This window comes from Rutidosis leptorrhynchoides, chromosome 6 (assembly GCF_046630445.1).
Source record: "Rutidosis leptorrhynchoides isolate AG116_Rl617_1_P2 chromosome 6, CSIRO_AGI_Rlap_v1, whole genome shotgun sequence".
NCBI lineage: Eukaryota > Viridiplantae > Streptophyta > Magnoliopsida > Asterales > Asteraceae > Rutidosis > Rutidosis leptorrhynchoides.
The window spans coordinates 278,094,542-278,238,720 of NC_092338.1; the positions used below are offsets into that span (position 1 = coordinate 278,094,542).

Genomic DNA, 144,179 nt, shown 5'->3' on the forward strand with positions numbered 1-144,179 from the left:
ATATTGAAAAGACATATTTACCCCCGACCCTATTTGGGGGGTATGACACTAGGTCAGGTTGGGTCCAAGTCCTACAGTCTGTTCAGTATGTCATAGAAGGACGCATGTGTTGCATATGGATAGTTATGCAGAGATTTGGTAGGAATGACTATCAGTAGATCTTAGCCCGATCAGCTAGGTCGTGTGCCCGTACAAGCGGTCAATCCTTATATTGACTTTGATTGTATGCTTGTTGGTTGTAAGCGTGTTCGTTGACTGTTGTATGATGGATTTCTTAATTTTAATATGTAGACAGATTCCATTCACTTAGCGGTGCGCTAATCCCCTACATTCCTCCCCCTGCAGGTTTTAGGTACTTGTAACACCCCGTTTTCCCCGTACATGACTTATAGGTGTAAAGTGTGCGTACGACTAGTTTACGGATGGTTCAAGGCATACTCGCATGTTGAAGTTAGTACGCGAGAAAAATGTATCAGGGAAAGCAGAGTGCCGCGGCGCGACAAATGGAGCCGCGGCGCGGTGTTTTGAAAGAATCCAGATCAGAAGCTTGATATAAAATGATCCCAGACCTAGTTATAGGTGGCAGCGCGACGAATTAGGCCGCGGCGCGGCATACAGTCCGAACTGGCACCGGATTCTTGTAATTTTAAATGAATTTCAAGGGCATTTTGGTCTTTTCACGTTTGAGCCAGATTTGAGGCTTTAACCTCATCCACTCACTCATTTTCTTTATTTTCTTTTTCCTTTTCCTTCCTATTTTCCTCTCAAAACTTAAAATCCTCAAGTGATTCAAGTGGGATTTTGGAAAGGAAGAAGCGGGTTTTGATCTTTGGCGTAGTTGACAAGTTTGTTCTCCTCGTTCTTAGCTACACGGTGATACTAGTGGTAAGCTCTAACTCCGAATTTCATTTTCGTGTTCATCATTCAAATTTGGGGCTTTTGATTGCATGATTCATAGATGGAACCCATTAATTTGTTAATTAGAGATTAACACCAAGATTCGGGTTTGTAAGTGTTAGAGGCGGGTTTTAGGTTAGTTAATGATTTAACCATGTTTAAGACTTGAGGATAGTGTATAATCACTAGTATTAGCGATTATTGATGTTTTGGAGACTTTTAGGGTTCTTGTGGTTGACTAATTTTGACTAGAGTCAAAATTAGGGTTTGACGATGATTGTGACCCGAATGTCGATTCGATGAGGTTTGTAAACTTAAAATGGATTAAGTTGAAGTATAAAACCGAGATAAATATGTTTTGGTGTCAAAACTTGTAAATGGTGATATTTTGACCTTATGGGTCAAAATTAGGGTTTATGGGCAATTTTGAGAACGATAAGTGTTTAACACTTGTGTTCGGGTTTAATTGGCATATTAGGACCATTATCACTTGTGTTAGTGATTATTGGTTAGTTTGGGCGCGGTTTGTACTTGGAGGTGCATTTGGGTCGAATTTGCACTAAGTGTCAAATTGGGTTGGTTTGTAAATCCAATCTAAGTGTGTTGTTGAATTTGTGATAATGGAATAGGTACTTTCCATTGACGAGTTGCGAATTACTTGGAAGCATTTCTTCAAGGCGACAAGGTGAGTGTTAATATCCTATGTGCATATGTATGTGTAGGATGGGTGCGGGTCGGGTGAAGTGATTCTCGGCTATAGAGCTCACTTCACATATAGGTGGATTTGATGGACTTGTGTATAGGTCCAATTGGCACGTTTGTGCATTTTGGTTGACCACCTTTGGCGAGGTACACGCTTGTGTGTACGTTATCACACGTGGTTGTGATTTGGATGTTATAACCCCAATGGCGAAGGGTTTTGATGTTGAGAAGTGAATCGCGTGTAGTTCGGATTCACGATGACGCGTGTAGTTTCGGTCATCTTATTGAATTGTGAAAGTGAATCTCGTGTAGTTCGGATTCACGATGACGCGTGTAGTTCGGTCATCTTGTTGAGGTAGTGATCTCGTGTAGTTCGGATTCACTAAGGCTCGTGTAGTTTGGCCAACCTCGAGGTTGTTGTGTATTGAAGATAGTAGTCTCGTGTGGATGCGAATTCACTAAGGCTCTTGTAGTTCAGCCAACCTCTAGGTTGTTGTGTATTGAAGATAGTAGTCTCGTGTGGATGCGAATTTACTAAGGCTCGTGTAGTTCGGCCAATCTTCATTGTGGTGTTTGGTATTCGGTAATGGGTTAAGGGGTTAACCTTATTCGTTTTATATTATTATATATATTAATGTAATGTTGTGTTGTAGCTAACCCTCCGGGTGTAGCTTATTGGCGTTGTTCACATCGTCGTTGGTGAACTTACGCTTTGTTGATATCTTTAGCTTGTTGCTTAGAGATAGTACGTTATGCTTAGTGTAGTTGCCTTATTCATGGATGCTTTGGTATGCGGTATTTGATATTTGTGTGGCGTGTCCATTTTATACATATATATGTATGTAGTATATTATCATTCACTAAGCGTTAGCTTACCCTCTCGTTGTTGATATTTTTTATAGGTTCGCATGCTTGGCGGCTCGGGTAAGCTTGGGGATTTGAGATCTTGGTTAGGTTGCTTAGAAGATCTTGCTTTTGTATTCGATTAGGATTTGGGTAGCGTAGTCCCAAATCACCATGCTCGGTTTTTGTTGGAAACTAAACTAGTCGGGTCATGTATGTCCGTTTGGACAATTAACTAAAGTATTATTTAACGCGTATTAAAAGGAAAAATTTTATGGGCCGGTTTTAATACGGGTTGGGTTGTTTCAAGTGGTATCAGAGCATGGTCTAAGGGATTTAGGCGACTTGAGATAGGTGCCTAGACTTAGACTTTTGTGTGTGCTTATTTGTTGCGGGACTTGTAGGTGAACGGGTCTGAACAGGTTATAGTTAGTGCCTTGTTTGTAGGTGGACTTACTAGGATTTTTGGCTTGTGTTTTGATGCTATTCCCTTACATGTGTTTATATCACGTGGAATCGTCGTTGTGTTGGTTATATCATCGAGCGAGGCGATCGTTGTACTAACGAGTTGAGACGATGTGTGTGCGTAATAAGGACTTGCAAACCTTATTACGGGTGCAAATTGTGTCTAACAAGTGATGTACGACGAGTGTTGAGCAAGATGGGGCGGTGTTATGCGTGTTGTTTTATACGTTCATGGACTAATCGTTTTTCATTCTTTAGAATGACGACGCGAAACGAGATCGAGACGAATGACGAGGAGTTTAACTCTAGAGTTGCGGCCACCGTTGCGGAGCAAATGAGTGCGTTTCGAGAAGAAATGGATAGGAAGTATTCTGAATTTCGGGGTAGTAGTGAAATGGAGCGTTGTCTTAAGAGCTTCATGAGGACTAAACCCCCGATGTATGACGGGAAACCGGATCCTTTGGTAAGCACAACTTGGATCTCGGATGTCGAAGGGTGTTTTCGTACTATTGAATGCCCTCCTGAGAAGAAGATGAGACTCGCTACTAGTTTGTTGCGGGGTAGGGCAAGGGATTGGTTGGATGGTAAGATTGATCTTGTCGGTGGTGAACCGTTTATGGCGTTATCGTGGGACGGGTTTAAGAAGGAATTCTTCGAGGAGTTCCGGACTTCAGCCGATTTGTCGAAAATGCGTAATGAGTTGCGAAATTTGCAACAGGGTTCTATGGATTTGAATACTCTCAAGACGACCTTTATGGCGAAGGCTCATTTTTGCCCGGAGTATTTGGGGAATGATAATTTGTTGATGCAAGATTTCTATCGAACCTTGAATGATTACTTGAAGAATAAGATTAGCCAGGGTCACGCGAAATCGTTTGCGGAATTATTCGTCGTGGCTAGAGGTTTCGAGTCGTATACGCGATCAAAGATTACTGAACCTTCAAGTGAGAGAAGGGTTGTTTCGTATGGTGCTCCGAGTAAGAGGACTAAGGGTCCGAGTGTGAGCACGGGTGGTACGCGGACGGGTATACCGGATTCTAGTGCATCTAGATGTTACAATTGTGGCATGAGGGGTCACAAGTCTTGGGAATGTTCGGTACCAAAGGGTGATGGTATGGTGTGTTTCAATTGCCAAGAAGAAGGACATCGTAAGTTAGAATGTCCCAAGTTAGCGGGGACGGGTGCGGCAAGGAGACGTTAAGGTACGTTTTGTTTTAATAAATATGCTCTTTGATTATTTATTAAGTGCCGTTTGAATTTGAGTTGATTAAATGCCTTGTGTTGTTCATATTGTTGTTATAGGTGACATTCCTAATGGAAGTACCCAATGGTGACGTTGATTGTCGGGCGAAGGGCGTAAGACTTGGTGCCACCAAGCATTCCTTAGTATCTGAGAAATGTTTCTACCAAGCCATGGAAATGGGTTTTGGTGTTCGGTTGTTAAGCGCGTGTTCACTTTTATGTGGAGGTCGATGAACCGTGAGGTTGGACGGGTGGGCTGAAAACCTTGAGATCGAGTGTTTTGAATCTCGATGTATGTTGGTAATGGAGTATATAAGACGCGACATTAGGTGCCTCTTTTATACCTACTAGCGTGGTGTTCGACTCCGATTGTGTTGTGGTTACATTGTACTTAGGGTACCGGAGTGAAACCCTTAGGTACATGAGTGACTAGGTGGAAATTGACAAACTAGAGCAATTGGATGATTGCGAGGGTGGGGTTTGTGTAATCGTGGTACACTTTTCGTTCGAAGTGTTTAAGGATTGATTTAAATCCTTCGTGTGCTCAAGGCTGGAGCAAGATATGGTGATGGGTTGTGTGAGCCCAATCGTTTGTAAAGTCTACCTTTGGTAGCATTGTACGGTTGTACGAGTTATGGATATGGGACATAGTTCCAAGTGGGGGAGTTACACTCCCGCACGAGGAAGTTTTAGTGTGAGATTTCGGATGATGCTTTTGGTAGATCCGAAAAATGTTGTTGGGACCTAGTTTTGGTCGATTTGTGGTAAAATACAAATTCGATTAAATTGTACTTATGGTTTTGGATGTAAGTTACCACCGAGGTGGTAATGTGGTAAATCTCGTTGAGAGATAAAGGACGTGTTTGGCGAGCAAGGTGAAATCCCTCGATTAAGGGATGTGTGTATTGGATTCTCTTTTAGAGAACTATTGTTGGGTACCTATGTTTGATATAGGCGGTTCTTGCTCGATTGTGTGAATGGTTAATGGTATCCGTTAGGATTCACTATGGCATAGCAGAGCGCGATGTTACGCTACTCGTTGTTCGAGGCCAAAAGGGCATTGATTGATGAAGCATGACCTTCGGGGTCCGCTGACTTCATCATGGTAGTACGTGATTGGTGGAGCATGACTTTCGGGGTCCGCTGACTTCATCATGAGCGTGGTGTTATATCGGTGAAGCATGACTTTCGGAGTCCGCTGACTTCATCCGGTGTTGAGATTGGTGAAGCATGACCTTCGGGGTCCGCTGACTTCATCATGGTAGTGGATCGCGTGTGGTTTCGGATTCACGATGACGCGTGTGGTTTCGGTCATCTTATTGCGGAAGTGAGTCGCGTGTAGTTCGGATTCACAAATGACTCGTGTGATTTCGGTCATTGTATTGAGGAGTGAGTCTCGTGTAGTTCGGATTCACAAATGACTCGTGTAGTTCGGTCATTCCTCCGGGATAGTGACTCTCGTGTAGTTCAAATTCACTAAGGCGCGTGTAGTTCGGCCAATCCCGAGTGTTGTTGTGGTGAAGGTAGTGACTCGCGTGTAGTTCGGATTCACTAAGGCGCGTGTGTTTTTGGCCAGCCTTCGTGTTGTGTGATCTGTCGGTTGTTTTATACACCGACGGTGGGGTCGTAAGGACCATGTCGTGTGATCTACTGGTTGTTTGATACACCAATGGTGGGGTCGTAAGGACCATGTTGTGTGAACTATCGGTTGTTTTATACGCCGATGGTGGGGTCGTGAGGACTGTATTGTCTGATTAGTGATGCGATAGCCGTGTTTCGCTCACATGTTGTTACGGGTGTGACAATAGTCGATTTGGTACACCTTGGGATTTGCGTTTCCATAGTCGTTTTGGGCGCTATCGGTTTTAGCCGTTAGATTATGATGTTACGGTAGTTGCGTATTGGTTGTGTTGCGCACTTCAATGGATGGTTAGTGATTTGGTGTTATCCGTAAGGATTCGCTTTATTTCGGTCTTCTTCGGTTTGATGGTTGACCTTGTCTTGGTTTGTGGTTGTTACTAGTGATGTACTTGGTATGGTACGCTAGGAGTTGAAATCTCGTACGAAATTTGTTGAGTTTTTCCCGATGTGAGGGATTGAGTTAGTGCTAGTGCTCGTAATTGTGGAATGTGATAAATCGCGGGCGACGATTTAGTTGTTAAGGGTAACTCTTTGAGGAGAATCGTCTAAGGGATCGTTGTAGACTTCGGTTGTTACGTGTATGGTACGTCTCAGAATGCGAGCAAATGTGTAATTAGTCTTTGGATTAACCTTCAGGTTAGTGAAATTGTGGGTCCGTTTGGGTTCGTGACTAGGATCACGAGGACGTGATCAAATTTAAGTGGGGGAGAGTTGTAACACCCCGTTTTCCCCGTACATGACTTATAGGTGTAAAGTGTGCGTACGACTAGTTTACGGATGGTTCAAGGCGTACTCGCATGTTGAAGTTAGTACGCGAGAAAAATGAATCAGGGAAAGCAGAGAGTCGCGGCGCGACAAATGGATCCGCGGCGTGGCGTTTCGAAAGAATCCAGATCAGAAGCTTGATATAAAATGATCCCAGACCTAGTTATAGGTCGCGGCGCGACGAATTAGGCCGCGGCGCGGCATACAGTGCGAACTGGCACCGGATTCTTGTAATTTTAAATGAAGTTCAAGGACATTTTGGTCTTTTCACGTTTGAGCCAGATTTGAGGCTTTAACCTCATCCACTCACTCATTTTCTTTATTTTCTTTTTCCTTTTCTTTCCTATTTTTCTCTCAAAACTTAAAATCCTCAAGTGATTCAAGTGGGATTTTGGAAAGGAAGAAGCGGGTTTTGATCTTTGGCGTAGTTGACAAGTTTGTTCTCCTCGTTCTTAGCTACACGGTGATACTAGTGGTAAGCTCTAACTCCGAATTTCATTTTCGTGTTCATCATTCAAATTTGGTGCTTTTGATTGCATGATTCATAGATGGAACCCATTTAGTTGTTAATTGGAGATTAACACCAAGATTCGGGTTTGTAAGTGTTAGAGGCGGGTTTTGGGTTGGTTAATGATTTAACCATGTTTAAGACTTGAGGATCGTGTATAATCACTAGTATTAGCGATTATTGATGTTTTGGAGACTTTTAGGGTTCTTGTGGTTGACTAATTTTGACTAGAGTCAAAATTAGGGTTTGACGATGATTGTGACCCGAATGTCGATTCGATGAGGTTTGTAAACTTAAAATGGATTAAGTTGAAGTATAAAATCGAGATAAATATGTTTTGGTGTCAAAACTTGTAAATGGTGAGATTTTGACCTTATGGGTCAAAATTAGGGTTTATGGGCGATTTTGAGAACGATAAGTGTTTAACACTTGTGTTCGGGTTTAATTGGCATATTAGGACCATTATCACTTGTGTTAGTGATTATTGGTTAGTTTGGGCGCGGTTTGTACTTGGAGGTGCATTTGGGTCGAATTTGCACTAAGTGTCAAATTGGGTTGGTTTGTAAATCCAATCTAAGTGTGTTGTTGAATTTGAGATAATGGAATAGGTACTTTCCATTGACGAGTTGCGGATTACTTGGAAGCATTTCTTCAAGGCGACAAGGTGAGTGTTAATATCCTATGTGTATACGTATGTGTAGGATGGGTGCGGGTCGAGTGAAGTGATTCTCGGCTATAGTGCTCACTTCACATATAGATGGATTTGATGGACTTGTGTATAGGTCCAATTGGCACGTTTGTGCGTTTTGGTTGACCACCTTTGGCGAGGTACACGCTTGTGTGTACGTTATCACACGTGGTTGTGATTTGGATGTTATAACCCCAATGGCGAAGGGTTTTGATGTTGAGAAGTGAATCGCGTGTAGTTCGGATTCACGATGACGCGTGTAGTTTCGGCCATCTTATTGAATTGTGAAAGTGAATCTCGTGTAGTTCGGATTCACGATGACGCGTGTAGTTCGGTCATCTTGTTGAGGTAGTGATCTCGTGTAGTTCAGATTCACTAAGGCTCGTGTAGTTCGGCCAACCTCGAGGTTGTTGTGTATTGAAGATAGTAGTCTCGTGTGGGTGCGAATTCACTAAGGCTCGTGTAGTTCGGCCAACCTCGAGGTTGTTGTGTATTGAAGATAGTAGTCTCGTGTGGATGCGAATTTACTAAGGCTCGTGTAGTTCGACCAATCTTCATTGTGGCGTTTGGTATTCGGTAATGGGTTAAGGGGTTAACCTTATTCGTTTTATATTGTTATATATATTAATGTAATGTTGTGTTGTAGCTAACCCTCCGGGTGTAGCTTATTGGCGTTGTTCACATCGTCGTTGGTGAACTTACACTTTGTTGATATCTTTAGCTTGTTGCTTAGAGATAGTACGGTATGCTTAGTATTCATGGATGCTTCGGTATGCGGTATTTGATATTTGTGTGGCGTGTTCATTTTATACATATATATGTATGTAGTATATTATCATTCACTAAGCGTTAGCTTACCCTCTCGTTGTTGATATTTTTTATAGGTTCGCATGCTTGGCGGCTCGGGTAAGCTTGGGGATTTGAGATCTTGGCTAGGTTGCTTAGAAGATCTTGCTTTTGTATTCGATTAGGATTTGGGTAGCGTAGTCCCAAATCACCATGCTCGGTTTTTGTTGGAAACTAAACTAGTCGGGTCGTGTATGTCCGTTTGGACAATTAACTAAAGTATTATTTAACGCGTATTAAAAGGAAAAATTTTATGGGCCGGTTTTAATACGGGTTGGGTTGTTTCAGTACTACTGATGGGATTGGCCCATGATGTAGAAGACATGTTTGACTAGTACCTCTGATGTGGACAATTGTAACTGTTTTTGTAATAACGTAACACCGTTTATGAAAGTTAAACTTAGTTAAGTAGCTTTTGGACTAATGTAACTAATGTTGTGATTTTAATAAGTAAGACTTTCGCTGTGTTAAAAAAATGGTCGGTGTTACAACATTATCAATCTACAAAACCACAAGAGAAGCACATTTTGCAACCGAACTGTTCTGAAACAGTTTACATCTCAGTTTAGAAACATTACCAGACCTCAATTTATCAAAGCTACCGGAGCTCGATTTCTTCGGTCTCCCCACAAAGATAGGATGACCGAAGATTTTTGAACAGTTCAATTCGCCTACCGCCTTCTGAGCATGTGCAACTTTTATAAAAGTGATGAACGCATACCTTTGTTAAGACCAAATTTTGATTTCCAGTATAACCCCCATTGTAGAAAAAACAGATTCGAGCATATGAAGATTGACAGAAGCAATGATCCTACCAATAAACATGGTCCTATTTTGCGTAAACGTGATATTGCACATTTCTCATATATTTATCATGGCAATATCTGTCATTTTTAGTCCATTCGGATACGGTTTTGGTTAATATTCACGATTATTATGAAGATTATGGTTTGAGAACCGAGAAGTATTCATTTGATTAATTTATTGAGTTTATGGTGAGTTTACGGCAGTACATACGTTTAGAGTTGATTTGGGTTGTGATTGAGGCAAGTGATAAGCAAAAAAACGAGCAAAGATTTTTATCAGTGGACCCGTCACCTTTTAATATTTGCAGATACTTTTATTCACTAATGTGCGCTGCGCATTTATTTGCGCACCGCGCAAATCAGGTCGGCCAGATCACTTAACCTATTTAAGGAAGCAATTTTTCCCTAATTGTTTGATCTTTTCAGCAGCCGATTTTCAGAGCACAAAGGGCGATTTTTAGTGACGTTTGGGGAATTCCAAGGTTACTCAAACGCATCACTATGGAAGATCAATCCAAGCAGTAATCAAGATTCATCATGTTAGGTTGATTCTTTAGTTATCAACAATGTTTTCTTTGTTGATTATTAGTTTGATTTCCATTGTTGCCATGTTTTTTGGCTAATTTCTTAATGTTTGTCTAGGCTAATAAACCTATGTGTTAGATGTGATTTCAATTAATTGTTGGATTAAAAGTATTTTTATTTGAAGTTTTGAATACATGAATGCATTTAATGAAACTTGTTCTTTTCGATTCAATTGATTAGATGTTTGTTTGATAAGACAAGAATTCATTAATTTAATATATATATTTTCAACTGGTTTGTCTTAATTGGTTGTTTGCTTAATCGGAGACGATAATAAATTGAATTTAAAAGGCTAGACGATTTAGGTGTAAATCACTCACAACGAGAGTTGGTGTGGTTATTGATTACTACGAGAGTAGAGTCATAATTTGAACCCGATTATCAGTTGAGTCAACTTATCACATCTAGGAGGTCTTAAGTGACAGGGAATTCCATGTTGTGTAATCTTAGTTGATGTGTCTGCGCTGGGGAATTCCAGGTGGACCGATTAGGAAACTCACATGCTTTAATCCACAATTCGAGCTTAGTCCAATTGCATCCAGCACTAGGTATAAAAGGTCTAGATGAACATTTGTTCTCTCATTTGATTTACAACTATCTTATTTATCCTGTTTTCTTTAAAGCTTAAACCAAAAATACCAAAAATATTGTTCTTTCTTGGTATTAGTTAAAGTTATCCTTGATTTGGCTAATCGTTAAATAGCCACAAAACCAATTATCTCGTACTTTCAATTTTAATAGATTAACTTAGTTTATCTTCATTAGTTGCAATCTTAATTCACACATTAAAAACTATCCTTGGAACGATCTTAGATTTACCAACCTTTATACTATTGCACGATCGGGTACACTGCCCGGTAGTGTGTAGTAATCTTTAAACTGGTATTTCCCTTAATACATTATAGACGCGATTTTGAACATCAAGTTTTTTGCGCCACTGCCAGGGATCGAACCCGGGTCACCCGCGTGACAGGCATGAATACTTACCACTATACTACATGGTACAAGATGGCCATATTCCATGATATGATAGAAGATTGCATGGAGGTGTTCATGGATGACTTTTCAATTTTCGGTGACACATTCGATTCATGCCTTCTTAACTTAGAAAGGATGTTGGTAAGGTGTGAGAAATCCAATCTTGTGCTCAAATGGGAAAAGTGCCATTTCATGGTACAAGAGGGCATAGTCCTCAGGTACAAAATTTCTAAGAATGGTATTGAGGTGGTGTCACACCCCCCCAAAATGGACCTGGGGTAATTGTGACCAATCATATCATAACACAGTTGTATAAACGAGAACGACTCTATATGAGACTTTTTAAATAAAACCTTTGTTAATAAAACAGCGGAAACAGTAATACATGTTTACATTATTATTAAAACGTAAAATAAATGTTTATGAACTAAAATATAATATGTGATGTGGACTCCATGCAAGCATCAAATCTATCATCACAAAGTTGCAAACAGCTAGCTCAATCAATACATGAGACAAAACATGCTTAAAGTGTCAACCAAAAAGGTTGAATGAAATTTACAGGTTTATAAATAATATCCAAAGTTTTAGACCACAAGATTTAGTTTAAAGTTGATTGATATAGAAATATCAATCTAAAAGTGTTGCTGCATTTTGTAATATCGCTACTAAACAAGTTTACCCTATGACACCTTGTACTGTCAGTGTCGTGTAATCATTATTATGTAACCAAAGACCAACGGTCGAATGGTTAGAGACGTTACTCTCAATAGGCCTACTCACAATAATTAAGTTTGCATTTAAACGTAGCAATTAACGATATTACGGTAGGGATTTAGCATGAATCAAAGCATGACAGCATAGTTAACAATTTAGTACTTGTGTCTAAGTGTAAAACAGTTATAAAGCAAGCATGTGTCTCACCCCAAAAGTTATAAATAGTTAAGTAAACAGTAAAAGTGGGGCTATGAAAATCACCTTAGTAGCACAAAAGAGTATTCCACGAAAGAATTGAACGAAAGGACGTGACCGAGATCTCAACCTAGAGATAGAACGTATGATCAGACATTGCCTAACAGACAATAGTATATAGTACTATATTGATAGTAATGGTTCACTAAATAATTTCCATTTTCGGAAGGTTACTATTTATGGAAAGTTTCCACTTATAGTAATTTTCCAATTTTAGAAAGTTCGGGTTAATCTTTAGCAAGACATTGTATAACTTTACTCAAGCTTCGTTGCTATCAAATAAGTCAGGAATGACCAGATGTAACCGGAGGCCCAGGACTCTTGACCAGAATCTAAGTCATGGCATTCGAGATCCACAAGCTTACCCATAAATGGCAACCTAGACATCATTCACTTATGACCGTGAGTAGCGATGAAGTTCACATGAATTGTACATTATCTTTGATTAACCTTCACTTTAGGTTTATATGTTATTATATATGTTATATTATATTTATTAATGTATTAACAATTTGATTATCTTATATTATATACTATAAGTTATTATTATTAAATTAGTACAATTATAAAATAAGTGTTTATTAATAATGTATTGTTATTAACTTACATTATAAGCATTATACTTTATTATATAGTATACTTAGTTATTAACCGTAAGTTATAATAATAATATTAATTTAGTATATTACATATACTTATGTTAATCGAAAATCATACTAATATATGTTAATTCGAATATTAATTCATTAAATATTATATTTATAATTTTTATAAACTTAGTTAATTATACAATTCAGTAGGATATTTTATAAAAATAATTTTATCAAGTTTTTGTATTTATTTCCCACTTTTCTTTATATATATACCCGGTTTATATTAATCAAATTTAATTAGGTAATAAATATTAAATAGACCTAAATAAATAATTTTATATTTTTTACAGGTTCTATATTATGTAAAAATGTTATAAAATTATTAAATCAAATTTTATATCAAAATATTATTTATTTAATATTTTCAAATTATTTAACCATTGTAATCGGCCTATAATTAAATAAATAGGAAAAATAATTTAAAATTAATTTTTATATTTTTTTAAAGTATCTTGTGATGCTACTAATCATATTAAAATTTTATAAAAATATTTAATACATGTTTGTATTTATTTTGTATTTTCTTTATTATTTCTCTCGGTTTAGAATAATGCAAAAGTAAATTCTTTTTAAATACTAATCATCCCATTTACTTAATTTTTATAATTTTTTATTGTTTATAAAAGTATAATAATCTCAAAAAAAATTATAATTATTTTTATTACTGTTTAATATTTTATTACAAATTTTATATTATTTTTATGTTTAAATACTACATAATTCGTATTTAATTATAAATAATATTCCATAAATTATCAAAATTATTTTTATACATCATAATACTTATAATACTAATTATAACATGTAAAAATAATTTATATATATTAAATTTAAATTTTTAAAGAATATACAAAAAAATAAAAGCAATTCGATAAAAAAATATAGAAAATACCTCAAGTACTTTCCCAAGTTTGTGAGAGAGTTTTTCCAAAGATTTGATACAAGTTTTTATGAAATGGAAGTGGGTATTTATAGGAAAAAAATGGTTGGTGAAAAGAAAAAATATAAATAAAATAAAGGTGCCAATTTTGACAAAAAAATAAAAACATGTTAAAAATGTTTTTAATAAGTTTTTGTTTTTGAAAATATTTAGTCAAAATTCATGGGCTCATTATTTAATTTATAAAAAAAATCTCTTTTTTTATAAGCTAAAAATATGTATATAATGATTAAAATAACTTATTATTTAATTAATAATTATGTTTCATATAGTTTTAAATATAATACGCATTAATATTAATATTAACTAAAGTTATTTTATATAATTAGTGTAAACTTTAGTTAACAAAAAGTGTCGACTAAAAATAAATATTTGATCAATGTCAAATTTAATTATATATTAAGTATGGATAACAACCCTATAGTCAAATTAGTCAATTCAGGTATGGAAATATGAGGGTTGTTATAGTATCTACCCGTTAAAAGATATTTCGTCCCGAAATTTAGTTGTTGTCATTAATCGGTGTTGTTCGTACATAGACGAGGATATTTACGTTTTATTTGGTTTTCACGTTCCCAGGTATGATCGGGGCCTTGCGTGAATTCCAACGGATAGAATATTGTTCTGTTTCAAGAATTAAAATCATACAAACCATAATTTCTACAAGTTCTTCTACGAAGTGCATTTTATTATTAATGCGGAGATCATTCAAAATGATGATGTTATACAAGTCATTTCAGTAAATTGGATATATAAAATGTGTTATGAATAATATCGAGCTCATTTAAACCTTGAGCGTTTATGCAACCACGCTAGGGTAGACAAAATAGAGAGGAGTTCATGAAAATCATAGTCGTGAAATTTGATAGAGATTGTCATTCTTTACAACAAGAATGATGAATATGAGTTGAAAATATTGTTTTATCAACATTGGGTAATATGGATAAAACGATTCGATTATAGGAAGAGTATAAATGAAGTTATCTTAAAAGTTTGAAATAAGGAAATATCAGTTTGCCTTAACTTTTGACATAATTAAAGGTGATTTCCGGAATTCAAGGGATTTAAAGGAAATCTTTATAATCTTTATAAGATTTGATTCTCCGGTAATTAAGGAAATTAAAATTGCCTTGATTGTTGTGTCTAGAATTTTGCTATAAATTAGCTTCTTCTGTTTCATTATCTTCACCACTTCTATACTTTCTTTCTCGATTCATACTTCCAAAGATTGTGAAAATGCTCCATCAGTTCTTATCCTGGATATTTTTCTGACTATCGTTTCTGTCATTCTTCTTTTTCATTTACCCCCAGAGGAATCTGTTTACTTTTACAATTACCTTGGGGTTATAGTATTTTTAATTCTCCCGTGTCTTTATGTTGCTATACGCATTGATATACACGGTTTGTAATTTCCGTGTTGTTATCGGGGTTTATATTTTCCCTTATATGTCGGAGCTCTATGCTCTTGTTTTTCCTTCCCGACTTCAAGTCAAGCGAATAATGGTCTAGAATTCGTAGGTATGGAGTTTCGAATGATCATAATATACAAAGCAGAAGGAAAGGTAATAGCACGATTTGATTTGTCAAATTACTAGAATTACTAAGGATAGAACTATCAAGAATATATGTTCTTGATAGTTCAGAGGTTAAGTAAAATGTAAAAGTCATGTAACATGGCAAATGATGATTATAAAGTCTATGAATCATCATCTTCCATTAAAAATTTAGCATGACTTACTGAAATATAATCACGTTGGCCTGACGTCATTATATTATACTAACTCATGCTTCAATTCCCAACACTACCTCAAATCATTCAAAATTTAAACTTATATGTTATAGAAATATAGAAACTAAAACAGTTTCCTTTATTATGTAACAAGATAGTGCGAAGTGATAAATAATTTCGGACAAGAATAGTTATGAAGGTATCTTCAGAAATATAGAGGATATTTATAACGAAAGATACGATTATATCTTAGAATTTTCTAAGATCCAATGATAATGAGGAAAATTCTTCTGTAAGGATTTAGAATGCGTAAGGAGATCTTTTGTGGTTTTCATCAGAATTCGAATCATCTAGATTCTTTGATTACAGGTTTAGTCCTTGTGATTTGTCCATGGTCTCCTTCATGGTTAGCTCAATCCGTTTTTCAGTTCTAAATCCGAGCTTTTTCAATATGTCATTCTTTATCATCAAACTTTTGGCCATTAAGACCACCTATAGCTTTTGCTGCTTCGTCAGCATTCTCAAGGTTAACGAATCTGAATCATTGATTATCAATCCGAGGTGTTTTCAAGAATTTTGAATTTGAAGTGTTTAAGCGTAGGATGTAACCATCAATGGTTCTAATTTTGGTGGTTTGACGTGATAATTCATCACAAAATACGAATGAATATATATATGAATTTAGTAATCTTTAGGAAGATAACACCTGCTAAATCTTTACTTGGATTCTGATATGTCAAAATTAGAATATGTAATTGAATTTGTACGAAAATGGTTGTTCTTTAGTGAACGGATACATATATCTTGTGAACGTAAGTAGTATATGAAATGTCCCGTTCTTATTGATTAAAAACATTCCATATTAATTGATTTCGTTGCGAGGTTTTGACCTCTATATGAGACGTTTTTCAAAGACTGCATTCATTTTTAAAACAAACCATAACCTTTATTTCATAGATAAAGGTTTTAAAAAACTTTACGTAGATTATCAAATAATGATAATCTAAAATATCCTGTTTACACACGACCATTACATAATGGTTTACAATACAAATATGTTACAACAAAATAAGTTTCTTGAATGCAGTTTTTACACAATATCATACAAGCATGGACTCCAAATCTCGTCCTTATTTAAGTATGCAACAGCGAAAGCTCTTAATAATCACCTGAGAATAAACATGCTTAAAACGTCAACAAAAATGTTGGTGAATTATAGGTTTAACCTATATATATATCAAATCATAATAATAGACCACAAGATTTCATATTTCAATAGACATCCCATACATAGAGATAAAAATCATTCATATGTTGAACACCTGGTAACCGACATTAACAAGATGCACATATATATAAGAATATCCCCATCATTCCGGGACACCCTTCGGATATGATATAAATTTCGAAGTACTAAAGCATCCGGTACTTTGGATGGGGTTTGTTAGGCCCAATAGATCTATCTTTAGGATTCGCGTCAATTAGGGTGTCTGTTCCCTAATTCTTAGATTACCAGACTTAATAAAAAGGGGCATATTCGATTTCGATAATTCAACCATAGAATGTAGTTTCACGTACTTGTGTCTATTTTGTAAATCATTTATAAGACCTGCATGTATTCTCATCCCAAAAATATTAGATTTTAAAAGTGGGACTATAAATCACTTTCACAGATTTTTACTTCGTCGGGAAGTAAGACTTGGCCACTGGTTGATTCACGAACCTATAACAATATATACATATATATCAAAGTATGTTCAAAATATATTTACAACACTTTTAATATATTTTGATGTTTTAAGTTTATTAAGTCAGCTGTCCTCGTTAGTAACCTACAACTAGTTGTCCACAGTTAGATGTACAGAAATAAATCGATAAATATTATCTTGAATCAATCCACGACCCAGTGTATACGTATCTCAGTATTGATCACAACTCAAACTATATATATTTTGGAATCAACCTCAACCCTGTATAGCTAACTCCAACATTCACATATAGAGTGTCTATGGTTGTTCCGAAATATATATAGATGTGTCGACATGATAGGTCAAAACATTGTATACGTGTCTATGGTATCTCAAGATTACATAATATACAATACAAGTTGATTAAGTTATGGTTGGAATAGATTTGTTACCAATTTTCACGTAGCTAAAATGAGAAAAATTATCCAATCTTGTTTTACCCATAACTTCTTCATTTTAAATCTGTTTTGAGTGAATCAAATTGCTATGGTTTCATATTGAACTCTATTTTATGAATCTAAACAGAAAAATTATAGGTTTATAGTGGGAAAAATAAGTTACAAGTCATTTTTGTAAAGGTAGTCATTTCAGTCGAAAGAACGTCTAGATGACCATTTTAGAAAACATACTTCCACTTTGAGTTTAACCATAATTTTTGGATATAGTTTCATGTTCATAATAAAAATCATTTTCTCAGAATAACAACTTTTAAATCAAAGTTTATCATAGTTTTTAATTAACTAACCCAAAACAGCCCGCGGTGTTAATACGACGGCGTAAATCCGGTTTTACGGTGTTTTTCGTGTTTCCAGGTTTTAAATCATTAAGTTAGCATATCATATAGATATAGAACATGTGTTTAGTTGATTTTAAAAGTCAAGTTAGAAGGATTAACTTTTGTTTGCAAACAAGTTTAGAATTAACTAAACTATGTTCTAGTGATTACAAGTTTAAACCTTAATAAGATAGCTTTATATGTATGAATCGAATGATGTTATGAACATCATTACTACCTTAAGTTCCTTGGATAAACTTACTGGAAAAGAGAAAAATGGATCTAGCTTCAACGGATCCTTGGATGGCTCGAAGTTCTTGAAGCAGTATCATGACACGAAAACAAGTTCAAGTAAGATCATCACTTGAAATAAGATTGTTATAGTTATAGAAATTTAACCAAAGTTTGAATATAATTATTACCTTGTATTAGAATGATAACCTACTGTAAGAAACAAAGATTTCTTGAGGTTGGATGATCACCTTACAAGATTGGAAGTGAGCTAGCAAACTTGAAAGTATTCTTGATTTTATGTAACTAGAACTTGTAGAATATATGAAGAACACTTAGAACTTGAAGATAGAACTTGAGAGAGATCAATTAGATGAAGAAAATTGAAGAATGAAAGTGTTTGTAGGTGTTTTTGGTCGTTGGTGTATGGATTAGATATAAAGGATATGTAATTTTGTTTTCATGTAAATAAGTCATGAATGATTACTCATATTTTTGTAATTTTATGAGATATTTCATGCTAGTTGCCAAATGATGGTTCCCACATGTGTTAGGTGACTCACATGGGCTGCTAAGAGCTGATCATTGGAGTGTATATACCAATAGTACATACATCTAAAAGCTGTGTATTGTACGAGTACGAATACGGGTGCATACGAGTAGAATTGTTGATGAAACTGAACGAGTATGTAATTGTAAGTATTTTTGTTAAGTAGAAGTATTTTGATAAGTGTATTGAAGTCTTTCAAAAGTGTATAAATACATATTAAAACACTACATGTATATACATTTTAACTAAGTCGTTAAGTCATCGTTAGTCGTTACATGTAAGTGTTGTTTTGAAACCTTTACGTTAACGATCTTGTTAAATGTTGTTAACCCAATGTTTATAATATCAAATGAGATTTTAAATTATTATATTATCATGATATTATCATGTATGAATATCTCTTAATATAATATATATACATTAAATGTCTTTACAACGATAATCGTTACATATATGTCTCGTTTAAAAATCATTAAGTTAGTAGTCTTGTTTTTACATATGTAGTTCATTGTTAATATACTTAATGATATGTTTACGTATCATAGTATCATGTTAACTATATATATATATATATATCCATATATATTTCATCATATAGTTTTTACAAGTTTTAACGTTCGTGAATCACCGGTCAACTTGGGTGGTCAATTGTCTATATGAAACATATTTCAATTAATCAAGTCTTAACAAGTTTGATTGCTTAACATGTTGGAAACATTTAATCATGTAAATATCAATCTCAATTAATATATATAAACATGGAAAAGTTCGGGTCACTACAGTACCTACCCGTTAAATAAATTTTGTCCCGAAATTTTAAGCTGTTGAAGGTGTTGACGAATCTTCTGTAAATAGATGCGGGTATTTCTTCTTCATCTGATCTTCACGCTCCCAGGTGAACTCGGGTCCTCTACGAGCATTCCATCGAACCTTAACAATTGGTATCTTGTTTTGCTTAAGTCTTTTAACCTCACGATCCATTATTTCGACGGGTTCTTCGATGAATTGAAGTTTTTCGTTGATTTGGATTTCATCTAACGGAATAGTGAGATCTTCTTTAGCAAAACATTTCTTTAAATTCGAGACATGGAAAGTGTTATGTACAGCTGCGAGTTGTTGAGGTAACTCAAGTCGGTAAGCTACTGGTCCGACACGATCAATAATCTTGAATGGTCCAATATACCTTGGATTTAATTTCCCTCGTTTACCAAATCGAACAACGCCTTTCCAAGGTGAAACTTTAAGCATGACCATCTCTCCAATTTCAAATTCTATATCTTTTCTTTTAATGTCAGCGTAGCTCTTTTGTCGACTTTGGGCGGTTTTCAACCGTTGTTGAATTTGGATGATCTTCTCGGTAGTTTCTTGTATAATCTCCGGACCCATAATCTGTCTATCCCCCACTTCACTCCAACAAATCGGAGACCTGCACTTTCTACCATAAAGTGCTTCATACGGCGCCATCTCAATGCTTGAATGGTAGCTGTTGTTGTAGGAAAATTCTGCTAACGGTAGATGTCGATCCCAACTGTTTCCGAAATCAATAACACATGCTCATAGCATGTCTTCAAGCGTTTGTATCGTCCTTTCACTCTGCCCATCAGTTTGTGGATGATAGGCAGTACTCATGTCTAGACGAGTTCCTAATGCTTGCTGTAATGTCTGCCAGAATCTTGAAATAAATCTGTCATCCCTATCAGAGATAATAGAGATTGGTATTCCATGTCTGGAGACGACTTCCTTCAAATACAGTCGTGCTAACTTCTCCATCTTGTCATCTTCTCTTATTGGTAGAAAGTGTGCTGATTTGGTGAGACGATCAACTATTACCCAAATAGTATCAAAACCACTTGCAGTCCTTGGCAATTTAGTGATGAAATCCATGGTAATGTTTTCCCATTTCCATTCAGGGATTTCGGGTTGTTGAAGTAGACCTGATGGTTTCTGATGCTCAGCTTTGACCTTAGAACACGTCAAACATTCTCCTACGTATTTAGCAACATCGGCTTTCATACCCGGCCACCAAAAATATTTCCTGAGATCCTTGTACATCTTCCCCGTTCCAGGATGTATTGAGTATCTGGTTTTATGAGCTTCTCTAAGTACCATTTCTCTCATATCTCCAAATTTTGGTACCCAAATCCTTTCAGCCCTATACCGGGTTCCGACTTCCCAAATATTAAGATGTTTCTCCGATCCTTTGGGTATTTCATCCTTTAAATTTCCCTCTTTTAAAACTCCTTGTTGCGCCTCCTTTATTTGAGTAGTAAGGTTATTATGAATCATTATATTCATAGATTTTACTCGAATGGGTTCTCTGTCCTTCCTGCTCAAGGCATCGGCTACCACATTTGCCTTCCCCGGGTGGTAACGAATCTCAAAGTCGTAATCATTCAATAATTCAATCCACCTACGCTGCCTCATATTCAGTTGTTTCTGATTAAATATGTGTTGAAGACTTTTGTGGTCGGTATATATAATACTTTTGACCCCATATAAGTAGTGCCTCCAAGTCTTTAATGCAAAAACAACCGCGCCTAATTCCAAATCATGCGTCGTATAATTTTGTTCGTGAATCTTCAATTGTCTAGACGAATAAGCAATCACCTTCGTTCGTTGCATTAATACACAACCGAGACCTTGCTTTGATGCGTCACAATAAATCACAAAATCATCATTCCCTTCAGGCAATGACAATATAGGTGCCGTAGTTAGCTTTTTCTTCAATAACTGAAACGCTGTCTCTTGTTCATCATTCCATTCAAATTTCTTCCCTTTATGCGTTAATGCAGTCAAGGGTTTTGCTATTCTGGAAAAGTCTTGGATGAACCTTCTGTAGTAACCAGCTAGTCCTAAAAACTGGCGTATGTGTTTCGGAGTTTTCGGGGTTTCCCACTTTTCAACAGTTTCTATCTTTGCCGGATCCACCTTAATACCTTCTTTGTTCACTATGTGACCGAGGAATTGAACTTCTTCCAACCAAAATGCACACTTTGAAAACTTAGCGTACAATTTTTCCTTCCTCAATACTTCTAACACCTTTCTCAAATGTTCACCGTGTTCTTGGTCATTCTTTGAGTAAATAAGTATGTCATCAATGAAAACAATGACAAACTTGTCAAGGTATGGTCCACACACTCGGTTCATAAGGTCCATGAACACAGCTGGTGCATTAGTTAAACCAAATGGCATGAACATAAACTCGTAATGACCGTAACGTGTTCTGAAAGCAGTCTTTGGAATATCATCTTCTTTCACCCGCATTTGATGATACCCGGAACGTAAGTCAATCTTTGAATAAACAGACGAGCCTTGTAGTTGATCAAATAAGTCATCGATTCTCGGTAGTGGGTAGCGGTTCTTGATGGTAAATTTGTTCAACTCTCGGTAGTCGATACACAACCTGAATGTACCATATTTCTTCTTGACAAACAAAACAGGAGCTCCCCACGGTGATGTACTTGGTCGAATGAAACCACGCTCTAAAAGTTCTTGTAATTGGCTTTGCAGTTCTTTCATCTCACTGGGTGCGAGTCTGTAAGGAGCACGAGCTATTGGTGCAGCTCCTGGTACAAGATCTATTTGAAATTCAACGGATCGATGTGGGGGTAATCCCGGTAATTCTTTCGGAAATACATCGGGAAATTGTTTTGCAATGGGAACATCATTGATGCTCTTTTCTTCAGTTTGTACTTTCTCGACGTGTGCTAGAACAGCATAGCAACCTTTTCTTATTAGTTTTTGTACCTTCAAATTACTAATAAGATGTAGCTTCGTGTTACCCTTTTCTCCGTACACCATTAAGGGTTTTCCTTTTTCTCGTATAATGCGAATTGCATTTTTGTAACAAACGATCTCTGCTTTCACTTCTTTCAACCAGCCTATACCGATTATCACATCAAAACTCCCTAACTCTACTGGTATTAAATCAATCTTAAATGTTTCGCTAACCAGTTTAATTTCTCGATTCCGACATATATTATCTGCTGAAATTAATTTACCATTTGCTAATTCGAGTAAAAATTTACTATCCAAAGGCGTCAATGGATAACTTAATTTAGCACAAAAATCTCTACTCATATAGCTTCTATCCGCACTCGAATCAAATAACGTAAGCAGATTTATTGTCAATAAGAAACGTACCAGTAACAAGCTCCGGATCTTCCTGTGCCTCTGCCGCATTAATATTGAAAACTCTTCCGCGGCCTTGTCCATTCGTGTTCTCCTGGTTCGGGCAATTTCTAATAATGTGGCCCGGTTTTCCACATTTATAACAAACTACATTGGCATAACTTGCTCCGACACTACTTGCTCCGCCATTACTCGTTCCGACACCATTTGTTCCTTTTGTTATATTAACCCCTGGTCCGTAGACCTCACCCTTCGCCGCGCTATGACCATTTCTTTTACACTTGTTGCAAAATTTGGTGCAGAACCCCGAGTGATACTTTTCACACCTTTGGCATAGCTGCTTCTGATTGTTGTTGTTGTTGTGGTTATTATTATTGTTGGGATGATTGTTGTAGTTGCTGTTGTTGTTGTTGTTGTTGTTGTTGTTGGGCCGTTTGTTGTAGTTGCGATTGATGTTGCGATTGTTGGGATAATTGTTGCGATTATTGTTGTAATTGCTGTTGTTGTTGTATTGGTGATTCTTATCACCATTTTCCTCCCACTTTCTTTTGACTTGCTTCACATTGGCCTCTTCAGCAGTCTGTTCTTTAATTCTTTCTTCAATCTGGTTCACTAGTTTGTGAGCCATTCTACATGTCTGTTGTATGGAGGCGGGCTCGTGTGAACTTATATCTTCTTGGATTCTTTCCGGTAATCCTTTCACAAACGCGTCGATCTTCTCTTCCTCATCTTCGAATGCTCCCGGACACAATAGGCACAATTCTGTGAATCGTCTTTCGTACGTGGTAATATCAAATCCTTGGGTTCGTAACCCTCTAAGTTCTGTCTTGAGCTTATTGACCTCGGTTCTGGGACGGTACTTCTCGTTCATCAAGTGCTTGAATGCTGACCACGGTAGTGCGTACGCATCGTCTTGTCCCACTTGCTCTAGATAGGTATTCCACCATGTTAACGCAGAACCTGTGAAGGTATGCGTAGCGTACTTCACTTTGTCCTCTTCAGTACACTTACTTATGGAAAACACCGATTCGACCTTCTCGGTCCACCGTTTCAATCCGATCGGTCCTTCGGTTCCATCAAATTCCAAAGGTTTGCAGGCAGTGAATTCTTTGTAGGTGCATCCTACACGATTTCCTGTACTGCTAGATCCAAGGTTATTGTTGGTATGTAGCGCAGCCTGTACTGCGGCTATGTTTGAAGCTAGAAAAGTACGGAATTCCTCTTCATTCATATTCACGGTGTGTCGAGTAGTCGGTGCCATTTCCTTCAAAATAGTCAAATGGAACAAGTTAATCATAAAGAATATTAAGAGTAGTTAATAGTATTTCGTAGCATAATATGAACTCATTTATAAAAGCTTTTTCTTCATATTAGCGTTTTATAAGTTTAAATTCGGGTAGTACCTACCCGTTAAGTTCATACTTAGTAGCTAATATACAATTCAACTACTACAATTCTATATGAAAAACTGATTATAATAATATTTTGCGTTCAAACTTTTACACAATATTATACAAACTTACAATACCGCTTATTTTACATATAGCATGAAATATAGCACACAATAAATTTGATACAAGATGGTTGTGAAGATAATTCTAGCTAGTACACAAGTCGTTTAGCAAAGGCAATAAAGACACGTAATTCATACGTCCAGAAATAAGTCATGCATTCTGGTTTTACTAGGATTACTTCTCATCCTTGGTCTTGTGGAACATAACCGTTATGGCCGTTGATAAGACAGCGTGTTGTAATTGAAGGTATTTCGTATGCCCGAGAGACATATTAAATTAACGTGGCCACTATGTTATGATCTAAGTCGGGTCATACCCAATAACAAGCTTACCAACACTTTATATGTATTTATTTTAACGGTTGGATTGTTAAATGAATACGCGACGCTTGAACATTAGAAAATCGGTTTTCTAAATTATGATCACTTGAGATAAATTATTTGGATAATTTATATATGATGTGGATTTAATTATTTATAGGTTTAAATAATTATGTTGTGTTATATTTTATAAAATGGTTTATAAAATAATTACAAGTAACAAATACATGTTTATTTTATACAAGTTTTATAAAATAAATACAAGTTTTATAAAATAAATCTTGTTATAAAATATATATATGGTGTGCAGAATTTTGGTCTCCAAGATGCCACTCCCATGCTTGTATTTGTTTATTTTAAGACCACACAAGTGCCAAGGTACATGCCTATTAGTTTACCAAGGCCTTGACTCAACACATACATGCAATACACATCAAATAAGAAAAAAAACTGCATAAAAACCCTCTCCTGCAGCTGTTCCAGCCGTGGGCTGTTTGCATCACAAAGGGGTTCTAATTTTGCATTTACAAGCTCACTTCAAGTGTAAAAACAAATCCTAACAAAAGTACTAGGTGTTGGTATAAAGCTTGGGGTATTATCTCTTGAGGTTTCATGGTTTTGAAGCTTGCATTCTCATCATCATTCTAGCTACTGCTGTCCAGTTTTTCAAGTGCAATCAAAGGGGTTTTGAGCTTGGTTAATTAGTTAGTTAAGTGTCTAAATCTTAACTAATTTAAAGGGTGGTGTTGGTGCTTCAAAGGTTTAGGATTTTACACTCTTGTTCATCATCTTCATCATCATTTTAACCTCCTAACTTGGAGAAGGTATATCCTCTTTACTAGCTCTTTTACTTTGTAAGCATATTTTCTAGACTTGATATGGTTTTGGAATTCATGTTCAAAAGGTTAAACTTCATATTAATTTGTTTATAAATATGCTTCCGCTTAATGTCAAATCGGGTTTTGACACATATATGTTCATGTAACTTGTCAATATGATGAATTCCAACAATGGTATCTAGAGCCGAGGTCATAGAAATATGCTTCTTGTATTTGGCTTGAAAACCCATTTAGATTACAATCTAGTAACATGCATGAAACTAGAATGTAAAAATTTTGGGTTTTGGGTGGGATATATTTTTGGCCGAATTTTGGGGTTCCAAAAAGGGGTTTGGAACTTCAAGTTTGGTCATGTTTTGTTGTTAGTTGTTGTTCATAATCAAGCCTTGGCCTTGTGGTTGCATGTGTGTATGTTTGGTTGATTTATTCATTCTTATGGTTTGTAATATTTTTTTCTTTCATTTGGTTTGTAATAATCTTGTAATTTGGCAATGTAATTTATTTTATTTTGGTATGTAAAATAGATTAGGTTGTAATTTTCTTTTCCTAGAAAAAATGTATTAGGTTGTATATTTTTTGTAAAAGAAATGAAGACTCAAGATGAATGAAGAACACAAGATGGAGCATATGGATGCAAGAGTTAGTGGGAGATTTGAAATCTCTTACTTTGTGTTTTAACCCTTTACCGGTAACACTTGTTTTCGACTAAACAAGTGTTCACCACTTTGGCTTGATTGTGAACATTGTTGTTATGCATGCTTGTATGATTATTGTGTTTGTATGTTTGGATGATACAAGTAAAATCACATGTTAACAACTTGCAAAATGACATTATAATTGGTTATATTAGAAACAACAAAAGGATAACATATAAAATGGTTTATACAAGTTTATTGGATATAAAACTTGACATGAAAAATGGATTTTCAAATGGACCACACACTAAATGCATGTTAGTGTATGGAAATTGTGTTTTCTTATACTAGAATAAAGAAAACTTTAAAAATCCCTTTAATACTAAAACAAGGCAAACAAGTTAAACGCCATCCTTTTGTGTGACACTTGGGCATATTAGGGAACTCATGATGGGATAAAGGTCACCTAACCATTATGAGCAAACCAATATGATTAAGGTAAATTTCGCATACAAGTGGGATAAAGGTCACCTAACCGCTTGTTTGTTAAATTTACAAGTTTACACAAGTAGGACAACTTGATTTGGGAATCATGAACTTAGGGTCACCGAAGCATGAGGAACAAATAGGCGTTGATGGGATAAATATGCCATGCAAAAGGATTGCATGATCCCATAATTTAGAAGTTGCAAAAGGATTGCAATTGTCATTATGACTACCTAGCAAATCAAATAACGGGATAAAGGTCACCTAACCGAAATTTGATTTACCGTTGGATTCTAATATTTAATATGTCAATCAAAATATAAAAGGGTATTGTTTATTAAATTTAAAATCAATACTTAAATGAACTTTGTTAAATTTTGTAGATGGTCGCCAATAACATCAACAACACGCAAAATTCACCAATTAACTTACATAACCTATCATTAAGGTCTCTCCTCGAGAAAGACAAACTCAACCATACGAACTTTATGGATTGGTTCCGCAATCTTAGGATTGTCCTCAAACTCGAGGATAAGGCGTATGTGTTGGAGGACCCCATTCCCGATCAACCCGACGAGGATGATACGGAAGGCATGGCTTATTGGGATAAGTATTGCGCCGATTCGGTGCAAGTCGCTTGCCTAATGCTTGGGACTATGATACCCGAACTTCAAAAGGATTTCGAGCATCATAGTGCATATGACATGATTACGCAATTGAAGGAGATGTTCCTTCAACAAGCACGTGTCGAGCGCTTCGAAAAGGTTCGAGCGCTACATGCATGTCGTATGGATGACACCCAATCCGTCTCATCTTATGTCCTCAAAATGAAAAGCCTTATTGATCGCGCAAACCGCCTTAATCTTAACATATCTAATGAGCTAGCCACGGATCTTATCCTAAACTCCTTGTCAAAGAGGTTTGACCAATTTGTAATTAATTACAACATGAATGGGATGGATAAGACCATTGGTGAACTTCATGGCATGTTAAGGACGGCCGAAACTAGCATGGGTAAAAGGGCTTCACCCGTGCTAATGATCAATGATGGTGGGTCCAAAGGTAATAACACCTCTAAGCCTAAGGCTGCTAAGAGGAAAGGACCCGTTCATCAAGGCAAGGGAAAAGGGAAGATGGTTACCCCAAACAAATACAAGAATAAGAAGCAAAAGGTTGCCGGACAAGCAAACCCCAAGGAAGACCCGTGTTTCGGTTGCGGTGAAATGGGTCACTGGAAACGAAACTGCCCGGTCTACCTTAAGGAGTTGAAGGAAAAGAGGGATGCGAGGCAATCCTCAGGTAACATATATATGGTATATATAGAGCTTAGTATTACTTCTTCTAATACATGGGTATTAGACACTGGATGTGGAACTCACATTTGCAATTCTTTGCAGGGGTTCAAAAGAAGTAGCAAGCAAACGGGAACATCAAGTCTCTTTATGGGTAATGGAGCCAAAGTGCAAGTGAAGGCTCAAGGAGACTTTGTATTAAAACTTCCAAGTGGTTTGGAACTTATTTTGAACAATGTTTTGTATGCACCGGATTTATGTCGAAACATTATTTCAGTTTCCCGTTTAAAACAATGTGGTTTTTATCTTAATTTTGTTAATGATGATATCCACGTTTATTTAGATAATGTATTTTATTTTAAGGCTTCGCCTTCAAATGGAATTTATGAATTGGTTCATGATGACACATCATCTAGTAGCTCAATATACCATACTAGCACCAAGAAACTCAAAAGGGATTTGAGTGATTCCTACTTATGGCATTGTCGCCTTGGTCACATAAACAAGAATCGAATGCATACACTCCAAAAGAATGGCCTTTTGAAATCAAATGAACTAGACTCGTTTGATGTATGTGAATCTTGTTTACAAGGCAAAATGACTAAAGCACCTTTCAAAGGGACCTACGAAAGGGCTAAGGACTTATTGGGATTAATACATTCGGATGTATGTGGACCCTTTAAGCCCATAGCTAGGAATGGTGAAAGATACTTCGTTACTTTCATTGATGACTTCAGTCGTTTTGGATATGTCTACTTGTTAAGACATAAGGACGAAACTTTTGAAGCATTCAAAGAGTATCAAAACGAAGTACAAAATCAACTCAATAAGACAATTAAGGTACTTCGAACCGATAGAGGAGGTGAATACCTAAGCGATGCCTTCCAAGATCATCTTAGAAGTTGTGGGATTATCTCGCAACTTACCCCACCCGGGACACCACAGCTTAATGGTGTGTCTGAAAGGAGGAACCGAACCCTAATGGATATGGTTCGATCTATGATGGTTAGAAGCTCGTTACCTCTATCATTCTGGGGTTATTGTCTATGCTCAGCGGCTCGTATTTTAAATATGGCCCCAACCAAGAAAGTGGAACGAACACCTCATGAGATGTGGTTTGGAAAACCTCCATCTCTATCATACTTAAAGGTATGGGGATGTGAAGCTTACCCTAAGCGTTACGTCCCTAATAACTTGAATGCTCGATCCACGAAGTGTATCTTCATAGGATATCCCAAGGATGATATGGGATACTATTTCTATGATCCTTCCGAGCAGAATGTATTTGTTGCTCGGAAGGCTGAATTCCTTGAAACTAAGTTCCTAATGGAAGGCAAAAGTGAAAGGAAGATAGATCTTGAAGAGGTTCAAGATCAAGTAGATGATACACAATTGGCTGACACTAGCACTCAACATGAAAATGTTGAGAGTGATCAGATGGATGATCAAAATACACAAGACGTTCGCAGATCTGGTAGGATTAGTAATCCTCCTGAGAGATATGGGTTTCTCATGGATGGTTGCTATGTGGTTGATTTGGATGAACCAATAAACTACCAAGATGCTTTATCAAGGATTGATAAAGATAAATGGCAGGAAGCCATGAACGCTGAGATGCAATCCATGTATGACAACCAAGTTTGGGAACTTATTGCGTAACCTCCTGGCTCTAGGCTAGTTGATTGTAAATGGCTGTTCAAAATGAAAACCGACATACATGGAAACTTGGATACATATAAAGCTAGACTTGTAGCAAAAGGTTTCACTCAAACTCAAGGGGTTGACTATGATGAAACTTTTTCGCCTGTGGCAATGCTAAAGTCTATTAGGATATTACTTGCCATTTCTGCTCATTATGATTATGAAATATGGCAGATGGATGTCAAGACCGCTTTCCTAAACGGACATCTTGAGGAAGATGTCTATATGGTTCAGCCTGAGGGTTTTGTTGATCCGAAATATCCTAAAAAGGTATGCAAGTTAAAGAAGTCAATCTACGGATTGAAACAAGCATCTAGAATGTGGAATCATCGTTTTAATGAGGAGGCCAAGAAATTTGGCTTCATTAAAAATGGTGATGAAGCTTGTGTATACAAGAAAGCTAGTGGGAGCACTATCATGTTCCTTGTACTATATGTGGATGATATATTGTTATTTGGAAATGATATTCCGGCAATGTAAGGTGTTAAAACTTGGTTAAGCAAATGCTTCTCCATTAAGGATCTTGGAGAAGCACAATACGTTTTGGGGATTGGGATCTACAGGGATAGATCCAAGAAACTGATAGGTTTAAATCAAAGTGCATACATTGAAAAGATCTTGAAAAGGCTCAAGATGGAGAACTCTAAGAAAGGTTTGGTACCCATTCAAAAGGGAACACTTCTCAGTTCATCTCAGTGCCCCACCATGAAAGATGAACAGGAGAGAATGAAGAAAGTCCCATATGCTTCTGCCATTGGGTTAATCATGTATGCAATGATATGCACTAGACCGGATGTGTCATGCGCTCTTAGCCTGACAAGTAGATACCAGAATAACCCAGGAAACAGTCATTGGATTGCTGTAAAAGTATATTGAAATACCTTAGGAGGACTAAGGATATGTTTCTGATATATGGGTCTGGTGAGGAGGAACTCGCTGTAAAAGGTTACGTGGACGCGAGTTTCTAAACTGATCGTGATGATTCTCGATCACAATCCGGTTATGTCTTCACATTAAATGGAGGTGCGGTCTCTTGGAAGAGTTCAAAACAGGATGTTGTTGCTCTATCCACTACAGAGTCGGAGTACATCGCCGCATCATTGGCAGCTCAGGAAGCTGCATGGATGAAGAAATTCATCGACGACTTAGGAGTAGTCCCTTCCATTCAGGACCCTCTTGAGATCTTTTGTGACAACGAGGGTGCGATTGCTCAAATCAAGGAACCTCGTGCTCATCAAAAGACCCGTCACATTGAGCGGAGATTCAACTACATAAGGGATGAAGTTGAAAAGGGAAAGATATGTATTCGCAAAGTTCACACAGATCTTAATATAGCGGATCCTCTCATGAAGCTCTTACATGGATCAAAACATGCAGGACATGTTTGTGCATTAGGGCTTCGATATTCTAGTGATTAGTCATGATCTGTTTTAAGTATTGTAACGGAACGAAATTGTTCAAACTCACTAATATAATTATGGTATTAATTTATTTTGAGTTATGTTCCTATTTTGCATATTTTATCCATGAATAAGTCATTATTCTAAATTTCGTAGTCGATCACATTTGTGGGAGCAAGTGTGAGGTTTAGACTATTATGAACTTAGATTGGTATACATTCACGGGATGAATGTGGGGCAAGGTTGCAACCAAGGTTCATAGATATTTGTGGGATGCAAATATTGGAAGACCCGCCATCAAGATTTACTAAATGGAGCCTTTGTGGTTGATCACATGTAGTCTTGATTAAAGGCGAATATCATTGTATCCTCTGACCTGAGATACATATTGGGTTCAGATATTTACCAAGTATTGTGCCTTGATTCTTTCCTTCGCTATTCTGAAATATGGTAGTTCATAAGGAAGAGCTCAGGTATAATGCAAGGTATATATTTAGGACGTATGTAGTCAAGATGGAATTTGTCCCTCTTATTCATTGAGAGTCAGATGTCTAAGGCCTGATAAAGTTAAATCTAGAAGAGAGTGATCACTCTGTGTCTCTTGGATTTAACATGACATCTAGGACGAAAGGATATAATGAAAAGATTCACCTATTCATATTCGAGATGGAAACTCGAAAGGGATGATGTTATTGAATGGCACAAAGTCATAACATATTGGGGGTGATGGACGGTCGTTAGGTGGTATCCATCACTTGCATTAATTTCTTATGTTTCTCGTGCAAGTGGGAGATTGAAGGTATTTCGTATGCCCGGGAGACATATTAAATTAACGTGGCCACTATGTTATGATCCAAGTCGGGTCATACCCAATAACAAGCTTACCAACACTTTATATGTATTTATTTTAACGGTTGGATTGTTAAATGAATACGCGACGCTTGAACATTAGAAAATCGGTTTTCTAAATTATGATCACTTGAGATAAATTATTTGGATAATTTATATATGATGTGGATTTAATTATTTATAGGTTTAAATAATTATGTTGTGTTATATTTTATAAAATGGTTTATAAAATAATTACAAGTAACAAATACATGTTTATTTTATACAAGTTTTATAAAATAAAAACAAGTTTTATAAAATAAATCTTGTTATAAAATATATATATGGTGTGCAGAATTTTGGTCTCCAAGATGCCACTCCCATGCTTGTATTTGTTTATTTTAAGACCACACAAGTGCCAAGGTACATTCCTATTAGTTTACCAAGGCCTTGACTCAACACATACATGCAATACACATCAAATAAGAAAAAAAAACTGCATAAAAAACCCTCTCCTGCAGCTGTTCCAGCCGTGGGCTGTTTGCATCACAAAGGGGTTCTAATTTTGCATTTACAAGCTCACTTCAAGTGTAAAAACAAATCCTAACAAAAGTACTAGGTGTTGGTATAAAGCTTGGGGTATTATCTCTTGAGGTTTCATGGTTTTGAAGCTTGCATTCTCATCATCATTCTAGCTACTGCTGTCCAGTTTTTCAAGTGCAATCAAAGGGGTTTTGAGCTTGGTTAATTAGTTAGTTAAGTGTCTAAATCTTAACTAATTTAAAGGGTGGTGTTGGTGCTTCAAAGGTTTAGGATTTTACACTCTTGTTCATCATCTTCATCATCATTTTAACCTCCTAACTTGGAGAAGGTATATCCTCTTTACTAGCTCTTTTACTTTGTACGCATATTTTCTAGACTTGATATGGTTTTGGAATTCATGTTTAAAAGGTTAAACTTCATATTAATTTGTTTATAAATATGCTTCCTCTTAATGTCAAATCGGGTTTTGACACATATATGTTCATGTAACTTGTCAATATGATGAATTCCAACAATGGTATCTAGAGCCGAGGTCATAGAAATATGCTTCTTGTATTTGGCTTGAAAACCCATTTAGATTACAATCTAGTAACATTTAGATTACACCATTGACCATAATTAACCTTGGTCGGTTGGTTGAGGATTTTCTTTTATTTAACCGTTTTATTATTTCCCCCACCGGTTCTATTTCTTCATCCGGTTCCGATTCTTCTTCCGGTTCCGATTCTTCTTCCGGTTCCGACTCTTCTTCCGGTTCCTCTTCGGGAACTTGTGAATCAGCCCATGAATCATTCCAATTTACATTTGACTCTTCATTATTATTAGATGAGTCAATGGGACTTGTTCTAGAGGTAGACATCTATCACATAATATCAAATGCGTTAAAAGATTAATATATCACATAATATTCACATGTTAAAAATATATAGTTTCCAACAAAATTTGTTAAGCAATCATTTTTCAAGTAAACACGGTCGAAGTCCAGACTCACTAAAGCATCCTAACAAACTCGATAAGACACACTAATGCAAAATTCTGGTTCTCTAAGACCAACGCTCGGATACCAACTGAAATGTCCCGTTCTTATTGATTAAAAACGTTCCATATTAATTGATTTCGTTGCGAGGTTTTGACCTCTATATGAGACGTTTTTCAAAGACTGCATTCATTTTTAAAACAAACCATAACCTTTATTTCATAGATAAAGATTTTAAAAAACTTTACGTAGATTATCAAATAATGATAATCTAAAATATCCTGTTTACACACGACCATTACATAATGGTTTACAATACAAATATGTTACAACAAAATAAGTTTCTTGAATGCAGTTTTTACACAATATCATACAAGCATGGACTCCAAATCTTGTCCTTATTTAAGTATGCAATAGCGGAAGCTCTTAATAATCACCTGAGAATAAACATGCTTAAAACGTCAACAAAAATGTTGGTGAATTATAGGTTTAACCTATATATATCAAATCATAATAATAGACCACAAGATTTCATATTTCAATAGACATCCCATACATAGAGATAAAAATCATTCATATGGTGAACACCTGGTAATCGACATTAACAAGATGCACATATATATAAGAATATCCCCATCATTCCGGGACACCCTTCGGATATGATATAAATTTCGAAGTACTAAAGCATCCGGTACTTTGGATGGGGTTTGTTAGGCCCAATAGATCTATCTTTAGGATTCGCATCAATTAGGGTGTCTGTTCCTTAATTATTAGATTACCAGACTTAATAAAAAGGGGCATATTCGATTTTGATAATTCAACCATAGAATGTAGTTTCACGTACTTGTGTCTATTTTGTAAATCATTTATAAAACCTGCATGTATTCTCATCCCAAAAATATTAGATTTTAAAAGTGGGACTATAACTCACTTTCACATATTTTTACTTCGTTGAGAAGTAAGACTTGGCCACTGGTTGATTCACGAACCTATAACAATATATACATATATATCAAAGTATGTTCAAAATATATTTACAACACTTTTAATATATTTTGATGTTTTAAGTTTATTAAGTCAGCTGTCCTCGTTAGTAACCTACAACTAGTTGTCCACAGTTAGATGTACAGAAATAAATCGATAAATATTATCTTGAATCAATTCACGACCCAGTGTATACGTATCTCAGTATTGATCACAACTCAAACTATATATATTTTGGAATCAACCTCAACCCTGTATAGCTAACTCCAACATTCACATATAGAGTGTCTATGGTTGTTCCGAAATATATATAGATGTGTTGACATGATAGGTCAAAACATTGTATACGTGTCTATGGTATCTCAAGATTACATAATATACAATACAAGTTGATTAAGTTATGGTTGGAATAGATTTGTTACCAATTTTCACGTAGCTAAAATGAGAAAAATTATCCAATCTTGTTTTACCCATAACTTCTTCATTTTAAATCCGTTTTGAGTGAATCAAATTGCTATGGTTTCATATTGAACTCTATTTTATGAATCTAAACAGAAAAAGTATAGGTTTATAGTCGGAAAAATAAGTTACAAGTTATTTTTGTAAAGGTAGTCATTTCAGTCGAAAGAACGACGTCTAGATGACCATTTTAGAAAACATACTTCCACTTTGAGTTTAACCATAATTTTTGGATATAGTTTCATGTTCATAATAAAAATCATTTTCTCATAATAACAACTTTTAAATCAAAGTTTATCATAGTTTTTAATTAACTAACCCAAAACAGCCCGCGGTGTTACTACGACGGCGTAAATCCAGTTTTACGGTGTTTTTCGTGTTTCCAGGTTTTAAATCATTAAGTTAGCATATCATATAGATATAGAACATGTGTTTAGTTGATTTTAAAAGTCAAGTTAGAAGAATTAACTTTTGTTTGCGAACAAGTTTAGAATTAACTAAACTATGTTCTAGTGATTACAAGTTTAAACCTTCGAATATGATAACTTTATATGTATGAATCGAATGATGTTATGAACATCATTACTACCTTAAGTTCCTTGGATAAATCTACTGGAAAAGAAAAAAATGGATCTAGCTTCAACGGATCCTTGGATGGCTCGAAGTTCTTGAAGCAGAATCATGACACGAAAACAAGTTCAAGTAAGATCATCACTTGAAATAAGATTGTTATAGTTATAGAAATTGAACCAAAGTTTGAATATGATTATTACCTTGTATTAGAATGATAACCTACTGTAAGAAACAAAGATTTCTTGAGGTTGGATGATCACCTTACAAGATTGGAAGTGAGCTAGCAAACTTGAAAGTATTCTTGATTTTATGTAACTAGAACTTGTAGAATATATGAAGAACACTTAGAACTTGAAGATAGAACTTGAAAGAGATCAATTAGATGAAGAAAATTGAAGAATGAAAGTGTTTGTAGGTGTTTTTGGTCGTTGGTGTATGGATTAGATATAAAAGATATGTAATTTTGTTTTCATATAAATAAGTCATGAATGATTACTCATATTTTTGTAATTTTATGAGATATTTCATGCTAGTTGCCAAATGATGGTTCCCACATGTGTTAGGTGACTCACATGGGCTGCTAAGAGCTGATCATTGGAGTGTATATACCAATAGTACATACATCTAAAAGCTGTGTATTGTACGAGTACGAATACGGGTGCATACGAGTAGAATTGTTGATGAAACTGAACGAGTATGTAATTGTAAGCATTTTTGTTAAGTAGAAGTATTTTGATAAGTGTATTGAAGTCTTTCAAAAGTGTATAAATACATATTAAAACACTACATGTATATACATTTTAACTGAGTCGTTAAGTCATCGTTAGTCGTTACATGTAAGTGTTGTTTTGAAACCTTTAGGTTAACGATCTTGTTAAATGTTGTTAACCCAATGTTTATAATATCAAATGAGATTTTAAATTATTATATTATCATGATATTATCATGTATGAATATCTCTTAATATGATATATATACATTAAATGTCTTTACAACGATAATCGTTACATATATGTCTCGTTTAAAAATCATTAAGTTAGTAGTCTTGTTTTTACATATGTAGTTCATTGTTAATATACTTAATGATATGTTTAATTATCATAGTATCATGTTAACTATATATATATCCATATATATTTCATCATATAGTTTTTACAAGTTTTAACGTTCGTGAATCACCGGTCAACTTGGGTGGTCAATTTTCTATATGAAACATATTTCAATTAATCAAGTCTTAACAAGTTTGATTGCTTAACATGTTGGAAACACTTAATCATGTAAATATCAATCTCAATTAATATATATAAACATGGAAAAGTTCGGGTCACTACAGTATAGTTACTGATTATTGAATCGGAATTGAAGAATGTACAATGCAACATATTAATGCGAGATATAAATATTTCTCGGGTATTACCTACCCGTTAAAATATTTTCACAATTAACAGTTTGTACAAAAGAACTTTAATTACAATCTTTATGGAGATATACGTTCATATATGTATTCTTCAAATATAATATAGATTTAATGAGTTAATATAATATTAAAATCATTTGATTTGCGGTTGGAACAAGAATAAATAATCTTCAAAACTTGAGAGATTACATAATCGTCGCGGAATATTTCTTTAATGGAGTTATGAATCAATACTTCATCGTTCATTGTTATTGATATACCTCGGTATATGATGTTGGTGCTCGTGGAATTCTTGTGAAATTCACAAGACACGAATAATGTTTTCTAAAAAGTTTCGACTACATCGAAAATGGAAGTGTAAAATCAGACATGTATTTGAATAATACACTTGATTTATTATGAAATGGAGTTTATTGTGCTGAAGCAGTGATTAACGATCATTAAGTCATTAACGAAGGATGTACATTATAGCATATTAGTGATATGAATTAACCAAGTAGTACATACTAGTTAAGATTTACACATAATAGCTTAGTACGAAAAGATTTATTATTGTTTCAAACCATATATATATAAAGTATACATATATAATTCTTCAGGAAGAATGAGTCAATACATCTTAACTCATTATTACTAATATTCCTTGGTATCTATGGGGCGTATGATGTTGATATCCGAGGTACTGAGTGTGATGTTGAGGCGTGAAATGCAGATGTTGTTGTTGGTGATGCTGATGCTGTTGGTGGTGATGCTGATGGTGCTTACAATGCTTGTGGTGTTGGTGATGTTGGTGGTATTGTTGGTACTAGTGGTGCTGGTTATGTTGCTGGTGTTGCTTGTGGTACTTGGGTAGTAGGTGTAAGCCTAGCTTCCAAATCGTGCACTGTTTCCTCCAGGGTTTCTACTTTTTGCTCGAGTCTATGGATTTGTTCTACCCATTCCTCCGTAAGGTTTGTCAATTCTTGATATTTAGTTCGAAGTCTTCTAACTTCTTCTAATAATCCTATCTGGTTAGAATTCGGGAGTAGAGGACGAATACTGTCTTGGGCTACATCGAGTCGACCTTCGAGGTGGAAAATCCTTGCGAAAAGAGTGAAAGTGGTATTGCGAACAGGTTCGCCGGTAAGCAGATCGAGTACTCCGACGTTTGGTGGTAAGTTTGGCTCGTGATAAGGAGTACCTTCTTCATTTCTCCATAGGGTGAGTATTTCACGAACCCATCCCCATTTTCTGAAGAAATCTCGGTAATTGATCGGTGAGTGTGCTCCCGTCACGCTATCTTCGGAGCTAGAGGAACTTGAGAAATCCATATTATGTGTTTGGAATAAGGTTTGATATGAAATAGGTGTTGAATATTGAATGATATATTCGTCTCCTTGAATACGTATATATAGAAAAAGATTTCCGTAATTTACGGAGGAAATTTAGGAAAAGTGTTAGACAAAGTCTATTGGGATAGATATGATAAGATATGATTTGTCTATACTACATTTATGCAATAATTGCAGTATGACGTGTCTAGATTAAAAATGATAAGTATGTAATCAGATAATGATTAAAGACTTTCAATTCGTAATGGCCTATTCAGGTCTAGGGCTTGAGCTATAGGATCCTTTAAATTGGTAATCCAAACCCTTCCATTCTAGAGTTTCGTAGACGCCATCCGTCAAGAAAATTCAATGATCAAAAATAACGAGAAAACAAAGATTTAAAAGTAACGAATATGAGTAGTGATGACATTATAATATCTTTGAGATTCTCGATAACTCAATGACATTTTCCGGTTCACAAACCGATGCATAAAGGCATAAAGCATATAGGTACGTGGTATAACAAGGAGGTTATATACGTTTGAGTATGAATAGTAACAAATATTGGAGTTTCAAAAATCATGGATAATATTTCATGTAATACATATGTAATACACAAAACCATGATAGATGACATAGGAATGTCGAGAACGGTGTCGCATTTTAATGTGGTGGCGGAATTGAATAGTACTTAGAAGAATGAACAGAGTTCTTAGATTGGCTCGACATTCTAAGATAAGTGAAGTTTCTAAAGTATAGTGTAACATTTAACAGTTAAAGGCAACAATTAAAGGCACTATAGTCAAAGGAAGTTATAGTCCTACATTGCTAAGATACCTAATTGTATAAGGCACACTTAAAATGCAATCATGGTTCTCTACAACAGCCTGCTCTGATACCAATCTGTCACACCCCCCAAAATGGACCAGGGGTAATTGTGACCAATCATATCATAACACAGTTGTATAAACGAGAACGACTCTATATGAGACTTTTTAAATAAAACCTTTGTTAATAAAACAGCGAAAGCAGTAATACATGTTTACATTATTATTAAAACGTAAAATAAATGTTTATGAACTAAAACATAATATGCGATGTGGACTCCATGCAAGCATCAAATCTATTATCACAAAGTTGCAAACAGCTAGCTCAATCAATACATGAGACAAAACATGATTAAAGTGTCAACCAAAAAGGTTGAATGAAATTCACAGGTTTATAAATAATATCCAAAGTTTTAGACCACAAGATTTAGTTTAAAGTTGATTGATATAGAAATATCAATCTAAAAGTGTTGCTGCATTTTGTAATATCGCTACTAAACAAGTTTACCCTATGACACCTTGTACTGTCAGTGTCGTGGAATCATTATTATGTAACCAAAGACCAACGGTCGAATGGTTAGAGACGTTACTCTCAATAGGCCTACTCACAATAATTAAGTTTGCATTTAAACGTAGCAATTAACGATATTACGGTAGGAATTTAGCATGAATCAAAGCATGACAGCATAGTTAACAATTTAGTACTTGTGTCTAAGTGTAAAACAGTTATAAAGCAAGCATGTGTCTCACCCCAAAAGTTATAAATAGTTAAGTAAACAGTAAAAGTGGGGCTATGAAAATCACCTTAGTAGCATAAAAGAGTATTCCACAAAAGAATTGAACGGAAGGACGTGACCGAGATCTCAACCTAGAGATAGAACGTATGATCAGACATTGCCTAACAGACAATAGTATATAGTACTATATTGATAGTAATGGTTCACTAAATAATTTACATTTTCGGAAGGTTACTATTTATGGAAAGTTTCCACTTATAGTAATTTTCCAATTTTAGAAAGTTCGGGTTAATCTTTAGCAAGACGTTGTATAACTTTACTCAAGCTTCGTTGCTATCAAATAAGTCAGGAATGACCAGATGTAACCGGGGGCCCATGAATCTTGACCAGAATCTAAGTCATGGCATTCGAGATCCACAAGCTTACCCATAAATGGCAACCTAGACATCATTCACTTACGACCGTGAGTAGCGATGAAGTTCATATGAATTGTACATTATCTTTGATTAACCTTCACTTTAGGTTTATATGTTATTATATATGTTATATTATATTTATTAATGTATTAACAATTTGATTATCTTATATTATATACTATAAGTTATTATTATTAAATTAGTACAATTATAAAATAAGTGTTTATTAATAATGTATTGTTATTAACTTGCATTATAAGCATTATACTTTATTATATAGTATACTTAGTTATTAACCATAAGTTATAATAATAATATTAATTTAGTATATTACATATACTTATGTTAATCGAAAATCATACTAATATATGTTAATTCGAATATTAATTCATTAAATATTATATTTATAATTTTTATAAACTTAGTTAATTATACAATTCAGTAGGATATTTTATAAAAATAATTTTATCAAGTTTTTGTATTTATTTCCCACTTTTCTTTATATATATACCCGGTTTATATTAATCAAATTTAATTAGGTAATAAATATTAAATAGACCTAAATAAATAATTTTATATTTTTTACAGGTTCTATATTATGTAAAAATGTTATAAAATTATTAAATCAAATTTTATATCAAAATATTATTTATTTAATATTTTCAAATTATTTAACCATTGTAATCGGCCTATAATTAAATAAATAGGAAAAATAATTTAAAATTAATTTTTATATTTTTTTAAAGTATCTAGTGATGCTACTAATCATATTAAAATTTTATAAAAATATTTAATACATGTTTGTATTTATTTTGTATTTTCTTTATTATTTCTCTCGGTTTAGAATAATGCAAAAGTAAATTCTTTTTAAATAATAATCATCCCATTTACTTAATTTTTATAATTTTTGATTGTTTATAAAAGTATAATAATCTCAAAAAAAATTATAATTATTTTTATTACTGTTTAATATTTTATTACGAATTTTATATTATTTTTATGTTTAAATACTACATAATTCGTATTTAATTATAAATAATATTCCATAAATTATCAAAATTATTTTTATACATCATAATTCTTATAATACTAATTATAACATGTAAAAATAATTTATATATATTAAATTTGAATTTTTAAAGAATATACAAAAAAATAAAAGCAATTCGATAAAAAATATAGAAAATACCTCAAGTACTTTCCCAAGTTTGTGAGAGAGTTTTTCCAAAGATTTGATACAAGTTTTTATGAAATGGAAGTGGGTATTTATAGGAAAAAAATGGTTGGTGAAAAGAAAAAATATAAATAAAATAAAGGTGCCAATTTTGACAAAAAATAAAAACATGTTAAAAATGTTTTTAATAAGTTTTTGTTTTTGAAAATATTTAGTCAAAATTCATGGGCTCATTATTTAATTTATAAAAAAAATATCTTTTTTTATAAGCTAAAAATATATATATAATGATTAAAATAACTTATTATTTAATTAATAATTATGTTTCATATAGTTTTAAATATAATACGCATTAATATTAATATTAACTAAAGTTATTTTATATAATTAGTGTAAACTTTAGTTAACAAAAAGTGTCGACTAAAAATAAATATTTGATCAATGTCAAATTTAATTATATATTACGTATGGATAACAACCCTATAGTCAAATTAGTCAATTCAGGTATGGAAATATGAGGGTTGTTATAGGTGGATCTCGCGAAGGTAACTGCTATTAAAAACCTTCCACCTCCCACCAATGTCAAGGGTGTTCGTTGTTTTTTCGGGCACGCCGGTATTTACCGGCGATTCATTAAGGATTTTTCTAAAATCGTTAACTCGATGAACAAACTCCTTGAAAAGGACACATCATGGGACTTCTCCGAAGAGTGCCAAAAGGCATTCAAAATTCTTAAGGAGAAACTCATAAATGCACTATCATAATTGCTCCGAATTGGTCTCTTCCATTCGAGCTTATGTGTGATGCATCCGATTTTGCTGTTGGCGATGTTTTAGGCCAAAGGGTTGAGAAACATTCCTGACCCGTCTATTATGCAAGCAAGACCTTGCAAGGAGCACAGTTTAATTATACTACTACTGAAAAAGAGCTCCTTGATGTGGTCTTTTCATTCGATAAGTTTCGGTCCTATCTAGTTTTGTCAAAGACTATTGTTTTTACGGACCATTCAACTTTAAAGTACCTCTTCTCAAAACCGGACTCCAAAGCTCAATTGCTCAGATGGATCTTGCTTTTGCAAGAATTCCATATCGAGATCCGGGATAAGAAGGGTGATGAAAATCTTGCGGATGACCACTTGTCTAGACTCGAGAATCCAAATCTCGAGGTCCTTCATGAGTCGAGTATTCACGATGACTTTCTCAATGAGTATCTCATGAATATGGACAAGGTGGACGAGCCATGGTATGTTGATATTGCTAATTATGTCATAACGCGACCTTAACCATAAGGACGAATACAATAACATATGATTTCATCGCGAGGTATTGACCTCTATATGCGACATTTTTCAAAAACTGCATTCATTTTTACAATGCAAACCATAACTTTTATTAAAATCCAAGGTTTAAACAACATAATAATGATTACCGTCTAGCGATAATCTTAGTCTTACAAACTTTACATGTGATAATAACAATACGATTCCCAACATATTTTACATTACAAATCTTCTGATATGCAGTTTTGTTTTTGACACAAATATGCATACTCCAAATCTTGCTTAAATTCGGCATAATGCAGCGGAAGCTTTTATTTATCACCTGAGAATAAACATGCTAAAAACATCAACATAAAGTTGGTGAGATATAGGTTTAATGCCGGCAGCGTTATAAATATAGACCACAAGATTTCATATTCATAAATGTTTTAATAAAAATATTCTAAGTGGTTGAGCACTTGGTAACCATACTTAACATTTAATCAACGTCGCATATTCCCTTTATTATGAAATCTCACTACACCGTACCAAGTGTAGTCACTGAAATGAAGTACTGTGCAACCGTTGAATACTGGTCATCCAGCCAGGTTGGGGTTGTCAGGCCCGATAGATCTATCAATAGGATTCGCGTTTACAATACTACATGTAAATAGTAGTTACCAAGCTACAGGGAAGTATGCCAGTGGTACAACTCAACGTAGAATATATTTTTAGTCACTTATGTCTATAACGTAAATCATAAAATACATGTATTCTCATCCCGAAATATTTAGAGTTTAAAAGTGGGACTATATACTCACATTCGTCTTGAAGATATTTAACACGACTTGGTCTCCGATAGATATCACGAACCTAACCATATATATAATATATCAACATATTTTCTTTTTAAGTAATCGTTACATATATACTTATAATACTTTTAATATCTCCTTAATCCGTAGTTATCAGTCCGATGTTGATGGTCCACAATTAATTGCTTAATAAAATAAATAAAGACCCCATCGTATTCGTATTGATCGGAATTAATCTTGACCCATGGTACCGTATTTTCAAATGACGTATTACGTACATAAAGTACCGTGTTGTCAAATGACGTATTGTGTACAATCATGAGGTCTTATAATTAATCTTCTCGTGTTGTTTACGGGTGGTCCTGAAATATGTAAAATCAAATCATAAGTAAATATATATAAAATATCATATTAATTAGCCAAGATATGATTAGTTTGTTTTTTTGTCAAAATATTTTCGTAGCTAAACTAGCTTCGGATACCCAATTTTGTTTTAAGGTGTTCTTTGCAAAAACAAGTTGTATCTTGTTAAGTTAGCATATCATTATGATATATTACAGGTCTTGAAGTGTTTTAAAAGTTAAGTTAGAAAGATCTATTTAGTTTGCGAACAAGTTTGAAATCATTCAAACTATGTTCTTGTTGTTAAAATTTTATAACACAAAATAAGATAGCTATATGAATATGAATCGAATAAGATTATGGACAAGGTTACTACCTCAAGTTACTTGGATAAAGCTACTGGAAAAATAAGAAGAGAAACTTGATGTTGAAGGTCTTCTTGATAGCTTGGAAGTGTTCTTTGAGTAGTTTGTGTTTTGAGATAAAAGGTTGATGAATTGGAAGTGTTCTTTGAGTAGTGTGTGTTTTGAGATAAATGGTATGAAGATTAAAATGAAGTGAAGTGTTTATATATACACATACATACATATGTGTAGATATAGATATAGATATGATGTGTATGTTTTTATTTCTTGCATTTTAGTCATACAAGAGGTTAAATGCTTTATCCCTACATGTTTGCTACTGATTGAGGGTTGGTAAGGAGGGTATTTTTGGTATTTCTTATTGGTATTTACTCATAGTAATTAAGTATAGAAGCTGGGTATGATACGGGTACATATACCCTAGATAAACTTGTAGAAATCTTGAGGAAATGGAACGAGAATTCAAATATGGACGGGTTTATAACTGTCGAATGGCAGTTCAATTCCTAACTGTAAAAGAGACTCAAAACCGGGCTTTTATTTTGGGTCAAACCGGGCCAAAATAAAATTTTAAGACATTTTTAATAAAGCAATGTTAGCCCAAATAAAAAATTTCCAAGCTGACCTGGCAGCTCGACCCCAGCCGGGGGTTCTGCCCCTTGGACCCCGCCAGGGGTTGCCACCCCTTGGACCCCGCTATCGGGGGCGCTGCCCCCGAACCCCCGTCATAATCAAGATAAGTTCAAACAAGTGTGCACTCCACACTTTCCCAAACTTGTTCGATATTTATCAAGATTATTTTGGTTAACAAATTAATCCCATTACACTTAAATCATATTGTTGACATAAATCACCAACACATTATAGATTATAAGTGTATATGTCAAAGAACGTTACATATAGTTATCGTTTTGAAAACCTAAGTTAGTGGTCTCAAAGTATACTTATAACTCATTGTTGTTAGTACACAATGAGATGTTAAACCATCCTTAAATCATGTTAAATATGTATAGATATGTATATATACATAATCGTATAATTATCGTGTGTTATATAGTTTGTGATATCATCGGTCAAATTGGACGGTCAAACGTTGTGTAAAACTCTTTTCAAAAACATAAGTCTCAACAATTTGGATTGCTTATCATGTTGGTAAGGTTTAATTTATGTAAATATTAGTCTCATATGTATAAAACGATCGAAAAAATCCGGGTCATTACAAATTACCTTGTCGGGAAATTCTTAGAAAAAGGGTGGTCACATCAAAAGAGGAAGAAATTTTTCAGTGACCTCAAATACTATTTCTGAGAAGATCCTTATCTTTTTAGGCGGTGTCCCAATGGGATGATCCGCCGATGTGTTTCCCGAGCGGAGTGCACGCACATTCTTATCCATTGTCATCATGGACCTACGGGTGGACATTATGGTCCCCAAGTTATGGGGCGCAAAGTCTTTGAGGCCGATTTTTATTGGCCTACTATCTTTAAGGATGCCCACTGAATATGTCAATCGTGAGATTCATGCCAACGGGCCGGCTAAATCACCCAAAGAGATGAGATACCTCAAAATGTCATCCAAGTTTGCGAGGTTTTTAATATATGGGGGATTGACTTCATGGGCCCGTTTTCGAAATCTAATAATAAGCTCTACATTCTTGTTGCCATCGATTATGTTTCAAAATGGGTTGAAGCGCAAGCTTTGCCCACTAATGATGTACGGGTTGTAGTTTCGTTTCTTAAACAACTCTTTTCTCGGTTTGGTACCCAGAAAGCTTTAATTAGTGATCGGGGAACTCACTTTTGCAATACCTAACTTGAAAAGGTGTTGAAACGATATGGGGTAACCCATAAAGTTTCTACATCTTACCATCCTCAAACGAATAGGCAAGTCGAAAACACCAACCGAGCATAAAAATGGATTCTTGAAAAAACAATTGGATCTAATCCAAAGAAGTGGTCATTCAAGCTTGATGATGCCTTATGGGCATTTAGAACGGCGTACAAAACGCCAACCAGAACCACTCCCTTCTGTTTACTCTATGGTAAAGCGTGTCATCTCCCCGTGGAGATAGAACACAAAGCTTTTTGGGCTCTCAAAACGTGCAATCTTGATCTTAAGGAGGCGGGTCGCCTTCGTTTGAGCCAACTGAATGAGTTGAGGCTAGAAGCCTATGATAAGTCGTTGTTGTGTATGGAAAGGGCAAAGAAGTGGCACGATAGTCGTTTAAAAGATCCGAAAGAATTTAAGGAAGGGGATCGTGTCCTTCTTTTCAATTCAAGGTTTAGGTTGTTTCCCGGAAAGTTGAAATCGAATTGGTCGGGATCATTTGTGGTGAGAAAAGTCTATCTTCACGGGGCAATAGACTTGGTAAATTCGAAAGGAGAGGAGTTTAAGGTGAATGGCCAATGGGTCAGGTACTATGTGGATGGTTTGAAGAAGGTGGAAAATTAGGTTAAACTCATCTTCAACGCCAACAACGCCTAAAATCGACGTTAGCGTTGTTTTTGTAGAATTTGTATAATTCTTGTATTTGTTTGTATATTTATGCTTGAAACAGGTGGAATATGATCAATTTTAGTGTTTTTAATGATGGGGGTGTGAATTAGTATGTATGGAGTGAGTTTATATGTTAAAACGAGTGAAAAAAGCACCTGGGGGATTTGCGCATCGCGCAAGGTTTTGTGCACCACGCATATGTTAAGAAAAATAATTGGGCATTTTTCCAAACGTCTGACCATGTTCCACGCCTTAGCGCGCGCCACACTTTTATGTGCGCACCGTGCAATTTGATTTCTGTACAAAAGCGCGCCCCGCGAAGAAATGCACACCACGCAGAACTGGCAGACCAGGCCGTCGCTGTTTCTTTTAACCCGGACCCGATTTGTTATAACCCAATTCCTAAACGGGTACAGACGAGTTTATAAGGATTTTTAGGGTTATTTCACACCTTTTACACCCAATTACACACACATAAACACACGCAACTTGAAGCTTCAATATTAGGGTTCTTCAAACTTCAAATCTTTGAGATTTTCTTTCAATTGCTTGTGAATCATGCCTCCTAGGGTTCGTTTCTCCTTCTCTTACACCTAATTTTATCTCTATTGTTGCTAGTTATGCTTAATTTGATAAATATTTGAAGTTAAAGTGTGGGGTTAACCCTAATTCATTTTATTGCTTTATTGCTCACATGATTAGTGTTAATAATGCCTAATATGCTTTGTTTATTTGATTTTTACATGTAATTAGTGCATATTATTGATGCTAGGGTTTTGAATTGAGATTAAATCCGAAATTGATGTTTCTAAATTGGGGTTTTTGTGTGTAAGATGGTTAATTGCTATAAGAGAAGTAATTCATGATAGTATGGGGTAATTCGAGCGGGTCAAGTGTCAAGCTTCTTAATTATTGATGATTTGTGTTAGATTTTTAATGGAGATGATGTTTTTGTGAATGTTTGAGTATGTTAAGGGTTTTGTATGCGTTAAGGTTGTTTTTAAAGATGATTTTAAGTTGACTAAGTCGTATGTTCATGAATTGTTAAGCTTAGTTTGTTTGGGAAATTAATTTTTCTTGATATCTTTATGCTAGCTTTTCATGCAACATGTCATGATTTTGTTTTTAAAGAGTTAGTTGGTTGAGTTTGGTAAAAGAAAAGATATTGTTGTTTTAAAACATGCTCTTGTGTGATGTTAGCTATGAAAAGAGAAATTAATGAACAAGAGGATGTTTCCAAGTTTTCTATTTTTACTAACGCTAACTTTTCGAGTTTTGTGGTTGCTTTGTTGGTATTGTTTGATGAATGTAGGGAAGAGGAAAGTATATGAGAACCGCTCCCGGTTCCTCGGCGCAAGCACAACAAGAAGATCCAAGGGATTGGCTAGAGTATGTTAGGAATGAATTCCCTACTGAGTTTGAAAGGGTAAATAGAAGAGCAATTGGTTTGACGTGGTATTTCGACTGGAGCTATCTTGAGCAAGCGGAATTTAAGAGGATTTTGAAGCGATTTTGATGTTATCATATAATAACACTATTCTTCATCCATGGGAGAGGGTGTTTTCAGTTCAGGACAAAGTTTACCCGTTATTGTGCAAGGAGTTTTTTTCATCTTTAGTGGTTTCAAGGACTCGGGATCCTAATGAGCAAAATTTTATGAGGTTTCGATTGGGTGGGAGAGATCAATCTTTTATTCGAGTGCAAATTTCTCGCGCTTTAGATTTATATCCCGAGTTGGATGATGTACGATTTTTGAATTATTTGATACAAACCGAGTTCTACAAATAAGAACCTTTCAGTAGTGTCTCTTTTTAGGGTCGTTTAACGGGAGGTGATGTCTTTAAAGCTTAGAGAGTAGGCTATGCGAGAATTAAGCTACCTTTTGATCATTTGCTACAAAGGTTGATTGCTACTACGTTTAATGCACGGGTAGATGGTAATGAGAAACCAAATAATAAGGATTTGTGGTATATGGATCAAATTAAACGGGGGAGACATATAAATATCGTTGGTTCTATTGCGGCATACTTGAGTAAATGTGCAGGTGAAACGGCGCAGGGGAAGAAGTTATTGGGTTGTCATTATATCACCAAATTTGCTAAGTTGTTGGATGTTGATTTGAGTATTGTTAGCTTTGTTAGCTTCTACAGGTCAGGATATGCCAGTTTTTGGTACGTAGTTTTATGTTAATGGAAATATTTTAATGCCATGGTTTGAGAATCAGTTGGTTCTATATCGGGACTCAGTTAGTTCTGGTGGAGCAGGTACGAGTGCAGCTAGGGCTGCGGGTGGCTCAGCATCGGGACTTAGTACGGGAGCTGGTCCGTCAGCTAGTACACATTTTGCGAGTTCTTGATATCCAAGTTAAGAAGGTTGGGATAGTTTAATCAATAGGTTGGGATAGTTTAATTAATAGCGTGAATCGAATGAGTTTGGATTATGGTGATGTCGCGGGTCAGTTAGAAAACCATGTGGTTCAATATGGTGTGGATCAGTCGGATAAAATGGAGTTTCAGAACAAGGTTCGAAAGCATCATGCCGTGATTGAGAGACATAATAATGAGGTTCAAAGGCATAATGAGCAAATGTGGCAAAGTCAGCAACGGAAAGAGGAGCTCGCGAGAGCTAACTACTATGATACTGGGATGATTGCTTATGGTGTTGATTGGGAGCGCCATAATTCTCGCTTGTTCTTTTTTAACCCGGGTCATTATTATGCTACTGCAAGCCAAGAGTAGACCTATTATTATGATCAGAACCGTCCCGAGCATCCACAACATTATAATGAGAGAGCTGCGATGAGGGACGCGCAGTTGTGTTTTATGCAGGAGTACCCGGACGAGCGTCCGGACATGCACGGGTTGGGTACTTCAGGATAGCCGTTTGATGATTACCAGGGATGAGGGCTTGCGTGCCCGTTGATCATGTTGTATTCTGTTTTTAGACATTTTCATTTATTTGGGTCTGTACTAAGATATTTATGTACTCTGCTTATGTACTGTAGACTTATTTGGGGGCAAGGCGTTTAGGCTTCCGGGTGCTGCCACCTTGTCCCATTTATGTAGTTCTTTTTATTGTTGTTAGGTTGGTTGGTGAAACGATTTTTCAAGTCTGGTGGTAAGTTCAGCAAAAGATCATGGTTGATGATTTATTGCGTGATGATCGATAATGGAAGATATTCTTATGCTGGCAGTCAGTTCAGCGTCATCTATCACTGGCATTCCGCGATCAGTGGTAAAAACCCGATAACTTTTATATTTTTTTTCTCACACTACCCTTTCGATTTTAATCTATTCTTGATCTCAAGTAATGGGGACATTACTTGATCTCAAGTGTGGGGTGGGGATGTAAAATCTCTCGGGTTAGTTGTAAAAGAGTTGTCAACATGTGCGTTTTGAATCTAAAATTTTTTGGCGTTTCACAGGTTTTGGTCGAAAAAAAATGAAAATTTTTTTAGGGGAAAATAAAAAAAATAACTAGAAAAGTTAGAAGAAAACGAAGAAAAAAATAGAAAAACAGTCAAAGATTCGGCCAAAACCTTATGCTTTGAGAATGGCAAGTTGTTACCTACGAATTGACGGGCACATAATGTCGTTTCCTGTATTCTTTCCGCCCTAGGCCGAAGTCGGGTCTAGTTGGCTCGGAAATAATGAACAAAATAAAATTGATTAGTAACCAATTAATTAACTATAAAACTATATTAACCAAATCCTAGCTAACTGTTCCTATATGACTATTTCCTTAAAATATACTAGCTTTGGTGGAACTATTGAACTATTGGACAAATTGACTACTATCATGGACAATTAAAAACTATTAAAAGAGTAGGAAATATTAAATACAACACATTTCGACTTAAAAGATCGTAAATAAATTACATCTACTACAGTTAAATATTTCCTCAAATGTGTCACTTGATTTCATCTTAAACCTCATTTGTATCTTGACGATTACAATCTGCGTTCAAACCTTTCGTGACACTTGAAAACACTTCAATCGGGAGGATGAATCAACCGCACTTCATCTACGGAAGAAAAGATTTACGCATATAGTTATGCACCTGAAAAATTCTCGGAACCTGCATAAATATTTAACACGTATATGTGCTAGCTTCTTTGGCATTGTTATTTCCAAAAATAACAATGCAATTTCCTTTCAAATTAGCCAATTTTGTAACAGCTCCAGCAAATCAACTTCAAGTTTTTCATTCGAATAAACCCTATTATAAAGATTACCCCTTCATCATCGTTACCGGAGAACCGTTTATATCTTACCACATTAACAGTAAACTTACCAACAACTCCGTTGATCTTTGACTTTTCGAAAAATCACTATATTCAATGAAACCCTATCATTTACTCATTTACATCTTATAACGAGAATTACTATACCAACTACCGAGAATTAGCAAATCAGTATTTTGAAATCTCGCAGCATATCTACATCAACAGTTATAAGTATACATATAACCCTTATCTCTTAGAATTATGATCTTCCACTCGGAAATTTTGAAAAGCACCCTGTCTACAAATCAATACCCCAAATTCTGAAAAAGCTGAATACAGCAGCAAAAACTGTACAAGCTGAATACAGCAGCAAAAACTGTACAAGCTGAATACAGCAGCCAAAAAAAACTGTACACGACCTTAATCGTCGAAGGTATAAAGATATAGAATTGTATGTTGGCAAAGCTCAGAAATGTTGGAACTGGAAACCGGATTGAGCAAACCATGAAGGAGACTCTGAACAAATTGCAAGGACTAAACTTGTACAAAAAGAATCCAGATGATTCTGTTTCTGATGAAATCTTTAGCGAATACCTTACTCCTTAACCACTCCAAATCATCGTGAATAAATTTCTTCATCACAATTTGATTCTGAAATCCTAAGATATCATCGTACCTTTCTTTATTAATATCCTCAATATTTTTGAAGATATCTTCATAAATATTCTCGTTCGATATTAATTATCTCTCTGCGCTATCCTTATCATATCATAAAAGGAAACTGTTTTAGTTCTATATTCTGCGAACCTTCAAATTTAAAATATGAATGTTTTTGAAGTAGTGTTGGAAACTGATGTATGAGTTAGTATAATATAATGACACTTGATCAACGTGATTATATTACAGTAAGTCATGCTGAGTTTCTAATGGAACGTGATGATTCTCAGTACCATCATCATGTGCCATGTTACACAACTCTTGCATTCTACTCAATCTTTAAACATATTAAGAACATATCTTCTTGATAGTTCTATCTTTCCAGATATTCTGGTAATTTACCAAATCAAGATCGTGCCATTACGATTTTCTTCTTAAAACATTAACTATGTTCATCCAAAATTTCATATCTACAAATTCTGGACCATTATTCGCTTGACTTAGAGTCGAGAAGAGAATAAAAAGGCAAAGAGCTCTGAAATATAAGGGAGGATATAAAGCCCGATAATAACACATAAATTACAAACCGTGTATATCAATGTTTATCGCAACATAAAGACACGGGAGAATTAAAAACACTATAACCCCAAGGTAATAGTAAAAATAAATAAAATCCTCTGGTGGTAAATGAAAAAGAAGAATGACAGATATGAAAGTTAAGAGTATATCAAGGATCAAAATGGGATGGAGCATATTGATGAATGCATTAAAGTATGAATTGAGAAAAAAGAATAGAGGTGTGAGTCGTAAGGAAACGACGGGAATGGATTTATAGTAAAATATCCGACAGAACAATCAAAACAGATGATCACATTTAAAGAGGATCCTAATTCCCTTGATTACCGAAGAATCAAATCTTATTACAAAGATTTTCTCCAAATCTCTTGAACTGGGAAATCAATTCTATCTACGTCAAAAGATATGACGAATCTATATCTACTCATTTCACTCTTTTGTGATAGTTTCACTCGTACGCTTCACATGATCGAATCGTTTTATCTATATTACTCAATGATGATAAAATTCTATTGATCAACTCATATTCGTCATGAAAACATTTTTATTGTTAGCCATGACGACCTCACTCAAATTTCGGGACGAAATTTCTTTAACGGGTAGGTACTGTAGTGACCTGGAAATTTTCAACCAAATTTAAACTTAATTCTTAATATGATTTTGACACGATAAGCAAAGTCTGTAAAGTTGAGTCTGAAAAATTTTTGAACTGTTTTCATATATGCAATTACCCTTCGACCATGCCCGACGATTCACGAACATCTGTTTGTAAAAAAAATATGTATATATATATATATATATATATATATATATATATATATATATATATATATATATATATATATATATATATATATATATATATATATATATATATAATAATTTGAAATAATAGAAAACAGTTTAATCATTTTAATTGAATATGTAAAGTAATATATAGAATAATAAGGTTGTGATTAAAATAAATCTATATATAAAACTATGTGATTTCCATACATGTTTAATGTTATATGTATATTGTAATATATAAATATTAAGGGTTATATTATATATGTCATAATCAATAACATGTAATATTAAGTTTGATCACTGGTTAAAAAAATATAAAAATATAATTAAAATTGTTATAATTACTTTCAATATTTTATCAATATTAGTATTATTAATCATATTACAACTGTTATAATCAAAATTCTAATAATTGTAAAGTATGTTTATCAAAACAAAAGTTAAAAATATAAGTATTATTATAGTTATATGTTATATAGCTATTAAATCTTACATAATTAATAAGATATAATGTTAAATTACAATTTAAGATAAATGTATTATTAATATTATTATTATTACTATTAGTATTATTATCAGTATTTATATTATTATTAATATTATTAATACTATATAATTATTAACTTATACTTATTATATGCATATTTATTCAATGAGGTAACCAAAATCTATTCATGTATCTATCATAATATTTTTAATTTGTTAGTTGTCCCTAAATCGTACAAATCACAGTACCAATCACAAGAAACATCCAAATTAATCAATTTCAACTTTTTATACTTTCCTATTCTTATTGAAACTGTTGAATATCAATTTGGTTATAAAACATAATTAAATCCAGTAGCAGGTATTACCAATTTAGTTTACACTATCATTTATCAATCACAACCAACCATAACAACTTTTATTCACTCGAATTTGAACAGAAAAGGAAAAGGCATTCAGGTTACTCCCCTGTTCGTTGCCCATTTTTTTTAAAATCTTTAATTTCGAATTTATTTTAAAATCTATAAATGCAGAGTTGTTAAAAATCCTTCCTTCAATCTATCTGTAAGTTTTCTGAATTCAATTCTTTCTACTGATTTTCAATTTCGAAGTCAAACCTGAAGAACAAAAAGTCAACTGAATCTTTATAATTCAAATTCGTAATCTAAATGCTGTTTCAGAATCAATTGACGATTTGGAAAGATTCTAGGAGTGATCTTAAACTCAAATTGTGTTATAACAATTGTATATAACAGTCTACAATCCAAAAATTGATTTCTTTTTTTTCAAATACGACGAACAGCAGGTAGCTGTTATTTCTTTTATATATTTTTTTATCCAATTTATCACAAATAAAAAGTTTATATGTTGGATAATAAATCCTAAAACAAATGAGTAAACTCTTTGTCAGTTGGGATTGATCCCTGGTCAGATTGATACAATTTTGAAGAAGAAGGAATTCAAACAGGAAATAAACGGGTTATGTTTTTTATGGGTTAATAGAAAATCAGAAAGACAGGCATGGTGTGATGGATAAGGGTGTTAGCCGGGTAGCGAGGGGTCTTGGGTTTGAGTCTCACTTGGGACATTTTTTTTTTAGAAGAAGTCTCTAAGGTAGCTAATTTTATTTATTTATTTATTTTTATTATTATTATTATTATTACTATTATTATTAGTATATCCCTGACTAGTGCTCGAGTAAAAATAATTATGCATGCTTGTACTTTTGATATTGCCATTAGATATGTTATGTTGAATTCTGAATTAATTACATATGTGGTTAAGATAAGGTATAAGATATGCATGTTGTCGGAAAGCTAGCGAAAAATTAAGAACTTTTCATTTAAATATCGAATAGATTCGATGAACGGGTTAGAAGTTATTGTCAATTGAATTTTTGTATTATTATTAAAAAATATTATTATTATCATCGTTATTATCGTCGTTCTAGTTTTATCTAATTATTATTATTATTATTATTATTATTATTATTATTATTATTATCATTCCCAATAAAAAATAATATCATAAAAAATTGTTATTTTTACTATTATTACTATCGTTATTATCGTTAAAGTTATAATTTGTATTATCATTATTATTATCATTAAAATAGTTATTAGTATTATCATTATCATAGTATTTATTATTATTAGTATTATTATAATTAAAATTAATATTAGTAACGCTTAATTATTATGATTACTATTATTATCATTAAAATGAACGCTATATAAAAGACGATTTAAAAGCTATTAATAAATTGATTAGGAAATAATGAGTATGAGTATCATGATGAAATTTAAAGATATTGATTTAGATAAAATTATCATTCTTCATTATTTTTACCACCATTATTATTAAAAGTATTATTATAAATATTAAAAATATCATCTTTACAAAAATTATTTTTTTTTATAGGAATATCATTTTTATTATAAAATTTCATTATTAATAAGAATTATCATATTATTATAATACCATTTTCATAAATATAAATATTGTTATTATTATTAGTAGAATAATAATAATTATTAATACAAAACAATACAACTCTTACTTATTAGTATTAACAATGTTATTTTATCAAATAAAAATGTAATACAAATAATATAATTACCTTAATATAACCTATCTTAACATTTTTATGATATTCAATAAACTTTATAAATCTTATTATCTAAGATATATAAAAATATATTTTTATATAAAGTTTTATTTATTAATAAATAGATTATATTATTTACCCTAATAAATCTTTTAAAAATATTTAAAAACATAAAACGACGATATTTAAACTATATAATAATCATGTAAAAATTTTAGAAATCATTTTGAGTCAAATTAACTTTCATTGACTTTTGCATATTAGACTCGAGCATTAGGATTGTGGTACACTATGACATAATCTAAATTGTTAGATAAATATTGACCAACATATAAATATATATAATTAATATAGGTTCGTGAATCTGAGGCCAACCTTACACTTATTCAATGATGTTATATGTATTTTTACTACAAAATACAGTATGGTGAGTTTCATTTGCCTTTTTACCCTTTACATTTTTGGGCTGAGAATACATGCGCAACTTTTATAACTGTTTTATGAAATAGACACAAGTAATCGAAACTACATTATATGGTTGAATGATAGAATTTGGATATACCCCTTTTAGTCTGGTAATCTAAGAATTAGGAAACCGATCTCCTAATTGACGCGAATCCTAAAGATAGATCTATGGGCCTATCGAACCCCATCCAAAGTACCAGATGCTTTAGTACTTCGATTTTTATCATATCCGAGGTAGTCCTGGAATGATGGGGATATTCTATATGCATCTAGTTAATTTCGGTTACCAGGTGTTCACCATATGAATGATTTTTATCTCTGCCGTTTGCGAATGCCGGATTTGAGATAGTTGTTATGAAAAATGAAATCTTGTGGTCTATTAAAATGATGAAAATGAAATGATTACTATAAACTGATGAACTCACCAACCTTTTGTTTGACACTTTAAAGCATGTTTATTCTCAGGTTTGAAAGAAATCTTCTGCTGTGCATTAGTTCATTTTAAGGATATTACTTGGAGTCATTCATGACATATTTCAAAAGACGTTGCATTCTAGTCGTTGAAGTTCATTAGAGAATATTATTAAGTAAATGACAGATTAGGTCATTTATAGTTGGATATTATGAGATGGTATGCATACCTGTCAACTTTCGATGTAAATGAAAGATTGCCTTTTAAAAACGAATGCAATGTTTGTAAAAATGTATCATATAGAGGTCAAGTACCTTGCGATGTAATCAACTATTATGACTCGTTTATAATCGATATGGACTTTGTTCGGATGGATTAGGACGGGGCGTTTCAGTTGGTATCAGAGCGGTGGTCTTAGCGAACCAGGTCTGCATTAGTGTGTCTAACCGGTAGTTGTTAGGATGCATTAGTGAAGTCTGGACTTCGACCTAGAAGTTGTTAGGTTATATTAATGAGTCTGGACTTGAACCTTGTCTGCATGTCAAAAGTTTTGCTTATCATTTCTTGTCGAAAATTACCTGCTTACCATTCTTAGTCTAAACACATCTTACTGCATTGACTGCATGAATAGTGTATAGACAAAATTCATATCTTAGCGTATCTGCTAATCCATATCTTAACGTATCTGTTACCATAAAAGATGCCTGATATATTTCTTAAATTCCTCCGTAATCTACGAAATCTTTTGTTCTATATATAGATATTCTATGTAATTAGAATATCATCCGATATCCGAAAATCATTTCATATCGAAATATCCTTTATTCAGTCGTACGCAATGGAACTCACCGCTAGTTCAAGTCCCTCAGATTCCGACATGGAGTCCCACTCCATCTTCGAAGGCAGCATCACTAGAATGAATCAATCAATCAGCCATCCCCAATTCATCTGATGAGTTCGTAGTCGATTTAATCAATGGAGACGCGAATAAGGTGATCCCTTCCACCAACCGAATTCACCTTTTGGCAAAGAACCTGAATCACTTACCGGCAAACCTGTTCGAAACATCATTTTCACTCTCGTTGCTCGAATATCTGGCCATAATTATATACTATCTCAAATTCAAAACCTTATACATCCACTCGTTCCAACCGACAATCATCCCGGAGTAATAAGTCAACGAGCTTCGCACCTGAGTTGTAGCCTTGAAAAAGATGGCGCAAAATGTACCAGCTTCAGCAATATTACCGGCATCAACAGTACCACCAACAACAACATCCGCATCCCAAGACTCAATTTCACAATCTTCCCCACGAACACCAACATCATACGCACCATATATACCAAGGAGTACCAACCGCAATGAATGATGAAGTATTGATCCATAACTTCATTAATATTCTGCGAAGAATATGTGAATCCTAATAGTTTTAGAGATTACTTATTCTAGCTCAAATCGGAAATCAAATCGGAAATCAAATGAGTCTAATATAATATTGACTCGTTAAATCCATAATTACATCTGAAGAAAATATAAATGTATATATATTTTCATAAAGATTGTGATTAAAAATTCTTTCGTACAAACTATTAATGGTGAAAATATTTTAACGGGTAGGTAATACCCGAGGAATATTTATATTTCACATTAATAAGTTACACTGTACATTCTTCAATTCAGATTCGGCAGTCATTAACAACACTGCTCAAATTCACGCATATACATATCCGTTCACCAAAGAACAACAATTTTCATCCAAGTTCAATTTCATGTTTGGAATTTGACCGATCAGATGCCAAGTCAAGATTTGACAAGTGGCATAATGAAGAAAATAATGAACAAAATAAAATTGATTAGTAACCAATTAATTAACTATAAAACTATATTAACCAAATCCTAGCTAACTGTTCCTATATGACTATTTTCTTAAAATATACTAGCTTTGGTGGAACTATTGAACTATTGGACTAATGGACTACTATCATGGACAATTAAAAACTATTAAAAGAGTAGGAAATATTAAATACAACACATTTCAACTTAAAAGATCATAAATAAATTACATCTACTACAGTTAAATATTTCCTCAAGTGTGCCACTTGATTTCATCTTAAACCTCATTTGTATCTTGACGATTACAATCTGCGTTCAAACCTTTCGTGACTCTTGAAAACACTTTAATCGGGAGGATGAATCAACCGCACTTCATCTACGGAAGAAAAGATTTACGCATATAGTTATGCACATGAAAAATTCTCGGAACCTGTATAAATATTTAACACGTATATGTGCTAGCTTCTTTGGCATTGTTATTTCCGAAAATAACAACGCAATTTCCTTTCAAATTAGCCAATTTTGTGACAGCTCCAGCAACTCAAATTCAAGTTTTTCATTCGAATAAACCCTATTATAAAGATTACCCCTTCATCATCGTTACCGGAGAAACGTTTATATCTTACCACATTAACAGTAAACTTACCAACAACTCCGTTGATCTTTGACTTTCTGAAAAATCACTATATTTAGTGAAACCCTATCATTTACTCATTTACATCTTATAACTAGAATTACTATACCAACTACCGAGAATTAGCAAATCAGTATTTTGAAATCTCGCAGCATATCTACATCAACAGTTATAAGTATACATATAACCCTTATCTCTTAGAATTATGATCTTCCACTCGAAAATTTTGAAAAGCACCCAGTCTACAAATCAATACCCCAAATTCTGAAAAAGCTGAATACAGCAGCAAAAACTGTACAAGCTGAATACAGCAGCAAAAAAAACTGTACACGACCTTAATCGTCGAAGGTATAAAGATAAAGAATTGTATGTTGGCAAAGCTCAGAAATGTTGGAACTGGAAACCGGATTGAGCAAACCATGAAGGAGACTCTGAACAAATTACAAGGACTAAACTTGTACATAAAGAATCCAGATGATTCTGTTTTTAATGAAATCTTTAGCGAATACCTTACTACTTAACCACTCTAAATCATCGTGAATAAATTTCTTCATCACAATTTGATTCTGAAATCCTAAGATATCATCGTACCTTTCTTTATTAATATCCTCAATATTTCTGAAGATATCTTCATAAATATTCTCGTTCGATATTAATTATCTCTCTGCGCTATCCGTATCATATCATAAAAGGAAACTGTTTTAGTTCTATATTCTGCGAACCTTCAAATTTAAAATATGAATGTTTTTGAAGTAGTGTTGGAAACTGATGCATGAGTTAGTATAATATAATGACACTTGATCAACGTGATTATATTACAGTAAGTCATGCTGAGTTTCTAATGGAACGTGATGATTCTCAGTACCATCAGCATGTGCCATGTTACACGACTCTTGCATTCTACTCAATCTTTAAACATATTAAGAACATATCTTCTTGATAGTTCTATCTTTCTGGATATTCTGGTAATTTACCAAATCAAGATCGTGCCATTACGATTTCCTTCTTAAATCATTAATTTTGTTCATCCAAAATTTCATATCTACAAATTCTGGACCATTATTCTCTTGACTTAGAGTCGAGAAGAGAATAAAAAGGCAAAGAGCTCTGAAATATAAGGGAGGATATAAAGCCCGATAATAACACATAAATTACAAACCGTCTATATCAATGTTTATCGCAACATAAAGACACGGGAGAATTAAAAACACTATAGCCCCAAGGTAATAGTAAAAATAAATAAAATCCTCTGGTGGTAAATGAAAAAGAAGAATGACAGATATGAAAGTTAAGAGTATATCAAGGATCAAAACGGGATGGAGCATATTGATGAATGCATTAAAGTATGAATTGAGAAGAAAGAATAGAGGTGTGAGTCGTAAGGAAATGATGGGAATGGATTTATAGTAAAATATCTGACAGAACAATCAAAACAGATGATCACATTTAAAGAGGATCCTAATTCCCTTGATTACCGAAGAATCAAATCTTATTACAAAGATTTTCTCCAAATCTCTTAAACTGGGAAATCAATTCTATCTACGTCAAAAGATATGACGAATCTATATCTACTCATTTCACTCTTTTGTGATAGTTTCACTCGTACGCTTCACATGATCGAATCATTTTATCTATATTACTCAATGATGATAAAATTCTATTGATCAACTCATATTCGTCATGAAAACATTTTTATTGTTAGCCTTGAGGACCTCACTCAAATTTCGGGACGAAATTTCTTTAACGGGTAGGTACTGTAGTGACCCAGAAATTTCCAACCAAATTTAAACTTAATTCTTAATATGATTTTGACACGATAAGCAAAGTCTGTAAAGTTGAGTCTGAAAAATTTTTGAACTATTTTCATATATGCAATTACCCTTCGACCATGCCCTACGATTCACGAACATCTGTTTGTAAAAAAAATATGTATATGTATATATATATATATATATATATATATATATATATATATATATATATATATATATATATATATGCTAGTATATATAATAATTTGAAATAATAGAAAACAATTTAATCATTTTAATTGAATATGTAAAGTAATATATAGAATAATAAGGTTGTGATTAAAATAAATCTATATGTAAAACTATGTGATTTCCATACATGTTTAATGTTATATGTATATTGTAATATATATAAATATTAAGGGTTATATTATATATGTCATAATCAATAACATGTAATATTAAGTTTGATCACTGGTTAAAAAAAAATAATATAAAAAAATAATTAAAATTGTTATAATTACTTTTCAATATTTTATCAATGTTAGTATTATTAATCATATTACTACTGTTATAATCAAAATTCTAATAATTGTAAAGTATGTTTATCAAAACAAAAGTTAAAAATATAAGTATTATTATAGGTATATGTTATATAGCTATTAAATCTTACATAATTAATAAGATATAATGTTAAATTACAATTTAAGATAAATGTATTATTAATATTATTATTATTACTATTAGTATTATTATCAGTATTTATATTATTACTAATATTATTAATACTATATAATTATTAACTTATACTTATTATATGCATATTTATTCAATGAGGTAACCAAAATCTATTCATGTATCTATCATAATATTTTTAATTTGTTAGTTGTCCTTAAATCGTACAAATCACAGTACCAATCACAAGAAACATCCAAATTAATCAATTTCAACTTTTTATACTTTCCTATTCTTATTGAAACTGTCGAATATCAATTTGGTTATAAAACATAATTAAATCCAGTAGCAGGTATTACCAATTTAGTTTACAATATCATTTATCAATCACAACCAACCATAACAGCTTTTATTCACTCGAATTTGAACAGAAAAGGAAAAGGCATTCAGGTTACTCCCCTGTTCGTTGCCCATTTTTTTTAAAATCTTTAATTTCGAATTTATTTTAAAATCTATAAATGCAGAGTTGTTAAAAAATCCTTCCTTCTATCTATCTGTAAGTTTTCTGAATTCAATTCTTTCTACTGATTTTCAATTTTGAAGTCAAACCTGAAGAACAAAAAGTCAACTGAATCTTTATAATTCAAATTCGTAATCTAAATGCTGTTTCAGAATCAATTGACAATTTGGAAAGATTCTAGGAGTGATCTTAAACTCAAATCGTGTTATAACAATTGTGTATAACAGTCTACAATCCAAAAATCGATTTCTTTTTTTTTTCAAACACGACGAACAGCAGGTAGCTGTTATTTCTTTTATATATTTTTTATCCAATTTATCATAAATAAAAAGTTTATATGTTGGATAATAAATCCTAAAACAAATGAGTAAACTCTTTGTCAGTTGGGATTGATCCCTGGTCAGATTGATACAATTTTGAAGAAGAAAGAATTCAAACAGGAAATAAACGGGTTATGTTTTTACGGGTTAATAGAAAATCAGAAAGACAGGCATGGTGTGATGGTTAAGGGTGTTAGCCAGGTAGCGAGGGGTCTTGGGTTCGAGTCTCACTTGGGACATTTTTTTTTTAGAAGAAGTCTCTAAGGTAGCTAATTTTATTTATTTATTTATTATTATTATTATTATTATTATTATTATTATTATTATTATTATTATTATTATTATTATTATTATTATTATTATTATTATTATTACTACTACTACTATTATTATTAGTATATCCCTGACTAGTGCTCGAGTAAAAATGAGTATGCATGCTTGTACTTTTGATATTGCCATTAGATAGGTTATGTTGAATTCTGAATTAGTTACATACGCGGTTAAGATAAGGTATAAGATATGCATGTTTTCGGAAAGCTAGCGAAAAATAAAGAACTTTTCATTTAAATATCGAATAGATTCGATGAACGGGTTAGAAGTTATTGTCAATTGAATTTTTGTATTATTATTAAAAATGATTATTATTATCGTCGTTATTATCGTCGTTCTAGTTTTAACTAATTATTATTATTATTATTATTATTACTATTATTATTATTATTATTATTATTATTATTATCATTATCAATAAAAAGTAATATCATTAAAAATTGTTATTTTTATTATTATTACTATCGTTATTATCGTTAAAGTTATAATTAGTATTATCATTATTATTATCATTAAAATAGTTATTAGTATTATCATTATCATAGTATTTATTATTATTAGTATTATTATAATTAAAATTAATATTAGTAACACTTAATTATTATGATTACTATTATTATCATTAAAATGAACGCGATATAAAAGACGATTTAAAAGCTATTAATAAATTGATTAGGAAATAATGAGTATGAGTATCATGATGAAATTTAAAGATATTGATTTAGATAAAATTATCATTCTTCATTATTTTTACCACCATTATTATTAAAAGTATTATTATAAATATTAAAAATATCATCTTTACAAAAAATTATTATTTTTTTATAGGAATATCATTTTTAATATAAAATTTCATTATTAATAAGAATTATCATATTATTATAATACCATTTTCGTAAATATAAATATTGTTATTATTATTAGTAGAATAATAATAATTATTAATACAAAACAATACAACTCTTACTTATTAGTATTAACAATGTTATTTTATCAAATAAAAATGTAATACAAATAATATAATTACCTTAATATAACCTATCTTAACATTTTTATGATATTCAATAAACTTTATAAATCTTATTATCTAAGATATATAAAAATATATTTTTATATAAAGTTTTATTTATTAATAAATAGATTATATTATTTACCCTAATAAATCTTCTAAAAATATTTAAAAACATAAAACGACGATATTTAAACTATATAATAATCATGTAAAAAATTTAGAAATCATTTTGAGTCAAATTAACTTTCATTGACTTTTGCATATTAGACTCGAGCATTAGGATTGTGGTACACTATGACATAATCTAAATTGTTAGACAAATATTGATCAACATATAAATATATATAATTAATATAGGTTCGTGAATCTGAGGCCAACCTTACACTTGTTCAATGATGTTATATGTATTTTTACTACAAAATACAGTATGGTGAGTTTCATTTACCTTTTTACCCTTTACATTTTTGGGCTGAGAATACATGTGACGCCCCGTACAAAACCATCGTGTACGATTCGTCATCAACAGGATCTTTACATGGTTGAATACTACATGCTGTTTGAAAACCAGTTTGCATTCATAAAAAGATAGCGTTTTACAAAAGATAACGTGCATCCTACGAACAGGCGCATAAACATAAGTACTTGACCCTAAGGTCGTTACAAAGCCATTGTTTGAAATTAACATAAACTACGAATGCAACAAAAAAGTTCCATGAATGAGACATCTCTAGTAATGCAGCGGATAACTAATACAGCAGGTCCTTAACAGTAATTCAATAACAGCATGACAACAAATATAACAGCGGAAGCAAGAAACCTCTAGGCACCTGAGAAATACACACTTAAAAGTCAACACGAATATTGGTGAGCTATAGTTTAAGTTGTAACAGTAACGTAAGATAGGCCACGAGATTTTACTACAACAAACAGTATGAAAAGTATATGTATAACCGTGAGCACCCGGTAACTAGACTTAACGTTTATAACCCCCTGAAAATACACTTGGCGAGTGCGTATGTTCACGAAGTATTAAACACCCGTTAAATGCTAGTGCGACTAGCCCGAGTGAGAATGTCAAACTCTATGGATCCATATCTAATATTCGCGTTCACCGGTTCAAAAACCAATGACTAAACGTTACCGTGCTAAGGGGAATGTTTATGCTGTTGTATAACCCACACACATATAAAGTTTAAGTACTCGTGCCTAACATGTAAAACGTAAAAATCGCATGTATTCTCCGTCCCAAAAATAGTAAAAGTGGTAAAAAGGGATGCTATAACTCACAGTGATAAAAGCGATAAAGTCGGTAATGAAAGTACGCAAGTAGTAAGTCGGTCCGAAAGGTCGTCAACCTAAATCAAAGGTTACTAGGTCAGTAGGTTGTCTTTATAAATTCTAATAGTGCATAAAATAAGTTTAAGTGTCATCATCATCATCATCATTCATCATCATAAAAGCTAAGTAAGTGTGACAAGAATAGAGATCGAAACAATAGGCTGACTTCGGTCAGCTTCTACGACCTCTACGTAAATCGAAAAGACGTATAGTCAGTGGCTATGGCTCCGTATATGAGTCCCCTAACAGCTGACCAATTTTCAGAACCTAACTCGTCTTCGTTTGACCGGGGCAACGGCTTAAGTGCGAGTAGGTCAGAAATTTCAGTACAACATTAATAGGGTGTAGTGACTCTCGGAGGGCCATAAATCCTAAACCGTAACTTGGATTAAGACGAGGCCTAAACGGAAAATCATCTACTCGAACCAAACTAACTGAAAATCAAATTTTCAGTAGCCCAGGTGACCTGATCAGATACGAAAATAAGTGGACAAGTGCTACAGTGGGGTTCTTGGTGCTTGATGCTCATCACGGTTCTCATCCTTAATGCTTGTAGCTTCAAGTGTACAACTCATTGATAGTTTAGCATCACTTTTGACCAAGATTCTACCATCAATACACAATATGTTAAGACCAAGTGGTAACACAACTCATTTAAGAGTCTTAGATGGATGATGAACCAAGGTTACATCATATCCTTAGTCTTAACACAATTACAAGTCCTATTTAACAACAAAGTTACAAACTTTACATCAATTAAACAAGTATGAACATGATATAAGTCAAATGAGGTGATGGAACCCTAAGCTAGAGAGCTTGGATCCTATTCACACAAGTTACAAGGTTGCAAAGCTAGAAAGCTTGAACCTTTATTGTTCTTGAAGATCTTGAAGCATAAAGCTTGGATCTTTAAGTTTCATGAAGACCATAAACACAAGTTTTGATCTTTATAACAAAACAACAAGATCATAAGCTAGAAAACTTAGATCCAACAACAAGATATGAAGATTCAAGCTAGAAAGCTTGCATCTTGGTTGTTCTTGAAGATCTTGAAACATAAAGCTTGGATCTTGAAGATACATGAAGATTACTAACAAAAGTTTAAATCTTTATCATAAAATAACAAGATTAAAGTAAAAGAAAGATAAATCTACAAAGTTGGTGAAGATTCAAAGCTAGAAAGCTTGAATCTTCCATGTTCTTGAAGGATTCATGCTTGAATCAACAAGATATAATCAAGATCAAGTTAAAGGAACTTGATCTCCATGAAAGAATGATGATGATACACGAAATTGGAAGGGAAAAGAAGAAGAAAAAGAGAAAACTTACAAGTAATACTAGAAAGGAAAGAAAGAAAAGAGCAAGTGTGTGTGAAAACCAAATGAGCAAGTGATTTGAATGAGAGGTAAATGGCTAGTATTTATAAGCAAAATTTGACAAGGATTGGTGACTTGGAAGGCCTCATGGCCATAGGTCATTAGGAGGGGAGGGGGGGAGACACAATTTTGCTTTTTGGTTAGTGGTTGTCTAAAGCATGTACTTATGCTAGAATCCTAAGTGACAATATGGATAATCCTTATCCAAATGGCTAGTATGACTCATTAATTATTTATTTATTTATTTATTTATTATTATGGGTCACTAGTAATAATACTTGGGCTAATTAATTGGATCACTAACTAGAGTAGGGTGGGCTTGAGCCCAACAAGGTAGAAAGTCCAACAAGACTAATTATTGGGCTCTTGCAATTAAATAAATAAAATTAAGCATCCAAAGGCCCAAGTAATTATTATTATAAAATAATAATTAATATTTCGCTATCCAAATATTCCGGTTCCGACAAAACTCAAACGTGCGCGCAGTACGCGATTTATTCGTAACGGCAAGTAACACTAACGGTTATAAAGCATCAGGTGGACAAGTTAAGCATTCTACATACACCAAGGCACGTTTTAAAGTATATATGAATATAAAACACATGTGCCAAGGTTCAGGAGTAATAAAGTAACATAGTACGCACAAATACGCAGTTTCGCTAAAATACAAAGCACAAAAGCAAGTCAAAAAAGTTGGACCGTTACATTACCCACCTGTTATTGGAAATTTCGTCCCGAAATTTAAGCTGAAGGTGATGGAGGAGCTGGGAAAAGGTGAGGATACTTCTGCTTCATTTGATCCTCTCGCTCCCAGGTAAACTCAGGTCCACGCTTGGCATTCCATCGAACTCGGACAATTGGAATCTTATTGCATTTCAAGGTTTTGACCTCACGGTCCATGATTTCGACAGGCTCTTCCATGAAGTGGAGTTTGTCATCAATCGTAAGTTCTTCCAATGGTATGACAAGTTCCGGTGGAGCAAGGCACTTCTTCAAATTTGATACATGGAAGGTAGGATGAACAGCACTCAACTGAGTCGGAAGATCCAGACGATAAGCAACGGGTCCAACACATTCCAAAATTTCAAAAGGACCAATATATCGCGAGTTTAACTTTCCGCGCTTTCCAAAATAAATTACACCTTTCCAAGATGTGACCTTCAACATTACTCGGTCACCCACGTTGAATTCAAAGTCTTTACGTTTAAGATCAGCATAACTCTTTTGGCGATCGCGGGCCATCTTAAGTCTCGCCTGAATCTGAGAAATCTTCTCCGTCGTTTCATGGACTATCCCGGGTCCGGTGATTTGCACTTCTCCTAACTCGGCCCAACAAATAGGAGAACGGCACTTGCGACCATACAACGCTTCAAAAGGCGCGGCTTTAATACTCGAATGATAACTGTTGTTGTAAGAGAATTCGGCTAGCGGCAGATGCCTTTCCCAAGACTTTCCAAAGTCAATAACACAGGCACGCAACATGTCCTCCAATGTCTGAATCGTTCGTTCACTCTGACTGTCGGTCTGTGGGTGATAAGCGGTGCTCATGTCGAGACGAGTTCCCAAGGCTTCTTGCAAGGAACGCCAGAATCTGGAAGCAAAACGGGGATCGCGATCTGAGATAATTGATAGTGGCACGCCATGACGAGATACAACCTCTTTGATGTACAGTTGAGCAAGTCTCTCCATTGTATCTGTTTCTTTCATCGCTAGAAAATGAGCAGATTTGGTAAGACGGTCAACGATAACCCAGATTGTATCGTATCTGCCCACCGTTTTTGGTAGCTTTGTGATGAAATCCATCGTAATTGATTCCCATTTCCATTTTGGGATTTCTGGTTGTTGAAGTAATCCAGATGGCCTCTGATGTTCAGCTTTAACCTTCGAACAAGTCAAACACCTCCCAACATAAGTTGCAACATCCTTCTTAAGATTTGGCCACCAATACTGTTCCTTGAGATCGTGGTACATTTTTTCGGCTCCTGGATGAATTGAATATCTCGACTTGTGGGCTTCATAAAGTAAAAGGCTTCGTAAATCTCCATAAAGAGGTACCCAAATTCTTCCGGCATAACATTGGAGTCCAGACTCCTTAACCTCAAATTTAGAGACCAGGATGTTCAGGTATTCACGAGATATGTTCTCCTCCTTGAGAGCCTCTTCTTGGGCTACTCAGATCTGGCTATGGAGGTTCGAATGGATGATGATGTTCAGAGCCCGAACACGAAGAGGTATCGTTCTCTCCTTTCGACTCAGAGCGTCGGCTACAACATTGGCCTTACCAGGATGGTAACGAAGTTCACAATTATAGTCGTTCAGCATCTCAATCCATCGTCGTTGTCTCATGTTCAGGTGTTTCTGGTCAAAGATGTGTTGGAGACTTTTGTGATCGGTGAATCTGGTACTCTTTGTTCCATAGAGATAGTGTCTCCACAGCTTCAATGCAAAGACAACGGCTCCAAGTTCGAGATCGTGAGTAGTGTAGTTTCGCTCATGAATCTTCAGCTAACGAGATGCATAAGCAATGACCTTCGTTCTTTGCATCAATACACAACCAAAACCATTCTTCGAAGCATCGCAGTACACAACGAAGTCGTCACTGCCTTCGGGAAGAGATAAGATAGGTGCGGTGGTTAACTTCTGCTTCAGGGTTTGAAATGCTGCTTCTTATTCGGTTTCCCAAACGAACTTCTTTCTTTTGTGAGTCAGTGCGGTCAAAGGACGCGAAATCAACAAAAAACCTTCAATAAACCTTCTGTAGTAACCGGCAAGACCTAGAAATTGGCGGATGTGAGTCGGAGTAGTGGGTGTCTCCCACTTGCTGATAGCTTCAATCTTGGCGGGGTCAACTTTGATACCTTGATCACTCACGATATGACCCAGGAATTGGACTTCCTTTAGCTAAAATTCACACTTGGAGAATTTGGCATAAAGCTGCTCTCGTCTCAAGAGTTCAAGCACTAACCGAAGATGTTGCTCATGTTCTTCTTCGCTCTTGGAGTAGATGAGGATATCATCTATGAAGACGATAACGAATTTATCCAGATAAGGCTTGCAGACATGATTTATGAGGTCCATGAATACGGCTGGTGCATTGGTTAATCCGAACGGCATCACGAGAAACTCGTAATGACCATAGCGGGTTCTAAATGCAGTCTTCATCACATCACTCTCTTTCACCCTTAACTGGTGATAACCGGATCGCAAATCGATCTTAGAGTACACGCTTGATCCTTGTAGCTGATCAAAAAGATCGTCAATTCGGGGAAGAGGATATCAATTCTTGATCGTCAATTTGTTGAGTTCGCGGTAGTTGATACACATGCGGAAGGATCCATCCTTCTTCTTCACGAATAAAACAGGTGCACCCCAAGGCGACGAGCTCGATTGGATAAACCCTTGGTAGAGCAATTCCTCCAGTTGACTCTGCAACTCTTGCATTTCGGAAGGTGCTAGTCGATAAGGTGCGCGAGCTACGGGTGCAGCTCCCGGCACTAGATCGATCTGGAACTCCACTGCTCTTGGTGGCGGTAATCAGGCAACTCTTTCAGAAAGAATTCAGGGAATTCATTCACGATTCGCACGTCATTCACACTCTTCTCCTCTGATTCTAAAGCATTCACGTGTGCTAAAACAGCAAGTCGTCCCTTCTTCATGATCTTCTGAGCTTTCATAAAACTAATGAGGTTCAGCTTCAAGTTACATCTCTCTCCGTAAATAGTCAGTGGCTCACCGTCTCCTTGTGGTATACGAAGAGCTTTGTCTTCACAGATAATGTCGGCCTTTACTTTGGTCAACCAGTCCATACCGACAATCACGTCAAAACTCCCCAATTTGATAGGTATTAAGTCAATTACGAAGTCTACACCAGCTATGTTAATAATAGCTCCTCGTCCAAATTGGTCAATTTTCTCAAGTTTCCCATTGGCTACTTCTACTAGCATATTCTCTTCTAAAGGAACTAATGACCAATCTATCTTAGAGCAAAAGTTTCTACTGACATAGCTTCTATCGGCACCAGTATCAAATAGGACAGAGGCTAATAGTTTGTTGATAGTGAATATACCTGTATCGAAGTCGGGGTTCTCACGTGCATCCCTTGCATTAACGTTGAAAGCTCTACCACACGTTGGTCCGCCGTCCTTCTTTTTATTGGGTAAATCATTCCTAAAGTCGCCCTGCCGTCCGCACTCATCATTTCCTTGGCCCATTTTGGTTTGTCCTTATAGCTGGAATGGGAATCTTGCAGTTCTTGCCAACATGCCCAATCATGTTGCACTTCTCACAGACCGTATTACAGTACCCGGTATGGTGCTTGTAGCACCTCTTGCACTGCGGTAGAGTACCCTTGTAGTTGGGGTTCGAGCTGGTATTCGGGTTGGGGTTCCTTCCATCGTTAGGCCTCTTAGCGGGGGTTTGATCATCGGTTCTCCCCTTATTGTTGTAGTCCCACTTACGCTTCTCACCACTGGCTCCTGATTCGGATTTGCCCTTCTCCGGTTCTTTGCTGATAATTTGGTTCATAAGGGTATGCGTCATGCGCATAGTTGCCAGGACGTTGGGTGGATTAGAAGAGGTGACATTCTCCTGAATGGACTTGGGAAGTCCCCACAAGTAGCGTTCCATTCTCTTAAATTCTAGGGTGACCATCGTGGGACGCATCAGCGCTAATTCCAGATACCTACGGTTGTAACCATCAAAATCGTTGCCCACAACCTTTAACTCCCAGAACTCAGCCTCCATTTTCTGTATCTCTGTCCTGGGGCAGTACTCTTCGATCATGGCCCCCTTGAATTCTTCCCACAGAATGGAATAAGCCTCATCAATACCCTTAGCTTGAGCCAGTGTGTTCCACCAGGTTAGGGTGCCGTCTAACAGCGTACATGAGGCATACTTGGTTTTGTTCGCCTCTGAGCAGTTGCTGACGCGGAACATAGCTTCCAATTTCTCAAACCACCTAGTCAAACCAACTGGCCCCTCAGTGCCGCTAAAGTTGTGGGGCTTGCAGCTTTGAAACTCTTTGTAAGTGCAACCGTTCTGGATGTTCTGGTTAACCGGTGGGGCTGGGGGGAATGACATTTGCCATGGCTGCGGCTACTCATTTCGCAATCATTTCCTCGATCTGTGCTGCTGTGGGTGCTGCTCGTCCGTTTGTCATTTCTCTTCTAGACAGAAATTTTGACTTAAGTCAAAATCCAGCATTTAATATATAATAATACAGTATATGGTAAACAGGGGAACAACACAACGCATGCCAATTAAGTAACGCAACCAGGTATAAATACCGCAAAACTAACATACAGTAATGTAAATAGAACACTGTGCAAGAATTAAACAATACAAAGTTCCATTCATTAATAAAGAGTTGCATACATTCGCTTAGGTTCGTACAATACATAAGTAAAACATGAACTACAAACGAGATTACATAATAAAATCTACTAGAATGCCCTATGGTGACGGTAGGTAAAGGATGTCCATTACGTGGGACATCTGGTCCTCGAGCTCAGTTACCCGAGCACGGAGGATCTCCACTTCCCTTGCCAGTTCCTCGACGGAGGGAGATGGTGGGGCAGGCGGTGCAGTCGGTACAAGTGGTGCAGGTGGTGCAGATGGTTCAGCTCCAGAAGTAGATGCTGCATAGCGGTAAGGCTTATGCACGAAAGGATCAGCAGGGTAAGGCACAACCCACTTACGGGGGGTAACCCTACGACGCTGACCATGTGCGTTAGTGAACGCTCGACCTCCGTTGATCCCCGGAATAATGGTGCCATCGAAACGGTACCGCTTCTTCGGCGGGGTGGAGGGTGGCTGTACAGGTGCATCATCAGGGTCCTCCTCATCGGAGTCATCGTCACTAGAGTCGTCTGTGGATGAGTCGTCAGATGATGAATCGTCGAAAACAGCTGGAGGTGGCGGCGATCAGCGACCGGTAGTCATGATCCGGTATCTGAAAGGTGGGATCGGTATGACACGTCCATCAGGAAGGCGTCGGCACCAATGGTTATGCTCATTACAGAACGGAACATCCCCGTATTCCCCGAAAATCACAACACCACCGGAGCGGGGCTGTGGCTCTGAGGGTCCTGGGGAAAGTAGAGCTATAATCTCCGGGGAGTCCTGGGCTCCGCCTGAGGTAACCACTGGGGCAGGCGTATGGCTGCTGGTTCTGGAGGATGAAGCGTCGGGGTCACTGGTGGGTGTCGCCGACTGGATCGGAGGATCAGCAACAGTGGTAGGTGAAGTGGCTGAAGAATCTGAATCGTTGCCCAAAATGATGACAGGTGGAATATCCGACATCTGAACAAGGAAAAATAACTTTTCCATGTCAGTAAGTCATAAAGCAAGCATGTATTAGGCACTATAGCAACCTAGCATGGCAGTAATAATAACAGTGCTAAACAGAAATAACATGTGAAAGCAGATAGTAATCATGTAATAGCGGAAATAAGCATACAACAAGTTCGCATGGCAGTGAGGATAAGCAATAGCATGCAGTAAGATCACATAGCAGTGAAATTAAGCAGTAGCATGCAGTAAGTCTCTCAGAAACAAGTAAACTAGCAAGTTGTAGATTAGTCCTATTAGTGAATCCTATTCGGGTCGGTCTAGACTCACTAATGCAACCTAATTCCCTACAACCAATGCTCTGATACCAAATGAGACGCCCCGTACAAAACCATCGTGTACGATTCGTCATCAACAGGATCTTTACACGATTGAATACTACATGTTGTTTGAAAACCAGTTTGCATTCATAAAAAGATAGCGTTTTACAAAAGATAACGTGCATCCTACGAACAGGAGCATATACATAAGTACTTGACCCTAAGGTCGTTACAAAGCCATTGTTTGAAATTAACATAAACTACGAATGCAATAGAAAAGTTCCATGAATGAGACATCTCTAGTAATGCAGCGGATAACTAATACAGCAGGTCCTTAACAGTAATTCAATAACAGCATGACAGCAAATCTAACAGCGGAAGCAAGAAACCTCTAGGCCACGAGATTTCAGTACAACAAACAGTATGAAAAGTATATGTATAATCGTGGGCACCCGGTAACTAGACTTAACGTTTATAACCCCCTGAAAGTACACTTGGCGAGTGCGTATGTTCACGGAGTATTAAACACCCGTTAAATGCTAGCGCGACTAGCCCGAGTGGGGATGTCAAACCCTATGGATCCATATCTAAGATTCACGTTCACCGGTTCAAAAACCAATGACTAAACGTTACCGTGCTAAGGGGAATGTTTATGCCGTTGTATAACCCACACACATATAAAGTTTAAGTACTTGTGCCTAACATGTAAAACGTAAAAAGAGCATGTATTCTCAGTCCCAAAAATAGTAAAAGTGGTAAAAAGGGATGCTATAACTCACAGTGATAAAAGCGATAAAGTCGGTAATGAAAGTACGTAAGTAGTAAGTCGGTCCGAAAGGTCGTCAACCTAAATCAAAGGTTACTAGGTCAGTAAGTTGTCTTTATAAATTCTAATAGTGCATAAAATTAGTTTAAGTGTCAACATCATCATCTTCATTCATCATCATAAAAGCTAAGTAAGTGTGACAAGAATAGAGATCGAAACAATAGGCTGACTTCGGTCAGCTTCTACAACCTCTACGTAAATCGAAAAGACGCATAGTCAGTGGCTATCGCTCCGTATATGAGTCCCCTAACAGCTGACCAATTTTCAGAACCTAACTCTTCTTTGTTTGACCGTGGCAACGGTTTAAGTGCGAGTAGGTCAGAAATTTCAGCACAACGTTAATAGGGTGTAGTGACTCTCGGAGGGCCATAAATCCTAAACCGTAACTCGGATTAAGACGAGGCCTAAACGGAAAATCATTTACTCAAACCGAAATAACTGAAAATCGACTTTACAGTAGCCCAGGTGGCCTGATCAGATACAAAAATCAGTGGACAAGTGCTCCGGTGGGGTTCTTGGTGCTTGATGCTCATCACGGTTCTCATCCTTGATGCTTGTAGCTTCAAATGTACAACTCGTTGATGGTTTAGCATCACTTTTGACCAAGATTCTACCATAAATACACAATATGTTAAGACCAAGTGGTAACACAACTCATTTAAGAGTCTTAGATGGATGATGAACCAAGGTTACATCATATCCTTAGTCTTAACACAATTACATGTCCTATTTAACAACAAAGTTACAAACTTTACATCAATCAAACAAGTATGAACATGATCTAATTCAAATGAGGTGATGGAACCCTAAGCTAGAGAGCTTGGATCCTATTCACACAAGTTACAAGGTTGCAAAGCTAGAAAGCTTGAACCTTTATTGTTCTTGAAGATCTTTAAGCATAAAGCTTGGATCTTTAAGTTTTATGAAGACCATAAACACAAGTTTTGATCTTTATAACAAAACAACAAGATCATAAGATAGAAAACTTAGATCCAACAACAAGATATGAAGATTCAAGCTAGAAAGCTTGCATCTTGGTTGTTCATGAAGATCTTGAAGCATAAAGCTTGGATCTTGAAGATACATGAAGATTACAAACAAAAGTTTGAATCTTTATCATAAAATAACAAGATTAAAGTAAAAGAAAGATAAATCTACAAAGTTGGTGAAGATTCAAAGCTAGAAAGCTTGAATCTTCCATGTTCTTGAAGGATTCATGCTTGAATCAACAAGATATAATCAAGATCAAGTTAAAGGAACTTGATCTCCATGAAAGAATGATGATGATACACGAAATTGGAAGGGAAAAGAAGAAGAAAAAGAGAAAACTTACAAGTAATACTAGAAAGGAAAGAAAGAAAAGAGCAAGTGTGTGTGAAAACCAAATGAGCAAGTGATTTGAATGAGAGGTAAATGGCTAGTATTTATAAGCAAAATTTGACAAGGATTGGTGACTTGGAAGGCCTCATGGCCGTAGGTCATTAGGAGGGGAGGGGGAGACACCATTTTGCTTTTTAGTTAGTGGTTGTCTAAAGCATGTACTTATGCTAAAATCCTAAGTGACAATATGGGTAATCCTTATCCAAATGGCTAGTATGACTCATTAATTAATTATTTATTTATTTATTTATTATTATGGGTCACTAGTAATAATACTTGGGCTAATTAATTGGGTCACTAACTAGAGTAGGGTGGGCTTGAGCCCAACAAGGTAGAAAGTCCAACAAGACTAATTATTGGGCTCTTGCAATTAAATAAATAAAATTAAGCATCCAAAGGCCCAAGTAATTATTATTATAAAATAATAATTAATATTTCACTGTCCAAATATTCCGGTTCCGACAAAAGTCAAACGTGCGAGCAGTACGCGGTTTATTCGTAACGGCAAGTAACACTAACGGTTATAAAGCATCCGGTGGACAAGTTAAGCATTCTACATACACCAAGGCACGTTTTAAAGTATATATGAATATAAAACACGTGTGCCAAGGTTCCGGAGTAATAAAGTAACATAGTACGCACAAATACGCAGTTTCGCTAAAATACAAAGCACAAAAGCAAGTCAAAAAAGTCGGGTCATTACAATACATGCGCAACTTTTATAACTGTTTTACTAAATAGACACAAGTAATCGAAACTATATTATATGGTTGAATGATCGAATTTGGATATGCCCCTTTTAGTCTGGTAATCTAAGAATTAGGAAACCGATCTCCTAATTGACGCGAATCCTAAAGATAGATCTATGGGCCTAACGAACCCCATCCAAAGTACCGGATGCTTTAGTACTTCGATTTTTATCATGTCCGAGGTAGTCTCGGAATGATGGGGATATTCTATATGCATCTAGTTAATGTCGGTTACCAGGTGTTCACCATATGAATGATTTTTATCTCTGCCATTTGCGAATGCCGGATTTGAGATAGTTGTTATGAAAAATGAAATCTTGTGGTCTATTAAAATGATGAAAATGAAATGATTACTATAAACTGATGAACTCACCAACCTTTTGGTTGACACTTTCAAGCATGTTTATTCTCAGGTTTGAAAGAAATCTTCCGCTGTGCATTAGCTCATTTTAAGGATATTACTTGAAGTCATTCATGACATATTTCAAAAGACGTTGCATTCGAGTCGTTGAAGTTCATTAGAGAATATTATTAAGTAAATGACGGATTAGGTCATTTATAGTTGGATATTATGAAATGGTATGCATACCTGTCAACTTTCGATGTAAATGAAAGATTGCCTTTTAAAAACGAATGCAATATTTGTAAAAATGTATCATATAGAGGTCAAGTACCTCGCAATGTAATCAACTACTATGACTCATTTATAATCGATATGGACTTCGTCCGGATGGATTAGGATGGGGCGTTTCAGAACTGTGGGTGACACTTTCCTAATAACCTTATGATGTATCGTTTCCATCCTATTTAGGAAGTAAATTCTTCCGAGTGTACATTTTACTAGGTATAGCAGACTTCTAAACTATACCATTTCATACTAATATCATTTCACGATATAAGGTACTGTGTGAAGAGGAAGTCTTGAACTTCCAAACACGTTCATTTCCATTGAATGTGAAATCCTACGAGTTCTTCGGAATTCACTAGTAGGTCACCTGTACCAAAACGTGTGTCAACCGTAAGAGCAGCGATTGGATCGCATGGTCAAAACCGGGCCATGCGCTAGATCGAAAAATTTAACTAGGGCGATCCTCATTGTTTCTCCTAACAAGGACAATGTTGCGTCCGACCACTTAATATGACTACATAGGATGTATCCATTCCATCCTTAAGGGAGTCAAGTCTCCCGAACGACACACTTGCTGATTCATTTCAGAAGTTGTAGTCCAGACCAGTTGTAGGGTGACGAAAAATCTTGAAAAGTCATTGCTAAAATCGACTGGAAATCTACCAGGCCTCAACGTCAAACAGGGAAAATGGTAGTCAAAGCTTGTCTCAATGAGGGATATTTGCTTGTCAAATGAGGAGCACACCATGATACACAAAATGTCAGCGATTGATCAGATCCCTAGTGGATAACCTCTGGAAAGGTAAGATATCAGCTTTTAAGCCTGATGAACTTCAATCTTTATGATTGACTTAACGGATTAGACGGTCACCTCATGACTATCGATGATATCTGGATGTAATGTGTATCCTCCTAAGCACAATATTTTCTTACCGACATGTCGCAATGTTAGATACTGTGGGAGGCATTGACTTGACCTATCGCGGGGTAGCCCGTACGGTTTTCATTGTTCATTGGTTCCACCTTCTTGGCTCATGGCTTCCACTTGTATCCTCATTTCATCTTTATGAAGACATTATCAGGTTCGAGATCCTCTTACATTTATTTAGATTACATATTTGGTGCACTTTGTTCGAGTTATTATTTTGTACTAATTATATATTTGGAGGTGTTGTAGTTTCTGGGATTACAAGTGGAAGTCACATGGTTGTTTTGTACTTAAAAACCGTACCCACGCTAGTTTCTCACTTGGTTTATGTTCGTTGGTTCTACATACATTTATGAAGACGTTATCATTTGGTAGAAGATTATTTTCGAGACGGATTTGCTTGAGGGCAAGCAAGACTCTAGTGTGGGGTGATTTTATATTGCACATTTCTCATATATTTATCATGGAAATATCCATCATTTTTAGTCCATTCGGATACGGTTTTGGTTAATATTCGCGATTATTATGAAGATTATGGTTTGAGAGCCGAGAAGTATTCATTTGATTGATTTATTGAGTTTATGGCGAGTTTACAGCAGTACATATGTTCAGAGTTGATTTGGGTTGTGATTGAGGCAAGTGATAAGCAAAAAAACGAGCAAAGATTCTTGTCAGTGGATATGCGCGTCGCGCATTCCTAAGCGCGCCGCGCGCTATAACTATTTTGGAGACCCGTCAACTTTTAATTTTTGCAGATACTTTTATTCACTAATGCGCGCCACGCATTTATTTATGCACCGCGCAAATCTGGTCGGCCAGATCACTTGACCTATTTAAGGAAGTAGTTTTTCCCTAATTTTTTGATCTTTTCAGCAGCCGATTTTCAGAGCATAAAGGGTGATTTTCAGTGTCTTTTGGGGAATTCCAAGGTTACTCAAACGCATCAATCATTCTGTTATCGAAGATCAATCCAAGCAGCAATCAAGATTCATCATGTTAGGTTGATTCATTATTTATCAACAATGTTTTCTTTATTGATTATTAGTTTGATTTCCATTGTTGCCATGATTTTTGGCTAATTTCTTAATGTTTGTCTAGGCTAATAAACCTATGTGTTAGATGTGATTTCAATTAATTGTTGGATTAAAAGTATTTTTATTTGAAGTTTTGAATACATGAATGCATTTAATGAAACTTGTTCTTTTCGATTCAATTGATTATATGTTTGTTTGATAGGACGAGAGTTCATCAATTTAATATATATATTTTCAACTGGTTTGTCTTAATTGGTTGTTTGCTTAATCGGAGATTATATTAAACTGAATTCAAAAGGTTAGACGATTTAGGTGTAAATCACTCGCAACGAGAGTTGGTGTGGTTATTGATTACTACGAGAGTAGAGTCAGAATTTGAACCCGATTATCAGTTGAGTCAACTTATCACATCTAGGAGGTCTTAAGTGACGGGTCTGCGCTAGGGAATTTTAGGTGGACCGATTAGGAAACTCACATGCTTTAATCCATAATTCGGGCTTAATCCAGTTACATCCAGCACTAGGTGTAAAAGGTCTAGACGAACATTTGTTCTGTGATGCCCCGTACAAAACCATCGTGTACGAATCATCAACAACAGGATCATTACAAGGTTAACTACTATATGCGTTTTCAAAAAGAGTTTGCATTCAATAATAATGTGATGTCTAAACCAACATCGAATGTTTTACAATCCAAAAGCATGCTTCACTAAGTAGAAGCAAATAATAAGTGTATGTGACCACAATGGTCGTTACAAGTCTTAGTTCAAAAGTAGTAAAGTTTGAATGCAAGGTAAAGTAGTTCATGCGATGACAACTCTAAGCAGCGGGTGTCTACAGCACGACTAGTACACAGCGGAAGCTAACCTCAAGCACCTGAGAAAAACATGCTTAAAAATGTCAACACAAAGGTTGGTGAGCTATAGTTTAAGTATAACAGCATGTAAGGTAGGCCACGAGATTTCAGTGCTACAAAGAGCGTTTCAAAACAGTAAGATAAAGTATATGTTAACCGTGGGCACTTGGTAACTAACTTAACGTTTATACCCCCTGAAAGTACACTTGGCAAGTGCGTATGTCTACGAAGTATTAAACACTCGTTAAATGCTAGCGCGACTAGCCCGAGTGGGGATGTCAAACCCTATGGATCCATATCTAAGATTCGCGTTCACGGTTCAAAAACCAATGATTAAACGTTACCGAGCTAAAGGGAATGTTTATGCCGTTGTATAACCCACACATATATAAGTTTAAGTACTCGTGCCTAGTATGTAAAATATAAAATCCGCATGTATTCTCAGTTCCCAAAATAAGTTAAAGTAAAAAGGGAATGCTATAACTCACAATGATAATGTAGTCGTAAAGTCGGTTCGGAAAAGGTGTGCAAGTAAACGGTCCGAAAGTCCTCAACCTAAGTCAAATAGTACTAAGTCAGTAAATCCTCTTAATAGGTTTAAAAGTATGTAAATAAGGTCTTAAGGGTCATCATCAATCATCATCAAACAAAAGGCATAAAGTAAGTTTCGTTTATGAAAGTAATTTACAACAAAGGCTGACTTCAGTCAGTCACCACGGCCTCTAATCTTACTGAAACAAGGTGATACCAGTGGCCATGGCTCCGTATATGAGTCCTTTAAGTTTGGTAAAATTTATAGAAGCAAACTCGTCTTCGTTTGACCATGGCGACGGTCTAAGTGCGAGTAGGTCAGAAATTTCTGCACAACGTTAAAGGACATAGTAACGATCGGAGGGCCATAAATCCTAAACCGTAACTCGGATTAAGACGAGTCCTATATGAAAAGTTATATACTCGAAAAGATCTATCTAAAAATCATGGTTAGAACAGCCCAGGTCTGCTGGTCTATTACAGAAACAGCAGGTCAGTAGGTTTTGGACAGAAACAGTAAGTTTAAGTGAGTTCCGGTGGTCTTGGTGCTTGATGTTCATCATGGTTCTCATCCTTGATGCATATAGCTTCAAGTGTACAACTCATTGATATATCTACATCATCTTAGCCAAGTCTTGACCATCATAACCCTAGTGCAAGTCTAAGACATGAAGCACAACTCACTTAAGAGTTGCATGTAGTTTGATGAACCAAAGTTACATCAAAGTCTTAGGTTTGACACTTACATGAACTATAATAGAAATATTGAACTCTAAACTTGAAAATAAACTAACTAATCAATATCTTAAGATGTAGAACATAGTTCTTAGTTAGATCTTGAAGATCCATGACTCAAAAGTCTAGATCAAGCATAAGTATACTGAGTTATATTTAAAGAAAACTTATTTGTGTGTTCTTGAACTTTCAAGGTTAACTTTTAGTTCAAGATTAATGAGATCAAGCCTAACTTGTAGTACTTGACCATTTAAACTAATTACATGAAAGTAAAGTGCAAGAAGAAGTAAACTAAGTAAACAAGTAAATTATTCATGGTTGTTCATACTTTAAAGATTCAAACCAAAGTTTGATCTTTAGAAAGTAAACTTTAAAGTTTACTTCATGAACTTCAAGTATGAATTTAATCAACACATGAACTTGCAATCTTTTAAGAAAGTATATGTAGAATCATAACTAGTAAGTTATGTTCTTGAGTGTTCTTGATAAATACAAGAAATAAGAAGAATCAAACTAGAAAGTTTATTCTTGGAAACTAGTAAAGAACAACTAACAATTATATGTAACTAACAACAACAAGTAGTCAAACTACAAGTAACAAAAGATGATGATGATTATGTGATGTAAGGTGGCGGTTTTCATGAAGAATCAAAGAGAGAAAAGAGCCTTGTTACTTACTAGTTTAGAGAGAAAAAAAGAGAGGAAAGTAGCAAGTATTTTGTGTGTGTTTTTGAGAGAGGAATGCAAGTGAGATGTAATGAAAGAATGAAGTCAAAACTCCCCTAATACTCCCCTAAGGCCAACGGCCTGCAGCAGATTCCAAAGGGGGAGGGGATTAAACCACAAGATACTTGCAAGTAAAGCCTTAAAAGTGTGGTTAAAAGGGGTAGTCTCATGGGGATTGTGTAGCAACTAGATTCCAAGTCTTTTAAACTAACTAGTTCCATTCAAACATGATACTTATATGTAAATATGGGCTAAATAGTCCAACTAAGAAGTATGGTGGGCTTATAAGCCTTATTCATGAGTCCATTAACTAATAAAGCCCAAGTTCAATTAATTAACAAATAAAGTCCAACAAAAGCCCAAGTAATTAACCAACAACCTTAGTTAATTAAAATGATTAATAAAACTAATCATGAATGTAAATAATACTTGAAAATATTATTTGTGCAAGTTCCGGGTGTCACAAAGACGTTTCGGGCAATTAAAGTCAAGTTCGGGCAATCATGGCAACATGTAAATGTAATGACATACATTCATTTTATCACACGTATTAATAATAATAATTATTAATAAATAAACGTTGGAAATTCCAGGGTCGTTACATTACCCACCTGTTAAAGAAAATTTCGTCCCGAAATTTAAGCGAAGGTAGATGGAGGAGTCAGGAAAAGGTGGGGATACTTCCGCATCATTTGATCCTCTCGCTCCCAAGTAAACTCAGGTCCTCGTTTGGCATTCCATCGCACTCGGACGATCGGAATCTTGTTGCGTTTCAAAGTTTTGATCTCACGATCCATAATCTCAACTGGTTCTTCCACAAAGTGAAGTTTGTCGTCAATCGTGAGTTCTTCCAGTGGTATGATAAGTTCAGGTGCAGCAAGACACTTTTTCAAGTTCAACACGTGGAAGGTAGGATGAACTGAGCTCAATTGTGCTGGTAGGTCCAAACGGTAAGCAACGGGTCCAACACGTTCTAAGATTTCAAAAGGACCAATGTATCGTGGGTTCAACTTTCCACGTTTTCCAAAACGGATCACACCTTTCCAAGGTGTAACCTTCAACATTACCCGATCACCAATGTTGAATTCAAAGTCCTTACGTTTAAGATCGGCTTAACTCTTTTGGCGGTCACGAGCAGTCTTAAGTCTAGCTTGAATCTGAGCAATCTTCTCCGTGGTTTCGTGGACTACCTCGGGTCCGGTGATTTGCTTTTCGCCTACTTCGGCCCAACAAATAGGAGATCGGCACTTGCGGCCATACAATGCTTCAAAAGGTGCAGCATTAATGCTCGAGTGATAACTGTTGTTGTACGAGAATTCGGCTAGCGGCAAATGCCTTTCCCAGGCCTTTCCAAAATCAATGACACATGCACGCAACATGTCTTCCAGGGTCTGAATCATGCATTCACTTTGCCCGTCAGTCTGAGGATGATAAGCAGTACTCATGTCAAGACGAGTTCTCATGACTTCTTGCAAAGAACGCTAAAATCTAGAAGCAAAACGGGGATCGCGATCGGAGATGATCGATAAAGGTACACCGTGTCATGATACAACCTCCTTAATGTATAATTGAGCAAGTCTTTCCATTGTATCCGTTTCCTTCATCGCTAGAAAGTGTGCAGATTTGGTAAGGCTGTCAACAATAACCCAAATGGTATCGTATCAGCCCACCGTCTTCGGCAGCTTAGTAATGAAATCCATTGTGATCCTTTCCCACTTCCATTATGGGATTTCCGGTTGCTGAAGTAACCCAGAAGGTCTCTGATGCTCGGCTTTAACTTTCGAGCAAGTCAAACACTTACCAACATAAGTCGCAACGTCCTTCTTAAGATTCGGCCACCAATACTGTTCTTTAAGGTCGTGGTACATCTTGCCTGCTCTAGGATGAATCGAATGTCTCAATTTGTGTGCTTCATCAAGTATAAGGTTCTGTAGATCTCCATAAAGAGGTACCCAAATTCTTCTGGCATAACATCGGAGTCCAGACTCCCTAACCTCGAATCGAGAGATGAGTATGTTCAAATGTTCATGAGATATATTTTCCTCCTTGAGGGCCTCTTCTTGGGCTACTCGGATCTGACTGTTGAGGTTCGAATGAATGGTGATGTTCAGAGCCCTAACACGAAGAGGTGCCGTCCTCTCCTTTCGACTTAAAGCGTCAGCTACCACATTGGCCTTGTCAGGGTGTTAACGGAGTTCACAATCGTAGTCGTTGAGCGTCTCGATCCATCGACGCTGTCTCATATTCAGTTGCTTCTGATTAAAGATGTGCTGGAGACTCTTGTGATCGGTGAAGATAGTGCTCTTAGTTCCATACAAATAATGTCTCCACAATTTGAGCGCAAAGACAGCGGCTCCAAGTTCGAGATTGTGAGTAGTGTAGTTCCTCTCGTGAATCTTCAATTGGCGGGAGGCATAGGCAATAACCTTTGATCGTTGCATCAGTACACAACCAAAACCACTCTTCGATGCATCACAATAAACAACAAAGTCTTCACTGCCTTCAGGAAGTGATAGGATAGGTGTGGTGGTTAACTTCTTCTTCAAAGTTTGGAATGCTGATTCGTGTGCGGGTTCTCAAATGAACTTCTTCCCTTTGTGAGTCAGCGCGGTCAAAGGACGCGCAATCAGAGAAAATCCTTCGATAAACCTTCGGTAATAACCGGCGAGACCTAGGAATTGGCGAATATGCGTCGGAGTAGTGGGGGTCTCCCACTTGCTGATGGCTTCAATCTTGGCGGGATCAACTTTGATACCCTGGTCGCTCACAACATGACCCAGAAATTGAACTTCCTTCAACCAAAATTCACACTTGGAGAATTTGGCGTAAAGTTGCTCTTGTCTCAAGAGTTCAAGTACTAGTCAGAGGTGTTGCTCATGCTCTTCTTCGCTCCTTGAGTAGATGAGGATATCATCTATGAAGACGATAATAAACTTATCCAAGTACGGCTTGCAGACATGATTCATGAGGTCCATGAACACGGCAGGTGCATTGGTCAAACCGAATGGCATCACAAGAAACTCATAATGACCATAACGAGTTCTGAACGCAGTTTTCATCACGTCACTTTCTTTCACCCTCAATTGGTGATAACCGGATCGCAAATCGATCTTTGATTAGACACTCGATCCTTGTAGTTGATCAAAAAGATCGTCAATTCGTGGAAGAGGATACCGATTCTTGATAGTCAATTTGTTGAGTTCACGGTAGTCAATACACATACGGAAGGATCCATCCTTCTTCTTCACAAACAACACAGGTGCGCCCCAAGGCGAGAAACTTGGTTGGATAAATCCTCGATCAAGCAGTTCTTGTAGTTGACTCTGTAATTCTTGTATCTCGGAAGGTGCAATTCTATAAGGTGCGCGAGCTACAGGTGCAGCTCCTGGCACTAAATCAATCTGAAACTCTACTGCTCTCTGCGGCGGCAATCCAGGCAATTCCTCTGGGAAGACATCAGAAAATTCGTTCACAATTCGAATGTCGTTCACGCTCTTCACCTCAGTTTCTACCGCTTTCACATGTGCTAGGACAGTAAAACGTCCCTTCTTCATAATCTTTTGCGCTTTCACGCAACTAATGAGGTTCAACTTCGAGGTACATCTCTCTCCATAGATAACCAATGGTTCGCCATCTCCCTGTGGTATGCGAAGTGCTTTGTCTCCACAAATAATATCAGCCTTTATCTTGCTTAACCAATCCATACCAACGATCACGTCAAAACTTCCCAGTTTGATGGGTATCAAATCAATTTCGAAATCTGCACCAGCTATGTTGATAATAGCTCCACGACTAATATGGTCAACCTTTTCAAGTTTTCCATTGGAGACCTCGACAAGCATACTCTCTTTTAACGGGACTAATGACCAATTAATCTTATCGCAAAAATGTCTACATACATAACTTCTATCCGCACCAGTATCAAACAAGACAGAAGCTAAAAGTTTGTTAATTGTGAATATACCTGTCACCAAGTCGGGATTATCGCATGCATCCCTTGCATTAACATTAAAAGCTCTACCACGGGGTGGTCCTCCGTCTTTTCGCTTGTTGGGGCATGCATTTATGAAATGGCCCGTCTGCCCGCATTCATAACACTTCTTCGGTCCATTGGTGTTCGGCTTCCCATTCAAAGTGGTGACCTTGCAGTCTTTTCCGATATGCCCAGACCGTTGGCACTTCTCGCAGACAACATTGCAATACCCAGTGTGGTGTTTGTAACACCTCTTGCATTGTGGTAAGGTTCCTTTGTAGTTGGGGTTGGAGTTGTTGTTGTTGTTGGGGTTTCCACCGTTGTTGTTTTGCCTCTTGGCGGGGGTCTGGTCATAGGTTCTCCCCCTGTTGTTGTTGTTGTTGTTGTGGTTGTTGTGGTTGTTGTCCCATTTCCTCTTTTCGCTACTACCAGCCTCAAACTTAGCCTTCTCCAGCTCATCAATAAGAATCTGATTCATGAGTGTATGCGCCATGCGCATTGCTTCGGGAACATTCGGTGGTTTGGATGATGTGACATTTCCTTTGATGGACTTAGGGAGTCCCCAGAAGTATCTCTCCATACGCTTGAATTCCGGGGTGACCATTGTCGGACACATAAGAGCTAACTCAAGAAACCTCCTGTTGTAACCATCAAGGTCGTTCCCAACAGCCTTTAGCTACATGAATTCGATTTCCATCTTCTGGATTTCGGTTCTCGGACAATACTCATCAATCATTGCCGCTTTGAATTCCTCCCATGGCGTAGCATACGCCTCATCGATACCTTTCGCTTGAACTAACGTGTTCCACCACGTTAGCACGCCGTCAGATAGCGTGCAAGATGCAAACTTGGTTTTGTTGTCCTCCGAACAGTTGCTAACTCGGAATACTGGTTCAAGTTTCTCGAACCATCTGGTGAGACCAACCGGTCCCTCGGTTCCACTGAAGTTATGTGGTTTGCAGCTCTGGAATTCCTTGTAAGTACACCCATTTCGAACGGGTGGGATAACCGGTGGTGGTGGCGGTGGAGCTTGGAGGTTTCTTTCTGCTAGGGTTTTTCTCGGACACCCATTTTAATGTAACGACCCTGGAATTTCCAACGTTTATTTATTAATAATTATTATTATTAATATGTATGATAAAATGAATGTATGTCATTACATTTACATGTTGCCATGATTGCCCGAACTTGACTTTAATTGCCCGAAACGTCTTTTTGACACCCGGAACTTGCACGAATAATATTTTCAAGTATTATTTACATTCATGATTAGTTTTATTAATCATTTTAATTAACTAAGGTTGTTGGTTAATTACTTGGGCTTTTGTTGGACTTTATTTGTTAATTAATTGAACTTGGGCTTTATTAGTTAATGAACTCATGAATAAGGCTTATAAGCCCACCCTACTTCTTAGTTGGACTATTTAGCCCATATTTACATATAAGTATCATGTTTGAATGGAACTAGTTAGTTTAAAAGACTTGGAATCTAGTTGCTACACAATCCCCATGAGACTACCCCTTTTAACCACACTTTTAAGGCTTTACTTGCAAGTATCTTGTGGTTTAATCCCCTCCCCCTTTGGAATCTGCTGCAGGCCGTTGGCCTTAGGGGAGTATTAGCGGAGTTTTGACTTCATTCTTTCATTACATCTCACTTGAATTCCTCTCTCAAAAACACACACACAATACTTGCTACTTTCCTCTCTTTTTTTCTCTCTAAACTAGTAAGTAACAAGGCTCTTTTCTCTCTTTGATTCTTCATGAAAACCACCACCTTACATCACATAATCATCATCATCTTTTGTTACTTGTAGTTTTGTAACGACCCGGATTTTTTCGATCGTTTTATACTTATGAGATTAATATTTACATAAAATAAACCTTACCAACATGATAAGCAATCTAAATTGTTGAGACTTATGTTTTTGAAAAGAGTTTTACACAACGTTTGACCGTCCAAATTGACCGATGATATCACGAACTATATAACATACGATAATTATACGTTTGTGTATATATATGTATTTATATATATTTAACATGATCTAAGGATGTTTTAACATCTCATTATGTACTAATAACAATGAGTTATAAGTATATTTTGAAACTACTAACTTAAGTTTTCAAAACGATAACTATACGTAACGTTCTTAGACATAAATACTTAAAACTTATAATGCTTATACATGTATCGTATAGATATGTATTTAATCACTTTTAAAGGGCTTACATACATAAAACAATATAAGTATATTTACAAAAGATAGCTATTTTTGAATCCTCGTTTCGATTCCTCAAAATTTCTACAAGTATATCAAGGGTATATGTAACCGTATCATACATAGCTTCTATACGTATTTACTATTGGTATATACCAACAATAAACTTCAATGATCAGCCACTAGACATGATGTTACATGTGGGAACCAGCCATTTAACCTCATGTGTGACTTTTGTGCAAGAAAACAAACTAAATCTCCTATATATCCATCCCATAATCATGCTATTTTGCACACACACACATACAATTTCATTTCCAATTTTATTTCAAGTTAATTCACTCCCTAATCTCTCTTCATTTACCTACTCAAGAACGTATCAATATAGTCATCCGATTTCAAGGAGATTACTTCCAATCTTTCAATCCCACTCCACCACTCTTTTGATTCCAAGATTTTTCTTACCTTTTCCAGTAGCTTTGTCCAAGTAACTTGAGGTAGTAACCTTATTCATAACCTTATTCGATTCATATTTATATAGCTATTTTATTTTGTGTTATAAAATTTTAACAACAAGAACATAGTTTGAGTGATTTCAAACTTGTTCGCAAACTAAATAGATCCTTCTAATTTGATTTTTAAAAAAAAACCTCAAGACCTGTAATATATCATATTATGACAAAATCGGGTTAATCATATCTTGGCTAATTAACATAATATTTAATATATATTTACTTATGATTTTATTTTATATATTTCAGGACCACCCGTAAACAACACGAGAAGATTAATCATAAGACCTCATGATTGTACGCAACACATCATTTGACAACACGGTACTTTATGTACGCAACACGTCATTTGACAACATGATACCATGGGTCGAGATTAATTCTGATCAATACGAATACGATGGGGTCTTTATTTATTTTATTTAAGCAACTAATTGTGGACCACTAACATCGGACTGCTAACTACGGACTAAGAAAATATTAAAAGTATTAAAAGTATATATATATGTAACGATTACTTAAAAAAGAAAATATGTTGATATATTATATATATGGTTAGGTTCGTAATATCTATCGGAGACCAAGTCGAGTTAAATACCTTCAAGGAAAAGGTGAGTATATAGTCCCACTTTTAAACTCTAAATATTTCGGGATGAGAATACATGCATTTTATGATTTACGTTATGGACACAAGTGATTAAAATTATATATTCTACGTTGAGTTGTACCACTGGCATATCTCCCTGTAACTTGGTAACTACTATTTACATGCGGTATTGTAAACGCGAATCCTGTTGATAGATCTATCGGGCCTGACAACCCCAACCGGACTGGACGACCAGTATTCAACGGTTGCACAGTACTTCGTTTCGGTAACTACACTTGGTACGGTGTAGTAAGATTTCATAATAAAGGGAATATGCGACGTTGATTAAATGTTAAGTATGGTTATCAAGTACTCAACAACTTAGAATATTTTTATTAAAACGTTTATATATGAAATCTTGTGGTCTATATTTATAACGCTGCCGGCATTAAGCCTATATCTCACCAACTTTATGTTGACGTTTTAAGCATGTTTATTCTCAGGTGATAACTAAAAGCTTCCGCTGCAACATGTTGAATTTAAGCAAGATCTTGAGTATGCATATTTGTGTCAAAAATAAAACTGCATATCGGAGGATTTGTAATGTAAAATATGTTGGAGGTCGTATTGTTATTATCACATGTAAAGTTTGTAAGTCTAAGATTATCGCTAAACGATAATCATTATTAAGTTGTTTAAACCTTGTATTTGTAATAAAAGCTATGGTTTGTATTGTAAAAACGAATGCAGTTTTTGAAAAATGTCGCATATAGAGGTCAATACCTCGCGATGAAATCATATGTTATTGTATTCGTCCTTATGGTTAAGGTCGGGTTATGACATGTGGTATCTGAGCGTTGGTCTTAGAGAACCAGAGAATTTGCATTAGTGTGTCTTATCGAGTTTGTTAGGATGCATTAGTGAGTCTGGACTTTGACCGTGTTTGATTTCGAAAACTATTGCTTATCCTTGTTGGTTAAAAATTAATATGTAAATATTATGTAGTATTAACGTGCTAGTTGTTATGTGATAGATGTCTGGCTTAGAACTTATTATCACATTCAGCGACTCCGAACCAGACTCTTCAGATGGTGTTCCAGTCATTAATCTATCCGATAATGAAAACGACACCTTTGGGGAAGACTCACAAGTTCCGGATGAATCAATTGAAGAGGAACCGGAAAGTGATCCTGAGGAGGAAGAAATACAGGAAATTACGAAAGACAAGTTCGAACGAGGAAAGAAACGAAAGGCTACTGAAATGGAAAATCTAAATCCCGAGTCTAGAGAGGATTTTGTGGAACCAACTCCACCAGATACTTCCACACCTATTCCCGCTATTCCTATTAGTTCTATCCAGACATCCAGTTCTTCGGTTCCTCAGCCAAAATGCAGGGAGACAACCAGGATAACCTTTAAGCGATTTCTTTAAACACAAACGCTTTGGGGTTAAATGATGCGCTGTTGTTTTAAACCATGGGATTATATAATGTTTTGTATAATATTACTAGTGTGGTTTGCTTAATGTTTGATGTAAGATAAGCATATGTAAAAGAGTGAAGTGTGAAATGCAATAATTTTCCATGGTTAAGTATTATTTGGGTGGTAGTAATTGATTTTCGTACTAAGCTATTAAGTATGAACTTTAACGGGTAGGTACTACCCTAGATATAATTATAAAACGCTAATAAGAAGAAAAGGCTTTTATAATAATAACTAGTTCATATTATTAATAAGCTATGATGTACTGTAAATACATACTACATCTATAATATTCCATGTGAATAATTATTTTTTTCATTCTTATTGAAGATTATGGCGCGATTGAACCGAATGACGGAACAAGAAATCCAGGAACTCATCAATCAGCGAGTGAATGACAGAATGTTATGGGTCGAGGATGCAAGAGGTGCTGCAGTTAACCCAAATCCTCATGTGGGGTGCACTTACAAAACTTTTCAAGGTTGCAAGCCCTCATCATTCAGTGGAACAGAAGGACCGGTCGGTTTAACCCGGTGGATCGAAAAGATTGAGTCTGTGTTTAAAATCAGTGGTTGTATTGAGAAGGACATGACCAAATATGCATCTTGCACCCTACAAGATAGTGCACTCACGTGGTGGAAAAACTATGTGAAGGCCGTAGGAGGAGATGTAGCTTATGATACTCCTTGGGAAGAATTCAAAACAATGCTAATCAACGAATATTGTCCAAGGAACGAGGTTAGGAAGTTGGAAGCTGAATTACGAAGCCTGAAAGCTGTTGGTACTGAACTCACTAACTACAATCAGTGATTCATGGAATTAGCTTTGCTATGTCCCGAATTGGTACCAACCGAAGAACGAAAGATTGAACTGTACAAAGACGGTTTGCCTAAAAAGGTCAAGGCAAATGTTACAGCATCCAAACCCAAGACTATTCATGAAGCTATCACCATGGCGAATGAATTGATTGACCAGATTATTCTGGATAAGAACACCGATGTCAAGACATCGGGAAACAAAAGAAAGTGGGAAGGTAATCATCAACAATCCAACAAGAAACAAGAAACCACGCAAGGTGCTGGTAGCGGTTCGAACTCAGGTTACAAGGGACGAAATCCTTTATGTAACAGATGCCACAAACATCACTCTGGTTATTGTAATGTGGTGTGCAACAATTGTAATCGAAAAGGTCATCTTGCTGAAGATTGTAGGGTTCCCGCTACAAATATAAACGGTACCAAGACTCCTGCCACCAATGCAAATAGAACTGCCTTGGCCACTGTTACTTGTTATGGGTGTGGGAAACAGGGTCATTATAAGAGTCAGTGCCCGAATCCAGAGAAGAATAACGGATCTGCACGTGGAAGAGCATTTGTTATTAATGCTAGGGAGGCGTATGAAGACCCGGAGCTTGTTACGGGTACGTTTACCATTAATAACTTATCCGCATCTATTATATTTGATACTGGTGCCGATAGAAGTTACGTGTGTAGAGACTTTCACGCTAAATTGAATTGTTCATCATTACCTCTAGATGCTAAGTACATGATTGAGTTAGCTAATGGTAAACTAATTAAAGCCGATAAAATTTGCCGTGATTGTAAAATAAATTTAGCCGAAGAAACATTTAAGATTGATTTGATACCCGTAGAATTAGGAAGTTTTGATGTAATAGTCGGCATGGACTGGATGTCCAAAATAGGAGCTGAAGTTGTGTGCGCCAAGAAGGCAATTCGCATTCCTCGTAAGGATAGAACGCCATTAATGATTTATGAAGAGAAGGGTAACTCAAAGCTAAAACGCATTAGTTGTTTGAAAGCTCAAAAGCGCTTGAAGAAATGGTGCTATGCTATCCTAGCACATGTTAATAAAGTCGAAATGAAGGAAAAAGTAAAGAGCATCAACGACAAGAGATTTTCCTGAAGTATTTCCTGAAGAGTTGCCGGGATTACCTCCATTTAGATCTGTAGAATTTCAAATAGATCTAGTACCAGGAGCTGCACCAGTGGCTCGTGCTCCATATAGACTTGCACCATCTGAGATGAAAGAGTTACAAAGCCAGTTACAAGAATTACTGGACCGCGGTTTCATTCGACCGAGCACTTCACCGTGGGGAGCTCCGATTTTATTCGTCAAGAAGAAAGATGGATCTTTCCGAATGTGTATAGATTATCGTGAATTGAATAAGTTAACTATCAAGAATCGATATCCACTACCAAGAATTGATGACTTATTTGATCAGTTACAAGGATCATGTGTGTACTCGAAAATCGACTTAAGATCGGGCTATCATCAATTACGTGTCAAAGAAGAAGATATTCCGAAAACTGCTTTTCAGACATGCTACGGTCATTATGAATTTTTGGTCATGCCGTTTGGGTTGACTAATGCGCCATCTGTATTCATGGACCTCATGAATCGAGTTTGTAGTCCGTATTTACATAAGTTTGTTATCGTTTTCATTGACGATATTCTTATCTATTCCAAGAGTGAGCAAGAGCATGAGCAGCATTTAAGGTTGGTATTAGAATTGTTAAGAAAAGAACAGTTATACGCCAAATTTTCTAAGTGTGCATTTTGGTTGAAAGAAGTGCAATTTCTTGGCCACGTTGTTAGTAGCAAAGGAATTCAGGTTGATCCAGCTAAAATTGAGGCCATTGAAAAATGGGAGACTCCTAAGACACCAACGCAGATACGCCAATTTTTGGGTTTAGCTGGTTATTATAGAAGGTTTATTCAAGATTTTTCCCGAATAGCTAAACCATTAACAGCGTTAACACAAAAAGGGAAGAAGTACGAATGGACTTCTGAGCAGGAGAGTGCATTTCAATTACTGAAGAAGAAGTTGACTACAGCACCTATTTTATCGTTACCTGAAGGGAACGATGATTTTGAGATATATTGTGACGCTTCGCGACAAGGTTTTGGTTGCGTCCTTATGCAACGAAAGAAAGTTATTGCATACGCATCTCGACAATTGAAGATTCACGAGCGGAATTATACGACGCATGATCTAGAATTGGGGGCAGTAGTGTTTGCATTGAAGATATGGAGACACTATTTATATGGAGTTAAATGCACTGTGTTTACTGATCATAAAAGCCTTCAACATATTTTCGATCAGAAACATCTGAACATGAGGCAACGTAGGTGGGTCGAGCTGATAAATGACTATGATTGTGAGATTCGCTATCATCCCGGGAAAGCGAATGTAGTAGCCGACGCTCTAAGCAGAAAGGAACGGGAACCAATTCGAGTACGAGCAATGAACATAAAAATTCGCATGAATCTCAACTCACAAATCAAAGAGGCTCAACGAGAAGCTCTTACTAAAGAAAACATAGGAAATGAAATAATGAAGAAGTATGAGAAGTAACTCGTTATGCGGGAAGACGGAATTCGATATTTTGCAAACCGTATTTGGGTACCGAAGTTGGGTGGATTAAGGAAGTCGATATTGAATGAGGCACATAAGACAAGATACTCGATACATCCTGGAGTTGGAAAGATGTATCAAGATCTTAAGACGCATTATTGGTGGCCTAATTTAAAGACAGATGTTGCAACATATGTTGGGGAATGTTTAACTTGTTCCAAAGTCAAAGCAGAACATCAGAAGCCGTCAGGGTTACTTCAACAACCAGAAATCCCAGAATGGAAATGGGACGGTATTACTATGGATTTCATCACAAAATTACCTAAGACTGCCTGGGGTTATGACACCATTTGGGTAATAGTTGATCGTCTCACCAAATCCGCACATTTCTTGCCTATAAAGGAAACGGATAGAATGGAGAAAATATTACGATTATACATAAAGGAAATTATTTCAAAGCATGGAATACCTATTTCCATTATATCCGATCGTGATAGTAGATTTACATCAAAGTTTTGGCAATCACTACAGGAGGCCCTGGGAACTCGTTTGGATATGAGCACCGCATATCATCCACAAACTGACGGGCAGAGTGAAAGAACAATTCAGACTCTTGAAGACATGCTCAGGGCATGTGTGATCGATTTTGGAAACGGATGGGATAAATATCTACCATTAGCAGAATTCTCGTATAATAACAGTTATCATGCGAGCATTAAAGCTGCACCATTTGAAGCACTGTATGGAAGGAAGTGTAGATCCCCTATCTGTTGGAATGAAGTAGGAGATCGATAATTAACTGGTCCCGAGATCATACACGAAACGACTGAGAAGATAGTACAAATCAAGGAGAGATTGAAAACAGCCCGTAGTCGCCAAAAGAGCTACGCCGATGTCCGAAGGAAACCATTAGAGTTTCAGATCGGTGACATGGTTATGTTAAAGGTGTCACCTTGGAAAGGTGTAATACGTTTTGGAAAAAGGGGTAAACTGAACCCAAGGTATGTAGGCCCGTTCAAGATCATCGAACGCATCAGACCGGTAGCTTATCGACTCGAGTTACCACAACAACTCACCGGGGTACATAATTCATTTCACGTCTCAAACCTCAAGAAATGTCTTGCAAAGGAAGATCTCACCATTCCTCTTGAAGAAATCCAAGTCGATGAGAAACTACAATTCATAGAAGAACCAGTCGAAATCATGGACCGTGAAGTTAAACGGCTCAAGCAGAGCAACATACCAATCGTTAAGGTTCATTGGAATGCTCGAAGGGGTCCCGAGTTTACTTGGGAATGAGAGGATCAGATGAAACAAAAGTATCCACATTTGTTTCCGGACAACGCAAAATAGGTACAACTTTAAAATTTCGGGACGAAATTTATTTAACGGGTAGGTACTGTAACGACCCGGATTTTTCCGATCGTTTTATACTTATGAGATTAATATTTACATAAAATAAACCTTACCAACATGATAAGAAATCTAAATTGTTGAGACTTATGTTTTTGAAAAGAGTTTTACACAACGTTTGACCGTCCAAATTGACCGATGATATCACGAACTATATAACATACGATAATTATACGTTTGTGTATATATATGTATTTATATATATTTAACATGATCTAAGGATGTTTTAACATCTCATTGTGTACTAATAACAATGAGTTATAAGTATATTTTGAAACTACTAACTTAAGTTTTCAAAACGATAACTATACGTAACGTTCTTCGACATAAATACTTAAAACATATAATGCTTATACATGTATCGTATAGATATGTATTTAATCACTTTTAAGGGCTTACATACATAAAACAATATAAGTATATTTACAAAAGATAGCTATTTTTGAATCCTCGTTCCGATTCCTCAAAATTTCTACAAGTATATCAAGGGTATATGTAACCGTATCATACATAGCTTCTATACGTATTTACTATTGGTATATACCAACAATAAACTTCAATGATCAGCCACTAGACATGATGTTACATGTGGGAACCAGCCATTTAACCTCATGTGTGACTTTTGTGCAAGAAAACAAACTAAATCTCCTATATATCCATCCCATAATCATGCTATTTTGCACACACACACATACAATTTCATTTCCAATTTTCTTTCAAGTTAATTCACTCCCTAATCTCTCTTCATTTACCTACTCAAGAACGTATCAATATAGTCATCCGATTTCAAGGAGATTACTTCCAATCTTTCAATCCCACTCCACCACTCTTTTGATTCCAAGATTTTTCTTACCTTTTTCAGTAGCTTTGTCCAAGTAACTTGAGGTAGTAACCTTATTCATAACCTTATTCGATTCATATTTATATAGCTATTTTATTTTGTGTTATAAAATTTTAACAACAAGAACATAGTTTGAGTGATTTCAAACTTGTTCGCAAACTAAATAGATCCTTCTAATTTGATTTTTAAAAAAAACTTCAAGACCTGTAATATATCATATTATGACAAAATCGGGTTAATCATATCTTGGCTAATTAACATAATATTTAATATATATTTACTTATGATTTTATTTTATATATTTCAGGACCACCCGTAAACAACACGAGAAGATTAATCATAAGACCTCATGATTGTACGCAACACGTCATTTGACAACACGGTACTTTATGTACGCAACACGTCATTTGACAACATGGTACCATGGGTCGAGATTAATTCTGATCAATACGAATACGATGGGGTCTTTATTTATTTTATTTAAGCAACTAATTGTGGACCACTAACATCGGACTGCTAACTACGGACTAAGAAAATATTAAAAGTATTAAAAGTATATATATATGTAACGATTACTTAAAAAAGAAAATATGTTGATATATTATATATATGGTTAGGTTCGTGATATCTATCGGAGACCAAGTCGAGTTAAATACCTTCAAGGAAAAGGTGAGTATATAGTCCCACTTTTAAACTCTAAATATTTCGGGATGAGAATACATGCATTTTATGATTTACGTTATGGACACAAGTGATTAAAATTATATATTCTACGTTGAGTTGTACCACTGGCATATCTCCCTGTAACTTGGTAACTACTATTTACATGCGGTATTGTAAACGCGAATCCTGTTGATAGATCTATCGGGCCTGACAACCCCAACCGGACTGGACGACCAGTATTCAACGGTTGCACAGTACTTCATTTCGGTAACTACACTTGGTACGGTGTAGTAAGATTTCATAATAAAGGGAATATGCGACGTTGATTAAATGTTAAGTATGGTTATCAAGTGCTCAACAACTTAGAATATTTTTATTAAAACGTTTATATATGAAATCTTGTGGTCTATATTTATAACGCTGCCGGCATTAAGCCTATATCTCACCAACTTTATGTTGACGTTTTAAGCATGTTTATTCTCAGGTGATAACTAAAAGCTTCCGCTGCAACATGTTGAATTTAAGCAAGATCTTGAGTATGCATATTTGTGTCAAAAATAAAACTGCATATCGGAGGATTTGTAATGTAAAATATGTTGGAGGTCGTATTGTTATTATCACATGTAAAGTTTGTAAGTCTAAGATTATCGCTAAACGATAATCATTATTAAGTTGTTAAAACCTTGTATTTGTAATAAAAGCTATGGTTTGTATTGTAAAAACGAATGCAGTTTTTGAAAAATGTCGCATATAGAGGTCAATACCTCGCGATGAAATCATATGTTATTGTATTCGTCCTTATGGTTAAGGTCGGGTTATGACAAGTTTGACTACTTGTTGTTGTTAGTTTGTTACATATAATTGTTAGTTGTTCTTTACTAGTTTTCAAGAATAAACTTTCTAGTTTGATTCTTCTTATTTCTTGTATTTATCAAGAACACTCAAGAACATAACTTACTAGTTATGATTCTACATATACTTTCTTAAAAGATTACAAGTTCATGTGTTGATTAAATTCATACTTGAAGTTCATGAAGTAAACTTTAAAGTTTACTTTCTAAAGATCAAACTTTGATTTGAATCTTTAAAGTATGAACAACCATGAATAATTTACTTGTTTAATTAGTTTACTTCTTCTTGCACTTTACTTTCATGTAATTAGTTTAAATGGTCAAGTACTACAAGTTAGTCTTGATCTCATTAATCTTGAACTAAAAGTTAACCTTGAAAGTTCAAGAACACACAAATAAGTTTTCTTTAAATATAACTTTGTATACTTATGCTTGATCTAGACTTTTGAGTCATGGATCTTCAAGATATAACTAAGAACTATGTTCTACATCTTAATATCTTGATTAGTTAGTTTATTTTCAAGTTTAGAGTTCAATATTTCTATTATAGTTCATGTAAGTGTCAAACCTAAGACTTTGATGTAACTTTGGTTCATCAAACTACATGCAACTCTTAAGTGAGTTGTGCTTCATGTCTTATACTTGCACTAGGGTTATGATGGTTAAGACTTGGCTAAGATGATGTAGATACATCAATTAGTTGTACACTTGAAGCTATATGCATCAAGGATGAGAACCATGATGAACATCAAGCACCAAGACCACCGGAACTCACTTAAACTTACTGTTTCTGTCCAAAACCTACTGACCTGCTGTTTCTGTAATATACCAGCAGACCTGGGCTGTTCTAACCATGATTTTTAGATAGATCTTTTCGATTAGATAACTTTTCATATAGGACTCATCTTAATCCGAGTTACGGTTTAGGATTTATGGCCCTCCGATCGTTACTATGTCCTTTAATGTTGTGCAGAAATTTCTGACCTACTCGCACTTAGACCGTCGCCACGGTTAAATGAAGACGAGTTTGCTTCTGTAAATTTTAACACACTTAAAGGACTCATATACGGAGCCATGGCCACTGGTCTCACCTTGTTTCAGTAAGGTTAGAGGCCGTGGTGACTGACTGAAGTCAGCCTTTGTTGTAAACTACTTTCATAAACGAAACTTACTTTACGCATTTTGTTTGATGATGATTGATGATGACCCTCAAGACCTTATTTACATACTTTTAAACCTATTAAGACGATTTACTGACTTAGTACTATTTGACTTAGGTTGAGGACTTTCGGACCGTTTACTTGCACACCTTTTCCGAACCGACTTTACGACTACATTATCATTGTGAGTTATAGCATTCCCTTTTTACTTTAACTTATTTTGGGAACTGAGAATACATGCGGATTTTATGTTTTACATACTAGGAACGAGTACTTAAACTTATATATGTGTGAGTTATACAACGGCATAAACATTCCCTTTAGCTCGGTAACGTTTAATCATTGGTTTTTGAACCGTGAACGCGAATCTTAGATATGGATCCATAGGGTTTGACATCCCCAATCGGGCTAGTCGCGCTAGCATTTAACGAGTGTTTAATACTTCGTAGACATACGTGCTTGCCAAGTGTACTTTCAGGGGGTATAAACGTTAAGTTAGTTACCAAGTGCCCACGGTTAACATATACTTTATCTTACTGTTTTGAAACGCTCTTTGTAGCACTGAAATCTCGTGGCCTACCTTACATGCTGTTATACTTAAACTATAGCTCACCAACCTTTGTGTTGACGTTTTTAAGCATGTTTTTCTCAGGTGCTTGAAGTTAGCTTCCGATGTGTACTAGTCGTGCTGTAGACACCCGCTGCTTAGAGTTGTCATCGCATGAACTACTTTACCTTGCATTCAAACTTTACTACTTTTGAACTAAGACTTGTAACGACCATTGTGGTCACATACACTTATTATTTGCTTCTACTTAGTGAAGCATGCTTTTAGATTGTAAAACATTCGATGTTGGTTTAGACATCACATTATTATTGAATGCAAACTCTTTTTGAAAATGCATATAGTACTTAATCTTGTAATGATCCTGTTGTTGATGATTCGTACACAATGGTTTTGTACGGGGCATCACATTTGGTATCAGAGCCCGGCCCCAGATCAAACGTGCACAGCGAGGACGCTGTGTCCCATTAGGGGGGAGGATTGTAACATCCGTGTTACATCCGTCCCACATCGGTTGGAGAGGGGAACGAAGCATGCCTTATAAGGGTGTGGAGACCTTTCCTAGCATGACGCGTTTTGGGACCACAAGCGTAGCAGATCCCATGAGAACTTTGCAGTTAAGCGTGCTCAGGCGAGAGCACTACCAGGATGGGTGACCTCCTGGGAAAGTGTTTGTCGTGTTTGGTCACCAAGAAAAATCCGTGCGCCTATGGGCAAAGCGGACAATATCATGCTACGGGGAACCTATTACCTAGGATGTTACAGATGGTATCAGAGCCAGGCCCCGGACCAAACGTGCACAATGAGGACGCTGTGTCCCATTAGGGGGGAGAATTGTAACATCCGTGTTACATCCGTCCCACATCGGTTGGAGAGGGGAACGAAGCATGCCTTATAAGGGTGTGGAGACCTTTCCTAGCATGACGCGTTTTGGGACCACAAGCGCAGTAGATCTCATGAGAACTCTGCAGTTAAGCGTGCTCAGGTGAGAGCACTACCAGGATGGGTGACCTCCTGGGAAAGTGCTCGTCGTGTGTGGTTGCCAAGAAAAATCCGTGCGCCTACGGGCAAAGCGGACAATATCATGCTACGGGGAACGTTTACCTGGGATGTTACAGATGGAATTTCCAACGTAATGACCCTGGAATTTCCAACGTTTATTTATTAATAATTATTATTATTAATACGTGTGATAAAACGAATGTATGTCATTACATTTACATGTTGCCATGATTGCCCGAACTTGACTTTAATTGCCCGAAACGTCTTTGTGACACCCGGAACTTGCACGAATAATATTTTCAAGTATTATTTACATTCATGATTAGTTTTATTAATCATTTTAATTAACTAAGGTTGTTGGTTAATTACTTGGGCTTTTGTTGGACTTTATTTGTTAATTAATTGAACTTGGGCTTTATTAGTTAATGGACTCATGAATAAGGCTTATAAGCCCATCCTACTTCTTAGTTGGACTATTTAGCCCATATTTACGTATAAGTATCATGTTTGAATGGAACTAGTTAGTTTAAAAGACTTGGAATCTAGTTGCTACACAATCCCCATGAGACTACCCCTTTTAACCACACTTTTAAGGCTTTACTTGCAAGTATCTTGAGGTTTAATCCCCTCCCCCTTTGGAATCTTCTGCAGGCTGTTGGCCTTAGGGGAGTATTAGGGGAGTTTTGACTTCATTCTTTCATTACATCTCACTTGCATTCCTCTCTCAAAAACACACACACAATACTTGCTACTTTCCTCTCTTTTTTCTCTCTAAACTAGTAAGTAACAAGGCTCTTTTCTCTCTTTGATTCTTCATGAAAACCGCCACCTTACATCACATAATCATCATCATCTTTTGTTACTTGTAGTTTGACTACTTGTTGTTGTTAGTTTGTTACATATAATTGTTAGTTGTTCTTTACTAGTTTCCAAGAATAAACTTTCTAGTTTGATTCTTCTTATTTCTTGTATTTATCAAGAACACTCAAGAACATAACTTACTAGTTATGATTCTACATATACTAACTTACTAGTTATGATTCTACATATACTTTCTTAAAAGATTGCAAGTTCATGTGTTGATTAAATTCATACTTGAAGTTCATGAGGTAAACTTTAAAGTTTACTTTCTAAAGATCAAACTTTGGTTTGAATCTTTAAAGTATGAACAACCATGAATAATTTACTTGTTTACTTAGTTTACTTCTTCTTGCACTTTACTTTCATGTAATTAGTTTAAATGGTCAAGTACTACAAGTTAGTCTTGATCTCATTAATCTTGAACTAAAAGTTAACCTTGAAAGTTCAAGAACACACAAATAAGTTTTCTTTAAATATAACTTTGTATACTTATGCTTGATCTAGACTTTTGAGTCATGGATCTTCAAGATCTAACTAATGTGATGACCCGGAAATTTCCAACCAAATTTAAACTTTAGTCTTTATATGTATCCGACACGATAAACAAAATCTATAATGTTAAAGTCTCAAAAGTTTGAAATCTATATTCATGTAATCAAGTTACCATTTGACCATGCCTGATGATTCACAAACATTTATGTGTATATAGATGTGTGTATATAGTATTTATTAAGTGAAGGCGTTAACAAGGTATTAGGTATATAATACTTTACAAGAATGTATTTTGTTTCAATATAAGTTTATTATGCTTATCGATGGATTTAGATGAAAATATAAAATAATTGATTTATAAGATACATTGAATTAGGATAGAGAGTCTCTGATATGAGGTCCACTTTGAATTAGGAAACCCTTATTTTTAACGGTATTCAGAATATTTGAAAAAGTGATTGTATATAAAAGTGTTAATTATTGAGGATTAGACAAAAGGTTGGTGGAGGATTGAATTTCATAACCATTGTTATTTGATTCGATCGATACTATGTTATTTTATTTAGAAATTTTAAGGGAACTAAAATAGATGTTAGTGTATAAAGGAATTATAGGTTTAGAGTGCAAACGTTACGTGTTTTATGTTTTTAAAATAGACTTTAAACTATTATTAGTTTGAAAAACTAAATATAATATTATTATGTTAATATTTCCATTATATACGATATATACGAGTTTATTTTTTTATTAAAATGAAAATATATATATATTTTACGAGATGATGAATTATTATATTATAATTAGTCAACAAACGTTTTGATCTAAACTAATATCATTAAAATTGTTTTGATAAATAACGAGATTATGGTCTATAAAAGTAAATAACCAAATTACTCAAAAGATTAAGTTACACTTTGAGTGGGTTAATTTTTCATTTATTTAAGTCTATATTTTGATAAAGGTACGAGTCATAAAACGTCCTGATTTAAAATAATATATTTTGATAAACAACGAGTCACTGATTTATAGAAGTAAATGACCACAACGCTCAATTTTATAAGTTATATTTTTATAAAGGAAATTTACTGATGAGTAAGTCTAATTTTTGCAAAAGGTACACGTCGCGTAACGTAAAAGGCTAGTTTTCTAAACGTACGAAAGTGCGCTCGAAAAACAGAAAGCGGTACATGAGTCATGAGACCACGACCGTGTCATTTTTATAAAAATTATATTTTTACCATGAGCGTAAATATAATATAATATTTAATTAATTCTAAAGATTAAATATATTATATATTAAATAATAATTATATATATCATACGTAAGTGTATTAGAGTGTCGGCAGCACTTGATTTGCGAATGTGAGTTGAAAATGATGTCCATGCGATCCCATGGACAAACCCTCTCAAAACCATGCGATCACATGGTGGGGGTTGGTGGCTAATGTTCTTTAAAACCCGAACTCGTTCATTCTGCAATTCTTATTTTTTTTTCATTCTTTCTTCTTACGGAGTATTATTTATATTAATTAAACTATTGTTATTACTATTATTATTAAGATACTTATAATTATTAATCTTAGTATTTGGAGTATTATTAGTATTAATATTTACATAAAATACTACGACGGAGTGCTGTCCGAGTGATCCAAAAATGAGTTTTCAAAACTGGTTTTATGAGCGGGATAGAGCTAAGAAAATTATGGGTTATAGCTATGGAGATTATGGGTATGGTTCGGGGGTTATGCTCGCGAGGTCAATTTAGTGTTTATCATCTTCGTTGCGTCTATGTACTATGTACCTTTCCTGCAATATTGAACCTCAATATTGATACGTGAGTACTCATAATTTAATTTTTACATATTAATAGTGTATCCCTGACTAGTGCTCGAGAAAATAGGATTATGCATGCTTGTACTTTTGATATTTCCCTTAGATAGGTTATGTCGAATCTTGAATTAGTTACATATGCGGTTGAGATAAGGTATAACATATGCATGTCGCTGGAAAGCTGGTGAAAAACTATAAACTTTTCATTTAGATATCAAATGGATTCGATGAACGGATTAGAAGTTATTGTCAAATGAATTTTTGTATTATTATTAAAAATGATTATTATTATCGTCGTTATTATTGGCGTTCTAGTTTTATCTAATTATTAATATTATTATTATTATCATTATCAATAAAAGTATAATCGTTAAAAATTGTTATTTTTATTATTATTACTATCGTTATTATAGTTAAAATTATAATAATAATAATTATTATTATTATTATCATTAAAATAGTTATTAGTATTATCAGTATCATAATATTTATTATTATTAAAATTAAAATTAATTTTAGTAACACTTAATTATTATGATTACTATCATTATCATTAAAATGAACGAGATATAAAAGACGATTTAAAAGCTAGTAACAAACTGATTAGGAAATAATGAGTATGAGTATTATGAGGAAATTTAAAGATAATGATTTAAATAAAATTATCAATTTTTATTATTTTATCATTATTATTATTATTAAAAGTATCGTTAGTATTAAAACTATCATTTTAACAAAAATTATCATTTTAATAGAAATGTCATTGTTACTATAAAATATCATTATTATTATCATTTTAAATAAAATGGTTATTTTAAAGTATCGTAAATATTAAAGTTATCATAACTAGAATTATCATTTTATTATAATATCATTTTTAGTAAAAATAAATATTGATATTTTTATTAATAGAATAATAATTTTTATTATTACAAAATAATACAAAATTTACTTATTATTATTATCAATGTTATTTTATCAGATAAAAATGTAATACAAATAATATAAGTACCTTAATAAAACCTATCATAATATTTTTATGATATTCAATGAACGTTATAAATTTTATTAGCTAAGATATATAAAAGTATATTTTTATATAAAGTTTTATTTATTAATAAATGAATTATATTTTTACTCTGATAAATCTTTTAAAAATATTTAAAAATATAAAACGACGATATTTAAACTATATAATAATCATGTATAAATTTTGAAAATCATTTTGAGTCAAATTGACTTTTGTTGACTTTTGCATATTAGTCTCGAGCATTAGGATTGTGGTACACTATGACCTGACTTAAATTGTTAGACAAATATTGACCAATACATAAATATATATAATTAATATAGGTTCGTGAATCCGAGGCCAACCTTACACTTGTTCAATGATGTTATATGTATTTTTACTACAAAATACAGTATGGTGAGTTTCATTTGCTTTTTTTTTACCCTTTATATTTTTGGGCTGAGAATACATGCGCTGTTTTTATAACTGTTTTACGAAATAGACACAAGTAATCGAAATTACGTTCTATGGTTGAATGATCGAAACTGAATATGCCCCTTTTTAGTCTGGTAATCTAAGAATTAGGGAACAGACACCCTAATTGACGCGAATCCTAAAGATAGATCTATCGGGCCCAACATGCCCCATCCAAAGTACTGGATGCTTTAGTACTTCGAAATTTATATCATGTCCGAAGGAGGATCCCGGAATGATGGGGATATTCTTATATACATATTGTGAATGTCGGTTACCAGGTGTTCAATCCATATGAATGATATTTTTGTCTCTATGCATGGGACGTATGTTTATGAGAAATGGAAATATGAAATCTTGTGGTCTATTTAAATGATGAAAATGAAATGATTACTATAAACTAATGAACTCACCAATCTTTTGGTTGACACTTGAAAGCATGTTTATTCTCAGGTTTGAAAGAAATCTTCCGCTGTGCATTAGCTCATTTTAAAGATATTACTTGGAGTCATTCATGACATATTTCAAAAGACGTTGCATTCGAGTCGTTGAAGTTCATTAGAGATTGAGATTAAGTGAATGACAAATTAGGTCATTTATAGTTGGATATTATGAAATGGTATGCATACCTATCAACTTTCGATGAATGAAAGTTTGTCTTTAAAAACGAATGCAATGTTTGTAAAATGTATCATTTAGAGGTCAAGTACCTCGCGATGTAATCAACTATTGTGAATCGTTTATAATCGATATGGACTTCGTCCGGATGGATTAGGAACGGGCGTTTCAGTTGGTATCAGAGCGGTGGTCTTAGTGAACCAGGTCTACATTAGTGTGTCTAACTGATAAGTCGTTAGGATGCATTAGTGAGTCTGGACTTCGACCGTGTCTGCATGTCAAAAGTTTTGCTTATCATTTTTAGTCGGAAATCATCTACTTACCATCCTTAGAAAATTACCTGATTATTATTCTTAAGTCAAGACACGTCTTGCTGCATTGATTGCATGAATAATGTATAGACAAAAATTCATATCTTAGCATATCTGCTAAATCATATCTTATCGTATCTGTTACTTTAAACTTTGCCTGACATATCCCGTAAAGTCCTCCGTAATCTACGAAATCTTTTGATCTATATATATATATATATATATATATATATATATATATATATATATATATATATATATATATATATATATATATATATATATATATATATATTCTATATAATTAGAATACCATCCGTTAGCCAAAGTCATTTCATATCGGAAAAAAAAAATCCTTTATCCAATCGTACGAAATGGAATTCGTCATCAGTTCAAGTCACTCAGATTCCGAAATGGAATCCCATTCAAGCTCCGAAAGCAGTGTGACCGGAATAGATCAACCAATCAGTCATCACCTATTCTGGATGAATTGAGGATGGGTTCGTAGCCTCCTCAATCATTGGAGACAAGAAGAAGGTGATCCCTTCCATCCACCACATTGCCCTCTTGACGAAGAACCTGAAGCACTTACCGGCGAACCTGTCCGAAACACCATTTTCTCGCTCATTTCCAGAGTATCTCATCACGATTATATATTACACCAAATTCTAGATTATATTTATCCGCTCGTCCGAACCGAGGATCGCCCCGGTGTACTAGAAGAAGTTAACGAGCTTCGCGCTAGGGTAGTGACTTTAGAGAATACGGTGCGAAGATTACAAACACCATCAGCAGCACCAACAGCATAACCAGTACCGCAAGTAACATCAACATCGCAAGCCACAATACCATGAGCACCAGCAGCATCACCGGCATCAACAATACCACCATCATCAACACAACAGGATCATTACCACTACCAACAACCACAACCGCATCGTAAACCTCAACTTCACAATCTGTCCCACGAGCATCAATGTCATACACACCATAAATACCAAGGAGTACCAACAACAATAACTGACGAAGTATTAATTCATAACTTCATTGGAGAAACATTCCGCGGCGATTATGTAATCTCTAAAGTCTTAGAGATTATCAAATCTAGCCCTAACCATAAATCAGTTAAGCGAACCAAAATGATAGAAGGAAGAGTAGAAACCCTGACAAAAATGGTGTGTGATTAACAAGCTAAACTTGCTTTACCAACAGCATCAACAGTACCGTCAGCATTACCAGCATCGTCAGTACAGTCAACATCCGAATCAACAACACCGATAACATCACAAACTCCGTCAGTTCAAGAATCACTGTGGACATCATTACGAATCAATAACGTGTATATTGTATCAACGAGTTATGAAGAATTAACTCATTCCCTCTGAATAAATTATATGTATATTATATATATGTATATATATATATATATATATATATATATTTGGAAATAAATCTTTTCGTGCTAAGCTATTGTGTGTGAATCTTAACTACTCGGTTAATTCATATTACAAATATGCAAAAATGTACGTCCTTCGGCCGCAACTTAACCAGCATTAACTACAATCTCTGTCGCAATTCAACAAATTCCAATTCATAATAAATCAAGTATATATATTTGATTTTACACTTTCATCATCGATGTACCCGAAACTTTTCAGATAACATCATTCGTATTTTGCGAAATTCACAAGAATTCCACGAACCGAACATCATACATCAACAAATAACGAAGTATTGATTCATAATGTCATTAAAGAAATACTGCGTAAAAGTTATGTACTTTTTAAAGCCTTTAGGGATTATTCAATTCTAGTTTCAACCGTAAATCAAATGAGTTTAATTTAACATTAACTCATTAAATCTATGTTACATCTGAAGAAAAATATACATATATATATATATATATATATATATATATATATATATATATATATATATATATATATATATATATATATATATATATTCATAAAGACTGTAATAAAATTCTTTTGTACAAAATATTAATTGTGAAATTTTTTTTTTACGGGTAGGTAATACCCGAGAGATATATAAATTCACAATTAATATGTTACATTCTTCGAATCTGATTCAGCAAATCATCCATTATACTCCATACTTTCACAACAATATACATTCTTTTATAGAAAATCAAAACAACCATACTCATTCAAAATTTAATTACATATTCTGATTTTGAAATCTCAAAATTCAACTTGAGATATGACCAAAATCATCACTCTTAGATCCTTACATCTTTCACAAGCTATATTTTGACTTCAAAACTGTGTTAGAACATCAAATGTATGTTAACGATTACAATCTGTGTTCAAACCCTTCGAAAATTTCTGAAGACACTTCGAATGATGAGCAATCGAGATGATGATCCAACCACGTGTTACCCACAGTTATGTACCTGAAAAAAAAGACTCTTGAAACCAAAGTAAAAGTTTAAACAACGTATCCGCGTCAGATTCTTTGGCATTTATTAGCAAAAATAACTTTGCGACTCCTATTCAAAGTAGCCATTTTTGTCACAGCTCCAGCAAGTCAACCTCAATTTTTTCAGTCAGACTAACCTTATTATAACCTTGAGATATACACCATCGTTACCAGGGAACCTTTTACATTCCACCACATTATTAGCAGATGTACCAACAACTTCATTACCCTTTGACTTTAGCCTCTTCAAAAAGTCATTATAATTATTCATTGAAACCCCATCATTTACTCATTCACATCTTGTAATGAGAATTTTCATACGAATCATTGGGAATTAGCAATCAGTATTTTGAAATCTCGCCGCATGTCTACGCCAACAGTTACATGTGTATATATAACGTCTATCTTCTGGACTTAATTTGAATGTGAAGTTTCTGAAAGCACTCCGAATTACGAATTGGTTCTCCGAAAATGGAAAAAAAAAATGCTGATGAAGCAGCAAAAACTATAAACGACTTTAAACGGTAAAAGCTGGATGATAATGATGAAGTGTGCTGGCAAAGTGCAGAAAAGAGAAGTTTTGGAACTGGAAAACGGATTGAGCAAAGTAGGAAGGAGGCTGTAGACAAATTACAAAGACTGAACCTGACTTCAAAGGATCCAAATAATTCAGTACCTGCTGAAGTCATTAACGAATACCTTGTTCCTGACTCTAAACCCCTGCGGACAATATTCTTCATCATCCTCTGATATTAGAAATTCTAAAATATCATCATATCTTTCATTATAAATATCCTCCATATTTCTGAAGATATTTTCTTAATTTTTCTTATTTGAAATCATTTACCTCTTCGCGCTATCTGTATTACATCATAAAAGAAACTATTTTAGTTTCTAAATTCTGAAACATTTAAGTTTAAAATAGGAATATTTTGAAGTAGTGTTGGGAACTGAAGCATGAAATAGTATAATATAATGACACTTGATCAACGCCATTATATTACATTAAGTTATGTTGAGTTTCTAAATGGAACGTGATGATTCACAGACCATACCGTCATCATGTGCCATACTACACGGCTCTTGTATTCTATTTAATCTCTAAACATATCAAGAAAATTTTTCTCGATGATTCGGTCTTTTCCAGGGTATTCTGGTAATTTACCAAATCAAAATTTTGCCATTACCATTTCTTTCTTAGAACGTTAACTATGTTCATTCCGAAATCCATAGGTGTGAATTCCGGACCATTACAAGAGATGCTTAGTCGCAAGAAGAGGAAACGAAAGAATGAAACTCCAAAATAGAAATTGGAGTATAAATCGCAGCAAATAGGAGAGAGCATTAACTGTGGATGACAATGATTATAGAAGACAGAAGCAGGGACTTCAAAATATAAGGGAAGATATAAAACCCAACAACCAACCAGAAACTACAAACCGTGCATATCAATATGTATTGCAACGTAAAGACACGGGAAAATTAACAACACTATAACCCCAAGATAATAGTAGAAGTAAATAAAATCCTCCGGTGGTAGATGAAAGAGAAGGATGACAGATGTAAAAATCAAGAGTATATCAAGGATCAAAATAGGATGGAGCATATTGATAAATACTTTAAGGTATGAATTGAAGAAGAAAGAATAGAAGATGTGAGTTGTAAGGAAATGGAGAGGGTGGATTTATAGACAGAGCAATCGAAGTAGATTATCGCGTATAACCAAAGAGGATCCTAATCTCCTTAATTACTGACATATCAAATCTTATTATGAAGATCTTCTTCTAAATTCCTTAAATTCCGGGAATCAATCTTGACTATGCCACCGGTTAAGTCAAATCTGCATTTATTCATTTTCAATTTTAAATGATAACTTCATTCGTACTCTTTGCAAAAACAAATTGTTTTATCCATATTACACAATAATGATAAAACTCTATTATCAACTCATATTTTCCATGAAAACGTTCTTATTGTTATCCATGACGACCCCTATCAAATTTCGGGGACGAAATTTCTTTAACGGGTAGGTACTGTGATGACCCAGAAATTTCCAGCCAAATTTAAACTTTAGTCTTTATATGTATCCGACACGATAAGCAAAATCTATAATGTTAAAGTCTCAAAAGTTTGAAATCAATATTCATGTAATCAAGTTACCATTTGACCATGCCTGATGATTCACAAACATTTATGTGTATATAGATGTGTGTATATAGTATTTATTAAGTGAAGGCGTTAACAAGGTATTAGGTATATAATACTTTACAAGAATGTATTTTGTTTCAATATAAGTTTATTATGCTTATCGATGGATTTAGATGAAAATATAAAATAATTGATTTATAAGATACATTGAATTAGGATGGAGAGTCTCTGTTATGAGGTCCACTTTGAATTAGGAAACCCTTATTTTTAACGGTATTCAGAATATTTGGAAAAGTGATTGTATATAAAAGTGTTAATTATTGAGGATTAGACAAAAGGTTGGTAGAGGATTGAATTTCATAACCATTGTTATTTGATTCGATCGATACTATGTTATTTTATTTAGAAATTTTAAGGGAACTAAAATAAATGTTAGTGTATAAAGGAATTATAGGTTTAGAGTGTAAACGTTACGTGTTTTATGTTTTTAAAATAGACTTTAAACTATTATTAGTTTGAAAAACTAAATATAATATTATTACGTTAATATTTCCATTATATACGATATATACGAGTTTATTTTTTTATTAAAATGAAAATATATATATATATTTTACGAGATGATGAATTATTATATTATAATTAGTCAACAAACATTTTGATCTAAACTAATATCATTAAAATTGTTTTGATAAATAACGAGATTATGGTCTATAAAAGTAAATAACCAAATTACTCAAAAGATTAAGTTACACTTTGAGTGGGTTAATTTTTCATTTATTTAAGTCTATATTTTGATAAAGGTACGAGTCATAAAACGTCCTGATTTAAAATAATATATTTTGATAAACAACGAGTCACTGATTTATAGAAGTAAATGACCACAACGCTCAATTTTATAAGTTATATTTTTATAAAGGAAATTTATTGATGAGTAAGTCTAATTTTTGCAAAAGGTACACGTCGCGTAACGTAAAAGGCTAGTTTTCTAAACGTACGAAAGTGCGCTCGAAAAACAGAAAGCGGTACATGAGTCATCAGACCACGACCGTGTCATTTTTGTAAAAATTATATTTTTACCATGAGCGTAAATATAATATAATATTTAATTAATTCTAAAGATTAAATATATTATATATTAAATAATAATTATATATATCATACGTAAGTGTATTAGAGTGTCGGCAGCACTTGATTTGCGAATGTGAGTTGAAAATGATGTCCATGCGATCCCATGGACAAACCCTCTCAAAACCATGCGATCGCATGGTGGGGGTTGGTGGCTAATGTTCTTTAAAACCCGAACTCGTTCATTCTGCAATTCTTATTTTTTTTTCATTCTTTCTTCCTACGGAGTATTATTTATATTAATTAAACTATTGTTATTACTATTATTATTAGGATAGTTATAATTATTAATCTTAGTATTTGGAGTATTATTAGTATTAACATTTACATAAAATACTACGACGGAGTACTGTCCGAGTGATCCAAAAATGAGTTTTCAAAACTGGTTTTATGAGCGGGATAGAGCTAAGGAAATTATGGGTTATAGCTATGGAGGTTATGGGTATGGTTCGGGGGTTATGCTCGCGAGGTCAATTTAGTGTTTATCATCTTCGTTGCGTCTATGTACCTTTCCTGCAATATTGAACCTCAATATTGATACGTGAGTACTCATAATTTAATTTTTACATATTAATAGTGTATCCCTGACTAGTGCTCGAGAAAATAGGATTATGCATGCTTGTACTTTTGATATTTCCCTTAGATAGGTTATGTCGAATCTTGAATTAGTTACATATGCGGTTGAGATAAGGTATAACATATGCATGTCGCTGGAAAGCTGGCGAAAAACTATAAACTTTTCATTTAGATATCGAATGGATTCGATGAATGGATTAGAAGTTATTGTCAAATGAATTTTTGTATTATTATTAAAAATGATTATTATTATCGTCGTTATTATTGGCGTTCTAGTTTTATCTAATTATTAATATTATTATTATTATCATTATCAATAAAAGTATAATCGTTAAAAATTGTTATTTTTATTATTATTACTATCGTTATTATAGTTAAAATTATAATAATAATAATAATAATAATTATTATTATTATCATTAAAATAGTTATTAGTATTATCAGTATCATAATATTTATTATTATTAAAATTAAAATTAATTTTAGTAACACTTAATTATTATGATTACTATCATTATCATTAAAATGAACGAGATATAAAAGACGATTTAAAAGCTAGTAACAAACTGATTAGGAAATAATGAGTACGAGTATTATTAGGAAATTTAAAGATAATGATTTAAATAAAATTATCAATTTTTATTATTTTATCATTATTATTATTATTAAAAGTATCGTTAGTATTAAAACTATCATTTTAACAAAAATTATCATTTTAATAGAAATGTCATTGTTACTATAAAATATCATTATTATTATCATTTTAAATAAAATGGTTATTTTAAAGTATCGTAAATATTAAAGTTATCATAACTAGAATTATCATTTTATTATAATATCATTTTTAGTAAAAATAAATATTGATATTTTTATTAATAGAATAATAATATTTATTATTACAAAATAATACAAAATTTACTTATTATTATTATCAATGTTATTTTATCAGATAAAAATGTAATACAAATAATATAAGTACCTTAATAAAACCTATCATAATATTTTTATGATATTCAATGAACGTTATAAATTTTATTAGCTAAGATATATAAAAGTATATTTTTATATAAAGTTTTATTTATTAATAAATGAATTATATTTTTACTCTGATAAATCTTTTAAAAATATTTAAAAATATAAAACGACGATATTTAAACTATATAATAATCATATATAAATTTTGAAAATCATTTTGAGTCAAATTGACTTTTGTTGACTTTTGCATATTAGTCTCGAGCATTAGGATTGTGGTACACTATGACCTGACTTAAATTGTTAGACAAACATTGACCAATACATAAATATATATAATTAATATAGGTTCGTGAATCCGAGGCCAACCTTACACTTGTTCAATGATGTTATATGTATTTTTACTACAAAATACAGTATGGTGAGTTTCATTTGCTTTTTTTTTACCCTTTATATTTTTGGGCTGAGAATACATGCGCTGTTTTTATAACTGTTTTACGAAATAGACACAAGTAATCGAAATTACGTTCTATGGTTGAATGATCGAAACTGAATATGCCCCTTTTTAGTCTGGTAATCTAAGAATTAGGGAACAGACACTCTAATTGACGCGAATCCTAAAGATAGATCTATCGGGCCCAACAAGCCCCATCCAAAGTACTGGATGCTTTAGTACTTCGAAATTTATATCATGTCCGAAGGAGGATCCCGGAATGATGGGGATATTCTTATATACATATTGTGAATGTCGGTTACCAGGTGTTCAATCCATATGAATGATATTTTTGTCTCTATGCATGGGACGTATGTTTATGAGAAATGGAAATATGAAATCTTGTGGTCTATTTAAATGATGAAAATGAAATGATTACTATAAACTAATGAACTCACCAATCTTTTGGTTGACACTTGAAAGCATGTTTATTCTCAGGTTTGAAAGAAATCTTCCGCTGTGCATTAGCTCATTTTAAAGATATTACTTGGAGTCATTCATGACATATTTCAAAAGACGTTGCATTCGAGTCGTTGAAGTTCATTAGAGATTGAGATTAAGTGAATGACAAATTAGGTCATTTATAGTTGGATATTATGAAATGGTATGCATACCTGTCAACTTTCGATGAATGAAAGTTTGTCTTTAAAAACGAATGCAATGTTTTTAAAATGTATCATTTAGAGGTCAAGTACCTCGCGATGTAATCAACTATTGTGAATCGTTTATAATCGATATGGACTTCGTCCGGATGGATTAGGAACGGGCGTTTCAACTAAGAACTATTTTCTACATCTTAAGATCTTGATTAGTTAGTTTATTTTCAAGTTTAGAGTTCAATATTTCTATTATAGTTCATGTAAGTGTCAAACCTAAGACTTTGATGTAACTTTGGTTCATCAAACTACATGCAACTCTTAAGTGAGTTGTGCTTCATGTCTTAGACTTGCACTAGGGTTATGATGGTCAAGACTTGGCTAAGATGATGTAGATACATCAATGAGTTGTACACTTGAAGCTATATGCATCAAGGATGAGAACCATGATGAACATCAAGCACCAAGACCACCGGAACTCACTTAAACTTACTGTTTCTGTCCAAAACCTACTGACCTGCTGTTTCTGTAATATACCAGCAGACCTGGGCTGTTCTAACCATTATTTTTAGATAGATCTTTTCTAGTAGATAACTTTTCATATAGGACTCATCTTAATCCGAGTTACGGTTTAGGATTTATGGCCCTCCGATCGTTACTATGTCCTTTAACGTTGTGCAGAAATTTCTGACCTACTCGCACTTAGACCGTCGCCACGGTCAAACGAAGATGAGTTTGCTTCTGTAAATTTTAACACACTTAAAGGACTCATATACGGAGCCATGGCCACTGGTCTCACCTTTTTTCAGTAAGGTTAGAGGCCGTGGTGACTGACTGAAATCAGCCTTTGTTGTAAACTACTTTCATAAACGAAACTTACTTTACGCCTTTTGTTTGATGATGATTAATGATGACCCTTAAGACCTTATTTACATACTTTTAAACCTATTAAGACGATTTACTGACTTAGTACTATTTGACTTAGGTTGAGGACTTTCGGACCGTTTACTTGCACACCTTTTCCGAACCGACTTTACGACTACATTATCATTGTGAGTTATAGCATTCCCTTTTTACTTTAACTTATTTTGGGAACTGAGAATACATGCGGATTTTATGTTTTACATACTAGGCACGAGTACTTAAACTTATATATGTGTGAGTTATACAACGGCATAAACATTCCCTTTAGCTCGGTAACGTTTAATCATTGGTTTTTGAACCGTGAACGCGAATCTTAGATATGGATCCATAGGGTTTGACATCCCCACTCGGGCTAGTCGCGCTAGCATTTAACGAGTGTTTAATACTTTGTAGACATACGCACTTGCCAAGTGTACTTTCAGGGGGTATAAACGTTAAGTTAGTTACCAAGTGCCCACGGTTAACATATACTTTATCTTACTGTTTTGAAACGCTCTTTGTAGCACTGAAATCTCGTGGCCTACCTTACATGCTGTTATACTTAAACTATAGCTCACCAACCTTTGTGTTGACGTTTTTAAGCATGTTTTTCTCAGGTGCTTGAGGTTAGCTTCCGCTGTGTACTAATCGTGCTGTAGACACCCGCTGCTTAGAGTTGTCATCGCATGAACTACTTTACCTTGCATTCAAACTTCACTACTTTTGAACTAAGACTTGTAACGACCATTATGGTCACATACACTTATTATTTGCTTCTACTTAGTGAAGCATGCTTTTGGATTGTAAAACATTCGATGTTGGTTTAGACATCACATTATTATTGAATGCAAACTCTTTTTGAAAACGCATATAGTACTTAATCTTGTAATGATCCTGTTGTTGATGATTCGTACACGATGTTTTTGTACGGGGCACCACATTTGGTATCAGAGCCAGGCCCCGGACCAAACGTGCACAGCGAGGACGCTGTGTCCCAATAGGGGGGAGGATTGTAACATCCGTGTTACATCCGTCCCACATCGGTTGGAGAGGGGAACGAAGCATGCCTTATAAGGGTGTGGAGACCTTTCCTAGCATGACGCGTTTTGGGACCACAAGCGCAGCAGATCCCATGAGAACTCTGCAGTTAAGCGTGCTCAGGCGAGAGCACTACCAGGATGGGTGACCTCCTGGGAAAGTGTTTGTCGTGTTTGGTCGCCAAGAAAAATCCGTGCGTCTACGGGCAAAGCGGACAATATCATGCTACGGGGAACCTGTTACCTGGGATGTTACATTAATTATAAAAGAGCCGCATTAATAAAAATATTTTCGAACAAACATATTAAGGAGTACATATAATATTAGTATAAGGAAGTGTATATAATAATAAATATACCTTGTGCAGAATATGTTCGCTAGATTAGGAACAAGAAGGTAGGTTTTATTTTTTTAGTTTTGAAAGTAAAGAGTTGCACACGAAGACACTACCCACTGGATGACCAATTGTAAAACTTTTCACATTACACCCTTAAAAATTAGAAAACTACTATATGGTCCAAATCTTTTTGAGGAGGCCGGAGCCCTCCCCTGCCTCTTAAATCCTCCGTCCCTGGGTGAGTTTGAAAAGGAAGGTTCATGTTGTACGAAGAGAGTTTTTGAAAAGAGTTATTTTTTATTGACTTTTCATTAGTATTTGACTAGCCTTTAGATCTAATCTAACCATGGAGCAATAACTCCCGTTTAATAATTTTCTCCCCTGATTAAACACGGCCTAACAGCCCGTAAAACACAAACACACTGGAAAAAGGTTAACAATGGAGATCGATACAATCAAATAATTCAGTAACCTTGACTCCAATGGAAACTGTTATAGGAATTTCTGATCTATTTCTCGATTCAACAATCCCATTGCTAACCCGGATTGAAAATATTACGTAAAAGAGTGAAAAAAAAACATCATTAGCAACGGATCTCGATTCACAGATATTGATTCAAGAAACACGACCAAAGCACATGATTGATAATGTGTATTCAGAGGTGTATTTTTATGCTTTTAGATCAATTTTATTAGTGAGGCGATATATTCAAATACAATTTTGATATATCCACCACTATCTTCCATAAATAGAGTAAAATTTAACATAAAATTTGTAGTATAAAACATCATTTAGAGGTATTATACATTTTTTGAGTGGATTTATCAATATCATGAGTGAAAATATCACCACCCATTTTCAATTGATAAAGCTTTGGTTACCTCCGGTGAGTTTGAATTTTCAGAACGTTGTTGTTGTTGCAGTACATGATAATAATACCATTATAAATGAGTTAAATATCTGATAATTCTGTTTAATTTGATGATTACTTGACGCGTTCTGGTACACTAATGTTGCTGAATGTGTTGTAGATGAAACTCAAGCTAAAATGGATTCAAGAACGCTGAAAATATTGAGTTAAAATGTTTGGTTTACAGAATTTGTCGAACCTCGTTTAAGAATGAGAGCCATAGGAAAAATCACTCAATTGCATTCTCCTGACGTCATATGTTTACAGGTATTTGCCTAACTGTCTATATGGGAATATGTTAATAGTCTTTTACTATTATTTTTATTGTTCAAATTGTTTATTTTGTAGGTCACTCCGAATATATACGCCCTTTTTCAAAGATCTAAATGGTGGAAGTCGTATAAATGCTCACTTTCTTTGGATCAGGCGAGTACTAGACGATACTTTTGCATGCAGGTTAGCTTCATTCGTACCTCACTTTTACTATTCAATAAATATGCCTTTTATGGCTATATGTCAGACCACAGATAACGCAGCGGCGTAGAGCCGGATCACGCCACAAACGCCGCCACAAACACCGGAACTGGGCGGCGGTGGGCGTTTGTCCCACGGCGTTTGTCGCCGGATCACGGGCCTGAGGATGGGCGGGTTGGACACGTGGCGGGTGGTGATTGGTTGGGTTTTTAAACCGTTGGAAATTATAGCCGTTGCCTTTTTCTTTTTTTTTCTTTTTTCCCTGTTCCTCCTATAAATACATACACATTTAACCATTTTTTTCACACCTTTCTTTATACTCTCTACTTTATCAATTTAATTTATATTACATAAACACTTTCGTTGTTATAAAAAATGGAGTTTTTAGCCGCTAGTCTAGATTTGCTATTCGATAGCACCTCGTCCGACGAAGAGGAGGAAAGTCCATCTAGAAGAAATCTGGTGCAACGGAACCCACGACGTTTTATTAATAGAGATCGTGAAGCTGCGGGTCTCCTTTTGTTGAACGACTACTTTTCGCAAAATCCGACGTTTCCAGACGACGTTTTCAAGAGACGATTTCGGATGCGAATTAATTTATTTCTACGTATCAAAGACGGTATTCTCAATCACTCTTATACTAATAATGCTCCTAAACACTTTGTATTTTTCCAACAACGTCCGGATGCACTCGGACGTCTAGGTTTTACTACGTATCAAAAAATAACTTGTGCGTTACGCCAATTGGCGTATGGAACATCCGCTGATATTTTTGATGAATATATAAAAATGGCGGAGAAAACGAGATATGTTTTCTTAAATAATTTTTGCAAGTGTATAATTGATTTATATGGCCGAGAATATTTGCAGAAGCCGACGGCAACTGACGTTGCTCGGTTGTATTCGGCGCTGATGACGTAGGGTTTGGCCCAATTAGGGTCTACGCAATTAACTTGGCCCCAAGTCAAGTAACCCTAATTCCCATCTATAAATATGGGGCAAAACCTACATCAAGTTCACACGCTCCCAATCGCATACACCCTCATGCGGTCATTCAATCTTGCCTCTCACTCTCTCAATGAAAGCACGCGGCAGTCATAGCCGGATCTTCTCCACGATCGTCTTCACGATCGCAACACTAGGGTTTTTACCTACGGGTCTTGTAGGGTTTTTTCTCCCTTTGCCGTCGATAGGGTCCGACTATCGACCGGCGGGCAATTCGTTGGCCACCCTCCCGAGATCATCATCTCGGGTACGGGTTATTCACGGTAACCGGACCGGAGATCAACGACGTTGACGCCTAAAAAAACCCTTTCGCATTGATGTTCGTGTGTAGGTCTTCCCTTGGAAAAAATATGCATGAACAATTGGCGCCCACCGTGGGGCACGATGCATTATGTCTCGTGTTTCTACCGTCTATCGTTCGGTTTGAGAAGGTTTGTCTTTTCTTATTGAGCTTTTAATTCGTTATATGCGGTTTAAGTACATGAATATTTAGCGCAGATGTTCGCGCGCTTGCGCAACTGTCCACACGCTTTTGTCCAGGTTACGCACGCTTTGCGCACAGTTGTCCGCGACTTTAGACGCAATTTTCATGCGGTTTTACGCATGCTAGTTCATGCGGTTTTCCAAGCATTCTGCATGCGGTTTTTTGCGCATATGTTCGCGGGTTTACGCACAGTTGTTTGCGCAGGCTCCTGTGAACTTATTTTCCGTAGCATAATGAGAAGTTCGATACGATACTTAACAAAAATATCATACCGAACTTGAGGGACTTGATGACGTAGGGTTTGGCCCAATTAGGGTCTACGCAATTAACTTGGCCCCAAGTCAAGTAACTCTAATTCCCATCTATAAATATGGGGCAAAACCTACATCAAGTTCACACGCTCCCAATCGCATACACCCTCATGCGGTCATTCAATCTTGCCTCTCACTCTCTCAATGAAAGCATGCGGCAGTCATAGCCGGATCTTCTCCACGATCGTCTTCACGATCGCAACACTAGGGTTTTTACCTACGGGTGTTGTAGGGTTTTTTCTCCCTTTGCCGTCGATAGGGTCCGACTATCGACCGGCGGGCAATTCGTTGGCCACCCTCCCGAGATCATCATCTCGGGTACGGGTTATTCACGGTAACCGGACCGGAGATCAACGACGTTGACGCCTAAAAAAACCCTTTCGCATTGATGTTCGTGTGTAGGTCTTCCCTTGAAAAAAATATGCATGAACAGGCGCACGAGGAGAAACATGGTTTTAAATGAATGTTGGGTAGTATTGACTGTATGCATTGGGCTTGGAAAAATTGTCCCATTAGATGGAAAGGTCAGTATACTATAGGTGATCACGGTCACCCTACGATCATGCTTGAAGCGGTTGCTTCATACGATATGTGGATATGGCATTCGTTTTTTGGGATGGCTGGTTCAAACAACGACATAAATGTGTTGAATCACTCTCCGTTGTTTGATTCACTAAAAAAGGATACAGCTGCACCATCACCGTTTGAAGTAAACGGACACGTGTATCCATTTGGTTACTACTTGATTGGACAACGTTAATAAAGGGATACTCGACGCCTATTGATGAGCCACGAGTCAAATTTACTAGATTTCAAGCGAGTGCTCGAAAGGACGTTGAGCGTACATTTGGTGTTTTATAAGGTAGGTTTGCAATTTTGAAAACTCCGGCACGAGTTATGAGCGTTAACAAGATGAGAAGGATAATGTACAGTTGCATTGTTATGCACAACATGATACAAGAAAATAACGGTTTTGCCTTGAGTACTTGGGAACAAGAATGGTTAGATAAACCCGAAAACAGGCCCCGTCGTAATATTAGGAGAAGAGTCAAAGATCGAAGATCACGAGAAAAGGAAATTCGTGATCGAGCCGTACACGATCAACTACGTGAAGATTTAACGGCTCATATTTGGGACCTCCCACCGAACTTTCGATCTACAAACTAGTCTTTTATTTTTTTAATTCTTGTAATGTTTTTTTTTTATGTAAGCTTTATTTTTTATTAATGTAACTTTTATTTTTATTATTGTAACTTTTTTTTATTAATGTAACTTTTTTTTTATTAATGTAACTTTTTTTTATGTAACTTATATTTTTTTATATATATGAAAAATGTTACATTTTATCTTATTTAATAAATAAAAACTAATTAAAATAACTAAAAATAAATAAAAAGTAAATGTCACGTCACTGTCATCCCATGACAAAAGCCCCCCATAACAGCTCCTTCTAAAATGGCATAGTCCAGTCACTGACATGCCCCAAAAAGTGCACCTCTTTCACTTCACGTAGGCGCCACCATTATGTGTGGTCTTAATATGTTAATTATTTGTTTGCGATAAGAACAAAAAAAACATTCACTTTCAACATAAGAACAGTTTTTTTATTAATTTTTATTTATTTATTTTTTAAAATACTCGGTTTTAGCAACTCGGGAGTACTCGGTCAAACTTGGCCAAAACTCAAAACTCAAGAATACTCAGAAAATTAGTTTTACAACTACGATCTGGTTTTTTGTTGTATGATTTACCCTTATTCTGATGAGTTTTGCAGCTTAGCAAATTGCCCGTGAAATCATTCAACTGTAAGCCGTTTAGTTATTCTGCAATGGGACGAGAGTTATGTATTGCTGAACTTTCGACTCAAGGAGATACTTCTTTGGTTGTTGCTACATCCCATCTTGAGAGCCCATGCCCTGGCCCACCAAACTTTGAAATGTACAGTAAAGAACGGGTCAAACAAGCCAACGAAGCCGTTGACTTTCTAAATAAAAACCGAAACGTAATCTTTTGTGGTGATATGAATTGGGACGATAAGTTAGATGGCGAGTTTCCACTTCCCGATGGATGGATTGACGCTTGGACCGAACTCAAACCGAAGGAAATCGGATGGACTTGTGATACAAAAGCAAACCCGATGTTATCTGCTAATTGGAAATTGCAAAAACGTATGGATAGATTCTTGATTAGTTTGTGTGATTTTAAAGTTAAGTGTATTAAAATGGTTGGGACGAAACCGATACCTAAAGTGACGTATTTAAAGCAGAAAGGAGATAAAGAAGTGGAACTACCGGTTTTGCCGAGTGATCATTTCGGCTTGCTGTTAACTATCTCTGCCAAGTAACTTGTTACGGATGGTTCTTGATTTTGTAGTTTTTTGTTGTGACGATTGATAAGTAATCGTGGGTGCGTTTGACTTCGTCGATTTATGTTTTCCACTTTTTTTGTTGATACAATCGTGAACCATGTATTAGTAGTTAGTAAATCGTAGATAAGTAATCGTGGGTGCGTTTGACTTTGTGGATTAATGTTTTCCACATTTTCTGTTAGTTTTTTGTGAATACAAATGCGAACCCTGTATTACAAGCTAGTAAATAGTATAAGTAAAATGTTTTTAGATTTTGTTGTTTTCTTGACGAATATATGAATCTTAAATGTTTGCTTATATAACTGTCTTAATAAGTTTGTATCGGAATGTTTGATATGCTCCAGACGATTCTTCTCCTCCGGGATTCTCGACGATAATGGAGGCACAGTGTTAATCGGACAATTACGGGTTGGTTTTGACAAAATCTCCTTACAAGACACATTTGGGAAAATCGGGTTTATTGTGGAATTGAAGGCATGGCCGGACCACCTCTATGCATTTGTTAAATACGAAACAAGGGAGATTGTTGATGAAGCTATTCGATCGTTGAATAGTGTTTTGTTGTTGGGCAAAAAGCATTTTTGTTGGTAGTGTTAAGCGATCTCTTTCATTCGGTCCAAAATTCCCACATTCATCCCATGCTCATCGGATTGGTCCGGATTTCCTTCAGAGCAGCAGTTGGGAGCGAGTTATGCAATTGCAGGAGATGATCACGTGGGTAGTTTAGTCCCCTTGGGTAATCCCAAACTGCTGTTCAAAAAGAAAAGAAAAATCGATATAGACAGGTTCTTTTTTTTTTTTCTCGTATGGGTAGATTGGTTTTCGTCTTTTCTATGGAGTCTTCATTTTGTTGCTTGTACCGGTGTGAGTTTCTTCTGGCTTGTACTAGTTTGTATGGATGTGTAATTAGTACCAAGTGTTGTGGTATTGATGCTTTAGTATCAAGTGGTTTCGGTATCGATGATATTGGACCAAATGGCTAATTTATGTGTGGTGTTTGCAGTTTGTAACAATTGCTTTTTATTTATCGGACATTCTCAATTTCTCGTTCTACAAAAATGGGAATCATTCAAAATAGACTATTTCTTTTTTTATTTTACACTTTCCAAAATAAACTTCTTGTGTCGTTGCAAGTTGAAACAATCAATTAATTCGATAAGAGTTGTCATAAATAAAAACTTACCAAAATTAACCAAACATTTGAAGAGATCAAGAGATTTCCGTACGCCACTAATTTTACTGCGTAATCAAACATGTTTCATGATATCATACTAACAATATGTTAAAGCATATTTTGATGATGTACGAATGAGAAGTGTTGGTCATCACCCAATATATTAGTGTCTATATTTAAACAATGGTTATAAGAGTTCTAATAAACAAAACTTAAAAAAAGTTGTACATGTGTAATAGTATTATATATATATATATATATATATATATATATATATATATATATATATATATATATATATATATATATATATATATATATATATATATATATATATATCATCAAAATTCAAAAAGAGATGGCACGAGTATAGGGTACAGGTTCGGAACACATTTACAGGCTCGTTTAATCCAATTAATATTTTATGATCAGTATATCAGTTTTTTAAGAGAGTCCTCAAAATACAACTGCTAATGCACTAATATCCTTTTGAGGAAAGTTAATCTTTTAATTAATCTTTAATCAAAGTTCATAAACTATACTAACTTGTTTAAGAATCTTGTTATTATTAAAGAAAAAAACTTGGAAGAGTAACTAGAGTTGCATAATTTTAGTATTAGTTACTCGGTAACATTTATATCGCTGCTATTACTCTATCTACTATCAGCCGGGAGGTCTCCTTATCATTTTGGAGGGTCGATTTGGTTCATTACTTTCAAAGTTTGAATGATATAGGACGACTACTATCTGTATTTGCAATCATCTTAACCTATGCATTGAGATACCACATACCTGATCATATTCATGACACATGTCGAGAGGAAATCGCAGCAACGCAGGGGCTTCTTACCTCCTTATTATTATAGTATATGTTTGCGATCATGTAATATTTATCGAAGTATCGTAAACAGCAATATAAATAAATTATGGAAATCACCGGCCTTTCAGTTTAGTGGTATCGAGCCTTAGTAGGGCGGACCCGCGATTAGTTGCCAAACAACCCAGGTAGGAATGAGGCCCACGAGTAACGGGCACGGATCTTATATACTCACGAACCGCCCGTCAAAAAAATTTTGTACCCGTCGGGCCCCGTATCCCGTCAACGGGTAAACTTTTTTGCCCGTGTCTGCGACCCGCGGATACCCACGACCCGCGGGCATACCCTCGAGTTTTTAAAAAAATATATATATACTACATGTAACTTGTGGCACGAATACCATGACCTGTGAGAAATAATTACGATGATTTTTTTAAGATAGAATTAACATTTTTTTTTTTTAATAATACTCAATTAATGTATATTACTCCATCTTAACTGAAAACATTCACTAAAAAGGTTGCATGGAATGGAAATTATTTAGGAAATTAACATATATTCATATTTAGAAAATTATTTAGTTACAAAAATTAATCTCCGATATAATTTGAGTCTGTATGTCAATAGACAAGGAATCCAAAGGACCAAAAGTGCACTGAATTCGGTCATCTTAACATTTTATTAATACACACAATGTAGCATACACAATTACACATCACAAGTATACAGTGACTACAAACTAGACTCAACTGCACACTTGCTGGAAGATCAAAGTAACAAATTATTGTGATTTTATATTGAGTATATAAATATATTAATATTTAATTAACTATTTTTATACGGGTTAACAAGTATATCCGCGGGTTGTCTTAAACGGGTATCACAGATTCACGGGTCGGATTTTACCCGTCGCGGGTATTATATATCCAGGACCGCCCGCGACCCGTTCAGGGGTATAAAACTTTACCCGTTTCGTACCCGTACCCGCAGGTACGATTTTTTGATTTTTTCCGTCAATCACGGGTACGGATACCCGCACGTTGCGGGTTTTTTCTCGCCCATTGTCATCCCTAAACCCAGGTTCGATTCCGATGAGGGGGAGGTTTTCTTTAGAATTCTCGCGATTAGTTGTCAAGCAACCCGGAACTCGCGACTAGTTGCCAATCAACCCGAGAGCCATCCTTGGAGTTTTCTACCTAGTGTACGTGGGTGCAAATGAAAGCATTCGATACCTCTCAAGTTATTAAAAAAATAATAATAAATAAATTATGGAAAAAAGTTACATTTGCATATGTCTATCACATGCATATTAGATGTTTGCAAAGCCATATACACAAAAAATTAAAAACTTTTGAATCCAGGTCAAAAGTGTCAGTTTAAAAGTATCACATGTACACCCCACCAAAAAAGTGAATAATGAGGCAACATTCACCGGCGGGAATTGATATAAAACATGCTTTGATTCGATTACATAGTTGACTATTAATTTTTAAGATTGACCCTTCAACTACTCATTCATCAGCATTTTTGTCATTCTAGTTAGAAAGTGTTATCGGAGAATGTCGAACTGAATTTACATGGGTCAAAATTTTCTATTTTTGGTGATTTTAGTGTCATCTAAAATTAATTTTAGTTAATTGGAATTTACTTGAATGTAAGAGTTAACTATTTATACTTAACAACGAGTTCTGAGAGTGTGAATTATACGCCCGTAAGAGTTGGCTAGCAACTGACGCGCAAATTGCGTGGGTCAAGGGGGCAACGCCCCTGGCTGGGGTCCCTCTCCCAGGTGAGCGGGCAGGGGTCGAGCGGGCAGCGCTCCGAAACCTCAACCGAAAAGACACTATACGTTATGAAGAGTTATGTGTCTTCCAATAATTTTTCCCGCTTAAAATGAAGAGTTGTTACTCTTCAATACAACTGTCAAAACTGATTACATATTAGGTTTTAACAGTTTTTCTACATTCATTCTAAACACACAAAAATATAAAGATTCTCTCATACATGATTTTGATTTTTTCTTGCTTGAAAACAAAATCGTTCTTGTCTTATCCCAATTCGAATTTCGTGTAAACCCGAGGCTTGTGAGAGTCGAAATATTTAATTAGAAAAGTGCTCCATAATTCAGAAACCAATCCAGATTATCTGTTTTCATACCCATTTTCTTACAACTCTGTGTAAAGTGATTCTTGAAATCACAATAATTATAAATGAATTTTGAACTTACGATACTTATTTAGTTTGATATTGATTTCAGGTGACATTTTCCCGAAAGATACGAAAAAGATGAAGTAAATTTTTAATAATTCAAATCCTACGAGCTTTCATAATTTCGATTGTAATTTCATCATGTATACGGACTCTGATTAAGTTTTTAACGTTCATAACTCAAAAGCTAATGAAAAATTCACTCATTTATGTGTATTATAAACATATAAATAAATATATTGTACACACATACAATGCACAAACACCGTGGGTTTATCAAAGATATGTATAGATGTATAATAGTCCTAACTTAAAATGTTACAATTTCATTACAATTTAAATTTAGTTAGCCTCAGGACCCCTCAAAACTTAACAAATTTCATTTAAGTTTTAATATGCACAGATGTTTACAAGTTCAAGTGCTAAATTTGGGAAAATTAATCGATTGTTTTAATTTCGATAAACGTGCATACCCGATCAGAATTTAGATTCGCGAGAGTGTAAAACAATCGATCGGATTAATTTGCTCCATTAGATTGAGAATAGCTTAGGTGATGAACTTCGACGAATATGATCATAATCCGATAGGAATTCAATCGAAATTGAGTAAACTTGAATGTGAGGTACAATTTTGGCAGAGTAAGTTTAAAGTGATTATTTGTGTTGAAATGAATGACCCAAGGGGTCTATTTATAATCGTGAAATTTTGTACATGGATTGTTGGCGTGGAACACGTACTATTTGTGATGTGTAACATCCCGTTTTTCAATTACATGTTATTTTGGACGTCATTTGAGATACAAGATATGAAATCGTATCTTTTGACCCCAAATAAAGTCTGAGTTAATGTTCTAAAACCTTACAATTGGAATGTAGACCTTATTACGTCTCCAACGATATTTGATTCATCAAAAATGGCGTTACGGGTTGAAAGTTACGACCAAAACAAGTTTCACAAAATGCTGATTTCGCCTTTTGCGCACCGCGCAAAAGACGGCATTTCTGATATTGCAAGTTCTGATCTGAATTTGCCTTATAGTGCGCACCGTGCAAATTGAGCTGACAGTTTTTTGTGGGTTTGTAATTTTGAGAAATTGAAGAGGGCACTTTGGTATTTTCACTTATGGACGAGTTTTATACCCCAAATTTGATATAGATCTCATTTTATCCTCATTTTTCACCAACCAAACTCTAGAGAGAGATATGAGGGTTTCTAGAAGAGAAAGCTTCAATGGAAGAAGAAGATGGTGATTTCTACCCAAATTGAAGTTCATCTTGGTGTGTCTAGTCTCTAGGCTTCTCATCGATGCTTGAGGTAAACTCTAATCCGAATTGTGTTGTTTAATTTCCATTTTAGTTAGGGTTTGAGATAGTGTTGGGTTATAAACTCCATTTCTTATGAAATTGGGGGTTTTGGTGTGTGATTTGGGTAAATAAAAACTTTAATAGTGTGGGTTTAGAGTTAGATGACAAATTTGGAAGCATTTGTCATGATTTTGGGTGTTAATCACTAGATTGGAAGTGTGTGGATGATTAATGTGTTCTTAAGAACATGTTTGTTGGTCAAAATTGGGTTTGACCTTGATTAGGCGTTAAACTTGGATTTGAGGCTAGTGTTGGTGTAATAAGTACTTTAGTACTTGGTTTATGTTGTTAATTGCTGGATTAAGGCCTAATCACTAGCCATTAGTGATTTTAGGTTGAATTTGACATAAGCCAAAGGAGGTCAAGTGTGATATGGGTCAATATTGCACGTGTTGTAGTTTTGGTGTAAATGACGTTTTGAAATGATCACTACCTAAGTAGTAATCTAGTGTAGGGACCTAGGTTGGTCTATTTGGTGTCAAGTATAATTTGGGTTAAATTGTACCTTGTTGAGTAGGTTTGAATTACCACCCGAAGTGGTAATGGGATTGTGTCCATTAGGTGTCAAATGGACGGGTTTTGGCGAGCAAGGTGTGATCCCTCGGCTAAGGGATGATTGTGTAGGATCCTCTTTTAGAGAATGTATATTTATGTGTATATTTTGCATATGTGTGATATAGGTGGTTGTTTGCTCGGATATGAGGACGGAGATCATGTTATACATGACTTGTGCGGGCATTCCAAGGTGAGAGGAATAATTATACGTGTATGTATATGATGTATTTGCTTGTGCGGTGTGAAATGTGGGTTTAGTCGCAGTGTTAAGACACCACATTTTACGTGAAATGAGGGTTTAGTAGCAGTGTTAAGACACCACATTTTACGTGACGGGTGGGTTAGTCGCAGTGTTAAGACACCACTTCGGTTTTAGTGACGTGTGGATTTAGTCGCACTGTTAAGACACCACATTTGTTGTGCTGGGTGGGTTTAGTCGCAGTGTTAAGACACCACCGAGGGGTTAGTGATACGAAATGTAAGTACACTAATGGATGTTGTGAACACCGATGGTCATTCGCGAGTACCATTCCCTTGTGCTATTGGTTAACCATGGTTGTGTGATTTTTGTATTAGCATATTAATTTGTGAACTATATGCTATTGGCGATGCTAGCTTAATGTGAATTGTAGATATCTAGTTTATGCATTGTGATTGCATGGTTATTGAATTGCTAGCTCGTATGCGGTATTTGTGTAAGTGTTTGCAGGTAAATAGATTATATATGTATATGTATAATTATTGCATTCACTAAGCGTAAGTTTATCCCTCGTTGTTGTTACCTTTTTAAAGGTACCATTTGTTAAGGAGAAGACTTCTAGTTTGAAATGTCCCGTTCTTATTGATTAAAAACGTTCCATATTAATTGATTTCGTTGCGAGGTTTTGACCTCTATATGAGACGTTTTTCAAAGACTGCATTCATTTTTAAAACAAACCATAACCTTTATTTCATAAATAAAGGTTTAAAAAGCTTTACGTAGATTATCAAATAATGATAATCTAAAATATCCTGTTAACTAGATGCATATAAGAATATCCCCTATCATTTCGGGAAATCCTTCGGACATGAAAAAACAACATCGAAGTACTAAAGCATCCGGTACTTTGGATGGGGTTCGTCAGGCCCATAGATCTATCTTTAGGATTCGCGTCAATTAGCAGATCGGTTTACTAATTCTTAGGTTACCAAGTAAAAGGGGCATATTCGGCTTCGATCGTTCACATATATAATGTAGTTTCAATTACTTGTGTCTTTTTTGTAAAACATTTATAAAACTGCGTGTATTCTCATCCCAAAAATATTAGATTTTAAAAGTGGGACTATAACTCACTTTCACCGATTTATCAATTCGTCGGGGAATAGACTTGGCCACGGATTGATTCACGAACCTATAACAATATATACATATATCAAAATATGATCGAAATATATTCACAATATTTTCTTTATTACGTGTTGATGATTTAAGTTGTCCAGTTAGCGGTCCATCGTTAATTGTCCATAGTTTGTCGTACATGAATAACTTAATACATATCTTGAATCAATCCACGACCCAGTGTATACATATCTCAGTATTGATCACAACTCAAACTATATATATATATATATATATTTTTTGGAATCAACCTCAACCATGTATAGCTAACTTCAACATTCACATATAGAGTGTCTATGGTTGTTCCGCAATATATATATAGATGTGTCGACATGATGGGTCGAAACATTGTATACGTGTCTACGGTATCTCAAGATTACATAATATACAATACAAGTCAATTAAGTTATGGTTGGAATATATTTGTTACTAATTTTCACGTAGCTAAAATGAGTAGTTTTTACCAATTTTGTTTTACTCGCCATTTCTTCGTTTCTAATCCGTTTTGAGTGATTTAAGCGGCTACGGTTTCGTATTGAACTTAACTTTATGAAACTAAACAGAAAAAGTATAGGTTTATAGTAGGAAATACAAGTTACAAGTCATTTTTGTAAGAGATAGTCATTTCCGTCGAAAGAACGACATCTTGATGACTGTTTTGAAAAACATACTTTCACTTTGAGTTTAACCATAATTTTTGGATATGGTTTCATGTTCATAAGAAAAATCATTTTCCAGAAGTATAGCTTTTAATTCAAAGTTTTTCATAGTTTTTAATTATCCAAACCAAAACAGCCCCCGGTTGTACTACGACGGCGTATATCCGGTTTTATGGTGTTTATCGTGTTTCCAAGTTTTAAATCATTAAGTTAGCATATCATATAGATATAGAACATGTGTTTAGTTGATTTTAAATGTCTAGTTAGAAGGATTAACTTTGTTTGCGAACAAGCTTAGAATTAACTAAACTATGTTCTAGTGATTACAAGTTTACAACATCGAATAAGATAGCTTTTTATGTATGAATCGAATGATGTTAAGAACATAATTACTACCTCAAGTTTTCTGGATAAACCTACTGGAAATGATAAAAATGGATCCAGCTTCAAAGGATCCTTGGATGGCTTGAAAGTTCTTGAAGCAGAATCATGACACGAAAACAAGTTCAAGTAAGATCATCGCTTGAAATAAGATTGTTATAGTTATAGAAATTGAACTAAAGTTTGAATATGAGTATTACCTTGAATTAGAAAGATAACCTACTTGTAACATCCCGCGTTTTTCCGTTAAATTTATTTTTAACACCGTCTTTTTTTTTTAATAATATCTTTCGCTATTTAAATTCCTAATTTCCGTTGACTAACGATTATTATATTCCCGCTATTTAATTTTGACATCACCCATTTACTCGAGCGTTTTAAAAATATTCGTTTGGTTAATTCCCGCACCCGCTTTGAAACTTGAGGGACTAAAATTGACACGGGGCAAACTAGTTGACTAGGTCAACTAGTCCACCCCAATCACCACCATTCAACCATCTCCCTCTCTCTCTCTTTCTCTCTAGCAAGAACACACACACAAACCCCAACTTCATAGAATCATCATCTAAATTCGGGATTGGAAGCAAACTTCAAAACAAATTACATATTTGGAATCCTCTCTTCATCCTCTACAATTTGATACCAACTTCATCTCGTTTGGGTAACATTTCTAAAACTCTAGATTTCTCTAAATTCGTGTTTTTGATTTGAAATGGTGTTAGTTAGTGTCTATGGCTCAAGTCTAACATGAATATATGTTTGGTTTGCTCGATTTGTTGTTTTTGGAGTAACTAGCATGAACTTGAAATGGGTGTGCTTAATCCTTGATTTTGGATGAGTTAATGTTGTTAGATTGTTAAAGTGCATGTTTTAATTGTGTTACTAGTATCACTAGCTTCGTTTTGATGCGTAGGTTGATTAAGAAAGCTTCAAAAACATGAATATTGATTTTGTGATGTTTGACTAGGGTTTGATAGTTCTTGACATGAACTTTTGATGCTTGAATGCCATGGAATGTTAATTGTTAGTGATTAGTTGTAATGTATGCTTAATTACCTTCGAAACGGCATATCGTATGTGTAAATTGGATTCCCGAATCATAAAATACGTTTTACGAACTTGAAACATTGAAAATAAACCCTTCTTGATCAATTGACGAGTTTTCGGTTATTGTAAATGATGTTTTTGATTGATGATATGTGGTTAGTTGTATTCTTCGTCAAAATACCTTTTCGACGATATATGATAGGCATTATAAGTGTTTGCGGGTCAAGAGTTGGGTTGGAAAACGTTTTGGTTCGTGCATACTTTGAAAAACTGACCAGAAATCTCTGCCCAGATGGTGGCGCGGCGCGCCCCATCCCCGCGCGGCGCGCGGATTGGCCTGGCCAGATTCTGCTCACTTTGTCACATTTCACGCGAAATGTTTGACTAGCTACCGACCTCCGATTCACATGAAACTTGTTCTAATATACTTGTATATGAATATTTAGCATAGAAAAATAGTTCGGGACCGAACCCGAACGTGTTGACTTTTTCGTTGACTTTGACCAAGTTTGACTTTTAGTCAAACTTAACCAAACTTTTATACAATCATTCTAACATGCTTTTATACTTGTTTCTTGTATGAAACTTGACAACGTGATTCACATGCTATACTTAATCGAGTCGTAACGAGCCATAGGACTAATTGAACACATTTCACCCGACCTTGTGTCGTAACCGGTTAATTGATACAACTTACTTGTTTAGGTCAAGGCTAAGCAACTTTCATGCATACGTTACTTTGTGAAGTACTTTTATACTCGTGCACTCGAGGTGAGATCATAGTCCCACCTTTTCAACAACTTTTTATACTTTTAAATTGTGGGCTGAGAAACATATACTTGGTTACATTTTGTACTACTTACTTTTATACTTTGAACACAAGTACAAGGAAAACAAACATTCCACAGCGAGTTAGAACAAAAATCCTCAATTTGATTATCATTAGTTACACTTGCAGGGTGTAAGCGAGAACTTATATTGTGTGGCCATACGGGTTTGACAAACCCTCATTACGGACGGTTCGCTACTGTCTACGGATGAAATATATTTTCGAGAAACAGTGTATGTTCTAACACTATTGTGATGGGGTTCTATGGAAGGAAACGTTAAGTCTTGATAATTGGGTGCTCGCGAACAATACTTTTGGAATGCAAACGATTTTGATAATCAACTATGGGAATACTAAATCTTGTGGTTCAAAAACAACGTTTACAAATACACCTATGATTTCACCAACATTTTTCGTTGACAGTTTTCTATATGTTTCTCAGGTTCATACTCGGCTACTTGATACATGCTTCCGCACTCTTTGATTACTTGATTGGAGTCAACCATGCATGCATACGCTAGGGATAGCACTTTTGGATTCAAACTTTTGTTTACATACTTACGCTATTTATAGCAACTGTGTTTTTAAACTAATTATGTCGCAAGTTATTTCATTTATACTTTATGACTTTTGTAAACTTAGACTTGTTGTCGAACGGTTTTGTAAACTAGACTTGCAAGTCTTGTACCTTTCAAATGAATGCGACATAATTTTGGTCAAACGAGTCTCACATAGGGACTACGACCACGCAACGGGACCTAAGTTAACGACGCCGTCAATAACGGTTTTGGTCGGGTCGTTACAAGTGGTATCAGAGCGTTGGTTGTAGGGAACTAGGACGTGCATTAGTGTGTCTAACAGAGTCGTTAGGACGCATTAGTGAGTCTAGACTACAACCGGATAGTTAGCATTTGCATTCTGACATACATTTGCTATAGATAGCACTTACTTGACTACTTGTGCATTATACTTGAATCATTCTTAGGCAAACTTTTAATGGTACCCAACCTTCATCATACGAACTCGTATTCCGCCACTTTTTGGTAACACACGTAAATTCATGATTCATACACGTATGGATGACGACGACTTCATTAGTCACACTCGTTCGGGAACTCTGTCTCCCGGATTGTTATTTGCCACCGTTTCAACTTACTCTCGGTTTCCCACTGGTGTTTCTTACTATCTACTTTTTGGTGTTACTACCATCACTACTCTAGGTGAGTATCGTCATCAACATTTATCACTACGGTTGCGTGCTACTCGTTATCATGACTCGTTACTCTTTTCATACCTGAATACCTTATCGTCTGACTCGAACCACATTGCCGTGAACAATCATTTATACACTTCCCTCGGGGAACGCTTCTTTATAGTTGCACTAATTCTTTCGATTCAATACGAGTCACGTTAGAGACGTTGTTACACTTTGTTTATTTTAAACTTCACGATTACACGAACTTGAATCCATAGAGTGATGTGGGAATGGAGGTATGAGTTAGCGTAATATAACGACACTCGATCAACGTGGTTATATTACGGTAAGACATACCAAAGTTCTAGTGACGCGTGATGGTGGTTAGACTCGATCAACCTAAACACCACCATGTGCCATGTACATGACTTCATCTTTTCAGGTTTGGACATCCCAAAACTCCGAGAATATTTATAACAACCATACCGGGGACACACCTTCAATTATTGTCAAATTATATTTATGCTTCCGAATGAATTACCGATTCCATTCGACTTCAACCGTATGTCACTCGGGTATACTAGCTCGTCCTCGCGCAGTCTTATTGACTAACTACAATTTACTCATTATGCTCACATCGGGGCGGAAACTTCTTTTGCATCACCCTCGTACTTCCGGTTCAGGAGGTCCTTATCCTAAATTCTCAATGGAGAGCGACTCTTCACGTCATACAGGTATTCGCCGCGAGGGTGGATAGTCCTAACAATCGTTTTCAAAAACCCGATAAGAACTTGCCCCGACGAACGTTTTTGGAAACCGATAAATCTTCCGCGACGCGAATTTTCTTGAGAAACTTGTCCTAGTTAACGTTTTCAATTCCTAGCAAACTTGTTCAATATGCCTTAGAGAAATGTACCCCGTTTCGGATCGAGATCCTCGTTTCACTTCTAGATTTTGGAGTACCTTACAAAAAGCCTCGGGACCGCGTTTAGACATGAGTACCGCGTACCATCCACAACCCGACGGACCGAACAAACATGCGATTTAAACCTTAGAAACCATAATACAAGTTTGTATTACCAACTTCAAATTTACTTGAGAAAAGTATTTTCCTTTAACCGAACCCTCGTACTACAATGATTTTCATTCGAGTTTTAACGTCACTCCTTTTGAAACCACATGTGACCGGAAACATCATCCTCCTTTTTGTCGAAACCAAGTAAACGATGATCAATTCACCGGGGCCGAGCTTATTCATGAGCAATCGAGAGGATTTATTCATATTCAGGTAAAACCCTACGCGACTCGTAATCACCAAGAGCTACGCCGATGTTAGACGTAAACATTTCAAATTCCACGTGGGAAACCGCGTCACGTTAAGAGTCGCACCTCGGAAAGGTGCAATCCGTTTCGGGAAAACGTAGGAAGCTAAATCCGCGATATTTTGATCATTTAAATTCTTGGGGTGTTTTGGACCCGTCGCTAGCCGTTTAGACTTTTCCGACTCATTTCGGGTCTCCGTTTATCCTACATTCGATGTATCAACTCAAAGACGTGTTTTGCGAAACGAGAACTTGTTATCTCCTTTGATGAACTCACTATCGACGATAACCCTCACTTCCTAGGAGGACCGGTTGAAACCATAAATCGTGAAGCCAAACCTTAAAACAACATATGATCCCGACCGTCAAAATTCGTTGAAATACCCTAGAACGTACTCCTCCCTCACTCGTAGAATTGGCAACACAAGATCTCGAGGAAGATTCAACAACTACTACTTCCAACTAAATTTCGGGACGAAATTTCTTTTGAGGTGTGGATAATGTAACATCCCGCGTTTTTCCGTTAAATTTATTTTTAACACCGTCTTTTTTTTTTTTAATAATATCTTTCGCTATTTAAATTCCTAATTTCCGTTGACTAACGATTATTATATTCCCGCTATTTAATTTTGACATCACCCGTTTACTCGAGCGTTTTAAAAATATTCGTTTGGTTAATTCCCGCACCCGCTTTGAAACTTGAGGGACTAAAATTGACACGGGGCAAACTAGTTGACTAGGTCAACTAGTCCACCCCAATCACCACCATTCAACCATCTCCCTCTCTCTCTCTTTCTCTCTAGAAAGAACACACACACAAACCCCAACTTCATAGAATCATCATCTAAATTCGGGATTGGAAGCAAACTTCAAAACAAATTACATATTTGGATTCCTCTCTTCATCCTCTACAATTTGATACCAACTTCATCTCGTTTGGATAACATTTCTAAAACTCTAGATTTCTCTAAATTCGTGTTTTTGATTTGAAATGGTGTTAGTTAGTGTCTATGGCTCAAGTCTAACATGAATATATGTTTGGTTTGCTCGATTTGTTGTTTTTGGAGTAACTAGCATGAACTTGAAATGGGTGTGCTTAATCCTTGATTTTGGATGAGTTAATGTTGTTAGATTGTTAAAGTGCATGTTTTAATTGTGTTACTAGTATCACTAGCTTCGTTTTGATGCGTAGGTTGATTAAGAAAACTTCAAAAACATGAATATTGATTTTGTGATGTTTGACTAGGGTTTGATAGTTCTTGACATGAACTTTTGATGCTTGAATGCCGTGGAATGTTAATTGTTAGTGATTAGTTGTAATGTATGCTTAATTACCTTCGAAACGGCATATCGTATGTGTAAATTGGATTCCCGAATCATAAAATACGTTTTACGAACTTGAAACTTTGAAAATAAACCCTTCTTGATCAATTGACGAGTTTTCGGTTATTGTAAATGATGTTTTTGATTGATGATATGTGGTTAGTTGTATTCTTCGTCAAAATACATTTTCGACGATATATGATAGGCATTATAAGTGTTTGCGGGTCAAGAGTTGGGTTGGAAAATGTTTTGGTTCGTGCATACTTTGAAAAACTGACCAGAAATCTCTGCCCAGATGGTGGCGCGGCGCGCCCCATCCCCGCGCGGCGCGCGGATTGGCCTGGCCAGATTCTGCTCACTTTGTCACATTTCACGCGAAATGTTTGACTAGCTACCGACCTCCGATTCACATGAAACTTGTTCTAATATACTTGTATATGAATATTTAGCATAGAAAAATAGTTCGGGACCGAACCCGAACGCGTTGACTTTTTCGTTGACTTTGACCAAGTTTGACTTTTAGTCAAACTTAACCAAACTTTTATACAATCATTCTAACATGCTTTTATACTTGTTTCTTGTATGAAACTTGACAACGTGATTCACATGCTATACTTAATCGAGTCGTAACGAGCCATAGGACTAATTGAACACATTTCACCCGACCTTGTGTCGTAACCGGTTAATTGATACAACTTACTTGTTTAGGTCAAGGCTAAGCAACTTTCATGCATACGTTACTTTGTGAAGTACTTTTATACTCGTGCACTCGAGGTGAGATCATAGTCCCACCTTTTCAACAACTTTTTATACTTTTAAATTGTGGGCTGAGAAACATATACTTGGTTACATTTTGTACTACTTACTTTTATACTTTGAACACAAGTACAAGGAAAACAAACATTCCACAGCGAGTTAGAACAAAAATCCTCAATTCGATTATCATTAGTTACACTTGCAGGGTGTAAGCGAGAACTTATATTGTGTGGCCATACGGGTTTGACAAACCCTCATTACGGACGGTTCGCTACCGTCTACGGATGAAATATATTTTCGAGAAACAGTGTATGTTCTAACACTATTGTGATGGGGTTCTATGGAAGGAAACGTTAAGTCTTGATAATTGGGTGCTCGCGAACAATACTTTTGGAATGCAAACGATTTTGATAATCAACTATGGGAATACTAAATCTTGTGGTTCAAAAACAACGTTTACAAATACACCTATGATTTCACCAACGTTTTTCGTTGACAGTTTTCTATATGTTTCTCAGGTTCATACTCGGCTACTTGATACATGCTTCCGCACTATTTGATTACTTGATTGGAGTCAACCATGCATGCATACGCTAGGGATAGCACTTTTGGATTCAAACTTTTGTTTACATACTTACGCTATTTATAGCAACTGTGTTTTTAAACTAATTATGTCGCAAGTTATTTCATTTATACTTTATGACTTTTGTAAACTTAGACTTGTTGTCGAACGGTTTTGTAAACTAGACTTGCAAGTCTTGTACCTTTCAAATGAATGCGACATAATTTTGGTCAAACGAGTCTCACATAGGGACTACGACCACGCAACGGGACCTAAGTTAACGACGCCGTCAATAACGGTTTTGGTCGGGTCGTTACACTACTGTAAGAAACAAAGGTTTCTTGATCTTGGATGATTACTTGGAATGGTTTTGCAAGATTGGAAGTAAGCTAGCAAACTTGAAAGTGTTGTTGGTGTGTTCTTGAGTTGTTGTTTTATAACTTGGTTTATGTATGGATTTATGAACTAGATTGAGCTAGATTTTGTTGAAGATGATGAAGAACACTTAGAACAAATGAAGAACACTTGAGATAGAGTAATTTGATTCATAAAAATTGCAAAGTGAATGTGTTTATGGCTCTCCATAAAAACGTGATATATGAGCAAAGTTAAAGTCTCCATTAGTTTGTAATTTTGTGAGATATTTCATGCTAGTTGCCAAATGATGGTTCCCACATGTGTTAGGTGACTCACAAGGGCTGCTAAGAGCTGATTATTGGAGTGTATATACTAATAGTAAATACATCTAGAAGCTACGTATTCTACGAGTACGAATACGGGTGCATACGAGTAGAATTGTTGATGAAAATGAATGAGAATGTAATTGTAAGTATTTTTGTTAACTGTAAGTACTTTGATATATGTCTTGAAGTCTTTCAAAAGTGTTCAAATACATTTAAATACATTACATGTAAATCCATTTTAATGAAATCGTTTAGCCATCGATAGTCGTTACGTGTAAGTGTTGTTTTGAAGCCTTTAAGTTAACGATTCATTTAATGTTGTTAATTCATTGTTTATTATATCTAATGAGATGTTAAATTATTATATTATCATGTTAACATGATGTATGAATATATCTTAATATGATATATATACATTAAAATTTTGTTACAACGATAATCGTTACGTATATGTCTCGTTTCGAAATCATTAAGTTAGTAGTCTTGTTTTTACTTATGTAGTTCATTGTTAACACACTTAATGATATATTTAATTATCATTTTATCATATTAAATATAATGTAACAATACCTTAATATGATTCATATATATTTAGTAAGTCGTTGTTATAACGATAATCGTTATATACATCATTTCGAGTTTCTTACGTCACTAGTCTCATTTTTGTGTATATAACTCATTGTTACTATATTTAATGAGATACTTGATTATAATTATATCATTTTAAACATATATATTTATCCATATATGTATCATCATGTCATATACAACTTATAGCGTTCGTGAATCATCGGTCAAACTGGGTGATCAAACATTTCACAAAATTTTCGTTTCAATTAACCAAGTCTTAACAAGTTTGATTGCTTAACATGTTGAAAACATTTAATCATGCAAATATAGTTTTCATTAAATATATAATCATAGAAAAGTTCGGAAAAGTTCGGGTCACTACAGTACCTACTCGTTAAATAAATTTCGTCCCGAAATTTTAAGCGGTTGAAAGTGTTGGCTCAACTTCTGAAAATAAGTGCGGGTATTTCTTCTTCATTTGATCTTCACGTTCCCAGGTGAACTCAGGTCCTCTATGAGCATTCCATCGAACCTTAACGATTTTTATTTTATTTTGCTTGAGTCTTTTAACCTCACTATCCATTATCTCGACAGGTTCTTCAATGAATTGAAGTTTTTTGTTGATTTTGATTTCGTCTAACGGAATAGTGAGATCTTCTTTAGCAAAACATTTCTTCAAATTCGAGACGTGAAAAGTGTTATGTATAGCCGCTAGTTGTTGAGGTAACTCAAGTCGGTAAGCTACCGGTCCGACACGATCAATAATCTTGAATGGCCCAATGTACCTTGGATTTAGTTTCCCCCGTTTACCAAATCGAACAACGCCTTTCCAAGGTGCAACTTTAAGCATGACCATCTCTCCAATTTCAAATTCTATATCTTTTCTTTTAAGGTCCGCGTAACTCTTTTGTCGACTTTGGGCGGTTTTCAATCGTTGTTGAATTTGAATAATTTTCTCGGTAGTTTCTTGAAAAATTTCTGGACCCGTAATTTGTCTATCCCCCACTTCATTCCAACAAATCAGAGACCTGCACTTTCTACCATAAAGTGCTTTAAACGGCGCCATCTCAATACTCGAATGGTAACTGTTGTTGTAGGAAAACTCTGCTAATGGTAGATGTCGATCCCAACTGTTTCCAAAATCAATAACACATGCTCGTAGCATGTCTTCAAGCGTTTGTATCGTTCTTTCGCTATGACCATCAGTTTGTGGATGATAGGCAGTACTCATGTCTAGACGAGTCCCTAATGCTTGTTGCAACGTTTGCCAGAACCTTGAAACAAATCTGCCATCCCTATCAGAGATAATAGAGACGGGTATTCCATGTCTGGAAATGACTTCTTTTAAGTACAATCGTGCCAACTTCTCCATTTTATCATCTTCTCTCATTGGAAAGAAATGTGCTGATTTGGTGAGACGATCGACTATTACCCAAATATTATCATAACCACTTGCAGTCCTTGGCAATTTAGTAATGAAATCCATGATAATGTTTTCCCATTTCCATTCCGGGATTTCGGGTTGTTGAAGTAGACCTGATAGTTTCTGATGTTCAGCTTTGACCTTAGAACACGTCAAGCATTCTCCTACGTATCTTGTAATATCGGCTTTCATACCCGGCTACCAAAAATGTTTCTTGAGGTCCTTGTACATCTTTCCCACTCCGAGATGTATTGAATATCTGGTTTTATGTGCCTCCTTAAGTACCATTTCTCTCACATCTCCAAACTTTGGTACCCAAATTCTTTCAGCCCTATACCGAGTTCCGTCTTCTTGAATATTAAGATGTTTCTTCGATCCTTTGGGTATTTCATTTTTCAAATTTCCTTCCTTTACAACTCCCTGTTGCGCCTCTTTTATTTGAGTAGTAAGATTAGTACAAATAATTATATTCATAGCTTTTACCCGTATAGTTCTCTGTCCTTTCTACTCAGAGCATCAGCTACCACATTCGCCTTTCCCGGGTGATATCGTAGCTCAAAATCGTAATCATTCAACAATTCAATCCACCTGCGATGTCTCATATTCAGTTGCTTTTGATTAAATATATGTTGGAGACTCTTTTGATCGGTATATATAATACTTTTGACCCCATATAAGTAATGCCTCCAAGTCTTTAATGCAAAAACAACCGCGCCTAACTCCAAGTCATGCGTCGTATAATTTTGCTCATAAATATTCAATTGTCTAGACGCATAAGCAATTACCTTCGTTCGTTGCATCAATACATAGCCAAGACCTTGCTTTGATGCGTCACAATATATCACAAAATCATCATTCCCTTCCGGCAATGACAATATAGGTGCCGTAGTTAACTTTTTCTTCAACAATTGAAACGCTTTCTCTTGTTCATCCTTCCATTCATATTTATTCCCTTTATGCGTTAATGCAGTCAAGGGTTTTGCTATTTTGGGAAAATCTTGGATGAATCTTCTGTAGTAACCGGCCAATCCTAAAAATTGGCGTATATGCTTCGGAATTTTTGGGGTTTCCCACCTTTCAACGGTTTCAATCTTTGCCGGATCCACCTTAATACCTTCTTTGTTTACTATATGACCGAGGAATTGAACTTCTTCCAACCAAAATGCACACTTTGAAAACTTAGCGTACAGTTTTTCTTTCCTCAATAACTCTAGCACTTTTCTCAAATGTTCTTCGTGCTCTTGATCATTCTTTGAGTAAATAAGTATGTCATCAATGAAAACAATGACAAACTTGTCAAGATATGGTCCACACACTCGGTTCATAAGGTCCATGAACACAGCTGGTGCATTAGTTAAGCCAAACGACATGACCATAAACTCGTAATGATCATAACGTGTTCTGAAAGCAGTCTTTAGAATATCGTCTTCCTTCACCCGCATTTGATGATACCCGAAATGTAAATCAATCTTTGAATAAACCGACGAGCCTTGTAGTTGATCAAATAAGTTGTCAATTCTCGGTAGTGGATAACGGTTCTTGATAGTAAGCTTGTTCAATTCTCTGTAATCGATACACGATCTGAACGAACCATCCTTCTTCTTGACAAATAACACCGGTGCTCCCCATGGTGATGTGCTTGGTCGAATGAAACCACGCTCCAAAAGTTCTTGTAATTGGCTTTGGAGTTCCTTCATTTCACTGGGTGCGAGTCTATATGGAGCACGAGCTACCGGTGCAGCTCCTGGTACAAGATCTATTTGAAATTCAACGGATCGATGTGGAGGTAGTCCTGGTAATTCTTTCGGAAATACGTCGGGAAATTCTTTTGCGACGGGAACATCATTGATGTTCTTTTCTTCGGTATGCACCTCCTTGACATGTGCTAGAATGGTATAGTAACCTTTTCTTATTAGTTTTTGCGCCTTCAGGTTACTAATAAGATTTAACTTCGCGTTGCTCTTTTCTCCGTACACCATTAAAGGTTTTCCTTCTTCTCGTACAATGCGAATCGCATTTTCGTAACATACGACCTCTGCTCTCTCCTTTTTCATCCAGTCCATGCCGATTATCACATCAAAACTCCCTAACACTACTGGTATCAAATTAATCTTAAACATTTCGCCAACCAGTTTAATTTCACAATCCCGACATATTTTATCTGCTGACATTAATTTACCGTTTGCTAATTCGAGTAAAAATTTATTATCCAAAGGCGTTAATGGACAACTCAATTTAGCATAAAAATCTCTACTCATATAGCTTTTATCCGCACCCGAATCAAATAAAACATAAGCAGGTTTATCGTCAATAAGAAACGTACCCGTAACAAGCTCTGGGTCTTCCTGTGCTTCTGCTGCATTAATATTGAAAACTCTTCCTCGGCCCTGCCCATTAGTATTCCCCTGATTCGGGCAATCTCTAATAACGTGGCCCGGTTTTCCACATTTATAACAAACAACGTTGGCATTAATTGCTCTGACACTACTCGTTCCGGCATTACTTGTTCCGACACTATTTGTTCCTTTAGTTCTGTTAAACCTTGGTCCGTAGATCTCACACTTTAACGCGCTATGACCATTTCTTTTACACTTGTTACAAAATGTCGAGCAATACCCCGGGTGATTTTCTTCACACCTATGGCATGTCTGATTCTGATTCTTGTTGTTATAGGAATTGTTGTTATTGTGGTTGTTATTGTTGTTGAAACGGTTGTTGTAGTTGTTGTTGTTGTTGGGATGGTTTTTGTTGCGGTTATTGTTGCGAAAAAAGGTGCGTTTGTGGTTGTGATTTTGGGGTTGGTTGTTGATACGATAGTTGTAACATCCCGCCTTTTTCCGTTTACTTTTCCGTTTAACTAATTTAAATTCCGTTATGTATTTATAACACATCCCGTTAATACGCATTTTAATTATCTCATTTAGGTAATTCACGCACCCGAACAAAACGTGAGGGACTAAACTTGACAAGGGATCAAACTCTTGACTAGGTCAAAGGGTCAAACCCTTTCATCCATTCATTTCCATCCTTATCTTTCTACTACTTCCACCATTTCCTCTCAACACCCAATTTCAAAGAATCATCATCCAAATCCGAGCTAGCGGTTGTTTTGCAAAACAAATTACATTTTGGAATCCTTGCAACTTCCTCTTCGTTTCCATACAGATTTCATTACATTTGGGTAACTTTCTAAAATCATTAAATTTCGTGTTCTTGAGATTTTTAACTTATAAAGTTGTTAATTAGTGTCTATGGCTCGAGTCTAGCATGATTATGTGAATTGTATGTTCGTTCTTGCTATTTTGATGTAACTAGCTCAACTTGAAAGAATACTTGCTTAATCTTGAGTTTTAGTTGTTTATAAGTTGTTAGATGCTAAAAGTTCATGTTTTAATTGTGTTCCTAGTATCACTAGCTTCAATTTGATGTGTAGGTTGCTTTAGAAAACTCCATGAACTTGATTAGTGATTTTGGTAAATTTGGGTTAGGGTTTGATGAACTTGAAATGGACTTTTGATGCTTTGAATGACATGAAATATTATTTGTAAGTGTTAGGTTGTGTTGTATGTAGTGACTCGAACTTTTCCATGTTTATATATATTAAATGAAATTGTTATTTACATGATTAAGTGTTTCCAACATGTTAAGCAATCAAACTTGTTAAGACTTGATTAATTGAAATAGGTTTCATATAGACAATTGACCACCCAAGTTGACCGGTGATTCACGAACGTTAAAACTTGTAAAAACTATACGATGACATATATATGGTTATATATATAGTTAACATGATTTTATTATAAGTATGTATCTCATTAGGTATTTTAACAATGAGTTATATACATAAAAATGAGACTATTAATTTAAGAAACTCGAAAACGATATATATAACGATTATCGTTATAACAACGTCTTACTAGGTACATATGAATCATATTAAGATATTGATACACTTGGTTAATTATGTTAAATGATAAGTAAATATATTATTAAGTGTATTAACAATGAAATACATATGTAAAAATAAGACTACTAACTTAATGATTTCGAAACGAGACATATATGTAACGATTATCGTTGTAATGACATTTAACTGTATATACATCATACTAAGATATATTATATATCATAATATCATGATAATATAACAATTTAACATCTCATTTGTTATAATAAACAATGGGTTAACAACATTCAACAAGATCGTTAACCTAAAGGTTTCAAAACAACATTTACATGTAACGACTAACGATGACTTAACGACTCAGTTAAAATGTATATACATGTAGTGTTTTGATATGTATTCATACACTTTTTAAAGACTTCAAGACACTTATAAAAATACTTCTACTTAACAAAAATGCTTACAATTACATCCTCGTTCAGTTTCATCAACAATTCTACTCGTATGCACCCGTATTCGTACTCGTACAATACACAGCTTTTAGTTATATGTACTATTGGTATATACACTCCAATGATCAGCTATTAGCAGCCCATGTGAGTCACCTAACACATGTGGGAACCATCATTTGGCAACTAGCATGAAATATCTCATAAAATTACAAAAATATGAGTAATCATTCATGACTTAT

At 35.1% G+C, this 144,179-nt stretch overlaps 1 pseudogene; it reads left to right on the plus strand.

Annotated features, from left to right (window-relative positions):
• Positions 1-49,200: 49,200 nt before the first annotated feature.
• On the plus strand, positions 49,201-121,313 carry LOC139854509 (uncharacterized; annotated as a pseudogene).
• Positions 121,314-144,179: the final 22,866 nt, after the last annotated feature.